This window comes from Mustelus asterias, unplaced genomic scaffold (assembly GCF_964213995.1).
Source record: "Mustelus asterias unplaced genomic scaffold, sMusAst1.hap1.1 HAP1_SCAFFOLD_84, whole genome shotgun sequence".
Lineage (NCBI taxonomy): Eukaryota > Metazoa > Chordata > Chondrichthyes > Carcharhiniformes > Triakidae > Mustelus > Mustelus asterias.
This window is the reverse complement of record NW_027590138.1, coordinates 1,294,138-1,422,000: the sequence shown is the minus strand read 5'-3', so window position 1 is coordinate 1,422,000 and position 127,863 is coordinate 1,294,138. Positions and strand designations below refer to the sequence as shown.

The 127,863-nt window shown below is 45.9% G+C and overlaps 5 protein-coding genes and 1 pseudogene across 12 annotated transcripts; 3 read left to right on the top strand and 3 right to left on the bottom strand.

Moving 5' to 3' along the window:
* The first annotated feature begins 5,637 nt into the window (after positions 1-5,637).
* On the top strand, positions 5,638-20,152 carry LOC144483866 (uncharacterized). 5 transcript variants are annotated; one of them, XM_078202442.1, is made up of 2 exons: positions 5,638-5,720; positions 18,429-20,146. In XM_078202442.1, exons 1-2 carry the CDS (start codon positions 5,689-5,691, stop codon positions 19,477-19,479), a joined length of 1,083 nt encoding a protein of 360 aa, XP_078058568.1. In that variant the 5' UTR covers positions 5,638-5,688; the 3' UTR covers positions 19,480-20,146. The 5 variants fall into 5 exon arrangements, with proteins under 5 accessions (XP_078058568.1, XP_078058565.1, XP_078058563.1 ...); XM_078202439.1 differs by lacking the exon at positions 5,638-5,720 and adding an exon at positions 10,976-11,018 and having other exon boundaries at positions 18,035-20,146; XM_078202437.1 differs by lacking the exon at positions 5,638-5,720 and adding an exon at positions 11,122-11,251 and having other exon boundaries at positions 18,035-20,152.
* A 10,307-nt stretch (positions 20,153-30,459) lies between these two features.
* LOC144483917 (uncharacterized) lies at positions 30,460-37,851 on the bottom strand (annotated as a pseudogene).
* A 13,723-nt stretch (positions 37,852-51,574) lies between these two features.
* On the top strand, positions 51,575-81,409 carry LOC144483916 (uncharacterized). Its single transcript, XM_078202496.1, is given in 5 exon segments — positions 51,575-51,690; positions 54,019-54,827; positions 67,247-68,046; positions 80,276-81,132; positions 81,135-81,409. Coding segments are annotated over 4 exon segments (2,181 nt in total). The 5' UTR covers positions 51,575-51,690; positions 54,019-54,377; the 3' UTR covers positions 81,209-81,409.
* On the bottom strand, positions 58,819-62,225 carry LOC144483871 (uncharacterized). Its single transcript, XM_078202448.1, has 2 exons — positions 62,174-62,225; positions 58,819-60,854 (listed from the first exon to the last, which is right to left on the bottom strand). Exon 2 carries the CDS (start codon positions 60,486-60,488, stop codon positions 59,646-59,648), a length of 843 nt encoding a protein of 280 aa, XP_078058574.1. The 5' UTR covers positions 60,489-60,854; positions 62,174-62,225; the 3' UTR covers positions 58,819-59,645.
* Positions 81,410-92,771: 11,362 nt separating the features above from the next.
* LOC144483915 (uncharacterized) lies at positions 92,772-116,372 on the bottom strand. Its single transcript, XM_078202495.1, has 3 exons — positions 116,352-116,372; positions 108,267-108,706; positions 92,772-93,842 (listed from the first exon to the last, which is right to left on the bottom strand). Exons 1-3 carry the CDS (start codon positions 116,370-116,372, stop codon positions 93,341-93,343), a joined length of 963 nt encoding a protein of 320 aa, XP_078058621.1. The 3' UTR covers positions 92,772-93,340.
* A 1,051-nt stretch (positions 116,373-117,423) lies between these two features.
* On the top strand, positions 117,424-122,780 carry LOC144483859 (uncharacterized). 4 transcript variants are annotated; one of them, XM_078202427.1, is made up of 3 exons: positions 117,424-117,482; positions 119,103-119,195; positions 120,493-122,780. In XM_078202427.1, the coding sequence occupies exon 3, from the start codon at positions 121,204-121,206 to the stop codon at positions 121,720-121,722; it is 519 nt and encodes a 172-aa protein (XP_078058553.1). In that variant the 5' UTR covers positions 117,424-117,482; positions 119,103-119,195; positions 120,493-121,203; the 3' UTR covers positions 121,723-122,780. The 4 variants fall into 4 exon arrangements, 3 of the variants coding, with proteins under 3 accessions (XP_078058553.1, XP_078058552.1, XP_078058551.1); XM_078202426.1 differs by having other exon boundaries at positions 117,430-117,636; XM_078202425.1 differs by lacking the exon at positions 117,424-117,482 and adding an exon at positions 117,484-117,978.
* Positions 122,781-127,863: the final 5,083 nt, after the last annotated feature.

The window sequence follows — 127,863 nt, the reverse complement described above, 5'->3', positions numbered from 1 at the left end:
TGGTGAGGGAGTGGAGTTCATAGTGGGGACTGAACACAATGGGTTCAGTCTTCCCAGTATTTATATGAAATAAATTTCTGTTCTTTCAGTACTGGATGTCAGACAAGTCAGGATGGTGTGTGAGTTGGAGAGGAACTTGGAGCTGATGGTGTTCACAGGGTTTGGAAATTCTGTCAAAGTTCCTGTTGAGTTGTCGATGCATAAAATCTCTCTCCTCACCTCCGGCCTCTCCTACTTCTCTCTGTTTCCACTCAGGGTGTGGAGATGCCGGCGTTAGACTGGGGTAAGCATAGTAAGAAGTCTCACAACACCAGGTTAAAATCCAACAGGTTAATTTGGTAGCATAAGCCACAGGCTTTTGGAGTGCTGCCCCTTCATCAGATGAGTGTGAGTTCTGTTCACAAACAGGGCATATAAAGACACAAACTCAATTTACAAGGTAATGGTTGGAATGCGAGTCTTTACAGGGAATCAAGTCTTAAAGGTACAAACAATGTGAGTGGAGAGAGGGTTAAGCACAGGTTAAAGAGATGTGTATTGTCTCCAGCCAGGACAGTTGGTGAGATTTTGCAAGCCCAGGCATGTCGTGGGGATTACAGATAGTGTGACATGAACCCAAGATCCCGGTTGAGGCCGTCCTCATGTGTGATTGACAGATCCATGCTCACTGCTTCCTGCCCTGGACGCAGTGAGCTGAAAATTTCCATGCAGGCTTCCAGACAGATAGATGTCCACATTACTGGAGTAAAAATGTGTGGAATATACAGACCGAATTCACTTCATTCCCTTCAGTTGCTGCAAGTCCCCAATTTCCCCCAGAATGAGAAAAGAAATGGAAAGGGGGAAACATTGATTTCCTCCCAGATGTTGCCCAGAGGAGGAAGATTCACTCTGAAGCTCATTGGCCAACTTCTGCATTGTGACGTCACAATGGAGCCCTGCCTGAATCAGCCAATAGGAGTCACTCTGCTCCGCGGTGATGTCTCCGGGTTCCAGTGCGCAGGCCCGGGCGCGCGGACCCGGGAGCCCCGCCCCCATCCATTGTTCCCCATCCCCTTACACCTCCTTGAGTCAAGGTTTCCAGGCAACCGGCTGGCGGCTCCGGCCAGAACGAGAAGCCGCTCGGTGAGCTCCCCCTCCCCCTGGCCCGGGACTGCGCATGTGCGGGGGAGAGGGAAAGCTGCGCATGTGCGGGGGAGAACCCACCCTCTGATCTTCATGCTGAGGTGTTGACCAATGGGAATAGTTGGAGGACCGGAAGGATTCTGGTCTTCCGGCCAATCTGAGCGCAGGCTTTGTGTGAATGAAGATTGATCTTCAGACTGACTGAAACTTCCTCCTGTCACTAATATCTGTGAGTAAAACACTTTCTTTTCTCCCCCTTTCCATTTCTTTTCTCATTCTGGGGGAAATTGGGGACTTGCAGCAACTGAAGGGAAAGGAATTGAATCCAGGGAGGGTGCAGACTCTGGAAAGGTTGGCCCAGGTCTCTCTCTCTCTCTTAAACCAGAAAATGATCCATTTCTGCCCATTGTTTGCTGTTAGCCAATCTTCTATCCACGCCAATATGTTCCCCCCGCAGCATGAATTTTTATTTGCTGCAATAACCTTTGATGTGGCACCTCATCAAATGTCTTCTGGAAATCTGAGTACAGCGCATCCACCGGTTTCCCTTTATCCAATTCCCGATGGGGAATTTTAGAAAATTGAACAACACATCAACTATCTCACTCTGTTAAGACCCGAGAATGAAGCCCAGCAGGACCCGAGGACTCATCAGCCCACAGCTCCAACAGTTTGCTGAGGACCACTTCCCTGGGAATTGTGCTTTTTCAGAGTTCATCCCACACTTCTGTTTTCTGATTTCCAGCTGTTTCTGAGTTTTAACTGTATCCTCTATTGTGAACACCGAGGCAAAATACTTGTTCAATTCATCTCCCAGCTCCTTATTTTTCATTATCAATTCCTGGACTCACTTTCTATTAGACAGTTAAGAAATGAGGTGGAGCAAGTGACTGAAGTGTCAGTCGGGGAGCACTATTGGGAGCACCAATAGTTTCAAAATAGTTCTGGAAAAAGATAGGACAGGTCCACAGGTCAAGGCCCTAAACTGGAGCAGGGCCACTTTTGTGGGCATTAGGCAGGATCGAGCAGATGTTGATTAGGTGAGTTTGTTTGAAGGGAAAGGAATGACTGGCAAATGGGAGGTTTTAAAAGTGTGATGGCAAGAGTCCAGGGGCAGTATATTCCTGTTAAGATGAAGAGAAAGAATGGTAAATTTAGGGATCTCTGGCAGACAAGGGACATTGAGGCTCTGGTCAGGTAAAAGAAGGAAGCATACATTGGGTTTAGGCAATCGGGGACAAGTGAATCACTCTGACTATAAAAAGTGTAAGAAAATACTGAAGAGGGAAATCAGGAGGACAAAAAGAGGGTATGATATGGATCTGGCAGGTAAGATTAAAGAAAATTCCAAGAGGTTCTATCACGATATTAAGAGTAAAAGGGTGGCTAGAGAGAGAATAGATCCCCTTAAAAATCAGTATGGCCATCTGTGTGTGGAGCCACAGGAGATGGGTGAGATTTTTAATGAATACTTCTCCTCTGTGTTTACTGCGGAGAGCACCATGAGTGCTAAAGAAATAAGGGAAACAAGTGATGATGTCTTGGGCACACGCACGTTACTTGGGAGGAGGCATCTGCAGCCTTATAAAAGGAAATTACTGCGGATGCTGGAATCTGAAACCAAGAGAGAAAATGCTGGAAAATCTCAGCAGGTCTGGCAGCATCTGTAAGGAGAGAAAAGAGCTGATGTTTCTTGTCTAGATGACCCTTTGTCAATGCTCTGGAACATCAGTTCTTTTCTCTCCATACAGATGCTGCCAGACCTGCTGAGAATGGGGAGAGAGTGTGTGGGGTGGAGATTTACAGCTTTTGGGGAATGAGAGAGGAAAGAATGTTCCATAGAAATTGTCTGTTCTGAATTTCTATCCTGTACTGACACTGATGACTTTTGTAAACTCATTTTACAGGATATTGAAAGAGAAACCACAGGCCGAAATCTCAAACGTCACGTCTCGATCAGACAGAGTCATATTCCTTGGGACCTCAATATCATCGGACTTTGAATCCAGAAGGAGAAGTGATTGTCCAGTCTGTCAATTTGAAAAGATTTGAAATGTCAGTGTGAGTGAAAAAGCATCAATACACTGCCACACTTGAGTGAGAGTGTTCCAATGCACTGACGAAAGAGCTTTAACCAGTTACACAGTCTGAATAAATATCACACCATTCACAGCGGGGAGAGACTGTAATCTTGTTCTGTGTGTGGACGAAGTTTCAACTAATTGTCCACCCAAGAGAGAGGTAAGGACACCTGCACCATGGAGAAACCATGGAAACGTGTGGACTGTAGGAAGAGATACAGATACCCGGTTGTGAACGTGCCCTCGTCATTCTACAGGAGCCTATTGCGCAGGCGCAGTGCTGTATCTGGAGCATCCGCAGTGTCACTTTGCTCGGAGTCCTGTGAATGGGGGAGACGCCTTTTTCAGCGGGTGAGTTGGTGGGGCTGCGGGAGAAATGTAGCCGGGAGTCGGGGTAGGGAGGGAGCTCTGGCTTCACAAACACCCGCTGTCGGCCGCACGGCCCGAATACACCCTGCAGGTCCAGACATCTCTTCTCTCAGAGGATTTCTCTTCCACAGGGACCAGTGGAAGCTCAGGATCATTGAATATATTCCAGTTCGACAGATCTTTGACTGACAAGGGTGTCAAGGATTATGGGGAACAGACAAGAAGATGGAGCAAAAGCTAAGATGTGGGGGGATTTCTTCACTCAAGGATGTGGTAAATCTTTGGAATTCTCAATCCCTGAGGACCGTGAAACCTCAGTCATCAACTATTTTCAAGAGAGAGATTGATTGGTTTCTAGATATTGAAGATATCAAGGGATATGGGTTTAGTGTGGGGAGAATGATGCTGAGGTAGATGAACGAATTATCTCATTGAATAGTTTAAAAGACTCGATGGGCCAAATGGCCGACTGCAGCTCCTATTTGTTCTGGTCTCTGTGTCCAGGACAGGAAGCAGTGAGCATGGATCTGTCAATCAGCCTCAATCAGCACCTTCAGGAGAATTGGGAGGGTGAATATTAGATACAGCAGAGTGAGAATGGAGGGAGAGTGTGTGGGATGGAGATTTACAGCTTTTGGGGACTGAAATAGGAAAGAATGTTCCATAGAAACTAGAACCATAGAAAATTACAGCTCAGAAACAGGCCTTTTGGCCCTTCTTGTCTGTGCCGAATCATTTTATGCCTCGTCCCACTGACCTGCACTTGGACCATATCCCTCCACACCCCTCTCCATGAACCCGTCCAAGTTTTTCTTAAATGTTAAAAGCATTTAACTATTTTATTTGGCAGCTCATTCCACACTCCCACCACTCTCTGCGTGAAGAAGCCCCCCCTAATATTCCCTTTAAACTTTTCTCCTTTCACTCTTAACCCATGCCCTCTGGTTTTTTTCTCCCCGAGCCTCAGCGGAAAAAGCCTGCTTGCATTCACTCTATCTATACCCATCAAAATCTTATACACCTCTATCAAATCTCCCCTCAATCTTCTACGCTCCAGGGAATAAAGTCGCAACCTATTCAATCTCTCTCTGTAACTCAGCTTCTCAAGTCCCAGCAACATCCTTGTGAACCTTCTCTGCACTCTTTCAACCTTATTAACATCCTTCCTGTAACTAGGTGAGCAAAACTGTACACAATACTCCAGATTCGGCCTCACCAATGCCTTATATAACCTTACCATAACGCTCCAACTTTTATACTCGATACTCCGATTTATGAAGGCCAATGTACCAAAGACACTCTTTACGACCCTATCCACCTGTGACATCACTTTTAGGGAATTCTGTACCTGTATTCCCAGATCCCTCTGTTCAACTGCACTCTTCAGAGTCCTACCATTTACCCTGTACGTTCTTCTTTGGTTTGTCCTTCCAAAGTGCAATATCTCACACTTGTCTGCATTAAATTCCATTTGCCATTTTTCAGCCCATTTTTCTAGTTGGTCCAAATCCCTCTGCAAGCTTTGAAAACCTTCCTTACTGTCCACTACACCTCCAATCTTTGTATCATCAGCAAACTTGCTGATCCAATTGACCACATTATCATCCAGATCATTGATATAGATGACAAACAACAATGGACCCAACACCGATCCCTGCGGCACACCACTAGTCACAGGCCTCCACTCAGAGAAGCAATCCTAGAACTGTCTGTTCTGAATTTCTATCCTGTACTGACACTGATGACTTTTGTAAACCCATTTTACAGGATATTGAAAGAGGAATCACAGGCCGAAATCTCAAACGTCGCGTCTAGATCTGACAGAGTCATATTCCTTGGGAGCTGAATATCATCGGACTTTGAATCCAGAAGCAGAAATGATTTGATAAGATTTCAAACATCAGTATGACTGGAAAAGTACCAACACTCTGCCACACTCGAGTGAGAGTGTTCCAGTGCACGGACTAAAGAGTTTCAACCAGTTCCACAGCCTGAATAAATATCACATCATTCACAGCGGGGAGAGACTGTACTTGTGTTGTGAGCGTGGACGAGGCTTCAACTGATTGTCCACCCAAGAAAGAGGCAAGGACACCTGCACCATGGAGAAACCATGGAAATGTGGGGACTGTGGGAAGAGATACAGTTACCCATCAGAGCTGGAAGCTCATCGGCGCAGCCACACTGGGGAGAGGCCATTCACCTGCTCGCAGTGTGAGAAGGGATTCATTCAGTCATCCAGCCTGCAGAGACACCAGCAAATTCACACTGGAGAGAGACTGTTCATCTGCTCTCAGTGTGGAAAGGGATTCACTCGGTCATCCCACCTGCAGACACACCAGAGAGTTCACACTGGAGAGAGACCGTTCACCTGCTCTCAGTGTGGGAAGGGATTCACTCAGTTATCCAGCCTGCAGACACACCAGCGAGTTCACACTGGGGAGAGGCCCTTCACCTGCTCTCAGTGTGGGGAGGGATTCACTTGTTCATCTAACCTGCAGGTGCACCAGCGAGTTCACACTGGGGAGAGGCCATTCACCTGCTCTCAGTGTGAGAAGGGATTCATTTGTTTATCCCGCCTGCGGAGGCACCAGCGAGTTTACACTGGGGAGAAACCATTCACCTGCTCTCAGTGTGGGAAGGGATTCACTGACTCATCCAGCCTGCGGATACACCAGCGAGTTCACACTGGGGAGAGGCCGTTCACCTGCTCTCAATGTGGGAAGGGATTCAGAGTTTCATCCCAGCTGCTGAGACACCAACAATTTCATGAGTGATTCCAGAGGTTGGATTCTGCTGTTATTGTTTCTGCTCTCAATTACATCCAGGACTGCATTTTGTTCATTCTCACAGTTGGTCAATGGGGAGGGTCAGGGGGTTTCTTTCTGCTGGACTGGCCGGTCTCACGACTTTGCCTCCAGTGGGCTGATTCTCTTTGAGTCTTGTTGCGAATACCTGGTTTCAGATTTCACAAGGATCACAGAGTGACAGGATGTTAGGAGGTTATAGAGGTTTAGAACATGGAAACAGGCCCTTCGGCCCAACTTGTCCATGCTGCTCAGTTTTTACCACTAAGCTAGTCCCAAAAGGGGCGGCACGGTGGCACAGTTGTTAGCACTGCTCCTTCACAGCTCCAGGGACCTGGGTTCAATTCCCGGCTTGGGTCACTGTCTGTGTGGAGTTTGCACATTCTCCTCGTGTTTGCGTGGGTTTCCTCCGGGTGCTCCGGTTTCCTCCCACAGTCCAAAGATGTGCGGGTTCGGTTGATTGGCCATGCTAAAAATTGCCCTTAGTGTCCTGAGATGCGTAGGTTAGAAGGATTAGTGGGTAAATATGTAGGGATATGGGGATAGGGCCTGGGTGGGATTGTGGTCGGTGCAGACTCGATGGGCCGAATGGCCTCTTTCTGTACTGTAGGGTTTCTATGTTTCTGTGTTAATTGCCCGTATTTTGCCCATATCCCTCCATACCCATCTTACCCATGTAACTGTCTAAATGCTTTTGAAAAGACAGTATTGTACCCGCCTCTACTACTGCCTCTGGCAACTCGTTCCAGACACTCACCACCACCTGAGTGAAAAACTGCCCCTCTGGACCCTTTTGTAACTCTCCCCTCTCACTTTAAACCTAAAACTAAGAACAAGGAATGTATCGATAAAATGATTAGAGAACAGAGCCAACGTTTCGAGTCTGGATGACACTTCATATGAGCTGTTATGAAGGGTCATCCAGTATCAAAACATTAGCTATATTCTCTCTCCACAGATGCCGTCAGACCCGCTGAGATTTTCCAGCATTTTCTGTTTTTGTTTCAGATTCCAGCATCCGCAGTATTTTACTTTTATGATAAAATGATTAGTTCTGATTGGAATCCCCACGACCCTCCCGCAAGACAGGGGGAGTGATGGCAAAGGGAGAAAAAGGATAAGGATGATAAAGACTGCGTTCTGATTCTCGGTGCCCATGTAGTTTTAACAAAACGAGTGAACCAGTTTATAAAGAACAGAAGTTACCCATCGCTAACAAAAACTGATCAAATTAAAATAATTAGGTTGAGGAAGAGAACAAAAGAATTAATAGATGAAGTTTAAAATCAACTTTGTTTTGCTGTTAGAGAAGTTTTTAAAAATTATGTAAAGTGATGTAACTGTGTAACAAGTGTTTTCTGTTCACTCCCCGCTTTAGGTCCTGTAGAAAAGTTAACCCTTTCAGCAGACAGTTGATTTCGTCATAGAGTCATAGAGGTTTACAGCATGGAAACGGGCCCTTTGGCCCAACTTGTCCATGCCGCCCCTTTTTTAACCCCTAAGTTAGTCCCAATTGCCCGCGTTTGGCCCATATCCCTCTATACCCATCTTACCCATGTAATGGTCCAAACACTTTTTAAGGTTGAACCCACCTCTACTATTACTGCTAGCACGAGGGGACATAGCTTTAAATTGAGGGGTGAGAGTTCTTTACTAGAGAGTAGTAAGGGCGTGGAATGCCCTGCCTGCAGCAGTCGTGGACTCGTCAACATTAAGAGCATTCAAATGGTTATTGGATAAACATATGGATGATATTGGAATAGTGTAGATTAGAGGGGCTTTAGATTGGTTCCACTGGTCGGCGCAACATCGAGGGCCAAAGGGCCTGTACTGCGCTGTAATGTTTTATGTTCTATTACCTCTGGCAGCTTTTTCCAGACACTCATCACCCTCTGTTAGAAAGAAATGCCCCTCTGGACCCTTTTGTATCTCTCCCCTCTCTTAAACCTATGCTCTCTAGTTTTAGACTCCCCTACCTTTGGGAAAAGATGTTGACTATGTAGCTGATCTATGCTTCTCATTATTTTATAAACCTCTATAAGGTCATCCCTAAGCCTCCTACACTCCAGGGAAAAACGTCTCAGTCTATCCAGCCTCTCCTTATAACTCAAACCATCAAGTCCTGGTAGCATCCTTGTAAATCATTTCTGCACTCTTTCTAGTTTAATAATATCCTTTCCATAATAGGGTGACCAGAACTGTACACAGTATTCCACATGTGGTCTTCCCAATGTCTTGTACAACTTCAACAAGACATTCTAACTCCTGTATTCAATGTTCTGACCGATGAAACCAAGCATGCCGAATGCCTTCTTCACCACTCTGTCCATCTGTGACTCCACTTTCAAGGAGTTATGAACCTGTACCCCTCGATCTCTTTGTTCTTTAACTCTCCCCAACGCCCAACCATTAACCTGCCCAGGTTCGATCGACCAAAATGCATCACCTCGCATTTATCTAAATTAAACTCCATCTGCCATTCGTCAGCCCATTGGCCCAATTGATCAAGATCCTGTTGCAATCCTAGATAACCTTCTTCACTGTCCACTATGCCACCAATCTTGGTGCCATCTGAAAACTTACGATCCATGCCTCCTACATTGTCATCCAAATCATTCTTATAAATGTCAAATAACAGTGGACCCAGCAGCGATCCCTGAGGCACCCCGCTGGTCACAGGCCTTCAGTAGGGCAGATGGACGGCTGAATCCCTTCCCACACACACAGCAGGTGAAGGGCCTCTCCCCAGTGTGAATTCTCTGGTGGTTCAATAGGGCAGATGGGCGGCTGAATCCCTTCCCACACACACAGCAGGTGAATGGCCTCTCCCCAGTGTGAATTCTCTGGTGGTTCAATGGGGCAGATGGGCGGCTGAATCCCTTCCCACACACACAGCAGGTGAATGGCCTCTCCCCAGTGTGAGTATATTGGTGCTTTAGCAGATCCTTTTTGTTTTTAAAGCTCTTCTTACAGTCAGAACAATTAAAAAGTTTGTTGTCAGAGTGAATAAGTTGATGTGTCTGCAGGTGGGATGACTGAATGAATCCTTTCCCACACACAGAGCAGGTGAACGGTCTCTCCCCAGTGTGAATGCGTTGGTGTGTCAGCAGATCTTTTTTGCATTTAAAACTCTTCTCACAGTCAGAACACGTAAACAGTTTCTCATCCGTGTGAACAAGTTGGTGTGTCACAATGTGGGATGAGCGAGTGAATCCCTTCCCACACACAGGGCAGGTGAACAGCCTCTCCCCAGTGTGAACCTGTTGGTGTGTCAGAAGGTTGTATGAATGGGTGAATCCCTTCCCACAAACGGAGGAGGTGAATGGTCTCTCCCCAGTGTGACTGCACCAATGAACTTCCAGTTGTGATGGGAAACCGAATCCTTTCCCGCACTCCACACATTTCCACGGTTTCTCCATGGTGTTGGTGCCCTGGTGTTTCTCCAGGTTGGATGATCAGTTGAAACCTCGTCCACACACACAACATACATGTAGATTCACCCTGCTGTGAACTGTGTGATGTTTTTTCAGGCTGTGGACGAGTTAAAGCTCTTTCCACAGTCAGTTCACTGGAACACTCTCAATCGGGTGTGTGTTTGTTCCAATGCTTTTCCGGTCACACTGATGTTTAAAGTCTTTACTGACAGACAGAAGAGTCAAACATTTCTCCTCCCGCATTCAAAGACCGATGATATTCAGCTCCTAATGAACAAAATGACTTTGCCAGTCATGATGTTCGGTTTGAGTTTTCTGTCTGCCAATCCTCCACTTCCAATATCGTGTAAAAAAAAATTTGGAAAAGTCATCACTGTCAGTCCGGAATAGAAATCCTGAACAGACAATTCTAGTTTCTCCGGAACATTTTTTCCTCTCTTGTTCCCCAAAATCTGTAAATCCCCATCCCACACACTCTCCCTCCTCCCTGGGCTTAAACCCATCTCACCATCTGTACCATTTCTTTCCTCCACTCCCAGTTTTCTCCCTCCCTCTCCTCTGTCTGTGTTCAGTTCTCCAGCTCCTGTCTGCAGACTGACAATAAAACCAATGGCTCTTATTGGGGGTGTTGGGGCCTCCAGAGGGTGTTTGTGAATCCTCCCCGCCCACCTCCCAGGGTTTCCTTCCTTCCCAGAGATCAGAGTCCTCATTGATTTGAGGCCAAACTGTAACCTCTTATTTATTGTCCCCCTCCCCCATCCTCTGATGTGAACCATCCTCCAGTGGCTGAGCCAGGGTGGGGCCGTTAACCTGGGCCTGTTCCCGGGAGGGAGGGAGGGAGAAGCCCCGCAGCTGCAAACCAGGGAGCTGACAATGATTCTGAAGGGTTTGCGGATCCACAAAGTGTTTCCAAATCCTCCCAGCCACCGCCTAACGCTGACTCCGCTTCTCCGGGACAAACAAGCGCCAAGGACAGCAATGACACTGCGCATGCTCCACATCACAATGCCCGGGGACTGATTGACGGCAGCTCCGGACCAATAGGAAGAGGGAACGGGACTGGAGGACCGAGCGTGAGCGGCTGGTCCTCCAACCAATCGGAGTGGATGAGGGGCGGGACCTGAAGCATGCGCAGTGCGGGTAATGGCGACGGACGGACGGACGGACGGATGGTTTTAATTTGGAAGCGAGATCAATACGAGGTAGAGGGCGGCGTGCGGGGAATGATAAATGTGGCGGGTGGGTGGAGAGACCTTGTAAACATGTTGTTCAAACCCAAACCCCGGAAATGAACTTCCCGGTCCCCCCCTTTGTACCCAATGGAGCGGCAGCTTGTAGTGTTAGACCCGGGCTGACTGCCGCCATTGAGGCTGCATGTGGGAGGCCGGCAGGGATTGTGATCGGAGAGTGAAGCCCTGACGTCACAATGGAATGGGTGAGAGTGTGAGGTCACAATGGAATGGGTGAGAGTGTGACGTCACAATGGAAAGAGATAGGATCAGGCAGGCTAGGAAAGTGTTTCTCTGGAGTAAAGGGAAATACAGTGTCATCAGGGAGGAAATTAGACGGGTAAATTGGAAGGAGGCATTCTTGGGGAAAAGTACCGAAGGAAAGTGGAGGATTTTCAAGGAATGTTTGTCTGGAGCTCTGCATGACAACGTTCCGATGAGACAGGGGGGTGTTGGTAGGGTACGGGAACCGTGGTGCACGAAGGTTGTGATGAACCTGGTGAATAAGAAAAGAGAGGCGTACAGAAGGTTCAGAGAGCTAGGAGGTGTTAAGGATTTAGAAGAGTATACGGGATGTAGGAAGGAGCTTAAGAAGGAAATTAGGAGAGCGAGAAGGGGCCATGAGAAGGCCTTGGCGGGTAAGATTAAGGAGAATCCCAAGGCTTTCTACAAATATGTCAAGAGTAAAAGGATGAGATGTGAAGGCATAGGACCCTTAAAAGGTGAAGGGGGAAAAGTTTGTGTGGAACCGTTAGAAATGGCGGAGCTGCTTAATGAATACTTTACCTCGGTATTCACGGTGGAAAGGGATCTGGGTGGTTGTACTGCTGGTTTGCGGTGGACAGAAAGGATCGAGCATGTGGACATAAAGAAAGAGGATGTGTTGGAACTATTGAATGGCATCAAGGTTGGTAAGTCGCCGGGACCGGATGGGATGTACCCCAGGTTACTGTGGGAGACGAGGGAGGAGATTGCGGAGCCTTTGGCGATGATCTTTGCATCGTCGATGGAGACGGGAGAGGTTCCGGAGGATTGGAGGATTGCAGATGTGGTCCCTATATTCAAGAAAGGGAACAGGGACAGCCCGGGAAATTACCGACCGGTGAGTCTAACCTCAGTGGTTGGTAAGTTGATGGAGAGGATCCTGAGAGACAGGATTTATGATCATCTCGAGAAGTTTAGTATGATCAAAAGTAGTCAGCACGGCTTTGTCAAGGGCAGGTCGTGCCTTACGAGCCTGGTTGAGTTCTTTGAAAATGTGACCAAACACATTGACGAAGGAAGAGCGGTGGATGTGGTCTATATGGACTTCAGCAAGGCGTTCGATAAGGTCCCCCATGCAAGACTTCTTGAGAAAGTGAGAGGGCATGGGATCCAAGGGGCTGTTGCCTTGTGGATCCAGAACTGGCTTGCCTGCAGAAGGCAGAGAGTGGCTGTGGAGGGGTCTTTCTCTGCATGGAGGTCAGTGACCAGTGGAGTGCCCCAGGGATCTGTTCTGGGACCCTTGCTGTTTGTCATTTTCATAAATGACCTGGATGAGGAAGTGGAGGGATGGGTTGGTAAGTTTGCTGACGACACCAAGGTAGGTGGTGTTGTGGATAGTTTGGAGGGATGTCAGAAGTTGCAGCGAGACATAGATAGAATGCAAGACTGGGCGGAGAAATGGCAGATGGACTTCAACCCGGATAAGTGTGTGGTGATCCATTTTGGCAGATCCAATGGGATGAAGCAGCAGTATAATATGAAGGGTACCATTCTTAGCAGTGTAGAGGATCAGAAGGACCTTGGGGTCCGGGTCCATAGGACTCTTAAATCGGCCTCGCAGGTGGAGGATGCGGTCAAGAAGGCGTATGGCGTACTGGCCTTCATTAATCGAGGGATTGAGTTTAGGAGTCGGGAGATAATGCTGCAGCTTTATAGGACCCTGGTTAGACCCCACTTGGAGTACTGCGCGCAGTTCTGGTCCCCTCATTACAGGAAAGATGTTGAAGCCATTGAAAGGGTGCAGAGGAGATTTACAAGGATGTTGCCTGGATTGGGGGGCATGCCTTATGAGGATAGGTTGAGGGAGCTTGGTCTCTTCTCCCTGGAGAGACGAAGGATGAGAGGTGACCTGATAGAGGTTTACAAGATGTTGAGAGGTCTGGATAGGGTAGACTCTCAGAGGCTATTTCCAAGGGCTGAAATGGTTGCTACGAGAGGACACAGGTTTAAGGTGCTGGGGGGTAGATACAGAGGAGATGTCAGGGGTAAGTTTTTCACTCAGAGGGTGGTGGGTGAGTGGAATCGGCTGACGTCGGTGGTGGTGGAGGCAAACTCGTTGGGGTCTTTTAAGAGACTTCTGGATGAGTACATGGGATTTAATGGGATTGAGGGCTATAGATAGGCCTAGAGGTGGGGATGTGATCGGCGCAACTTGTGGGCCGAAGGGCCTGTTTGTGCTGTGGCTTTCTATGTTCTATGTTCTATGTCACAATGGAATGGGTGAGGGTGTGATGTCACAATGGAATGGGTGAGGGTGTGACGTCACAATGGAATGGGTGAGAGTGTGACGTCACAATGGAATGGGTGAGGGTTCCAGATGAGCTGACACTGGGCTGGAGTTGGGCGATGTCACTGACATGTGGCCCGGTGGCGCAGTGGTTAGTGCAGCTGCCTAACAGCGCCAGGGACCCGGGTTCAATTCCAGCCTCGGGTCGCTGTCTGTGCAGAGTTTCTACATTCTCCCCGTGTCTGTGTGGGTTTCCTCCGGGTGTTCCGGTTTCCTTCCACAGTCCAAAGCTGTGCCGGTTAGACGGATTGGCCATGATAAATTGCCACTTGGTATCAGGGGGATTAACAGGTAAATATGTGGATAGGGCCTGGATGGGATTGTTGCCGGTGCAGGCTCGATGGGCTGAATGGCCTTCTCCTACACTGTACTTTATTATTCATTATTATTAATTAATTACTATTAATACTTCTTGATGATGTGGACATGTGGCTGGAAGCTCATCTTGGGATGAGCTGAGACTGTATTAAGAGTAAAAGGGTGACAAGAGAGAGAATAGATCCCCTTAAAAATCAGCATGGCCATCTGTGTGTGGAGCCACAGGAGATGGGTGAGATTTTTAATGAATACTTCTCCTCTGTGTTTACTGCGGAGAGCACCATGGGTACTAAAGAAATAAGGGAAACAAGTGGTGATGTCTTGGCCACACGCATGTTACTTGGGAGGAGGTATCTGCAGCCTTATAAAAGCAAATTACTGCGGATGCTGGAATCTGAAACCAAGAGAGAAAATGCTGGAAAATCTCAGCAGGTCTGGCAGCATCTGTAAGGAGAGAAAAGAGCTGATGTTTCTTGTCTCGATGACCCTTTGTCAAAGCTCTGAAACATCAGTTCTTTTCTCTCCATGCAGATGCTGCCAGACCTGCTGAGAATGGGGAGAGAGTGTGTGGGATGGAGATTTCCAGCTTTTGGGGAATGAGAGAGGAAAGAATGTTCCATAGAAATTGTCTGTTCTGAATTTCTATCCTGTACTGACACTGATGACTTTTGGAAACTCATTTTCCAGGATATTGAAAGAGGAATCACAGACTGAAATCTCAAACGTCACGTCTGAACGTGACAGAATCATATTCCTTGGGACCTCAATATCATCGGACTTTGAATCCAGAAGGAGAAATGATTGTCCAGTCTGTCGATTTGAAAAGATTTGAAATGTCAGTGTGAGTGAAAAAGCATCAACACACTGCCACACTTGGTGAGGGTGTTCCAATGCACTGACTAAAGAGCTTTAACCAGTTACACAGCCTGAGTAAATATCACACCATTCACAGCGGGTAGAGACGGTAATCTTGTTCTGTGTGTGGACAAAGTTTCAACAAATTGTTCACTCAAGAGAGAGGTAAGGACACCAGCACCATGGAGAAACCATGGAAATGTGTGGACTGTGGGAAGAGATACAGAGCCCCATATAAGCTGGAAGCTCATCGGCGCAGCCACACTGGGGAGAAGCTGTTCATCTGCTCTCAGTGTGAGAAGGGATTTAATCAGTTCCCCAGCTTACGGATACACCAGCGAGTTCATGCTGGGGAGAGACCATTCACCTGCTCTCAATGTGGGAAGGGATTCACTCGGTCATCCAGCCTGCAGACACACCAGCGAGTTCACACTGGGGAGAGACCATTCACCTGCTCTCAGTGTGGGAAGGGATTCACTCAGTCATCCGACCTGCAGACACACCAGCGAGTTCACACTGGGGAGAGGCCATTCACCTGCTCTCAGTGTGGGAAGGGATTCAGAGTTTCATCCCGGCTGCTGAGACACCAGCAAGTTCACGAGTGATTCCAGGGGTTGGATTCTGCTGTTATTGTTTCTGCTCTCAGTTGCATCCAGGCTTGCATTTTGTTCATTCTCACAGTTGGTCAGTGGGGAGGGTCAGAGGGTTTCTTTGTGCTGGACTGGCTGGTCTCTGCCTCCAGTGGGCTGATGCTCTTTGAGTCTTTTTGCGAATACCTGGTTTCAAATGTCACAAGGATCACAGAATGACAGGGTGTTAGGAAGTTTAGAGATATTTAGTCAGAAGAAAACAGAGGTTGGCAGTGCAAAGGTACATTTCTGAATGGAGGGCTGTGACAACTGACATTGTGTGGAGATGCCGGCGTTGGACTGGGGTAAACACAGTAAGAAGTCTCACAACACCAGGTTAAAGTCCACCAGGTTTATTTGGTAGCAAATACCATAAGCTTTCGGAGCACTGCTCCTTCGTCAGATGGAGTGGAAATGTGCTCTCAAACAGTGCAAACAGACAGAATCAAGTTGCAGAATATTGATTAGAATGCGAATCCTACAGCCAGCCAGGTCTTAAATGTACAGACAATGTGGGTGGAGGGAACATTAAACACAGGTTAAAGAGATGTGTATTGTCTCCAGACAGAACAGCTCGTGAAATTCTGCAAGTCCAGGAGGCAAGCTGTGGGGGTTACTGATAATGTGACATAAATCCAACATCCCGGTTTAGGCCGTCCTCATGTGTGCGGAACTTGGCTATCAGTTTCTGCTCAGCGACTCTGCGCTGTCGTGTGTAGTGAAGGCCGCCTTGGAGAACGCTTACCTGAAGATCCAAGGCTGAATGCCCGTGACTGCTGAAGTGCTCCCCCACAGGAAGAGAACAGTCTTGCCTGGTGATTGTTGAGCGGTGTTCATTCATCCGTTGTCGTAGCGTCTGCATGGTTTCCCCAATGTACCATGCCTCGGGACATCCTTTCCTGCAGCGTATCAGGTAGACAACGTTGGCCGAGTTGCAAGAGTAGGTACCGTGTACCTGGTCGATGGTGTTCTCACATGAGATGATGGCATCTGTGTCGATGATCCGGCACGTCTTGCAGAGGTTGCTGTGGCAGGGTTGTGTGGTGTCGTGGTCACTGTTCTCCTGAAGGCTCGGTAGTTTGCTGCGGGACAATGGTCTGTTTGAGGTTGTGCGGTTGTTTGAAGGCAAGAAGTGGGGGTGTGGGGATGGCCTTGGTGAGATGTTCGTCTTCATCAATGACATGTTGAAGGCTCCAGAGGAGATGCCGTAGCTTCTCCGCTCCAGGGAAGTACTGGACGACGAAGGGTACTCTGTCCACCATGTCCCGTGTTTGTCTTTTGAGGAGGTTGGTGCGGTTTCAGGAGAACAGTGACCATGACACCACACAACCCAACTCAATAGCCTAATCCTGCTTTTTCCCTTAACCTTTGATCCCATTCGCCCCAAGTGCTTTATCCAGCCGCCTCTTGAATACATTCAATGTTTTGGCATCAACTACTTCCTGCGGTAATAAATTCGACAGGGTCACTATTCTTTGGGTGAAGAAATGTCTCCTCACCTCCGTCCTAAATGGTCTACCCTGAATCCTCAGACTGTAACCCCCGGTTCTGGACTCCCATCGGGAACATCCTCCCTGTATCTATCGTGTCTAGACCTGTTAGAATTTTATAAGTCTCATTGAGATCCCCCCTCATTCATCTGAACTCCAATGAAAACAATCCTAACCTAGTCAGTCTCTCCTCCTACATCAGTCCTGCGATTCCCTGAATCAGCCTGGTAAACATCCTTTGCTCCCTCAGCTTGACACATTTATTTGTCTGTCGAAAAGGATGGTCTTTTTCCTAATGTTCATAATTAAAGGGCAGCTTTCCCCAGGAGATGGCTGACATTTAAGGGGACAGTACATTAATATAGGACAGAGATATGTCTGGTGTTATATGGTACCCAGATTAGATATATTATTTATGTTTCTGTAATAAAATACATTTATTATTATTTCTTGCATTATAATATAATGCTGTAGCAACGTTATACATTTCCAGTCATAAAGTCATTACAGCACAGAAGGAATCCATTTGGTAACTCGAGTCCATGCTGACTCTCTGTATAACATTCCAGTCCCATTCCCACTCAATATCCCCATTCTCCTGAAAGTTTATTTCCTTCAAGTGCCCATCCACTTTCATTTTGAAATAGAATCCATAGATATGGATGGAGATTTACAACTTTTTGGGAATGAAATAGGAAAGAATCCCGAGGACAGTGAAGCCTCAGTCATCAACTATTTTCAAGAGAGAGATTGATTGGTTTCTAAATATTGAAGATATCAAGGGATATGGGTTTAGTGTGGGGAGAATGATGCTGAGGTAGATGAACGAATTATCTCATTGAATAGTTTAAAAGGCTCGATGGGCCAAATGGCCGACTGCAGCTCCTATTTGTTATGGTCTCTGTGTCCAGGACAGGAAGCAGTGAGCATGGATCTGTCAATCAGCCTCAATCAGCACCTTCAGGAGAATTGGGAGGGTGAATATTAGATACAACAGAGTGAGAATGGAGGGAGAGTGTGTGGGATGGAGATTTACAGCTTTTTGGGGAATGAGAGAGGAAAGAATGTTCGATAGAAACTAGAATTGTCTGTTCTGAATTTCTATCCTGTACTGACACTGATGACTTTCGTAAACTCATTTTACAGGATATTGGAAGAGGAATCACAGACTGAAATCTCAAACGTCACATCTAGATCTGACAGGGTCATATTCCTTGGGAGCTGAATATCATCGGCCTTTGAATCCAGAAGGAGAAATGATTGTCCGGATCTGTTGAATTGAAAAGATTTCAAACATCAGTGTGACTGGAAAAGCACCAACACACTGTCACACCCGAGTGAGAGTGTTCCAGTGCACTGACTGAAGAGCTTTAACCAGTTACACAGCCTGAATAAATATCATATCATTCACAGCAGGGAGAGACTACCCGTGTTCTGTGTGTGGACGAGGCTTCAACTGATTGTCCACCCAAGACAGAGGCAAGGACACCTGCACCATGGAGAAACCATGGAAATGTGCGGACTGTGGGAAGAGGTACAGAGTCCCATCAGAGCTGGAAGCTCATCGGCGCAGCCACACTGGGGAGAGACCATTCACCTGCTCTCAGTGTGGGGAAGGATTCACTCAGTCATTCAGCCTGCAGTCACACCAGCGAGTTCACACTGGGGAGAGGCCATTCACGTGTTCTCAGTGTGGGGAGGGATTCAGTCATTTATCCAGCCTGCGCAAACACCAGCGAGTTCACACTGGGGAGAGACTGTTCACCTGTGCTCAGTGTGGGAAGGGATTCACTTGTTCATCCAACCTGCGGAGACACCAGCCAGTTCACACAGGGGAGAGGCCATTCAGCTGCTCTCAGTGTGGGAAGGGATTCACTCTGTCATCCAGCCTGCGGGCACACAAGCGAGTTCACACTGGGGAGAGACCATTCACCTGCTCTCAGTGTGGGAAGGGATTCACTCTGTCATCCCACCTGCGGAGACACCAGCGAGTTCACACAGGGGAGAGACCGTTCACCTGCTCTCAGTGTGGGAAGGGATTCACTCAGTCATCCCACCTGCAGACACACCAGCGAGTTCACACTGGGGAGAGGCCATTCACCTGCTCTCAATGTGGGGAGGGATTCATTCGGTCATCCCAGCTGCAGATACACCAGCGAGTTCACACTGGGGAGAGGCCATTCACCTGCTCTCAGTGTGGGGAGGGATTCACTCAGTCATCCAGCCTGTGGACACACCAGCGAGTTCACACTGGGGAGAGGCCGTTCACCTGCTCTCAGTGTGGGAAGGGATTCACTCGATTAACCAGCCTGCGGATACACCAGCGAGTTCACACTGGGGAGAGGCCGTTCACCTGCTGTCAGTGTGGGAAGGGATTCAGTGATTCATCCAGCCTGCTGACACATCAGCGAGTTCACACTGGGGAGAGGCCATTTACCTGCTCTCAATGTGGGAAGGGATTCACTCGGTCATCCTGCCTGCAGACACACCAGCAGGTTCACACTGGGGAGAGGCCGTTCAGCTGCTCTGTGTGTGAGAAGAGATTCAGTCTTTCATCCCACCTGCTGAGACACCAACAAGTTCATGAGTGATTGCAGGGGTTGGATTCTGCTGTTATTGTTTCTGCTCTCAATTACATCCAGGACTGCATTTTGTTCATTCTCACAGTTGGTCAATGGGGAGGGTCGGAGGGTTTCTTTCTGCTGGACTGGCGGGTCTCATGACTTTGCCTCCAGTGGGCTGATGCTCTTTGAGTCTTGTTGCGAATACCTGGTTTCGAATTTCACAAGGATCACAGAGTGACAGGGTGTTAGGAAGTTAAGAGTCACTATTTCTGTTTGAAACCCCCCAGATGCCCATCCAATTTCCATTGTAATTGTTTATTGTCTCCACTTCCTCCACCCTCGTAGGCAGCGAGTTCCAGGTCATTACCATTCGCTGCATCAAAATATTTTTCCTCACATCCCTTCCTGCATCTCTGATCCAAAACCATAAATCTGTGTCCCCCTCATCCTTGTCCCTTCAGCTAATGGGAACAGCTTTTCTTTGTCCACCTTGTCTAAACCTGTCAGAATCTTGTCCACCTCTATCAAATCTCCCCTCAACCTCCTTTGCTCCAAGGGGAACAACCCCAGCCTGATATCGACAATAAAGAACAAACTAACAGAATATGTTAATACCTGAAATCAAATGGGAATGTTTAATTTCTGTTTTAAAGATATTGTGAATATATTGTCCTGGACAATAAAGGAATTGGAATAACTCACCTTGGGAGTGGTTGAATGGAATACCTCAATCTAGTATCCACCTACAGTCCAGTGAAAGTCTGGAATGTGTAGCTGGAAATCCCTCCCTAACAGCACTGTGGGTATACTTACACCTCAGGCATTGTAACAGTTCAGGAAGGCAGTGTTGGGGTTGACCATGGCCGAGGCAGCTACATACAGCCACATATTCTGTTATAATTGAAGGACTGCAGATTCAATGTGAGGCATTATGTGACTGGACTATCTTGACCACATTCCTGTGACTGCTCAGTTTCTGCAATCACGAACCATTAAAGCTGCTTAGCAGGGCCCCGACAGAGGACCTGGTGAGAATATTTACTCAGAATGAGCTAAAATTAAACTGGGGTGGCACGTTGGTACAGTGGTTAGCATTGCTGCCTCACAGCGCCAGGAACCCTGGTTTTATTCCCAGCTTGGGTCACTGTCTGTGTAGAGTTTGCACATTCTCCCCGTGTCTGTGTAGGTTTCCTCCAGGTGCTCCAGTTTTCTTCCACAGTACAAAGAAGTGCGGGTGAGGTGGATTGGCCATGCTAAATTGCCCCTTTGTGTCAGGGGGTCTTGCGAGGGTAAATGCATGGGGTTATGGGGATAGGGTCGGTGGGATTGTGGTTGGTGCAGACTTGATGGGCTGAATGGCCTCCTTCTGCACTGTAGAGATTCTATGAGATTATTGCAGGACCGGCTGGTGTTCAGCGGCTGAGAAACCTGGAATCTGTAAAAAAGGGGGCTGACTAATCAACAGATGGGGATAGGTAGCTGACCAAGAAGTTAAGAAGCGTTCTCAGGCATGTTTAAATTATTTCATCATAGATTTGTGATAAGAACTGTGAGGGACTTGTGACCGGTAGTCGGTGAAGTGACGGTACACTCCAAGTAGCACTGGACTGAAAAGTGGACGTCTAAGAGTGGATTCTAATGGTTATGATCCTACCCAGGCATGGCCAGTGAAAAATTCAGAGCTCGAGTAGGGACTGGACAGATTTCTTACCTGTCTTTTGGAAACTAAGAACAAGGAACTTATCGATAAAATGATTTGAGAATAGAGCCAACATTTTGAGACTGGATGACACTTCATAGGAGCTCTCATGAAGGGTCATCCAGACTTCAAACGTTGGCTCTATTCTCTCCCTACAGATACTGTCAGATCTGCTGGTATTTTCCAGCATTTTCTGTTTTTGTTTTACCTTTATAATAAATGATTCGGTCTGATTGGAATCCCCACGATCCTCCCGCAAAACAGAGAGAAAGTGGTGGCAAAAGGAGAAAAAGGATATGGATGATAAAGTCTGGGTTCTGATTCTCCGAGCCCATGTTGGATTAACAAAATGAGTGAACCAGTTTATAAAGAATAGAAATTACCCATCCCTAACAAAAACTGATCAAATTAAAATAGGTTGAGAATATAACAAAAAAATTAATAGATGAAGTTTAAAATCAAGTTTCTTTTGTTGTTAGAGAGGGGATTTTTCACAGTAACTTCATTGCAGTGTTAATGTAAGCTTACTTGAGACTAATTATAAACTTTAAGTTTTTTAAAGTTATTTTGTTAGAGGGGTTCAGAATACCTTGAGATTAAAAACTAATAAAGGCTATTGAAACAGGGTGGACTGACTTAGACTAACGTAGAATAAGGATCACAATGTGCCTTATTTATATTATACAAAGGTACTGTCTGCATAGAGACACATATAACCACTGGTAGAGAATTTAAACATGTATTTCAGATTTAAATATGTACTTTTTGTACTGAAATGTATACCTTGGCCAAACTGCAGACTGCCCTAAAGCATAATGGGATAAAAGCTGAGTGAGACAGTCCACGTTCTGTCAGAACAGTGAACAGTGAAGCCACAGAGCACAGTTTTTATCAGTATGAGTTATAAGGGATGGCTCAGCAGACAGTGGAAAGGAACTTTTGAACCCTATAACCTTTGTAATAGAAGTTGCTGAGAGTCAGTTAGAAAGCAACCTTTGAACCCTATGGACCTACGTAAGTGAAAGTTGCAAAGTAACAGTGGGCAGGAACTTCCAGATTCTGCAGACCAATGAATTCCCATTCTTCCAGAAGATCGGATGTTATTGGCCAAGGTAAATATTGTGCACGAACATGATTGGAGCATCCAGTTAGGATGACAGAGTGGGTGGGTGAAATGAACTTTCAAAATAGTATAACTACACGGCCAATGTATTGTAACTTTAGAAAGGAGTTGGACTGCCCAGCTGCCTTTCTCCCAGCGCGTGTTGGTCAATAAAGAATGTCTTTAACCAGTATACTGTCTTTTGCAAATCTTTGTATTAACTGGGTTCAGCTCAATACTTCGCCTCCGAGAAAAACCCCCATCACATGTAAAGTGAAGTAATTGTGTGCCAAGTTTTTTCTGCTCACTCCCGACCCCTTTAGGTTCTGTAGAAAAGTTAACCCTTTCAGCAGACAGTTCATTTCTTTGTAAATCACCTGGAAACTCATGTGTCTATTTTAGTTTTTGATTGAGGATCTATGGGAACCAGTTAAATGTGGAAATTTTAAGCGGAGCCTGGAGGAATTTGGAAGAACTGTGAGAATTTTATATTGTTGTCACCTCAACCCCAGATAAAGAACAAAGATTTTGCAGCTGGCAACATGTTTGGGATTTTAAATCAACAAAGACTAGATGTTTCCTATAAAATCAGGCCTTGGAAGTTGGCTAAAAAAAGGTTAAGTTACAATGAAGGGGAATGAAGGATCTTGTGTCTTATTTTAATCAAGGAGTTGTGAGCTTAGACCATAAGACATAGGAGCAGAAATAGGCCACCAGACCCATCGAGTCTTCTCCGCTATTCAATCATGGCTGATATTTTTCTCATCCCCATTCTCCTACCTTTTCCCCATAACCCCTGAATAATCCCCTTAATAATCAAGAACCTATCTATCTCTGTCTTACAGACACTCAATGAACTGACCTCCACAGCCTTCTGCGGCAAAGAGTTCCACAGATTCACCACTCTCTGGCTGAAGAAATTCCTCCTCATCTCTGTTTTAAAGGATCATCCCTTTAGCCTGAGGTTGTACCCTCTGGTTCTAGTTTTTCCTACCAGTGGAAACATCCTCTCCACGTCCACTCTATCCAGGCCTCGCAGTATCCTGTAAGTTTTAATAAGGTACCCCCTCATCCTTCTAAACTCCAATGAGTACAGGCCCAGAGCCCTCAACCGTTCCTCATACGACCAGCTCTTCATTCCAGGGATCATTCTTGTGAACCTTCTCCGGACCCTTTCTAAGACCAGAATATCCTTCCTTAGATGTGCGGCCCAAAACTGCTCCGAATACTCCAAATGTGTCTGACCAGAGCCTCATACTGTCTCAGGAGTACATCCCTGCTGTTGTATTCTAGCCCTCTTGACATGAATGATAACATTGCATTTGCCTTCCTAACTGCCAACTAAACCTGCACATTAGCCTTAAGAGAATCTTGATCAATGACTCCCAAGTCCCTTTGTGCTTCTGATTTCCAAAGCATTTCCCCATTTAGGAAATAGTCTATGCCTCCATTCCTCCTACCCAAGTGCATAATCTCACACTTTTCCACATTGTACTCCATCTGCCACTTCTTTGCCCACTCTCCTGGCCCATCAAAGTCCTTCTGCAGCCCCCCTGCTCCTTCAATACTACCTGTCCCTCTACATATCTTTGTATCATCTGCAAACTTAGCAACAGTGCCTTCAGTTCCATCTTCCAAATCATTAATGTATATTGTGAAACGTTTGTTGTGCTCTGTCGCTTTAAGAAGCTATCACTGCGAGAGAGAATGCTGAGGATTCATTTGAAATTTACGAGCTGTGAGAATCTGTGTGTTTTGTTTGTTTTATGTGGATGTTTGTCGATGTGTTTTATCATTGTTTTGGGCTACATTTGTTAAGGTTTATCTTTCTGGAGAATTAACCTTCTCTTGAGTCTTTAATTAAAGGCATTTCTGGAAGTTTAGAAACAGAACCACAAGAACGCTTAAGGAATTAATTTCAGTTATTGTTGTAAAGCACATGCTAAGTTTCTCTGTTTGTGTGGATGATATTTGTGGGTTGAATGCTTCAAGCTTTGAGGTTTTCTGTCTGTGATTTAAATCAAACAGATTTAAATAAAGGACGTGTAATTAATGAAGCTTTTTTTCACAAAAGTTGTGAACCTAGAACCACATTCACTGGCCAGAGACATGATTCCAGGATACTGTGCTAAACTTGTGGGAATTTTAATCCGGATTCAAACTCACACATGTGAGAATGAGAGAGTTTTAATTGTAATGGTTATTTAAAATTTGGGACATGTGAAATAATTCTGACCATTCCTGTGTTCATTGAATCATAGAATCCCTCCAGTGCAGAAGGGACCATTCGGCCCATCAAGTCTGCACCGAGTCTCTAACAGAGCACCTTACCCAGGCCCTCTCTCCCTGTAACTTACACATTTACCATGGCTAACCTATCTAATCTGCACATCTTGGGACACTAAGAGGGAAATTAGCATTGCAAATCCACCTAACCCGCACATCTTTGGTCTGTTGGAGGAAACCGGAGCACCCGGAGGAAACCCACGCAAACATGGGGAGAACATGGAAAGTCCACATGGACACTCACCCAAGGCTGGAATTAAGCCCGGGTCCCTGGCACTGTGAGGCAGCTGCGCTGACCACTGTGCCACCATGCCACCCTATAGTTGAGGCCAAAACATTATCTGATTTCAAGAAGATATGAAATATAGCTCTTGGGGCTAAAGAAATCAAGGGATATGGAAGGAAAGTGGGAATCAGGAAATTGAATTCAATGATCAGCCATGATCAAGATGAATGGTGGAGCAGGCTCAAAGGGCTGAATGGCCTACTCCTGCTTCTAGTTTCTATGTTTCTCTCCACTGGGCCAGCATTCCATCCAGTGGCACAGTGGTTAGCACTGCTGCCTCAAAAAAGCAAATACAGCAATGGCTTTGGCATCTGCTACAATGTGACTGACAGTTTGACAACGGAGTCAAGGGCATCAGGAGCAAAAGATACCCTGGGAGGTGGAGAAGAATGTGATGGAGATTACGAGCGGGTCCTTGATAGGTTTTCTAAAGAGATTCAGAAAGGAAATAGCGAGTTGGAAAAAGTCCAGAATAAATTAATTTCCAGTTACATTGGAAACCTGTTGCCTCACAGCTGAGTACAAAATATAAAGAGTTGAGGGAACTGGTGGATAAGCTGCAGAATGGAGCTGATTGCTGGCAGGAGAGCACGTCTGACCTGGACAATCAGTTACATTGGGGACAGGGGGCAGATGATAGGGTGAGTGGAGCTCAGAAAAATCTACTGCTGTTCGGCCAAACTCTGGAACAAGATATTGATTTACAGTCAGAAAATATCAGATCAAGTGAAGAGTTAGAAAATGCAATGGGGATTTTGAGGAAGTTAACTCAGCCACAAAGAGACACCTCCCTGAGACAGACCACTCCCCGTGTTTAGCTAACATCAAACAACCTGAGACACAAATCAGTCATCGGTGAGAAGATGTCGTTGTTTTCTCCAAAAAAAAGAATCACTGAAAGCACTCCTCCCTCTCCTCTGCCTCTCCTGTGTGATAAGGGAATGCAGGTGTGTGAGGTTAGCCATGACTTCTGCACCGTCATGATCCACAACGCTTACTCCAAGTTGGTTTGCCCAGTTGAAGGAATACTGTACATTTGAGTCATAATTGTTGAAGCAGGGTGCTGTTTGAAAGCATCATAGATTCGAAGAATTAGTTTGGAAAGGGAATAAAAATTAATTTAAATTGCACTGCCGTGTGTTTCTGTTTGAAATAAATTCAGAATGTACTAAAATGTGAAAGGAATGTATTTGGGTTTGAATTGTGAAGGCCAATTTGCTCCCAAAACACAAAGATAAGGCTGCAGTTTGGCAGCAAACCAGTTCCAACTTTCCAAAACATCTGAGTTTAAATTGTTGAGATTCGGTTAACAACACATTTCACAAAGTATTTCTTTCAACTTTGATTAAGTAACAAATATTGAAAATTGAAATTGGTATTCAAAAATGGATAGAGAAAAGAGATGAAATTTGAACAAAATTGAAGAAAATAACATGAGGGAAGTTTTTTAAATTATGTAAGTTGATGCAATTGCCAAGTTTCCTCTGCCCACTCCCCGCCTCTCTCGGTTCCACAGAGAAGTTAACCCTTTCAGCCGACAGTCGATTTTTATAAATCTCCACACAGCCTTTGTTTTTTAATGTAACCTGTGATTGGACATATTAACTCACTGGGATCTTGGCCAGAGCCAGATGGATTGTTTGTGTTTTTTTTAAACAGGTGATGTTGTTTTCCAGCTCTGAGTGAAGTCAACAGTTTTGAGAATTAAAGCAGAGAATAAAATACTTTACTTTTCAGAAAACCACCAAGCCTGCTTAGGATATTGGAATTGATAAACATCTGACGTGAGTTGCTATTTCAAGCATTGAAAATGGAAATCACCTGTTGTTTAAGGGAAAGAACAAAGTTGATAATGCCTGGAATCAAACACAAATTTGGGGCAGCACGGTGGCACAATGGTTTGCACTGCTGCCTCACAGTGCCAGGGAACAGGTTCGATTCCCGACTTGGGTCACTGTCTGGGTGGAGTCTGCACATTCTCCCTGTGTCTGCGTGGATTTCCTCCGGGTGCTCCAGTTTCCTCCCAGAGTCGAAAAGACGTGCTGGTTAGGTGCATTGGCCATGCTAAATTCTCCCGCAGTGTGCCAGAGCAGGTGCCGGAGTGTGGCGACTAAGGGATTTTCGCAGTAACTTCATTGCAGTGTGAATGTAAGCCTACCTGTGACGAATGAATAAACTTTTACTTCAAATATTGTTAAAGTTTTTAAAGTTTATTTATTAGTGTCACAACTAGACTTACATTAACACTGCAATGAAGTTACTGTGAAATGTTTGGTTTCTTTTTAAAGTTATTATGAGTATATTTCATGTTTTAAAAGATTCTCCAGAACTCCGGAAATTGTAGTTTAAAGGAATGCATACATTCGGGTACGGAACATTCTGGTAAAGGGGAAGTATAGACGAGGTAAATGAGGTGGCACCTTTTTCTTGGAGATATTTAAAGTTTATTTATCAGTGTCACAAGTAATGCTTACTGCAATGACGTTACTGTGAAATTCCCCGAGTCACCACATTCCGGCGCCTGTTTGGGATAATGCTCCTAATCAGCACGTCTTTCAGTCTGTGGGAGGAAACCGGAGTACCCGGAGGAAACCGACGCAGAGACGGGGAGAATGTGCAAACTCCACACAGACAGTGACCCGAGCCGGGAATCAAACCCAGATCCCTGGTGCTGTGAGGCAGCAGTGCGAGCCACCGTGCCACCCCTTGTTTGTTTCTTTGTCCATGAACTGTTTGAGAGAAGTGAATTTTATAATCTGGCCACCATCTGAGACATTGGGATTGTGCAGGGGGAAATCAGCAAATATGTCGAGATGGAAAACCCCTTTGACCCCGGCTTTTGACTTTCTTTTGAAGTTTCCAGCAGAATTATTGAATGGTGCATCCTTTGAAAGAGAGTGGAATTCAGGATGATGATTGGTAAAATACCCAGCACCATCGCTATAGACCTGATAAACCTTTCACAAATACAAAACAAGGATTTGTGGGAGAGGACAGAGAGATAACAACAAGCAAGACAAAGTACATGTCTAGTTAATAACAACAACATGAGAGACAACATTTAACATGCAGGGAAATGTGTGAAGATGGCTTATGAATGTGAGACTCCAACAGAGAATTAAAGAAGGAATTGGAACACTGATGTGAGAGTGCAGAATTGGTTTGTAAGTTGTGAATGAACTAACATCCGAGAGTGCACAGTGCAGCTGTGCTGAAGAATGAAGTGTGGCACGGTGGCACAATGGTTAGCAGTGCTTCATCACAGCGCCAAGGACCCGGGTTCAATTCTGGCCTCGGGTCACTGTCTGTGTGGAGTTTGCACAATCTCTCCGTATCTGCGTGGCTTAACTCCAGGTGCTCCGGTTTCCTCCCACACTCCAAAGATATGCAGGTTAGGTTGATTGGCCATAGTAAATTGCTTCTGAGCGTCAGGCGAACTAGCAGGGTAAATAAATGGGGTTTTGGGGATAGAGCCTGGATGGGATTGTGGTCGGTGCAGACACGATGGGCCAAATGGCCTCCTTCTGCACTGTAATGATTCTATGATTCAAATGGGACTTTCTCAGCTGCTTGACTAACAGCGTGACATGAAATGGTTAATATGACCTGAAGAGTAAGAAATCATTTTGAAATGATCAAGGCACTGACACAGACTCCAGAGAAACTGACTGGAAGAACAAATTAAAGTAAATGGAATTTTGGATTGGGACAAATGAAGGCGAGGGAGAAATAATACTGAATAAGAATTATTACAAGATGGAGCAGGTTAAGGGACAGCTTGAGAATTGTTTTGAATCTATGCAATTTATACAGCAATTATATGTTATCACTGCTTTTATATCCAATTATACCACTTCAATTATGTCTGAAAATTAGTTGTGAGAAGGAGATTGTAAAGGGAATGGAAGTTGGCTACCTTGGGCTAAGCCAATGAGGAAAAGGGGGAAAATGCCAGAGTGAATGAATAGATTGAGTAAAAGGGGTGATAGATGTAACACTCCTGCATTAGAGTAAAATCACATGTTAATCAAATGCCCCACATCAAGGTTCTAATATCAGCAAGGTTGTTTACTTGTTTGAGGAACAAACAGTTTCTGGATTACAGACAAGTCTTTGGGTGAAGTTTTAATAATAAACCTACATAGGCAAAATAGGAATTTTTGAACAATGTTCTGTGCTCTGACTAACAGTATAACATTTATAGCTGTATTGGAGCTGGGAGCTGTGTTAGAATGCTCAGTGGGATTTGTGAGTGATCTTGGGCTTTGCAGGTTGGACTCTAGTTGTGGAGGTACTGAGTGCCCCTGGGGCAGGATTTTGGGAAATCGCCTTTGGTTCAGGACCCCGAGGAAGATTCACATTTCTACTTGGGGTGGTCACTCAATGGAGTTAGTGAAAGTCATTATTGTTATTCATAATTTTACCTTTCTAAAAATAAACTTTGAAATGGGAATGGAAAAATGAGCTGTAGTCCAGAAGCCAGTGTTGAGTGTTGTGAGGTACTGAGGAGGGTATCAAGGTTGCAGGAGTGCACCGGCAGACAGGAAGGTGGGTTGAAGTGTGTCTACTTCAATGCAAGGAGCATCTGGAATAAGGCAGGTGAACTTGGAGTGTGGATTGGTACTTGGGACTACAATGTTGTGGCCATTACGGAGACATGGTTAGAACAGGGACAGGAATGGTTGTTGGAAGTTCTGGGGTATAGATGTTTCAGTAAGAGTAGGGAAGGTGGTAAAAGAGGTGGAGGAGTAGCATTATTAATCAAGGATAGTTTAACGGCTGCAGAAAGACAGTTCGAGGGGGATCTGCCTACTGAGGTAATATGGGCTGAAGTTAGAAATAGGAAAGGAGCGGTCACGTTGTTAGGAGTTTTCTATAGGCCCCCAAATAGTAATAGAGATGTGGAGGAAGAAATTGCAAAGCAGATTATGGATAGGTGTGGAGGTCACAAGGTAGTTGTCATGGGTGACTTTAACTTTCCAAATATTGATTGGAACCTTTATAGGTCAAATAGTTCGGATGGGGCAGTTTTTGTACTGTGTGCAGGAGGGTTTCCTGACACAATATGTGGATAGGCCGACAAGAGGTGGGGCCACATTGGACTTGGCCCGTTTCATTACCCAGTACCAAGTGTTCGGTTTGTTTGTGGGAGAGCACTTTGGAGATAGTGACCACAATTCGGTGTCTTTCGTTATTGCAATGGAGAGGGATAGGGCCATACGGCAGGGCAAGGTTTACAATTGGGGGAGGTGGAATTATGATGGGATTATTTTGATGCAGCGAATGGTAATGACCTGGAACTCGCTGCCTACGAGGGTGGAGGAAGTGGAGACAATAAACAATTACAAAGGAAATTGGATGAGCGTTTGGGGCATTTCAAAAATAAATGCTGACTAAATATCTCTGAACTTCCTCACACCCGGTCACTCTGTCATTCTTGTGAAATTTGAAATCAGGTATTTGCAACATGACTCAAAGAGCATCAGCCCACTGGAGGCAAAGTTGTGAGACCGGCCAGTCCAGCAGAAAGAAACCCTCCGACCCTCCCCAATGACCAACTGTGAGACTGAACAAAATGCAGTCCTGGATGTAATTGAGAGCAGAAACAATAACAGCAGACTCTCATCCCCATATTCACTTCTGAACTCGCTGGTGTCTCAGCAGATTCGATAACTGAGTGAATCTTTTCCCACATGCAGAGCAGTTGAATGGCCGCTCTCCTGTGTGAACTCGCTGGTGTTTCTGTAGGTTGGATGACTTACTGAATCCCTTCCCACATTGAAAGCAGCTGTATGGTCTCTCCCCTGTGTGATCTCGCTGGTGTGTCTGCAGGCTTCATATCCGAGTAAATCCCTTCCCACACTGACAGCAGGTGAATGCACTCTCACCAGTGTGAACTTGCTGGTGTCTCTGCAGAGTGGATGAATCAGTGAATCCCTTCCCACACACCCAGCAGGCGAACGGCCTCTCCCCAGTGTGGCTGTGCCGATGAGCTTCCAGTGGAGAGGGCACTTTGTATCTCTTCCCAGTGTGTTGTGCCTGATTCAATTGACAAACAGTTTATTGAGTTACGCCAGCGGGGAGAAGCCACAGGGGCTGACCATGTACAACTCCACCCAACAAAGAATATCATCAATTCTTATCCAGTTACTCAGCGCATCCGGGCTGGACACAATCCAATCAGAATGGCGATAGATTACATACATTATAGGTTCAATAAAATTAGTATCTGGGCATTATGGGGCTTTGTGATCATCTCATGGACAGGTGCCCCATCATGATGCTTTCCAGACCCCCCTTGGGGGGGGGGTCTTTCTTGGGCTTTCTTTGTACATCGACTCCCTTAGTTAGAAATGGGGCGGATTAAAAGTTCTCAAATGGACGTCAGCACCCTTCCTTTGTTTTAATCTAATGACCACATGGTCTGGGAATCATTTCTATTTAATACTCTCTCTTTTTAAACTCTTTTCTTCAGTATCCAATTCCAGAATTTTCCTTTCCTTTGTGTGACTTGTGTCAGGAATAAATCTTTGGACCTGACAGGAAGTTTAACCCAAGATCAATCCAACACAGGATTGGTCAGAACCATTTCACATGTGTCAAATTTTAAATAACCATTACAAATTAAAACTCTCATTCTCACATGGGTGAATTGTATCCGGATTAAAATTCCCAGATGTTTAGTAAAATATCCTGGAATCCTGTCTCTGGCCAGTAAATATGGCTCCAGGTTCATAACTTCTGAACAAAAAAAGTTTTATTGATCACACTTCCTTTTTTAAAAATCTGTTTGATTTAAATCACAGACAGAAAACCTCAAAGCTTGAAGCATTCAACCTACAAATATCATCCATACACAAACAGAGAAACTTAGCATATGCTTTACAACAACAATGACCAAAATTAATTACTTAAGCGTTCTTGTGATCCTGTTTTTAAACTTCCAAAAATGCCTTTAATTAAAGACTCAAGACAAGGTTAATTCCCCAGAAAGATAAACCTGAACAAATGTAGCCCAAAACAATGATAAAACACATCTACAAACATCCACATAAAACAAACAAAACACACAGATTCTCACAGCTCGTAAATTTTAAACAATGAATCCGCAGCATTCTCTCTCGCAGCTATAGCTTCTTAAAGCGACAGAGCACGACAAGCTCACAACTCCTTGATTAAAATAAGATACAAGATCCTTCATTATAACTTAACCTTTTTTAAGCCAACTTACAAGGACTGATTTTAGAGACAACATCTTTGTTGATTTAAAATCCCAAACACGTTACACCCAAACACCGGCAAAATCTTTGTTCTTTATCTGGGGATAAAATTCTCAGTTATTCCAAATTCCTCCAGGCTATGGTTAATATTTCCGCATTTAACTTATTCCCAGAAATCCTCAATTATAAACTAAAATAGACACATGAGTTTCCGGGCAGTCTCAGGAATATGGTCAAGATAGTCCAGTCCCACAATGCCTCACATTCAATCTGCAGTCCTTCAATTATAACAGAATATGTGGCTGTATGTAGCTGCCTTGGCCATGGTCAACCCCAACCCCAAGTGTGCCTTCTTGAACTGCTGCAATGCCTGAGGTGTACGTACACCCACAGTGCTGTTAGGAAGGAACTTCCATAGAATCATAGAAAAACTACAGCACAATACCGGCCCTTCAGCCCACAAAGTTGTGCCGAACATGTCCCTACCTTAGCGATTACTAGGCTTACCTATAACCCTCTATCTTACTAAGTTCCATGTACTTATCTAAAAGTCTCTTAAAAGACCCTATCGAATCTGCCTCCACCACCCACCACCCTCTGAGTGAAAAACTTACCCCTGACATCTCCTCTGTACCTACTCCCCAGCACCTTAAACCTGTGTCCTCTTGTGGCAACCATTTCAGCCCTGGGAAAAAGCCTCTGACTATCCACTCGATCAATACCTCTCAACATCTTATACACCTCTATCAGGTCACCCCTCATCCTTCGTCTCTCCAAGGAGAAAAGACTGAGCTCACTCAACCTATCCTCATAAGGCATGCTCCCCAACCCAGGCAACATCCTTGTAAATCTCCTCTGCACCCTTTCTATGATTTCCACATCCTTCTGTAATGAGGCGACCAGAACTGAGCACAGTACTCCAAGTGTGGTCTGACCAGGGTCTTATATAGTTGCAACATTATCTCACGACTCTTAAGCTCAATTCCTCGATTGATGAAGGCCAGTACACCATACGCCTTCTTAACCACAGCCTCAACCTGCACAGCTGCTTTGAGCGTCCTATGAACTCGGACCCCAAGATCTTTCTGATCTTCCACTCTGCCAAGAGTCCTACCATTAATATTATATTCCGCCATCCTATTTGACCTGCCAATATGAACTACCTCACACTTATCTGGGTTGAACGCCATCTGCCACTTCTCCACCCAGTCTTGCATCCTATCAATGTCTCGCTGCAACTTCTGACATCCCTCCACACTATCCACAACACCTCAAACCTTTGTGTCATCAGCAAACTTACCAACCCATCCCTCCACTTCCTCATCCAGGTCATTTATAAAAATCACAAAGAGTAAGGTTCCCAGAACAGATCCCTGGGGCACTCCACTGGTGACCGACCTCCCTGCAGAATATGACCCGTCTATAACCACTCTTTGCCTTCTGTGGGCAAGCCAGTTCTGGATCCACAAAGCAATGTCCCCTTGGATCCCATGCCCCCTCACTTTCTCAATAAGCCTTGCATGGGGCACCTTATCAAGTTTCCAGTTACTGAGAGACAAGAGATGAAATTTTTGGGCCTCTCACAAAAATCTTTGTTTCTTCATTGGACACAGGTGAGGTCCCAGAGGATTGGAGGATAGCAAATGTGGTCCCGTTATTTAAGAAGGGTAGCAAGGATAACCCGGGTAATTATAGGCCAGTGAACTTGACGTCCGTGGTAGGGAAATTGTTGGAGAAGATTCTTAGAGATAGGATCTATACACATTTAGAACTGAATAATCTCATTAGGGATAGACAACATGGTTTTGTACAAGGGAGGTCATGCCTCACAAATTTGGTTGCGTTTTTTGAGGAGGTGACAAAAATGATTGACAAGGGAAGGGCCGTGGATGTCGTCTCCATGGATTTTAGTGAAGCATTTGACAAGGTCCCTCATGGCAGGTGGTGCAAAAGGTTAAATCTCACGGGATCAAAGGTGAACTCACTACATGAGTACAGAACTGGCTTGGCCATAGAAGACAGAGGGTAGCAGTGGAGGGGTCTTGTTCTGATTGGAGATCTGTGACTAGTGATGTTCCGCACGGCTCTGTACTGGGATCTCTGCTGTTTGTGATATATATAAATGATTTGGAAGAAGATGTAGCTCATCTGATTAGTAAGTTTGCGGACAACATAATGATTGCTGGAGTTGTGGATTGTGATGAACATTGTCAGAGAATACAGCAGGATATAGATAGGCTGGAAAATTGGGCGGAGAAATGGCAGATGGAACTTAATCCAGATAAATGCGAAGTGATGCATTTTGGTAGATCTAATGCAGGGGGGAGCTATACAATAAATGGCAGAACCATCAGGAGTATAGACACACAAGAGGGATCTGGGTGCGCAAGTCCACGATCCTTAAAGGTGGCAGCACACGTGGAAAGGGGGGTGAAGAAGGCATATGGCATGCTTGCCTTTATTGGGGCATAGAGTATAAAAGTTGGCATATGATGTTGCAGTTACATAGAACGTTGGTTAGGCCACATTTGGAATACTGTGTCCAGTTCTGGTCGCCGCACTACCAGAAGGATGTGGAGGCTTTGGAGAGAGTGCAGAAAAGGTTTACCAGGATGTTGCCAAATATGGAGGGTATTAGCTATGAGGAGAGATTGAGTAAACTAGGGTTGTTCTCCCTGGAAAGACGGAAGTTGAGGGGGCGACCTTATAGAAGTTTATAAAATTATGAAGGGCATAGATAGGGTGAACAGTTGGAAGCTTTTTCCCAGGTCAGAAATGACAAACACAAGGGGTCACAAGTTAAAGTAAGGGGGGCAAGGTTCAATACAGATATGCGGGGGACGTATTTTACACAGAGGGTGGTGGGGGCCTGGAATGCACTACCAAGCAAGGTGGTTGAGGCAGACACGCGAGGATCATTTAAGACTTATCTAGATAACCACATGAACAGACTGGGAATAGAGGGATACAAACGGATGGTCTAGTTAGTAACACATGATCAGCGCAGGCTTGGAGGGCCGAAGTGCCTGTTCCTGTGCTGTATTGTTCTTTGTTCTTTAAAATAGACACATGAGTTTCCGGCAGTCACAGGAATGTGGTCAAGATAGTCCAGTCCCACAATGCCTCACATTCAATCTGCAGTCCTTCAATTATAACAGAATATGTGGCTGTATGTAGCTGCCTTGGCCATGGTCAACCCCAACCCCAAGGGTGCCTTCTTGAACTGCTGCAATGCCTGAGGTGTAAGTACACCCACAGTGCTGTTAGGGAGGGACTTCCAGCTACACATTCCAGACTTTCACTAGACTGTAGGTGGATACCAGATTGATACATTCCATTCAACCACACCCAAGGTGAGTTATTCCAATTCCTTTATTGTCCAGGACAATATATTCACAATATCTTTAAAACAGAAATTAAACATTCACATTTGATTTCAGGTATTAACATATTCTGTTAGTTTGTTCTTTATTGTCAATGTCAGGCTGGGGTTGTTCCTCTTGGAGAAAAGGAGGTTGAGGGGAGATTTGATAGAGGTGGACAAGATTCTGACAGGTTTAGATAAGGTGGACAAAGAAAAGCTGTTCCTATTAGCTGATGGGACAAGGACTAGGGGGGGACACAGATTTATGGTTTTGGGTCAGAGATGCAAGGGGAGGAGTGGGGAAGGAGTGGGGGGGGGGGAGGGGGGGGAGGGTGGGGGGGGAGATGTGAGGAAGAATATTCTGATGCAGTGAATGGTAATGACCTGAAACTCGCTGTCTATGAGGGTGGAGGAAGTGGAGACAATAAACAATTAAAAAGGAAATTGGATGGGCATTTGGGATGTTCCAAACAGAACGAAGAACAAAGAAAATTACAGCACAGAAACAAGCCCTTTGGCCCTCCAAGCCTGTAGCAACCATGCTGCCCGTCTGAACTAAAACCCCCTACCTTTACGGGGACCATATCCCTCTATTCCTATGCATTTCATATATTTGTCAAGACACATCTTAAAAGTCACTATCGTATCTGCTTCCACTACCTTCCCCGGCAACGAGTTCCAGGCACCCACCACCCTCTGTGTAAAAAACCTGCCTGGTACATCTCCTTTAAACCTTGCCCCTCGCACCTTAAACCTATGCCCCCTAGTAATTGACTCTTCCAACCTGGGAAAAAGCTTCAGATTATCCACTCTGTCCATGTCCCTCATAATCTTGTAGACTTCTATCAGGTCGCCCCCCTCAACCTCTGTCGTTCCAGTGAGAACAAACCAAGTTTCTCCAACCTCTCCTCATAGCTAATGCCCTCCACACCAGACAACATCCTGATAAATATTTTCCGTACCCTCTCCAAAGCCTCCACATCCTTCTGGTAGTGTGGTGACCAGAATTGAACACTAGATTCCAAGTGCGGTCTAACTAAGGTTCTATAAAGCTGCAACATGACTTACCAATTTTTAAACTCAATGCCCCGGCCGATGAAGGCAAGCATGCCGTATGCCTTCTTGACTACCTTCTCCACCTGCATTGCCACTTTCAATGACCTGTGTACCTGTACACCCAGATCCCTCTGCCTATCAATACTCTTAAGGGTTCTGCCAATAACTGTATATTTCCCATCTGTATTAGACCTTCCAAAATGCATTACCTCACATTTGTCCGGATTAAACTTCATCTGCCATCTCTCCGCCCAAGTCTCCAACTGATCTATATCCTGCTGTATCCTCTGCCGGTCCCCATCGCTATCCGCAAATCCACCAACCTTTGTGTCGTCCACAAACTTACCAATCAAACCAGTTACATTTTCCTCCAAATCATTTATATATATCACAAACAGCAAAAGTCCCAGCACTGATCGCTGAGGAACGTCACTTGTCACAGCCCTCCATTCAGAACTGTACCTTTGCACTGCCAACCTCTGTTTTCTTCTGACTAAATATCTCTAAACTTCCTAACACCCTGTCTCTCTGTTATCCTTGTGATATTTGAAACCAGGTATTCGCAAAAAGCCCACTGGAGACTGAGACCGGCCAGTCCAGCACAAATAAACCCTCTGACCCTTCCCATTGACCAACTGTGAGAATGAACAAAATGCAGTCCTGGATGCAACTGAGAGCAGAAACAATAACAGCAGAATCCAACCCCTGGAATCACTCGTGAACTTGCTGGTGTCTCAGCAGCCGGGATGAAACGCTGAAACCCTTCCCACACTGAGGGCAGGTAAACGGCCTCTCGCCAGTGTGAACTCGCTGGTGTCTCTGCAGGCTGGATAACTGAGTGAATCTCTTCCCACACTGAGAGCAGGTGAACGGCCTCTCTCCAGTGTGAACCCGCTGGTGTGTCCGCAGGTTAGATGAACAAGTGAATCCCTCCCCACAATGAGAGCAGGTGAACAGCCTCTCGCCAGTGTGAACTCGCTGGTGTGTCCGCAGGCTGGATAACTGAGTGAATCCCTTCCCACACTGAGAGCAGGTGAACGGCCTCTCTCCAGTGTGAACTCGCTGGTGTCTCTGCAGGCTGGATAACTGAATGAATCCCTTCCCACACTGAGAGCAGGTGAATGGCCTCTCCCCAGTGTGAACTCGCTGGTGTGTCTGCAGGTGGGATGACTGCATGAATCCCTTCCCACATTCAGAGCAGGTGAATGGCCTCTCCCCAGTGTGAACTCGCTCGTGTGTCCGCAGGCTGGATAACTGAATGAATCCCTTCCCACACTGAGAGCACGTGAATGGTCTCTCCCCAGTGTGGCTGCGCCAATGAGCTTCCAGCAGAGATGGGGCTCTGTATCTCTTCCCACAGTCCACACATTTCCATGGTTTCTCCATGGTGCAGGTGTCCTTACCTCTCTCTTGGGTGGACAATTAGTTGAAACTTCGTCCACACACAGAACAAGATTATAGTCTCCACCCGCTGTGAATGGTGTGATATTTATTCAGACTGTGTAACTGGTTAAAGCTCTTTAGTCAGTGCATTAGAACACTCTCACTCGAGTGTGGCAGTGTGTTGATGCATTTTCACTCACACTGACAATTCAAATCTTTTCAAATCGACAGACTGGACAATCATTTCTCCTTCTGGATTCAAAGTTCGATGATATTCAGCTCCCAAGAAATAAGACTCTGTCAGATCGAGGCGTGACGTTTGAGATTTCAGCCTGTGATTCCTCTTTCAATATCCTGTAAAATGAGTTTCCAAAAGTCATCAGTGTCAGTACAGGATAGAAATTCAGAACAGACAATTTCTATGGAACATTCTTTCCTCTCTCATTCCCCAGAAGCTGTAAATCTCCATCCCACACACTCTCTCCCCATTCTCAGCAGGTCTGGCAGCATCTGCATGGAGAGAAAAGAACTGATGTTTCCGAGCTTTGACAAAGGGTCATCTAGACAAGAAACATCAGCTCTTTTCTCTCCTTACAGATGCTGCCAGACCTGCTGAGATTTTCCAGCATTTTCTCTCTTGGTTTCAGATTCCAGCATCCGCAGTAATTTGCTTTTATAAGGCTGCAGATACCACCTCCCAAGTAACATGCGTGTGCCCAAGACATCACCACTTGTTTCCCTTATTTCTTTCGCACCCATGGTGCTCTCCGCAGTCAACACAGAGGAGAAGTATTCATTAAAAATCTCACCCATCTCCTGTGGCTCCACACACAGATGGCCATACTGATTTTTAAGGGGATCTATTCTCTCTCTAGCCACCCTTTTACTCTTAATATAGCTATAGAACCTCTTGGAATTTTCTTTAATCTTACCTGCCAGATCCATATCAGACCCTCTTTTTGTCCTCCTGATTTCCCTCTTCAGTATTTTCTTACACTTTTTATAGTCAGAGTGATTCACTTGTCCCCGATTGCCTAAACCCAATGTATGCTTCCTTGTTTTACCTGACCAGAGCCTCAATGTCCCTTGTCTGCCAGGGAACCCTAAATTTACCATTCTTTCCCTGCATCTTAACAGGAATATACTGCCCCTGGACTCTTGATATCACACTTTTAAAACCTCCCAATTGCCAGTCATTTCTTTCCCTTCATTGATCTCGCTTCCAAACTAAAACCGGCCGTCTGCCATTACCCGCACTGATGTGGAAATGCCGGCGTTGGACTCGGGTAAACACAGTAAGAAGTCAAACAACACCAGGTTAAAGTCCAACAGGGTTATTTGGTTCACCCGCACTGCGCATGCTTCAGGTCCCGCCCCTCATTCATTCCGATTGGTTGGAGGACCAGCCGCTCCCGCTCGGTCCTCCAGCCCCGCCCCCTCTTCCTATTGGTCCGGAGCTGCCGTCAATCAGTCCCCGGGCATTGTGATGTGGAGCATGCGCAGTGTCATTGCTGTCCTTGGCGCTTGTTTGTCCCGGAGAAGCGGAGTCAGCGTTAGGCGGTGGCTGGGAGGATTTGGAAACACTTTGTGGATCCGCAAACCCTTCAGAATCATTGTCAGCTCCCTGGTTTGCAGCTGCGGGGCTTCTCCCTCCCTCCCTCCCGGGAACAGGCCCAGGTTAACGGCCCCATCCTGGCTCAGCCACTGGAGGATGGTTCACATCAGAGGATGGGGGAGAGGGACAATAAATAAGAGGTTACACTTTGGCCTCAAATCAATGAGGACTCTGATCTCTGGGAAGGAAGGAAACCCTGGGAGGTGGGCGGGGAGGATTCACAAACACCCTCTGGAGGCCCCAACACCCCCAATAAGACCCATTGGTTTTATTGTCAGTCTGCAGACAGCAGCTGGAGAACTGAACCCAGTAAGAGTTTTAACAACACCAGGTTAAAGTCCAACAGGTTTATTTGGTAGCAAACACCATTAGCTACCATTAGGTGTTTGCTACCAAATAAACCTGTTGGACTTTAACCTGGTGTTAAAACTCTTACTATGTTCACCCCAGTCCAACGCCGGCATCTCCACATCAGAACTGAACCCAGACAGAGGAGAGGGAGGGAGCAAACTGGGAGTGGAGGAAAGAAATGGTGAGATGGGTTTGGATTTCAAACCAGGGAGGAGGGAGAGTGTGTGGGACAGGAATTTATTGATTTGGGGAACAAGAGAGGAAGAAATGTTCCAGAGAATTAGAATTGCCTGTTCAAAATTTCTATCCTGGACTGACAGTGATTAATTTTGTAAACTCCTTTTACAGGTGAGGTGAAGAAACATCACATCAAAATCAGACAGAGTCTCGATTCACTTGGACTTAAATATCCTCAGACTTTGAACGTGGAAGGAGAAATGTTTGTCTTCTGTCTGGAGGAGAAGATTTCAAACATCAGTGTGACTGAAAAAGCACCAAGATACACGCACACCTGAGTGAGAGTGTTTCAGTGAGTTGACTGTGGAAAGAGCTTTATCCAGTTACGCAGCCTTAAAAAACATCACACCATTCACAGCAAGGAGAAACTGTACACGTGTTCTGTGTGTGGATGAGGCTTCAACTGATCGTTTAACCTGGAGAAACATAAGGACACCAGCACCATGGAGAAACCGTGGAAATGTGGGGACTGTGGGAAAGGATTCAGTTACCCTTCTCTGCTGGAAAACCATCGGCGCAGTCACACTGGTGAGAGACCGTTCACCTGTTCTGTCTGTGGGGAGGGATTCATTCAGTCATCTGGCCTTTGGTCTCACCAGAGAATTCACACTGAGGAAAAGCCATTCACCTGCACCTCCTGTGGGAAGAGGTTCAGGCATTCTTCAGCACTCACTGTGCACCAACGCACTCACACCGGGGAGAGACCATTCATCTGCTCCGTGTGTGGGAAGGGATTCACTCAGTCATTCCACCTGCTGTCACACCAGCGAGTTCATACTGGGGAGAGGCCGTTCACCTGCTCCGACTGTGGGAAGGGATTCACTGGGTCATCCCACTTACTGTCACACCAGCGAGTTCACATTGAGGAGAAGCCATTCAGCTGCACTGACTGTGGACGGAGTTTCAGACAGGCATCCTCCCTCATTGCACACCAGCGAATTCACACTGGGGAGAGACCGTTTACTTGCTTTTTGTGTGGAAAGGGATTCACAGTTTTACCCACCCTGCTGAGACACCAGAAAATTCACACTGAAGAGAAGCCATTCAGCTGCACTGACTGTGGAAAGAATTTCAGGCAGTCATCCAACCTCACTGCTCACCGACGCACTCACACTGCAGAAAGACCATTCACATGCTCCGTGTGTGGGAAGGGATTCAGTCGGCCATCCAACCTCTCTGCTCACCAGCGAGTTCACACAGGGGAGAGGCCATTCACTTGCTCCGTGTGTGGGAAGGGATTCGCAAAGTCTTTCAACCTGCTGGCTCACCAACGCACTCACACTGAGAGGCCATTCAACTGCTCTGTGTGTGGGAAGGAATTCACTCAGTCACAATGGCTCCTGAGACATCAACAAGTTCACAAGTGACTGCAGGGGTTGGATTTTGCTGTTTTTGCTGCTGTTCAGTATTGACAGTCTGACAATATTTTATTTCTGCTGATGTTAACAAACCCTATAACTAGCTGGAATTTAATATTCTGGTAGTGTCACTGATTTTCAGGGCTGCAATGCCACTTTTTAAAAGCACCACCAGTGATCTTCCCCCTTAATTGAAGAACTCTCAACAGGAACCTGTTTAGAATAAAGTTAAGAACTTTTGCTTCAATTCTAATTTGATCTTTGGGCAAAATCTCCAATTCATTCTCTGAAAGATCCATCTGCAGGGCACAAAGTATTTATTTTCAATGCTTGTATTGAGATTTTCTGGAAAGCTACTCTTTGATTTTTAAGGGCTATTTTTTGGTTTCCAGGGCATCGTTTTCCATTCTCAGTCACTCCTTTATTAGTGATGTAGTCACGTAGTAACATTACCTTTTGTGTTTCTGTTAGTTTACTTCTTTGAATAAGATAGCACAAATACTGAAGACTGTGTATATATTAAATCTTTTAAATTGGAATCTATGAATGATATTTTTTGTTAACTTATTTTAAAAATACTCCCATACTCTCTTTCCAAAATGAGAATTCTAACTATTTGACACAAGGTAACTGAATCAGATGTTTACTGGTTCAGACGGTGGAGCAGGAAAAATCTCTCCCGATTCTGATCTTCATTGTGTGTGGATTTACATTGATAACCCATCAATAACCTCACTCCACCAGCTGAGATCAGCTCTGACCGGGGATTCTGTATGTTGTCTGTGAATGTTAAACTGCAAATAAAAGCAGTTTAGAATATGAACCTGGATGAATGTATCTCAATTTCTAATGTGACGACCCAAGTGATTGTAAGTACGTTCACAATATCTGTTTACTCAAATTCCTGAGCTGTAAACCCCACCTCCTGAGATATATAAAAATAATCGAGACTTGTTCAGCAGAATGAGGAAAGGTCTGCCGATGGTTGGATCATTCCTTTTGAGGCTCACACTGCTATGAAACTAGTTCTGTAGCAGGAAGACACAACTCCTCCACACATCACCGATAGGCTGCTGAGTCAGTGAACTTTTTTTCTCAAAATAGGTGGCAAAGCTGTTCCTCCAATTTGAGACTCTGTCTCTGCAGATGTAGCAACATCGGGAGAGACAGAATCTGTGATTGGAGGAGATGGTCCTCACAGTTTCTGTCTCTCCCATGTACAGGATGATTTATTTTCTTCCAGTAGTTCCTCCCAAGACATAATTTCTGCGGGCCTTTTGGCAAGTCATGTTGCAGCTTTATAGAACCTCAGTTAGGCCGCACTTGGAATACAGTGTTCAATTCGGGTCGCCACACTACCAGAAAGATGTGGAGGCTTTAGAGAGGGTGGAGAGGGTACAGAAAAGATCTACCAGGATGTTGCCTGGCATGGAGGGCATTAGCTATGAGGAGAGGTTGGAGAAACTTGGTTTGTTCTCACTGGAACGACGCAGGTTGAGGGGAGACCTGATAGTTTTTTTACACAGAGGGTGGTGGGTGCCTGGAACTCGCTGCCGGGGGAGATAGTGGAAGCAGATACAATAGTGACTTTTAAGGGGCGTCTTGACAAATACATGAATAGGATGGGAATGGAGGGATATAGTCCCCAGAAGGGTAGGGGGTTTCAGTTCAGTTAGGCAGCGTGGTTGGTGCAGGCTTGGAGGGCTAAAGGGGGTGTTCCTGTGCTGTAATTAACTTTGTTTTCTTTTGAGAGTGAATTCACCATCCACAGCTGTTCACTTTGAACCCTGGATTGAAATATTCTCACTCTGGGTTTAAGGCTTCCTGGCGTAATACACAGATTTAGATCTTACCACCAAACACCAATTCATATCCTCATCCGTGTCCCAGATTTAAATGTGGTTGTCCAAACTAGAAAACAGATATAATTTGACTCTTTTTAAACCTGATTCACCACACCCTGCCACACTAACTACAAGAGATTGTGTTTGGGACCAGTTGTTCCGTTAAAGTCTGGGTTGTTCTCAATGGTGACAGTTTTAACCTCCATAACCTGTCCTAACCCTTCTGCCCTCCAGGGGGCTCTGTTTTTCTGATGGTGACATTCCCTGTTTACCCAGTCAGCCCTTGAATTGTTTGTGAATCCAGTCACATGTCGGTTCGACTGGATCAGGGCGGCAGATTTCCTTCCTTGAAGGGAATTAGAGAACCAGATGTGTTTTTACAACAATTAATTCATGCTCATCAATATTTTTATTGAAACGTGGTGGGATTCAAAGCCAGGTCCCAAAATCATGACAATAAATAGAGAAAATGCTGGATAAACTCAGCAGGTCGGTTCTTTTCAGAACTCCAGCATCTGCTGGATTTTGCTTTACCTCCAAATCATTCTCCTGGATTACTCCTGCTCTGGCTCTAATTCCAGTCAGCTCAGACAACAAAAACAGGTTCCACAAAATCACAAACATTTAAAAAAGGAGGTAGACAAAAGGCAGGTAACTATAGGCTGGTTCGCTTAACTTCTGTAGGAGGGAAAATGCTTGAATCTATCATCAGGGAAAAAATAGCGAGACATCTGGATATAAATTGTCCCATGGGTAAGACGCAGCATGGGTTCATGAAGGGCAGGTCATGTTTGACTAATTTGGTGGAATTCTTTGAGAACATTACATGTGCAGTGGACAATGGGGAACCTGTGGATGTGGTGTATCTGGATTTCCAGAAGGCATATGACAAGGTGCCGCACCAAAGACTGCTGCATAAGATAAAGGTGCACAGTGTTACGGGTAATGTATTAGCATGGATAGAGGATTGGTTAACTAACAGAAAGCAAAGAGTGGGGGTAAATGGGTGTTTTTCTGGTTGGCGATCAGTGACTCGTGGTGTGCCTCAGGGATCAGTGTTGGGACCGCAATTGTTTACGATTTACATCGATGATTTGGAGTTGGGGACCAAGTGTAGTGTGTCAAAATTTGCAGATGACACTAAGAGCAAAGTGTGCAGAGGACGCTGAAAGTCTGCAAAGGGACATAGATAATCTAAGTGAGTGGGCGAGGGTCTGGCAGATGGAGTACAATGTTGGTAAATGTGAGGTCATCCATTTTGGTAGGAATAACAGCAAAATTGACTATTATTTAAATGGGAAAAAATTGCAGCGTGCTACTGTGCAGAGGCCAAGCTGATTGGAGGAGGGAAAGCAATTCCTCCTCCAAGACTTGATCTCATTTGCATCTTAGCCAAAAGGCCGAGATACTGCTTTTAAAAATTGCTTCATATGAAACATATGAAGTTTCAATGTAACCTAATGACCTCAAACAAACCTCTGCAAGACGTGCCGGATCATTGACACGGATGCCATCGTCTCACGTGAGAACACCATCTACCAGGTACACGGTACCTACTCTTGCAACTCGGCCAACATTGTCTCCCTGATACGCTGCAGGAAAGGATGTCCCGAGGCATGGTACATTGGGGAAACCATACAGGCGCTACAACAACGGATGAATGAACACCACTCAACAATCACCAGGCAAGACTGTTCTCTTCCTGTGGGGCAGCACTTCAGCAGTCACGGGCATTCAGCCTTGGATCTTCAGGTAAGCGTTCTCCAAGGCGGCCTTCACGACACACGACAGCGCAGAGTCGCTGAGCAGAAACTGATAGCCAAGTTCCGCACACATGAGGACGGCCTAAACCGGGATGTTGGATTTATGTCACATTATCAGTAACCCCCACAGCTTGCCTCCTGGGCTTGTAGAATCTCACTAGCTGTTCTGTCTGGAGACAATACACATTTCTTTAACCTGTGTTTAATTTTCCCTCCACCCATGTTGTCTGTACCTTTAAGACCTGGCTGGCTGGAAGATTCGCATTCTAATCAGTATTCTGCAACTTGATTTTGTCTGTTTGCACTGTTTGAGAGCACATTTCCACTCCATCTGACGAAGGAGCAGTGCTCCGAAAGCTTATGATATTTGCTACCAAATAAACCTGTTGGACTTTAACCTGGTGTTGTGAGACTTCTTACGCTGTGCAGAGGGACAGGGGTGTCCTTGTGCAGGAATCTCAAAGAGTTGGTTTGCAGGTGCAACAGGTAATTAAGAAGGCAAATGGAATTTTGTCCTTCATTGCGAGAGGGATGGAGTTTAAAAACAGCGAGATTATGTTGCAGCTGTATAAGGTGCTGGTGAGGCCACACCTGGAGTACTGTGTACAGTTTTGGTCTCCTTACTTGAGAAAGGATATACTGGCACTGGAGGGGGTGCAGAGGAGATTCACGAGGTTGATTCTGGAGTTGAGAGGGTTGGCTTATGAGGAGAGACTGAGTAAATTGGGGCTATGCTCATTGGAATTCAGAAGAATGAGGGGAGATCTTATAGAAACATATAAGATTATGAAGGGAATAGATAAGATAGAAGCAGGGAAGTTGTTTCCACTGGCAGGTGAAACTAGAACTTGGGGGCATAGCCTCAAAATAAGGGGAAGCAGATTTAGGACTGAGTTGAGGAGGAACTTCTTCACACAAAGGGTTGTGAATCTGTGGAATTCCCTGCCCAGTGAAGCAGTTGGGGCTACCTCATTGAATGTTTTTAAGGCAAGAATAGATAAATTATTGAACAGTAAAGGAATTAAGGGCTATGGTGAGCGGGCGTGTAAGTGGTGCTGAGTCCACAAAAAGATCAGCCATGAGGCTCGAGGGGCCCGATGGCCTACTCCTGCTCCTAGTTCTTATGTTCTTCCCACAATCCCCACATTTCCATGGCATCTCCCTGTGACTGCAAATTATGTTCCAAAAGGCCAGATGATTGGTTGAAGCTTTCACCACACCTGACTAAACCTCTGACTAACCTGACTAAAACGGAGGATAAAGTATTGGTGTCTGTAAGGGCTAAAAGAATACACTTGGCTTCCTTGTAGATCTGTGGCACCAAGTTCAAGACTCCTTCATGAATCATCCTCTTGGCCTCTCGCCTGTCAACTGTCCATGAGAATCTTATATGTTTCAGAATGTTCACTGCTCATTCTTCCAAACCCAATGAGTATTGGTGCAACCCTTCCCCAAAAGACGAGTTGGATTCTGCGGCATCACTTGCCCCGAGGTCAAAGGACCTTTGTGTGGTCCACCCCCCGGCCTGCTACGATTCCTGTGGTGGGTGGGATGGGAGAATTCTCCCCTACACCTTCACAACCTTTCCTCAAAAGTCAACACCTTCATCTTAGGAATGGGCCTGGTGAACGTTCTCTGAACTCATTCCAATGAAAACATGTCATTCCATCAGTCGGGAGACCAGAACCGTACACAGTATTCCAGCTGCTATGTCAGCAATGTCCTGTGTAGGTGCAGCAAGTTCCCTTTTTCAAACTCCACCCCCTTGCAGTAAAGTCCAACACTCCATTTGCCGCCGCCTTTACTTGCTGTACCTTCATCCTATTTTTTCACGATTCATGTACAAGGTCACCCAGATTCCTCTCTACGGCAGTATTCTTCAGTTTCTGTACATTTAAACAATTTTTTGCTTCTCTATTCTTCCTGCCAAAGTGGAAAAGCTCCCACTTTCCTGCACTATACTCCATCTGCCATTTTTCTGTCCATTCAGGTAACTTATCTGTGTCCCTTATAGATTTTTTGTAATAACCTCACAACTTGCTTTTCTACCTCTCTTTGTATCATCAATTCTGGCTTCATCCAAGTCATTGATCAAGGTGGCTGTTTTTCTCTCTCTCAGTTGTGGGTGATATTTGTCTCTATTCTCCTGGAAACTGAATGAATCTTGTTCCAAACTGGGTTCAATATCAGACATTTCAGGGAGTCAGGAATCATTCGCCCCTGAACCTACACTGGTAAAACCCCAGGCAGTTCCTCAGTAAGGGTTTTTCTGGTTCCTCACCATATATTAGTCAGGATACTGAAACCCAGCTTTTTTACAGTCCACTCCTGGAGGTCCCACTCCCTGAGCCGACAACATTCAGCAGTGTCAGTGCTGAAGTTTCACAGTGGGAGTGATTCCCAGAGTAACTGTCAATCAGATCACCATTGATGTCCAGGTTTGTGTAGTTTTAGTTATCCTGATGTCTAACACACACACATCAATAAAACAGGGAATTCCTGCAAACAAACTGCAGCTTCTTCTCTGTCTGGACAGACAATGTTTGTTGAATAATTGTCCCAGTGGTTAACAGGCTCCTGTGAACTCATCCAACTCGTATTTTAATACTGACTTTAACAAATATATTTTAAATAGGTTTATTTTAAATGAGTTAAAACCAGCCTTAAAATGGTAGATATAGTATAATAACCAGAGTACTTTTCAGACTGGAAACTTTAACCTGCTGTTTCACTTTGATTTAGGAGCAGATCCCAGTTTTACACCAATCTCTGATTCATGTATCCAGCATTCACCGTCATTCTAAAAACAGAAGTTGCTGCAAAATCTCAGTACGTCTGACAGAATCTGTAAAGACAGGAACAGTTAATGTTTCCAGTTGAATGTGACTCTTCTTCAGTGTCAAAAGATTAGCTCTGTTTCTCTCTCCAGAGAGTCAGACCTGCTGAGTTTTTACAGCACTTCTTGTTTTTATTTACGAGTTCAGGACTCAGACAAGACAACCCACAATACAAATCTTACAACTGGGCCAGGGTTTATTAACATCAGCAGAAACAGACACCAATGAAAATGGTTCGGACCTCGATGTGATTAACAGCAAAATTCAGTCCTTGCAGTCACTCGTGAACATGTTGGTGTTTCAGCAGGTGAGGTGACTGAGTGAATCCCTTCCCACACACGGAGCAGGTGAATGGCCTGTCCCCAGTGTGAATTCGCTGGTGCTTTACCAGGTTGGATGATTGACTGAATCCCTTGCCACAATCAGAGCAGGTGAATGGTCTCTCCCCAGTGTGAACTCGCTGGTGTCTCCGCAGGCTGGATGAACAAGTGAATCCCTCCCCACAATGAGAGCAGCTGAATGGCGTCTCCCCAGTGTGAACTCGCTGGTGTTTCCGCAGGTTGGATAACTGAGTGAATCCCTTCCCACAATGAGAGCAGCTGAATGGCCTCTCCCCAGTGTGAACTCGCTGGTGTGTCTGCAGGTGGGATGAACAAGTGAATCCCTTCCCACACTGAGAACATGTAAATGGTCTCTCCTCCGTGTGAACTCGCTGGTGCCTCCGCAGGTGGGATGAACAAGTGAATCCCTTCCCACAATGAGAGCAGGTGAACGGCCTCTCCCCAGTGTGAACTCGCTGGTGTGACTGCAGGCTGGATAAATGACTGAATCCCTCCCCACACTGAGAGCAGGTGAATGGTCTCTCCCCAGTGTGGCTGCACCAATGAGTTTCCAGCTGAGAATGGGATCTGTATCTCTTCCCACAGTCCACACATTTCCATGGTTTCTCCATGGTGCAGGTGTCCTGACCTCTCTCTTGGGTGGACAATCAGTTGAAGCCTTGTCCACACACAGAACACGGGTACAGTCTCTCCCTGCTGTGAATGGTGTGATATTTATTCAGGCTGTGTAACTGGTTAAAGCTCTTTAGTCAGTGCACTGGAAGACTCTCACTCGAGTGTGGCAGTGTGTTGTGCTTTTCCAGTCACACTGATGGTCGAACTCTTTTCAAATCGACAAACTGGACAATAATTTCTCCTTCGAGATTCAAAGTCCGATGATATTCAGCTCCCATGGAATATGACTCTGTCAGATCGAGACGTGACGTTTGAGATTTCGGCCTGTGATTCCTCTTTCAATATCCTGTGAAACAAGTTTACAAAAGTCATCAGTGTCAGTACAGGATAGAAATTCAGAACAGGCAATTCTAGTTTCTATGGAACATTCTTTCCTATTTCAGTCCCAAAAAGCTGTGAATCTCCATCCCACACATTCTCCCTCCATTCTCACTCTGCTGTATCTAATATTCACCCTCCCAATTCTCCTGAAGGTGCTGATTGAGGCTGATTGACAGATCCATGCTCACTGCTTCCTGTCCTGGACACAGAGACCATAACAAATAGGAGTTGCAGTCGGCCATTTGGCCCATTGAGCCTTTTAAACTATTCAATGAGATAATTTGTTCATCTACCTCAGCATCATTCTCCCCACACTAAACCCATATCCCTTGATATCTTCAATATCTAGAAACCAATCAATCTCTCTCTTGAAAATAGTTAATGACTGAGGTTTCACTGTCCTCAGGGGTTGAGAATTCCAAAGCTTTACCACATCCTTGAGTGAAGAAATCCCCCCACATATTAGCTTTTGCTCCATCCTCTTGTCTGTTCCCCATAACCCTTGACACCCTTGTCAGTCAAAAATCTGTCTAACTGGAATATATTCAATGATCCTCATCCTCAACTGGTTCCTGTGGAAGAGAAATCCAAAAGACTAACAACCCTCTGAGGGAAGAGTTGTCTGGAAATATATAACGTAGCTACAGTTCCATATTACAAGATATTCAGATCCCAAGGAATATGACTCTTTCTAGATGTGACGGTTGAGATTTTTGCCTGTGATTCCTCATTCAAAATCCTGTGAAATGAGTTTACAAAAGTCATCACAGTCAGTATAGGATAGAAATTCAGAACAGACAATTCTAGTTTCTATGGAACATTCTTTCCTATTTCATTCCCAAAAAGTTGTAAATCTCCATCCATATCTATGGATTCTAGTTAAAAATGAAAGTGGATGGGCACTTGAAGGAAATAAACTTTCAGGAGAATGGGGATAGAGAGTGGGAATGGGACTGGAATGTTATACAGAGAGTCAGCATGGACTCGAGTTACCGAATGGATTTCTTCTGTGCTGTAATGGGCTTTATGACTGGAAATGTATAACATCGCTCCAGCATTATATTACAATGCAAGAAATAATAATAAAAGTATTTTATTACAGAAACATAAATAATATATCTAATCTGGGTACCAGATAACAACACCAGACAGATCTCTGTCCTATATTAACGTAAATGTCAGCCATCTCCTGGGGAAAGCTTCCCTTTAATTGTGAACATTAGAAAAAAGACCATCCTTTTAGACAGACAAATAAATGTGTCAAGCTGAGGGATCAAAGGATATTTACCAGGCTGATTCAGGGAATGGCGGGACTGATGTATGAGGAGAGACTGACGAGGTTAGGATGGTTTTCGTTGGAGTTCAGATGAATGAGGGGGGATCTCACAGAGACTTATAAAATTCTAACAGGTCGAGACAGGATAGATGCAGGGAGGATGTTTCTGATGGTGGGGGAGTCCAGAACCAAGGGTCACAGTCTGAGGATTCAGGGTAGACCATTTAGGACGGAGGTGAGGAGACATTTTTTCACCCAAAGAGTGGTGAGCCTGTGGAATTCATGACCACAGGAAGGAATTGATGCCAAAACATTGAATGTATTCAAAAGCGCCTCATACATCAGTCCCGCCATTCCCTGAATCAGCCTGGTAAATATCCTTTGCACTTGGGGCAAATGGGATCACAGGTTATGGGGAGAAAGCAGGATTAGACTATTGAGTTGCTTGATCATCCATGATCTTAATGAATGGCAGAGCAGGCTCGAAGGGCCAAATGGCTTCCTCCTGCTCCTATCTTCTATGTTTCTCTTAAATTTCTTTAAGAGAGAGAGGGACCTGGGCCAACCTTTCCTGAGTCTGCACCCTCCCTGGATTCACTTCCTTTCCCTTCAGTTGTTGCAATTCTCCAATTACCCCCAGAATGAGAAAAGAAAGTGTTTTACTCACAGATGTTGGCCTCTTTTAGGTTGAGACTGAAGGAAGTTTGAGTCTGTCTGAAGCTCAATCTTCATTCACACAAAGCCTGCGCTCTGATTGGCTGGAGGACCACGGTCTTTCCGGTCCTCCAAGTCTTCCTATTGGCCAGAGCTAGTGAGCGGAAGTGAATCAGAAGTGCGCATGTGCGGGTTTTGGGGGAATGCGCATGTGCGGGTGTGGGGCGGGGCCCGGGACACAGCCGGCGCACTGACCATTGTCTGTCCGGGTCTTCCAGCCTTTCCCATTGGACAACAGCTCAGCGTGGCTGGAGGACAAAGTCCCGCCCACCCCCACGTGGGGCTCCGCCCCTCATTGTCTGTCTGCGTGGGATTGACCAATGGGAACTCTGGAGGACCGGCAGTACTCGGGTCCTCCAGCCAATCAGAGCTCCCCCATTGTCTGAATGCGGAAGTTGCACAATGAGCTTGTTCAGCTGCTCACTCCTGCCCAGCAAAGCTGCTGCTGCTTCTCTCTGAATGAAGATTGAGCTTCAGACAGGCTCAAACTTCCTTCTGTCTTCAACATCTGTGAGTAAAACAGTTTCTTTTCTCCCCCTTTCCATTTTGTTTCTCATTCTGGGAGAAATTGTTGACTTGCAGCAACTGATCACGAGAAATAGAAGCAGGAGCGGCCACCAGGCCCTTGAAGCCTGTCCCGCCATTCAATCCGACCATAGCTGACTGATGCTGGTTTCAACTCCTTTACTGTGCCATTTCCCCATAGCCCTCTATTCCCCGATCTATCAAATATGTATCCACCTCCACTTTAAATACTTCTAACGATCCAGCCTCCACCACCCTTTGGGGCGGGGAATTCCAGAGCTTCATCATCCTCTGTGAGAAGAAATTCCTGCACACCTCAGTTTTAAATGACTGACCCTTTATTTTGTTTGAAAATATCTCACCATCTACCCTGTCAAGCCCCCTCAGGATCTGAAATGTTTCAATAACTCCTTTGTCTTCAAAACTTCAAGGAACACAGACCTTGACAATTTACTCCCTCGTGATAGGACAACCCTCCTATCCCAGGAATTAGCCTGGTGAATTTCCTTTGGACTATGTCCAATATTACTATATCCTTGTTTAGATAAGGGGATCAAAACTGTATGCATTATTCCAGGTGAGGCATCACCAACACACTGTACAGTTGCAACAAAACCTCCCTGTTTTTAAACTCCAACCCCTTTGCAATAAAAGCCAAAATGCCATTTTCCTTCTTAACTCGTGTGGGACCTGCCTGCTCGCTTTTTGTGATTCATAGAGAGAAACAGACTGAATGTGACCTAGAAATCATAGAAACCCTACAGTGCAGAAGGAGGCCATTTGGCCCATCGAGTCTGCACCGACCACAATCCCACCCAGGCCCTACCCCCACATATTTACCTGCTAATCCCTCTAACCTACGCATCCCAGGACTGTGAGGCAATTTTTAACCTGGCCAATCAACCTAACCCACACATCTTTGGACTGTGGGAGGAAACCGGAGCACCCGGAGGAAACCCACGCAGACACGAGGAGAATGTGCAAACTCCACACAGACAGTGACCCGAGCCGGGAATCGAACCCGGGACCCTGGAGCTGTGAAGCAGCAGTGCTAACCACTGTGCTACCGTGTCGCCCGTCTGTGCTACCGTGCCGCCCGATTCATGCACAAGAACACCAAGGTCCCTCTGTACTTCACTCACCGGCAGCCTCTCCCCATTTAGATAATCTTCCTGTTGATTCCTCCTACTGAAATACATGACCTCACACTTCCCCACTTTAAACTCCATTTGCCAGGTTTTGAAGACAGAGGGGTGACTTTATTGCATCTTCCCCAACGCTCGACTCATCTTTCCCAGGCCCTATTCCTGTAGCCCTACATTTTTACCCCACTAATCCACATCTATTGGGACACAAAGGGGCAATTTAGCATGGTCATTCAATCTAACCCGCACATCTTTGGACTGTGGGAAGAACCTGGAGAACTCAGAAATCCACACAGACATGGAGAGAATGCGCATACGCCACACAGACTGTCACCCAAGGCCGGGATTGAACCCGGGTCCCTGGCACTGTGAAGCAGCAGTGCTAACCACTGTGCTGCTGTGGCGCCCTTTTTAAATAAACTACAAGCACAGATTTCTCTCGATCTACCCTCCTTCTTACAACCTCAAACAATTCAAGCAAATTTGTCAAACATGATTTATCTTTCATAGAACCATGTTGACGAGGTTTGATTATATTCAGCTTTCCTAAATGATTGGCTATTTGCTCTTTGATTATTGACTCCAGCGTCTTGCCAATAATAGATGTTAAATTAACTGGCCTATAGTTCCCTGCCTTCTGCCTTTCTCCTTTTTTGACCAAGGTAGTCACATTGGCTGATTGCCAATCTTCCGATACTTTCCCGGAATCTAGCAAGTTACGAAAAATTTCAACAGAATTCTCCACTATCCCTTCAGCAACCTCCATTAAAAAGCTAGCGTGCAGTTCATTGGGTCCTGGTGACTTGTCCATCCTTAGCCACTGAAGGGAAAGGAAGTGAGTCCAGTCGGTACATTCCACACATTGTTAGTCCAGTCAGATAGACATATATCTGTCTGGCAGCCTGCATGGAGATTTCCAGCTCTCTGTGTCCAGGACAGGAAGCAGTGAGCATGGATCTGTCAATCTGCCTCAATCAGCACCTTCAGGAGAATTGGGAGGGTGAATATTAGATACAGCAGAGTGAGAATGGAGGGAGAGTGTGTGGGATGGAGATTTACAGCTTTTGGGGAATGAGAGAGAAAAGAATGTTTCATAGAAACTGGAATTGTCTGTTCTGAATTTCTATCCTGTACTGACACTGATGACTTTTGTAAATTCCTTTTACAGAATATCAGAAGGTGAGAACTTACAGACAGAAATCTCAAACCAAATGTCACATCAACATCTGACAGGATCGCTCAATTCATCGGGACCTGAATATCACTGACCTTTGAATCTAGAAGGGGAAATGTTTCTCTGTTCTGTCTGCTTCTGAAGATTTTAAGCATCTGTGTGACTGGAAAATCCGCAAGACACACACACACACACCTGAGTCAGAGTGCTCCAGTGCACAGTGGAAAGAGCTTTAACCAGTTACACAGCTTGAAAATACATCGCAGCATTCACAGCGGGGAGAGATTGTACCCGTGTTCTGTGTGAGATTTAACTGATTGTTTAAACTACAGAGTCACAAGGACACCCGCACCATGGAGAAACCGTGGAAATGTGGGGACTATGGGAAGGGATACATGTGCCCATCTCGGCTGGAAATTCATCGACGCAGTCACACTGGGGAGAGGCCCTTCAGCTGCTGTGTGTGTGGAAAGGGATTCACTCAGTCATCCGAACTGCGGACACACCAACTAATTCACACTGGGGAGAGGCCCTTCACCTACTCTGTGTGTGGGAAGAGATTCAGTCAGTTATCCAACCAGCAGAGACACCAGCGAGTTCACACTGGGGAGAGGCGGTTCACCTGCTCTCAGTGTGGGAAGGGATTCACTCGTTCAACCACCCTGCAGAAACACCAGCGAGTTCACAATGGAGAGAGGCCGTTCACCTGCTCTCAGCGTGGGAAGGGATTCACAAACTCTTCCAGGCTGCAGAAACACCAGCGAGTTCACACTGGGGAGAGGCCGTTCACCTGCTCTCAGTGTGGGGAGGGATTCAGAGTCTCACCCCACCTGCTGAGACACCAACAAACTCACGAGTGATTCCAGGGGTTGGATTCTGCTGTTATTGTTTCTGCTCTCAATTACATCCAGGACTGCATTTTGTTCATTCTCACAGTTGGTCAATGGGGAGGGTCAGAGGGTTTCTTTCTGCTGGACTGGCAGGTCTCACGACTTTGCCTCCAGTGGCTGGTGCTCGGAGGTTAAGAGATATTTAGTCAGCATTTCTGTTTGAAACCCCCCAAATGTTCATCCAATTTCCTTTGTAATTGTTTATTGTCTCCACTTCCTCCACCCTCGTAGGCAGCGAGTTCCAGGTCATTACCATTCGCTGCATCAGAATATTCTTCCTCACATCCCCCCTTCCTCTCTGACACAAAACCATAAATCTGTGTCCCCCTCATCCTTGTCCCTTCAGCTAATGGGAACAGCTTTTCTTTGTCCACCTTATCTAAACCTGTCAGAATCTTGTTCACCTCCATCAAATCTCCCCTCAACCTCCTTTGCTCCAAGGGAAACAACCCCAGCCTGACATCGACATTAAAGAACAAACTCACAGAATATGTTAATACCTGAAATTAAATGGGAATGTTTAATTTCTGTTTTAAAGATATTGTGAATATACTTTCTTGGACAATAAAGAAATAACTCAGCTTGGGTGCAGTTGAATGAAATGTATCAATCTGGTATCCACCTACAGTTAGTGAAAGTCTGGAATGTGTAGCTGGAAATCCCTCCCTAACAGCACTGTGGGTGTACTTACACCTCAGGCATTGTAACAGTTCAGGAAGGCAGTGTTGGCGCTGATCGTGGCCGAGGCAGCTACATACAGCCACATATTCTGTTATAATTGAAGGACTGCTGATTGAATGTGAGGCATTATGGGACTGGACTATCTTGACCACATTCCTGTGACTGCTCAGTTTCTGCAATCACGAACCATTAAAGCTGCTTAGCAGGGCCCCGACAGAGGACCTGGTGAGAATATTTACTCAGAATGAATTAGAATTAAACTTATTCCAGGATCGGCTGGTGTTCAGCGGCTGAGATACTTGAATCTGTAAAAAGGGGGTCTGACCAATCAACGAACGATGATAGGTAGTTGGTTCAAAGCGTTCCCAGGCATTATTTGAATTATTTTATTATACATTTATGACCTGATAGTCGGTGAAGTGACGGTATACTCCAAGTCGCACTGGATTGAAAAGCGGACCTCTGAGAGTAGATTCTAATGTTTATAATCCTATCCAAGCATGGCCAGTGAAAAATCAGAGCTCGAGTGGGGACCTGATGGGTCTCTTACCTGCCATTTGGAAACTAACAGTAAGAAACTTATCGATACAATGATAAGAGAATAGAGCCAATGTTTTGAGTCTGGATTACACTTCAGAAGAGCTCTTATGAAGGGTCACCCAGACTGGAAACATTGGCTCTATTCTCTCTCCACAGAAGCTGTCGGATCTGCTGAGACTTTCCAGCATTTTCTATTTTTGTTTCAGATTCCAGAATCCGCAGTATTTTACTTTTATGATAAAATGATTAGTTCTGATTGGAATCCCCACGACCCTCCCGCAAAACAGAGGGAGTGGTGGCAGAAGGAGAAAAAGGATAAGGATGATAAAGGCTGGGTTCTGATTCTCATGTCGAACGAACAAAACGAGTGAATCAGTTTATAAAGAACAGAAGTGACCCATCCCAAACAAAAACTGATCAAATTAAAATTATTCGGTTGAGGAAGAAAACAAAAAGAATAATCGATGAAGTTTAAAATTAAGTTTGTTTTGTTGTTCGAGAAGATTTTAAAAATTATGTAAAGTGACGTAATTGTGTGCCATGTTTTTTCTGCTCACTCCCCACCCCTTTAGGTTCTGTAGAAAAGTTAACCCTTTCAGCAGACAGTTCATTTGTTTTTAAATCGCCCAGAAACTTATGTCTATTTTGCTTTATAATTGAGGATTCATGGGAACCAGTTAAATGTGGAAATTTTAAGCATAGCCACCAAGACCATATTCACTTGCGGTGTGACCCCGAGTCAGGAACAGTTTCAGAATCAGCAACCATTACTGAGAACATGGCAGAGGGTCATGCTGCTGTGGATGTTCACCAGGAAATGGTTCCAGCTTTGCCAGTTGACTCTGCTGTGGGAGTGGAAGAGGAATGTTCATGTACAGATTCTCAAACTACCTCTTCACCTCCCATTCCAGAAACACCATTACAAGATTTACCAGTGGTATTGTACAGGTTGCAATGCAACCACAAAGCTCCTGACAGACTTCCGTATTGTTAAAGACATTACTTTGTTGTATTTCTGTCCTGATGGGGGATTGAAATTTAAGGGGAGGAGAAGTGTTACAGAGTGTTCTTCTCAACCTTTCTCCCTTCTGAGCACGTGCGGCCTTTGGGCGGGGTTTCAGTCTGCAAGTCCAGGCTGGTTCCAATGCTCCTGTTTCCTTTAGTTTGCCAATGATTTTTAAACTTTGTTATTTATTTATATGAAGAACATCGTGCTTTTAACAACACGTTTGACTACCTTATCTGTGGACTGAAGTTCCCACAATTGTAAAGCAGGAGATTAGTTAAATGGACAGCCTGAATTGAGAGACAATTAAAGAATAAATGATTAATTAATACAGATGTTAGAAAGGCTGGAAATGTAAATTTGAACACAAAAGTTTATAACTTTCAGAATTATAAACATTAAGAACGGTTAAAATGTTGTGGGGATAATAAAATGTTCCCTTCGGAGGATAACAGAATAGAAAAAAACAGATAACAAGACTTGTTAGCGTGGCGCGGTGCCACAGTGGTGAGCACTGCTGCCTCACAGTGCCAGGGACCTGGGTTCGATTCCTGGCTTGGCTGACTATGCGGAGTCTGCACGTTCTCCCCGTGTCTGCGTGGGTTTCCTCCAGGTGCTCCTGTTTGTTCCCACACTCCAAAAGACGTGTGGGTTAGCCATGTTAAATTCTCAATCAGTGTATCCGATCAGACGCCAGAGTGTGGCAACTAAGGGATTTTCACAGGAACTTCATTGCAGTGTTAATGTCAGCCTACTTGTGACACTAATAAATAAACTTTAATACTTTGTTAACCTTGACTGGAGGGAATGAATCAGCTCCTGATCAAGATGTCTCAACATTGAATGACTGATGTTAACCAATTATTGGTCAACACTCAGGCAACCCCAAACTAAGAGATATCGTTTGAGAGAAAGAATTGTCTTAAAATTCAGACAATGTGTGTAACTAGCTAAAAAACCAAACCAGTTTCATTATTGACAAGTCATAGACCAATTGGCTAATTCCCAACAATTGGCTGAGCTGGGCTTTCTACATTTTGAAAGTATAAAAAAGGGGATTCGAGAAACCAATTTGGCAAAAGTTTTTAAAAGTTCAAGGTTTTTTAAAGTTTATTTATTAGTGTCACACATTCACACTGCAATGAAGTTACTCTGAAAATCCCCCAGTCGCCACACTCTGGCGCCTGTTCGGGTAAACTGAGGGAGAATTTAGCATGCTCTATGTATAACCAGCAAGTCCTTCGGTCTGTGGGAGAAAACCCACAGAGGGGGAATGTGCAGACTCTGTACAGACAGTGACCCAAGGTGGAACTCAAACCCGGGTCTCTGGTGCTGTGAGGCAGCAGTGCGAACCACTGTGTCCTACAGAAATGTGTTGGGAGCTGTTGATTTTACAAGTTATCCGTGTTTTCAGAGCCACCACTTCATGTCCTGGTCTGAGAGGGATGGAGGGAAGTTAAAGTTAAGCTTTCTCCTTTACTGTTGATCGATACTTTGATTTTTTATCTTTCTGACTTGTTACATTTTTAATGGTGAATAAACTTTCTGAATTCACCATTTAAAGTGTTCTTTCTTGCCATATGGTTAAGTCACTGGAACCTGGGTGAGTTATGATTAGGGAGGTTGTTGTAAACAAGTGAACCCCATAAATCTGAGTTCAAACAATTCAAAATTCTTACATATGGAATGCAATCCTTTATTCTGAGAGAAATTGAACATTGAAGTAAAGATGTTCTGCTTCAGTTATACAGGGTGTTGCTGAAACTGCATCTTGAATAGTGGCTGCAGTTTTTGTCTCCTATTAAACAAAGGATCGTAGAATCCCTACAGTACAGACAGAGGCCGTTCTGTCCATCGAGTCTGTACCAAACACCATCCCATCCAGGCCCTATTCCCATAACCACATGCATTTACTCCAGCCAGTCCGCCTGACACTAAAGGTCAATTTATCATGGCCAATCAACCTAACCCACACATCTTTGGACTGTGGGAGGAAACCGGAGCACCCGGAGGAAACCCACGCAGAGAATGTGCAAACTCCACACAGACAGTGACCCGGGCTGGAATTGAACCTGGGTCCCTGGTGTTATGATGCAGCAGTGCTAATCACTGTGCTGCCATGCTGTCCCATTTTATAAATACCATGGAAGCAGTTCAGAGGAGGTTTACCAGATTGATTCCCAATCCAGTAGTGTGAAATATTAACACTGTTTCTCTCTCCATAAATGTTGCCAGACCTAATGCATTTTTCCAGTCCTTTCTGTATTTATTTCAGATCTACCTGTAGCGGTAGGAAAAATATTTATTATCCAGGATAAATAAATGTCCTTCATCAGCTTTTGTGGATCATTTCAGTGGAAATGTGCTCTCCCAGGCTCAGAGAAGCAAAGTTGTGAGACCGGCCAGTCCAGCAGAAAGAAACCCTCCGACCCTCCCACTTCAACTGTCAGAATGAACATGGTTCAGTCCTGGATGTGATTAATAGCAGCATCCAACCACTGTCATCATTCGTGAACTCGTTGGTGTCTCCGCAGGCTGGATGACTGAGTGAATCCCTTCCCACACAAACAGCAGGTGAACGGTCTCTCCCCAGTGTGAACTCGCTGGTGCTCCCGCAGGCTGGATGATGTTCTAAATCTCTTTGTGCAGTGAGAGCAGCTGAACGGTCTCTCCTCAGTGTGAGTGCGCTGGTGGATAACCAGATCCCGAGAACTTTTGAAACCACTGCCACAGTCAGAGCATTTAAAGGGTCTCTCCTGGGTGTGAGTGAGATTGTGACTCAGCAGGCTGGATGAATGAGTGAATCCCTTCCCACACACAGAGCAGGTGAACGGTCTCTCCCTGGTGTGAATTCGCTGGTGCTCCCGCAGGTGGGATGATGTTCTAAATGTCTTTGTGCAGTGAGAGCAGCTGAACGGTCTCTCCCCAGTGTGAATCCGCTGGTGGATCGTCAGTTCCCGAGAGCTTTTGAAACCATTTCCACAGTCAGAGCATTTAAAGGGTTTCTCATTGCTGTGAGTGACTTTGTGTTTTGACAGATTGGATAACTGCATAAATCCTTTCCCACACACCAAGCAGATGAATGGTCTCTCTCCAGTGTGAACGCGCTGGTGTCTCTGCAGATCGGGTAAATGAGCGAATCCGTTCCCACACTCAAAGCACATGAATGCTCTTTCTCCAGTGTGAACCAACCGATGTCGCTGCAGATGATATAACCGAGTGAACCTCTTCCCACACACAGAACAGGTGTATGGCTTCTCTCCGGTGTGAATACGTCGATGAATTTGCAGCTCAGAGGGGGTTTTGCAACCCTTCCCACAGTCCCCACATTTCCACGGTTTCTCCATGTTGCAGGTGTCCTTGTGTTGCTCCGGGTTTGACCATCAGTTGACGTCTCACACGGAACAATATTATGGTGCCCTGCTGTGATGATGCAATATTTTTCCAGACTCTGTAACTGGGAGACTCTTTCCACAGTCAATGCATGGGAAAATCTCAGTTGATTTTGTGTGTGTGTGTGTGTGTGTGTCAGTCCTGTTCCAGTCACAATGATGTTTAAAGACTGCTGAAGCCGATAGAACAGAGAAACATTTCTCCTTCTGGATTCAAAGACCGAAGATATTCAGGTCCCGATGAATTGAGTGACTCTGTCAGATGTTGATGTGATGTTTGGTTTGAGATTTCTGTCTGTAAAATCCTCAACTTCTGATATCCTGTAAAAGGAGTTTACAAAGGTTATCACTGTCAGTACAGGATAGAAATTCAGAACAGACAATTCTAGTTTCTATGGAACATTCTTTCCTCTCTCATTCCCCAAGAGCTGTAAATCTCCATCCCACACACTCTCCCTCCATTCTCACTCTGCTGTATCTAATATTCACCCTCTGATTGAGGCTGATTGGTAGATCCATGCTCACTGCTTCCTGTCCTGGACAGAGAGAGCTGGAAATCTCCATGCAGGCTGCCAGACAGATATATGTCTATCTGACTGGACTAACAATGTATGGAATATACAGACTGGATTCACTTCCTTTCCCTTCAGTTGCTGCAAGTCCCCAATTTCCCCCGGAATGAGAAAAGAAATGGAAAGGGGGAGAAAAGAAAAAAAGTGTTTCACTCACAGATGTTGGCCTTTTTTAAGGTCAAACCAAATAAACAAACTCAAGTTAAATCAGGACAAAGTAAAAGGGGCAGCTCCCCAAAAGGAGGGGGAGCAGCCCGAACAAAAATCAAAGTAGAAAGGAAACTTAAAAACATCAAATCACAATGTGATTATTAGGGTCGATAACACACCCCAACCCCTGCGGTGCCCAATGGGGGCGGAAGGCGTCAAGCGCACCCATGAACATCGCATGTTCCCTCTCCAGGGACACCTGGCCGCGAACGTAGCCACGGTAGAGGGGCAGACAGTCAGGGTGGATGGCCCCCTCGATCGCCTGCTGCCTGGACCGATAAATGGCGCGCTTTGCCAGGCCCAGGAGCAAGTTCACAAGGAGGTCACCATCCCGACACGCCCCTCTCTGCGAGGGTTTCCTCTGGGTGCTCCAGTTTCCTCCCACAGTCCAAAGATGTGCGGGTTAGGTTGATTGGCTATGCTAAAGAAATTGCCCCTTAGTGTCCTGGGATGCGTAGATTAGAGGGATTAGCGGGTAAAATATGTAGGGATATGGGGGTAGGGCCTGGGTGGGATTGTGGTCGGTGCAGACTCGATGGGCCGAATGGCCTCTTTCTGTGCTGTAGGGTTTCTATGATTCTATTGTCCCTCTGAAGACAGAGGTTCTGAACCAGCCCCTGAAACCACGCCCATTGTGACCCGCCACCGACAGCAGCGCATGCGCTCTCCTTCCCCGCTGAAACAAGATGGCGGCCGATAACCGGGGCCTGTTCCCGGGATAAAAGCCTGGGAGCTGTAAACCCGGGACCTGCAGGGTCTTATTCGGGCCGTGCGGCCGACAGCGGGTGTTTGTGAAGCCATAGCTCCCTCCCTACCCCGACTCCCGGCTCCATTTCTCCCGCAGCCCCACCGACTCACCCGTTGAAAAAAGCATCTCCCGCACTCATAGGGCTCCGGGCTAAGTGACACTGCGCACGCTCCAGATATAGCACCGCGCCTGCGCAATAGGCTCCTTTGGAATGGATAGGACACTTTCACACCCGCAGGGGCACCTGGGAATTAATGGCGTCATTGTCAATCAAAGACAATAATAGAAAATTATCTTGTGCAATTAAGATCAATTAATATTTAAAAATGCATTCCTCGGAATTTGTGCGCTGCCATTCTCTATTTCTAAAATTAATTTAAGCCAGTGCTCTCCTGTGGGAATACCCCGAATTTTTAAAACTTTTCCCACTGGTTTCCTCTCTCTCTGCTCTCCTGAAGGTGCTCATACTGGTTGGGTAAATCCCACAGAGACTGATTTCTTTTACTTTCTTTCTCCTGATGCTGACTATTCTGTTTTATGGAATGATACATCACAGATGGAAACCACTTGGCACATCCTGCCCAGTCGGGCTGTCTTTAAGATCTGTCCAATTAATCCCACAGCCCTGCTGGCAGAGTGAGAACAACATCTATTTATACTGCAGCAATGCAGGAGGTGAATGGAAAATGTTTTCCAGTTGCATACCTCTCAGACACACTCACCCCTAGAAAGATAAATTGGCCTGTGTACTAAGAACAAAGAAAATTGCAGCACAGATACAGGCCCTTCGGCCCTCCAAGCCTGCACCGACCATACTGCCCAACTTAACTAAAACCCACTACCCTTCCAGGGACCATATCCCTCTATTCCCATCTCATTCATGTACTTGTCAAGACGCCGCTTAAATGTCAAGACCGTATCTGCTTCCACTACCTCCCCCGGCAATGAATACCAGGCACCCACCACTCTCTCTGTAAAACATCTGCCTCGTACATCTCTTTTAAATTTTACCCCTCGCACCTTAAACCTATTCCCCACAGTAATTGACTCTTCCACCCTGGGAAAAAGCTTCTGACTATCCACTCTTTCCATGCCTCTCATAATCTTGTAGACTTCTATCAGGTCTCCCCTCAACCTCCATCGCTCAAGTGAGAACAAACCAAGTTTCTCCAACCTCTCCTCATAGCTAATGCCCTCCATACCAGGCAACATCCTGGTAAGTCTTTTCTGGACCCTCTCCAAAGCCTTCCTTCTGGTAGTGTGGCGACCAGAATTGAACACTATATTCCAAGTGCGGCCTAACTAAGGTTCTATAAAGCTGCAACATGACTTGCCAATTTTTAAACTCAATGCCCCAGCCGATGAAGGTAAGCATGCCGTATACCTTCTTGATGACCTTCTCCATCTGCATTGCCACTTTCAGTAATCTGTGTACCTGTACACCCAGGTCCCTTTGCCTATTAATATTGTTAAAGGTTCTGCCATTTACTGTATATTTCCTATCTGTATTAGACCTTCCAAACTGCATTACCTCACATTTGTCCGGATTAAACTCCATCTGCCATCTCTCCACCCAAGTCTCCAACTGGTCTATATCCTGCTGTATCCTCTGATGGTCCTCATCGCTATCCGCAAATCCACCAACCTTTGTGTCGTCCGCAAACTTACCTATCAATCCAGTTACATTTTCCTCCAAATCATTTATATATATTAGATATATCCTGTGTGAATTCGCTGTTGTGTCCAAAGACTGGATGGCCCAGCAAAATCCTTCCCACACAAGGAGCAGGTGAACAATCTCTCCCCAGTGTGAACTCGCTGATGTGCACTGAGGTTGGATGAACATGAGAACCCCTTTCCACAGGTGGAGCAGCTGAACGGCCTCTCCTCAGTGTGAATTTGCTGGTGTAACAGCAGGTGGGATGAGATAGTGAATCCTTTCCCAAACACAGAACAGATGAATGGCCTCTCTCCAGTGTGACTGTATCTATGGTTTTCCAGCAAGTACAGATAATTGAATCCTTTATCACAATCATCACATTTCCATGGTTTCTCCATTTTCCCAGCCCCAATGTGACCGTGTCGATGGGTTTCCAACCGGGATGGATAATTGAATCCTTTACCACAATCCTCACATTTCCACGTTTTGTCCATGGTGCTGGTGTCCTTCTGTCTCTCCAGGTTGGTTGATTAGTTGAAGCCTCATCCACCTACAGACCATGGTGTGATGTTTTTCAGGCTATGTAACTGGTTAAAGCTCTATCCACAGTCAGTTCACTGGAGCACTCTCACTTGGGTGTATGTGTGTGTCTCAGTTCTTTTTCTGTCACATTGAATTTTGAAATTTTCTTCCACTGACAAAACAGGGAACGATTTATCCCTCCACTGTCAAAAGCAATCATATTTAGGTCATGCTGAATCGAATGGCTCTGTCAGACTTTGATGTGAAGTTTAGTTTGAGTTTCCTGTCTGTGAATCTTCCTCTTCTAGTTCCCTGCACAGAGTTTTTAAAAACTGCTTCAGAACAGACAATTTCAGTTTCCACGAAACATTTCTCTGTCTCATTTATCTTGAGCTGTAATCCCCATCCCACACACTCTCTCTTGTCCCTGAGCTGAAATCAAACTCATTGCCCCAACTCCACTCTGAGCCCAGCTCCCTCTCCCTCCAGCTGGATTCAGTCCTGCAGGCCATGTGCAGATTGAGAGTACAATCAAGGAGTCAATTATTTTCCTTCCAAGTCAGGGGACGTGCAGCCCCACTGACTCTGTTGTTACCACAATGGGCACACGTGCTCTGCTCACCAATGAAACACCACGATGACCATTTACATGGGCCTGTTCCGAGGAAAAGCTCCATTTCATTGTGCCACAACAGCAGGGGAATGACCTCCTGCACAGGCACAAAGGTATCATCAGTCACAGAAAATAATTGCAGCTGGTGTCTCAAACCTCATTTTACCATTTGCTCTCAGACATTCTCAATTCAATTTTGAAATGCAAACTGAAATCTGGCAAAGTGGGTAAATTAAACACATTTTAATGGTCATTTTCAGAATGACTATTCCCGAGAATTAATTCCTAAGTCAGTAAATTAAAATTCTCATCAGCAATGTAGGCAGCACAGTGGTTAGCACTGCTGCCTCACAGCTCCAGGGACCTGGGTTCGATTCCCAACTTGGGTCACTGTCCATGTGGAGTCTGCCCGTTCTCCCCATGTCTGCGTGGGTTTTCTCCAGATGCTCCGGTTTCCTCCCATCGTCCAAAGATATGCCAGTTAGGTGCATTGGCTATGCTAAATTGCCCCTTAGTGTCCTGGGATGAGTAGGAAGATGGGGCGGGGCTGGAGGACCGAGCGGGAGCGGCTGGTCCTCCAACCAATCGGAGTGAATGAGGGGCGGGACCTGAAGCATGCGCAGTGCGGGTAATGGCGACAGACGGTTTAGAAAATTGAACATCATCAACTATCTCCCTCTGTTAAGACCCGGGAATGAAGCCCAGCAGGACCCGAGAATGAAGCCCAGCAGGACCCGAGGACTCATCAGCCCACAGCTCCAACAGTTTGCTGAGGACCACTTCCCTGGTCATTGTGCTTTTTCAGAGTTCATCCCACACTTCTGTTTTCTGATTTCCAGCTGTTTCTGAGTTTTAACTGTATCCTCTATTGTGAACACCGAGGCAAAATACTTGTTCAATTCATCTCCCAGCTCCTTATTTTTCATTATCAATTCCTGGACTCACTTTCTATTAGACAGTTAAGAAATGAGGTGGAGCAAGTGACTGAAGTGTCAGTCAGGGAGCACTATTGGGAGCACCAATAGTTTCAAAATCGTTCTGGAAAAAGATAGGACAGGTCCACAGGTCAAGGCCCTAAACTGGAGCAGGGTCACTTTTGTGGGCATTAGGCAGGATCGAGCAGATGTCGATTAGGTGAGTTTGTTTGAAGGGAAAGGAATGACTGGCAAATGGGAGGTTTTAAAAGTGTGACATCAATAGTCCAGGGGCAGTATATTCCTGTTACGATGCAGGGAAAGAATGGTAAATTTAGGGATCTCTGGCAGACAAGGGACATTGAGGCTCTGGTCAGGTAAAAGAAGGAAGCATACATTGGGTTTAGACAATCGGGGACAAATGAATCACTCTGACTATAAAAAGTGTAAGAAAATACTGAAGAGGGAGATCAGGAGGACAAAAAGAGGGTCTGATATGGATCTGGCAGGTAAGATTAAAGAAAATTCCAAGAGGTTTGAGAGCTATATTAAGAGTAAAAGGGTGGCTAGAGAGAGAATAGATCCCCTTAAAAATCAGTATGGCCATCTGTGTGTGGAGCCACAGGAGATGGGTGAGATTTTTAATGAATACTTCTCTGTGTTTACTGCGGAGAGCACCATGGGTGCTAAAGAAATAAGGGAAACAAGTGGTGATGTCTTGGGCACACGCATGTTACTTGGGCAGAGGTATCTGCAGCCTTATAAAAGCAAATTACTGCGGATGCTGGAATCTGAAACCAGGAGGGAAAATGCTGGAAAATCTCAGCAGGTCTGGCAGCATCTGTAAGGAGAGAAAAGAGCTGATGTTTCTTGTCTAGATGACCCTTTGTCAAAGCTCTGAAACATCAGTTCTTTTCTCTCCATACAGATGCTGCCAGACCTGTTGAGAATGGGGAGAGAGTGTGTGGGATGGAGATTTACAGCTTTTGGGGAATGAGAGAGGAAAGAATGTTCCATAGAAATTGTCTGTTCTGAATTTCTATCCTGCACTGACACTGATGACTTTTGGAAACTCATTTTACAGGATCTTGAAAGAGGAATCACAGGCTGAAATCTCAAACATCACGTCTAGACGTGACAGAGTCATATCCCTTGGGACCTCAATATCATCGAACTTTGAATCCAGGAGGAGAAATGATTGTCCAGTCTGTCGATTTGAAAAGATTTGAAATGTCAGTGTGAGTGAAAAAGCATCAACACTCTGCCACACTTGAGTGAGAGTGTTCCAATGCACTGACTAAAGAGCTTTAACCAGTTACACAGTCTGAATAAATATCACACCATTCACAGCGGGTCGAGACTGTAATCTTGTTCTGTGTGTGGACGAAGTTTCAACTAATTGTCCACCCAAGAGAGAGGCAAGGACACCTGCATCATGGAGAAACCATGGAAATGTGTGGACTGTGGGAAGGGATACAGAGCCCCATCAGAGCTGGAAGTTCATCGGCGCAGCCACACTGGGGAGAGGCCATTCACCTGCTCTCAGTGTGAGAAGGGATTTAATCAGTTATCCAGCTTACGGACACACCAGCGAGTTCACACTGGGGAGAGGCCATTCACCTGCTCTCAGTGTGGGAAGGGATTTACTCGGTTATCCCACCTGCGGACACACCAGCGAGTTCACACTGGGGAGAGGCCATTCACCTGCTCTCAGTGTGGGAAGGGATTCACTCAGTTATCCAGTCTGCAGAGACACCAGCGAGTTCACACTGGGGAGAGGCCGTTCACCTGCTCTCAGTGTGGGAAGGGATTCATTGAGTTATCCAGCCTGCAGAGACACCAGCGAGTTCACACTGGGGAGAGGCCGTTCATCTGCTCTCAGTGTGGGAAGGGATTCACTCAGTTATCCAGCCTGCAGACACACCAGCGAGTTCACACTGGGGAGAGGCCATTCACCTGCTCTCAGTGTGGGGAGGGATTCACTTGGTCATCCAACCTGCAGTCACACCAGCGAGTTCACACTGGGGAGAGACCATTTACCTGCTCTCAATGTGGGGAGGGATTCACTCGATCATCCCACCTGCAGAGACACCAGCGAGTTCACACTGGGGAGAGACCGTTCACCTGCTCTCAGTGTGGGAAGGGATTCATTCGGTCATCCCACCTGAGGATACACCAGCGAGTTCACACTGGGGAGAGGCCGTTCACCTGCTCTCAGTGTGGGAAGGGATTCAGAGTTTCATCCCAGCTGCTGAGACATCAACAAGTTCACGAGTGATTCCCGGGGTAGGATTCTGCTGTTATTGTTTCTGCTCTCAGTTGCATCCAGGACTGTATTTTGTTCATTCTCACAGTTGGTCAATGGGAAGGGTCAGAGGGTTTCTTTGTGCTGGACTGGCTGGTCTCAGCCTCCAGTGGGCTGATGCTCTTTGAGTCTTTTTGTGAATACCTGGTTTCAAATGTCACAAGGATCACAGAGTGACAGGGTGTGAGGAAGTTTCGAGATATTTAGTCAGAAGAAAACAGAGGTTGGCAGTGCAAAGGTACATTTCTGAATGGAGGGCTGTGACAAGTGACATTCCTCAGCGATCAGTGCTGGGACTTTTGATGTTTGTAATATATATAAATGATTTGGAGGAAAATGTAACTGGTTTGATTGGTAAGTTTGTGGACGGCACAAAGGTTGGTGGAATTGCGGATAGCGATGGGGACCGGCAGAGGATACAGCAGGATATAGATCAGTTGGAGACTTGGGCGAAGAGATGGCAGATGAAGTTTAATCTGGATAAATGTGAGGTAATGCATTTTGGAAGGTCTAATACAGATGGGAAATATACAGTAAATGGCAGAACCCTTCAGAGTATTGATAGGCAGAGGGATCTGGGTGTACAGGTACACAGGTCATTGAAAGTGGCAATGCAGGTGGGGAAGATAGTCAAGAAGGCATACGGCATGCTTGCCTTCATCGGCCGGGGCATTGAGTTTAAAAATTGGCAAGTCATGTTGCAGCTTTATAGAACCTGAGTTAAACCGCACTTGGAATCTAGTGTTCAATTCTGGTCACCACACTACCAGAAGGATGTGGAGGCTTTGGAGAGGGTACGGAAAATATTTACCAGGATGTTGCCTGGTGTGGAGGGCATTAGCTATGAGGAGAAGTTGGAGAAACGTGGTTTGTTCTCACTGGAACAACGGAGGTTGAGGAGGGCAACCTGATAGAAGTCTACAAGATTATGAGGGGCATGGACAGAGTGGATAATCTGAAGCTTTTTCCCAGGGTGGAAGAGTCAATTACCAGGGGCATAGGTTTAAGGTGTGAGGGGCAAGGTTTAAAGGAGATGTACGAGGCAGGTTTTTTACACTGAGGGTGGTGGGTGCCTGGAACTCGTTGCCGGGGAAGGTAGTGGAAGCAGATACGATAGTGACTTTAAGATGTGTCTTGACATTGCTCCACCAATGACCCTCCCCCCATCATAAAGTCGAAAGCGGAGCTGTTCATTGATAACTGCAGTACTCATGGCTGAGAATGATACCAGGGATGAGGATTTTGTTTTATTCTTTCAGGGGATGTGAATGTGACTGGCAAGGCCAACATTCATTGCGCATCACTGATTGCTCTTGTAAAGAAAATGAGCCACTTTCTTGAATTGCTGCAATCCATCTGGTGTAGGTATACCCACAACGCTGTTAGGGAGTTCCAGGAATTTGATGCAGTGACAGAGAAGGAATGGTGATTGATTTTCAAGTCAGAATGGTGTGTGATGTGGAGTACAATTTACAGATGGTGGCATTCCCATACGCTGGCTGCACTTGTTTTTCAAGTGGTAGAAGTTAGGGTTTGGAACATTGAAGAAGGGAAAGGGTTAATGTTTTTTGTACTCAATGTATTTTGTGCCTAAAAGGTTGAACTTTGTACCTGGAATGTATCACAAACATAGCCCTTCCTTGTGGCGAGCCTCCTTTTTGTTTATATTGCTCCTGGTAGTAATATAAGCCATTTGTTCATGTCTTTCAGCTTTTACTTTTAGTATAAGCTATTTGTTCATGGTTCCCTTGCTTGTTTATATCATTCTGATAAAACAGACAGTTAAATATAGATGTTAGGGGATAAGTCTTTCTTTCTCGTAGGCTTGTGTATGATTTAAACAAAGGAAGCAAATGGTAGAGTGTGAGAATGGCCATTTGAAGGAGGACTCCCACTGGGACAGTTGCACTCAGTCACTCAGTCACTTCAAAGGAAACGCTGCGGGAAGAGCAGGGGACCAGAGGTGACACCTTGGCTTCGACTACCAGGAGAATTGTGCTTTATGACCCAAGGATACCAGATGGTCTCTAACCATGATCCAGAGACTATCAGAAGCTGTTAAAGGAACTATAATTTATGATCAAGGACTGTTAACTGGACTTTGCTTCATGACTTGTATTGGGAACCCTGATGTATAAATATCCATGCTTCTTGTGTTCAGAGAGAACTTTGGCTTCCGCTTTCAAGGGGTCAAGTTCTCCCATAAGCTTATGAGAATAAAGCATGACTGTATTTTGACTCATACCAGCCTATAGAGGTATATTTTCCGACTTCAAACATGCTGTGAAAACAGCCTTGGTGATTTCTTGCAGTGCATCTAATATGTGGGATGCACTGCCACCATTGTGGGCTAATGGTGGAGAGTGAATGTTTAAGGTGGTATTTGAGATGCTGATCAGGCGGGCTACTTTGTCCTGGATAGGATCTACAAAATTGTTGCAGATACACTCATCCAGGTAGGGAATATTCCACCTTACTCCTGATTTATACCTTGTGAATCATGGCAAGCCTTTGGGGAGTCATTAAGTGAGTAACCTGCCACAAAACTCCCAACCTCTGATCTGCTCTTGTAACCACAGTATTTAAATGACTGGTCAATGGTAACCCCAAAGTTATTGCTGGTGGGACATTCACTGATGGTAATGCCATTGAATATCAAGGGAAGATGGTTAGATTTTCTTGCTGGAAATAGATATTTCCTGATAATTATGTGGTGTCAGTATGAATTGACAATCAGCTCTAACCTGAATGTTGTCCTGGTCCTGCGCTGCATGCGGGCAGCTTCAGTATTCAGAGTTGTGAATGGTAATATACACTGCAATCATCAGTGAACATCCCCGTTTCCGACCCTACGGTGGGGAGACGGTAATTAATGAAGCAGCTGAAAATGATGAGGCCCAGGAGACATGAGGAACAACAAAATATATTTATATCGCGCCTTGAAATAATAAAACATCCAAGGAGCTTGTAAAATAAAGTATGATATTGAGCCACAAAGAAGATATTAGGTTAGATGACCAAAAGTTTGGTCAAAGTGGTAGATTTTAAGGGGTGTGTTAAATGAGTTAAGCGAGGTGGAGAGTTGGAGACGTGTAGGGATGGTATTCCAGAGGTTGGAGCCTAAGCAACTGAAGGTAGAGCTTGCACTGGTGAAGCAAGGTCAGGGACAAACTAAAGACCAGAATTAGAGCAGTGTAATATATTGAGGGTTGTGGGGCTTATAGGAGATTATAGATATTGGGACAGGCAAGGTCATGGAGTGATTTGAAACCAAGGATGAGAATTTTAATATTAAGTTGTTGCTTTACTGGGTGGATCATCGTGCACAAGGGTGATAGTGGAACAACACTTAATGTGAGTTTAAACATGGCCAGCAGAGTTTTAGATGAACCCTGCAGTGACCCTTGCAGTGATGACTGACCTCCAACAACCACAGCCATCCTCGTCTGTACCTGGTATATCCCCAACCGGTGGAGAGTTCCCCCCCGAATCCCACCGACTCCAACCCTTAAAAGGTGAAGGGGGAAAAGTTTGTGCGGAACCGTTAGAAATGGCGGAGCTGCTTAATGAATACTTTACCTCGGTATTCACGGTGGAAAGGGATCTGGGTGGTTGTACTGCTGGTTTGCGGTGGACAGAAAGGATCGAGCATGTGGACATAAAGAAAGAGGATGTGTTGGAACTATTGAATGGCATCAAGGTTGGTAAGTCGCCGGGACCGGATGGGATGTACCCCAGGTTACTGTGGGAGGCGAGGGAGGAGATTGCGGAGCCTTTGGCGATGATCTTTGCATCGTCGATGGAGACAGGAGAGGTTCTGGAGGATTGGAGGATTGCAGATGTGGTCCCTATATTCAAGAAAGGGAACAGGGACAGCCCGGGAAATTACCGACCGGTGAGTCTAACCTCAGTGGTTGGTAAGTTGATGGAGAGGATCCTGAGAGACAGGATTTATGATCATCTAGAGAAGTTTAGTATGATCAAAAGTAGTCAGCACGGCTTTGTCAAGGGCAGGTCGTGCCTTACGAGCCTGGTTGAGTTCTTTGAAAATGTGACCAAACACATTGACGAAGGAAGAGCGGTGGATGTGGTCTATATGGACTTCAGCAAGGCGTTCGATAAGGTCCCCCATGCAAGACTTCTTGAGAAAGTGAGAGGGCATGGGATCCAAGGGGCTGTTGCCTTGTGGATCCAGAACTGGCTTGCCTGCAGAAGGCAGAGAGTGGCTGTGGAGGGGTCTTTCTCTGCATGGAGGTCATTTGCTACCAAATAAACCTGTTGGACTTTAACCTGGTGTTGTTAAACTTCTTACTGTGGAGGTCAGTGACCAGTGGAGTGCCCCAGGGATCTGTTCTGGGACCCTTGCTGTTTGTCATTTTCATAAATGACCTGGATGAGGAAGTGGAGGGATGGGTTGGTAAGTTTGCTGACGACACCAAGGTAGGTGGTGTTGTGGATAGTTTGGAGGGATGTCAGAAGTTGCAGCGAGACATAGATAGAATGCAAGACTGGGCGGAGAAGTGGCAGATGGACTTCAACCCGGATAAGTGTGTGGTGATCCATTTTGGCAGAACCAATGGGATGAAGCAGCAGTATAAAATGAAGGGTACCATTCTTAGCAGTGTAGAGGATCAGAAGGACCTTGGGGTCCGGGTCCATAGGACTCTTAAATCGGCCTCACAGGTGGAGGATGCGGTCAAGAAGGCGTACGGCGTACTGGCCTTCATTAATCGAGGGATTGAGTTTAGGAGTCGGGAGATAATGCTGCAGCTTTATAGGACCCTGGTTAGACCCCACTTGGAGTACTGCGCGCAGTTCTGGTCACCTCATTACAGGAAAGATGTTGAAGCCATTGAAAGGGTGCAGAGGAGATTTACAAGGATGTTGCCTGGATTGGGGGGCATGCCTTATGAGGATAGGTTGAGGGAGCTTGGTCTCTTCTCCCTGGAGAGACGAAGGATGAGAGGTGACCTGATAGAGGTTTACAAGATGTTGAGAGGTCTGGATAGGGTAGACTCTCAGAGGCTATTTCCAAGGGCTGAAATGGTTGCTACGAGAGGACACAGGTTTAAGGTGCTGGGGGGTAGGTACAGAGGAGATGTCAGGGGTAAGTTTTTCACTCAGAGGGTGGTGGGTGAGTGGAATCGGCTGACGTCGGTGGTGGTGGAGGCAAACTCGTTGGGGTCTTTTAAGAGACTTCTGGATGAGTACATGGGATTTAATGGGATTGAGGGCTATAGATAGGCCTAGAGGTGGGGATGTGATCGGCGCAACTTGTGGGCCGAAGGGCCTGTTTGTGCTGTGGCTTTCTATGTTCTATGTTCTATGTAACCCTGCGTCGGTCCCTTTCTGCCAAACTCAGTCAAATGATGTCTTGATGGATTTTCTTTGTTCTTTTTTTTGTTTTTTTTTTGTTTTCTTTGAGAAAACAAAATTTTCTTTGTTCTTCGTTCTGTTTGGAACATCCCAAATGCCCATCCAATTTCCTTTGTAATTGTTTATTGTCTCCACTTCCTCCACCCTCGTAGGCAGCGAGTTTCAGGTCATTACCATTCGCTGCATCAGAATATTCTTCCTCACATCTCCCCTCCCCGCTTGCATCTCTGACCCGAAACAAGAAATCTGTGTCCCCCTCGTCCTTGTCCCTTCAGCTAATGGGAACAGCTTTTCTTTGTCCACCTTATCTAAACCTGTCAGAATCTTGTCCACCTCTATCAAATCTCCCCTCAACCTCCTTTGCTCCAAGGAGAACAACACCAGCCTGACATTGACAATAAAGAACAAATGAACAGAATATGTTCCTGTTTAAAATCAAATGGGAATGTTTAATTTCTGTTTTAAAGATATTGTGAATATATTGTCCTGGACAATAAAGGAATCAGCTATAACTGAGCAAGAAGAAAACAGTTTCAATGTGGAATTGAGTGGAATATTCTCTCTGGATTTAAACAATGGAGGAACTACAAACATGGAAGAAAATAAATTTCAAAATGTGAACTCTGTACAGACTGTTTTCAAAATAGAACTTGAAAATTCACAAATGAACAGCAATGAAGACTCTCCTTTTGCAGGAGGAACTTTGGACTATAATTATTGTAAGAAGAAAACCGTCAGAAAAGACTGCAAGCAGTAATTTCCATCTTCAGTGGACTGAGATTCCTGGACATGGAACCCAGCAGTGTGCTGTTACCAAGCTGGACTTGTGAATGTGAAGTAGACAATGGAGGGATTATTGTGTCTATTGCAGGTTATAAGATAGATCAACACAGGAAAACAGTGGATTTAGGAACGGGAGGAGGCCATGTGGCCCTTCGAGCCTGCTCCACCATTCAATAAGATCATGGCTGTTGTTAAGATATACAGCATGTTGTATATTGTAATATTCTAAATGGGATATTATGAAGGTGATACATTTTCATTTCTTCCTGTTTTTGTTACAAAAATCTAATTTCATAATTCCTATGTTTTAGAAATAAGAATTAGTTGCAAGAATTGCTTTTAAAAAATGGAAAACCTGGGTTGAGAATCTGATGAAAACACCCTCAGGGAATTCGCAGTCACAAAGCATGGCCCATGTTGGTTTAAGAAGTCAAAACTCGAGAAGTAAGAACTGTAAAAAGTCAGCTGGATCTTTTAGCTGGAGACATTGGGTCTGACAATTATTGTACTGTTTTTGTTAGGTTAATTCTTCATGCAAACCTCAGGAAAAAAGGTTTAGTTTTGAAGCTAAATATCTGTCAGATATTCCACCTGGTCTCTGTTACCATGGAGATATGTGATTCAGGGTGGAGCCTTGGTTAGAATTAGACCATAAGATATAGGAGCAGAATTAGGCTATTTGGCTCATCGAATCTGCTGTGTCATTCGATCATGACTGATAAATCTCAATCCCATTCTCCTGCCTTTTCCCCGGAACCTTTGAGTCCTTTCCAATCAATGACCTGGTTCCAGCGGACAGTCTGCAGTCAGCTTGGAAGCCACCAGTTCTGGGACCAGGAGCTGTGAACCAGCTGTGGGACTAGAAGCCTAGAGGACCGTTGGAAACCAGGGGTGTTTCCAACATTTAAATGCCTCAGCAAGAATGCAGTGAAGCCCATGTTTAGACTGAGGAGTCCACAGTTTGAGAGCTTAAAGGAAAATTGGAGGCTTGTTTAGTGAAAAGATAATGGATGGACTCCCATAAACTCTTGGCCTCTTTTTAGGTCAAACCGAATAAACAAACTCAAATTAAGTCAGGACAAAGTAAAAGGGGCAGCTCCCCAAAAGGAGGGGGAACAGCCCGAACAAAAATCAAAGTACAAAGGAAACTTAAAAACATCAAATTAAAATGTGATTATCAGGGTCGATAACGCACCCCAACCCCTGCGGTGCCCAGCGGGCACGGAAGGCATCAACCGCGCCCGTGGACACCGCATGCTCCCTCTCCAGGGACACCTGGCTGTGAATGTACCCGCAGTAGAGGGGCAGACAGTCAGGATGGACGGCCTCCTCGATCGCCCGCTGCCTGGGGAGAATATCTGGTGTACTGGGGAGAATTAAAGTGAATTGTGGAGAGCTTTGACATACCTTTGGGATGGTCCTAGGACCAGAAGTGAATGAAACTTCAAGCTATCATTAAGTATAAAGAAACTCTTGGGGTGAAGTAAAAAAATAGAACTCGGTTTATATCATAAATCTTTATTGAGTGTAGTATTCAATTTGTAGTGTTGTCTTTTTAAATTTTATTTAAACATACAGTAAAGTTTGTTTTTGTTTAAAAATGTGGAATCTTGTGATGTAATTCTTTCAGTTAATCACTGGGTGTTCGAATTTCTCTGCAAACGTTAACAGTCCTGACCGGGATCGCAAAAATTCACACAAACAGTGTTTCAAAACAAATTGAAGAAAAAGATGGTTTTTCTTCTTCAACCCAAATGTTACACATGAAGAAACCCTCTTCTGGTATCTCCAATAATTTGTTGCTTTGAGCAATTCTTTTCATGGAACAATCAGATAATTGATGACTGAAAATGGAACTAATTGTATCCCTTTAAAGCAGGAGGGCGATCGCCCGGCACAGAGGGGAATTGGGGATTTCTCCCATAGACCAATTGACAGGGATTCTACCCTCCAACCACCTGAAGTGAATTCTTTACATGAATCATCCGTGCCAGTGCAGTTATCAACTTGCAGTTTGGCTGATCAGAAAATGCTTTGTTGCTGATTTTCCTTGTGTTAGGAAGTGACAGTGCCAAGGCCAGATCTTGTTTCCTCCTTGATCGGGATGTAACCCGTGTCCACATCGCCACTTCATTCTTCCACTGGTTGTATGGTTCAGACTCCGAGAGCATCAGCAGGTAATCAGACCCTGACAATTCCCACTGCCTTTCAGTCATTTCTCACAAAAGCTGCTGGGATTGGAAGCTTCCGTCTGAAATATACTTTCTTTTAGTTTCCAACCTTCACCATTAGACAAGCATTTTCTGTTACCTTGTTATAATCCTGACAGCCTTGGGGTGGAGTCAATCTTTATTTGGGACAGATTTGTTCACAGAATCAAACATTACAGGTTCAACTCTGACTCCAAGCTATATTAGTGAGTCCCACTTTTTACCTGCTCATTATAACTATCTAATCAGTGCCCTCCATCTGAATAAACTTAACCTTAACTTATTGATATAATTAACAGCCACAGTCAGAGCATCCAAAAGATCACTAATCGGTGTGACTGCCACGGTGTGTCAGCAGTTTGGGTGAACAAGTGAATCCTTTCCCACACACTGAGCAGGTGAATGGTCTCAGTTTGGAAACGAAGGGAAAATAAAATTTCAGGCAGAAGCTTCCAATCTGGTAGGTTTTATGATAAATCGCTGAAAGTGAGTGGGAATTATCAGGGTCTCTCCCCAGTGTGAATTCCCTGATGTTTCAGTAGGTCAGATGATGTTTTGAACCTCTTTGCAGTGAGAGTGCCTGAACGGGGTCTCCTCAGTGTGAATGCGCTGGTCGACCCTGAGGCAGGCTCAGGTTTTAAAGCAGCTCCCACAGTCAGAGCATTTAACAGGTTTCTTATTGGGGGAGGTGCCTCAGTATTCCAGCAGACTGGATGATTCACTGAGTCACTTCCCACACACACATCAGATGAATGGCCTTTCCCCAGTGTGTAATCCTTTGTGTCTCAGCAGACTAGATAATTGAGTGAATCCCTTCCCACACTCGGAGCAGATAAATGGCCTCGGCCCAGTGTGAATGCGTTGGTTTGACAGCGGGAGGGATGAGTGAGTGAATCCCTTCCCACGCTCTGAGCAGGGGAACAGTCCCTCACCCGTGTGAAATCGCTGGTGGTTCTGCAGGGCAGATGACTGAGTGAATCCCTTTCCACACACACAACAGGTGAATGGTCTCTCCCCATTGTGAACCCGCTGGTGTGTCAGCAGGGCAGACGAATCGCTGAATTTCTTCCCACACTCAGAGCAGGTGAATGGCCTCTCCCTGATGTGAAGTCGCTGGTGATTCCTCCGGGTGGATGAATCACGAAATCCCCTTCCAAACTCAGAGCAGGTGAACGGTGTCTCCACAGTGTGGCTGCATCGAAGGGTTTCCAGCTTCGAGGGGCAATTGAATCCCTTCCCACAGTGCCTACATTTCTATGGTCTGAGTGTCTTTGTACATCTCCAGGTTCAGATGAAGGTTTGACCCCACAGTTAACACATACATGGTCTCTCCTCACTGTGAATCCTTCGATCTTTTCCAGGCTGTGTAACTGGTTGAAGCTCTTTCCACAGTCAGTTCACTGGAATACTCTCACTCGAGTGAATGTGTCTCAGTGATTTTCCAGTCACACTGATGTTTAAACAGTTTGAAGGGACAGACAAACATTTCCCATTCTAGTTTCAAATGCCGATGGTATTCAGATCCTGAATAATTGGGTGACTCTGTTAGATCCTAACGTCATGTTTGTTGAGATTTGTGTCTGTAAATTCTCCCCTTCTAATAGCCTGTGAAAGAAATTCACAAAAATCAATGCTGTCAGTACAGGATAAAAACTCAGAACAGACAATTCTAGTTTCTGTGGATCATTCTTTCCTCTCATTCTTGAAAATGTGTAAATCTCCATCCCAAACACTCTCCCTCCATTCTCACTTTGCTGGACCTGAAATAGACATTGTCCTGAGGGTGCTGATTCATCCTAATCGACAGATCCGTGCTGACTGTTTCATGTACAGGACACATATTCCTGAAATCTTCACACGGGCTTGTGTCTAAGCATATAAAAAAATTGCATATTTAGTGAACTAAAAATGTATGCAATATTCAGAACTCTATTACATGATTAGAGATACAGATGGGTGCGGAAGAACTTGACTTGGGGAGCAAGCAATCATGTTCTGGAACTCACTGATGATGAGAGTGGTGGAAGTGGAGACGACCAGTGATTTCAAAATAAAATTGGTCGGGCACTTGAAGGAATTAAACGTACTGGGGAACAGGGATATCGAGGAAAAATGGCACTGAGTGGATTCCCCGACAGAGACTTGGCACGGACTCAAGCTGCTGAATTGATTTATCTTGTGCTCTGCTGACTCTTTGACTGGAAAATATACAGTGTAGTTACAATACTATTCTGGAATTAAACAACATCAACTGTAATACAAATCCATAAATAATATACCTAATATGCACCATATAGTAAGAAGTATCACAACACCAGGTTAAAGTCCAACAGGTTTATTAGGAATCACAAGCTTTCAGAGAACTGCCCCTTCATCAGGTGAGAAGGAGCAGCACGCTGAAAGCTCGTGATTCCAAATAAACCTGTTGGACTTTAACCAGGTGTTGTGAGACTTCTTACTGTGTTTACCCCAGTCCAACACCGGCATCTCTACATCATATGCACCAACACCAGACATATCAATGTTGTTACGATCCTCATGATCACCTTATAATAAACACATTCCCACAAATCCCAATGGAATAAACTGAAAGACAATGTTTCATTTTTTTAAAAATTTACTTTAAAAATTAATCTAAAATTAACATCACTGATCATGCATTAAGAAACACTATTTGAATAGACAGGATAAATTACACTTTAAAAAGCTCAGACAATAAAAACAGGTTCCACAAAATCACAAACATTTCCCCCTCAGTATATTTGGCTCTAATTCCAGTTCCAGAGAATTTCTCTGTCTCTGTATTTCCCAGGGGGAGAAAGAAAGTGTTTTCCTCACAGATGTTGTCCAGAGGATGAAGTTGGAGTCTGTGTGTGAAGTTTGAGTCTGTGGTGAAGTTTGAGTCTGTGGTGAAGTTTGAGTCTGTGGTGAAGTTTGAGTCTGTGGTGAAGTTTGAGTCTGTGGTGAAGTTTGAGTCTGTGGTGAAGTTTGAGTCTGTGGTGAAGTTTGAGTCTGTGTGTGAAGTTTGAGTCTGTGGTGAAGTTTGAGTCTGTGTGTGAAGTTTGAGTCTGTGGTGAGGCTACAAACAGAAGCTGTTCTGTTTCAAATCAAACTGCGGGACTTGGAAGAAAATGATGGGAAGTGATTTTGCAAAGTCCGCTCCCCCACTCCCTCAGCTGGCAGCCCAGCGCGCAGGCGCAGAGAGCGCTGAGCCCAGCTGTCCGGAGCAGGTGCAGAGAGCGCTGCTGAGCCCAGCTGTCCGGAGCAGGCGCAGAGAGCGCTGCTGAGCTGAGCTGTCCGGAGCAGGCGCAGTGCGGCTGCCGCCAGCGGTCGCTCTCGATCTCTTTTTGGAGCCGCAGGAGAGAGAGGGGGGAGGGGGAGCTCACCGAGCGGCTTCTCGCTCTGGCCGGAGCCGCCAGCCGGTTGCCTGGAAACCGTGGCTGGAGGAGGTGCAGGGGGAGGGGAACAATGGGCGGGGGCGGGGCTCCCGGGTCCGCGAGCCGGGCCTGCGCCATGGAACCCCGACACGTCACTGCGGAGCCGAGTAATTCCTATTGGCTGATTCAGGCAGCGCTCTATTGTGACGTCTCAATGCGGAAGTTGGCCACTGAGCTTCAGATTAAACCTTCCACTTCGATTTGAAAATACCTCGGCCATCAGTGAGTGGAAAAGCAGCAACACCCTGCCACACCCGAGTGAGTGTGTTCCAGTGCACTGACGAAAGAGCTTTAACCAGTTACACAGCCTGAATAAATATCACCATTCACAGCAGGGAGAGACTGTACCCGTGTTCTGTGTGAGGCTTCAACTGATTGTCCACCCAAGGGAGAGGCAAGGACACCTGCACCATGGAGAAACCATGGAAATGTGCAGACTGTGGAAAGAGATACAGAGCCCCCTCTCTGCTGGATGCTCATCGGCGCAGCCACACTGGGGAGAGGCCATTCATCTGCTCTCAGTGTGGGGAGGGATTCGCTCTGTTGCCCAGCCTGCAGTCACACAAGCGAGTTCACACCGGAGAGAGACCGTTCACCTGCTCTCAGTGTGGAAAGGGATTCACTGTGTTATCCACTTTGCAGAGACACCAGCGAATTCACACTGGGGAGAGGCTGTTTATCTGCTCTCGGTGTAGGAAGGGATTCAACCAGTTATCCAATCTATGGACACACATGCGAATTCACACTGGGGAGAGGCCATTCATCTGCTCTCGTTGTGGGAAGAGATTCACTCGGTCATCCGACCTGCGGACACATCAGCACGTTCACACCGGGGAGAGGCCATTCACCTGCTCTCAGTGTGGGAAGGGATTCACTCGGTCATCCGACCTGCGGACACACCAGCGAGTTCACACTGGGGAGAGGCCATTCACCTGCTCTCAGTGTGGGAAGAGATTCACTCGGTCATCCGAGCTGCGGACACACCAGCGAGTTCACACTGGGGAGAGGCCATTTACCTGCTCTCAGTGTGGGAAGGGTTTCAGTCAGTTATCCACCCAGCAGAAACACCAGCGAGTTCACACTGGAGAGAGGCCGTTCACCTGCTCTCAGTGTGGGAAGAGATTCACTCAGTCATCCCACCTGCGGAGACACCAGCGAGTTCATACTGGGGAGAGGCCATTTACTTGCTCTCAGTGTGGGAAGGGTTTCAGTCAGTTGTCCAACCTGCAGAGACACCAGCAAATTCACATGGGGAGAGACCATTCACCTGCTCTCAGTGTGGGAAGGAATTCACTCAGTTATCCCACCTGTTGAGACATCAGTGAAGTTACACTGGGGAGAAACTGTCCACCTGCTCAGTGTATAAAAAGTGTTCAGAATTTCATCACAGCTGCTGAGGCACCAACAAGTTCACAGGGGTTGGATTCTGCTGTTATTGTTTCTGCTCTCAATTACATCCAGGACTGCATTTTGTTCATTCTCACAGTTAGTCAATGGGGAGGGTCGGAGGGTTTCTTTCTGCTGGACTGGCCGGTCTCACAACTTTGCCTCCAGTGAGCTGATGTTCTTTGAGTCTTGTTGCGAATACCTTGTTTTAAATTTCACAAGGATCACAGAGTGACACGGTGTTAGGAAATTCAGAGATATTTAGTCAGCATTTCTGTTTGAAACTCCCCCAGATGCCCATCCAATTTCCTTTGTAATTGTTTATTGTCTCCATTTCCTCCACCCTTGTAGGCAGCGAGTTCCAGGTCATTACCATTCGCTGCATCAAAATATTCTTCCTCACATCCCTCCCTACATCTCTGACCTGAAACTTTAAATCTGTGTCCCCCTCGTCCATGTCCCATCAGCTAATGGGAACAGCTTTTCTTTGTCCACCTTATCTGCACCTGCCAGAATCTTGTCCACCTCTATCAAATCTCCCCTCAACCTCCTTTGCTCCAAGAGGAACAACCCCAGCCTGACATTAACAATAAAGAACAAACTAACAGAATATGTTAAGACCTGAAACCAAATGGGAATGTTTAATTCCTGTTTTAAAGATATTGTGAATATCTGGTCCTGGACAATAAAGGAATTGGAATAACTCACCTTGGGAGTGGTTGAATGGAATATGTCAACCTGGTATCCACCTACAGTCCAGTGAAAGTCTGGAATGTGTAGCTGGAAATCCCTCCCTAACAGCACTGTGGGTGTACGTACACCTCAGGCATTGTAGCAGTTCAAGAAGGCAGTGTTGGGGTTGACCATGGCCGAGGCAGCTACATACAGCCACATATTCTGTTATAATTGAAGGACTGCAGATTGAATGTGAGGCATTATGGGACTGGACTATCTTGACCACATTCCTGTGACTGCTCAGTTTCTGCAATCACGGACCATTAAAGCTGCTTAGCAGGGCCCCAACAGAGGACCTGGTGAGAATATTTACTCAGAATGAGTTAGAATGAATCTTATTCCAGGACCGGCTGGTGTTCAGTGGCTGAGATACCCGAATCTGTGAAGAGGAGGTCTGACGAATCAACAAACAGTGGCAGATAGTTGGTTAAGAAGTTAAAAATCGTTCTCAGGCATTGTTTAAATTATTTTATCCCAAATTTGTGATAAGAACTGTGAGGGACATGTGACCCGTTAGTCGGTGAAGTAACGGTATACTCCAAATAGCACTGGACTGAAAAGCAGACCTCTGAGTAGATTCTAATGGTTATAAACTGACCCAAGCATGGCCAGTGAAAAAATCAGAACTTGAGTGGGGACCGGACAGGTCTCTTACCTGCTATTTGGAAACTAAGAACAAGAAACTTATCGATAAAATTATTAGAGAATAGAGCCAACATTTCGAGTCTGGAAGACATTTCATAACAGCTCTTATGAAGGGTCATCCATACCTGAAACATTGGCTCTATTCTGTCCCCACAGAAGCTGTCAGACCTGCTGACATTTTCCAGCATTTTCTGTTTTTGTTTCAGATTCCAGCATCCGCAGTATTTTACTTTTATGATAAAATGATTAGTTCTGATTGGAATCCCCACGACCCTCCCGCAAAACAGAGGGAGTGGTGGCAAAGGGAGAAAAAGGATAAGGATGATAAAGTCTGGGTTCTGATTCTCTGAGCCCATGTAGAATAAACAAAATGAGTGAACCAGTTTATAAAGAACAGAAGTTACCCATCCCTAACAAAACTGATCAAATAAAAATAATTAGGTTGTGGAATATAACAAAAAAATTAAGAGCTGAAGTTTACAATGGAGTTTGTTTTGATTTTTATACTTGTATAAAGTGGTATTATTGTGGGCCAATTTTTTTCTGCTCACTCCCCATCCCTTTAGGTTCTGTAGAAAAGTTAACACAAAGATAAGTGGAAAAGTGAATCGTGTGGAGGACGGAGAAGATCTGCAGAGAGATTTGGACAGGCTGAGTGAGTGGGCGAGGATATGGCAAATGGAGTATAACGTTGAGAAATGCGAGGTTATACACTTTGGAGGAAATAATAACAAATGGGATTACTATCTCAATGGAAACAAATTAAAACATGCTACCGTGCAAAGGGACCTGGGGGTCCTTGTGCATGAGACGCAAAAGCCCAGTCTGCAGGTACAACAGGTGATCAAGAAGGCAAATGGGATGTTGGCCTATATTGCGAGGGGGATAGAATATAAAAGCAGGGATGTCTTGATGCACCTGTACAGGGCATTGGTGAGGCCGCAGCTGGAATACTGTGTGCAGTATTGGTCCCCTTATATGAGGAAGGATATATTGGCATTGGAGGGAGTGCAGAGAAGGTTCACCAGGTTGATACCGGAGATGAGGGGTTTGGATTATGAGGAGAGGCTGAGGAGATTGGGTTTGTACTCGTTGGAGTTTAGAAGGATGAGGGGGGATCTTATGGAGACTTATAAGATAATGCGGGGGCTGGATAGGGTGGAGGCGGAGAGATTCTTTCCACTTAGTAAGGAAGTTAAAACTAGAGGACACAGCTTCAAAATAAAGGGGGGTCGGTTTAAGACAGAGTTGAGGAGGAACTTCTTCTCCCAGAGGGTGGTGAATCTCTGGAATTCTCTGCCCACTGAGGTGGTGGAGGCTACCTCGCTGAATATGTTTAAAGCGCGGATGGATGGATTCCTGATCGGTAAGGGAATTAAGGGTTATGGGGATCAGGCGGGTAAGTGGTACTGATCCACGTCAGATCAGCCATGATCTTGTTGAGTGGCGGGGCAGGCTCGAGGGGCTAGATGGCCTACTCCTGCTCCTATTTCTTATGTTCTTTTCAGCAGACAGTTCATTTCTTTTCAAATCATCTGAAAACTCGTGTCTATTTTAGTTTATAATTGAAGATTTATGGGAATTGGCTAAGATGGACTTTCGGCATTTTTAAAGTATAAAAAAGTGATCTTGAGAAGGCAATTTGGTAGAGAGAGGTGGAGGGAGAGATGTTTACAGAGAGGTGTGGAGAGCTGTTGGTTTCACAAGTTATCCACGTTTTTGGAGCCGTCACTTCATGTCCTGGTCTGAGAGGGATGGAGAGAAGTCTGTTCAATTGTTAAAGTTAAACTTTCTCGATTAACTGTTAATCGATACTTTGCCTTTTATCGTTCTGACTTGTTACATTTTTAATGATTAATAAACTTTCTGAATTCACCATTCTTTCTTGCCATATGGTTGAGACACTGGAACCTGGTGTGATTTACGATTAGGGAGGTTATTGTAAACAAGAGAACCCCCATAAATCTTAGTTCAAATAAATCAAAGTTCTGACAAATGGAATGTTATCCTTTATTACGAGAGAAATTGAACATCGGAGTAAAGATGTTCTGCTTCAGTTATACAGGGCGTTTCTGAGACTGCATCTTGAACACTCGGTGCAGCTTTGTCTCCTATTTATGAAATGATACAAATGCATTGAGGGTGGTTCAGAGGAGGTTTAATAGATTGCTTCCCAATTCTTGACCCTCACAGGATAAAGTTTGTCCGATTTTCCTTGTCTTCACCTCTGACAAAGAGTCATCCTGACTCAAAATGCTGTCTCTATTCTCTCTTTACAGATGATGTCAGACTTGTTGAGATTGTCCAGCATTTTCTGTCTTTGTTTCACATTCCAACAACAGCAGAATTTTGCCTTTATACCAACTGTTGTTGGATAAGGGAATCTAAAATATCGGGTGTGGAACAAGAATGTGGAACGCAACTGTTATGGTGAAATTAAAATGATGGACACAAAATGGTTACCTGGCACACAAAATGGACTCTGGGAAGGGACATTAAAAGGCACTGGCTTTGGGCACAGACAGTTACACAAAGAGTTAAAACCTGCAGTATCTGAATTGCTGCAGGAAGCTGGTCAGACCTGGAGCACTTTAAGACTTGAGATAAGAGCAGACCCAGAACAATGAGTTTGATAATAAGATCCGCCACTGATGGGGACATAAATGCATAAATATAACGAGATCAGCCACCGATGGAGACATAAATACATAAATGTATATGTCGAAACCAGTCATTGATAGAGGACATAACTGCATAAATGTATCCATTCTATGTATAATGATGTGTTAACTGTCCATGTCCGTACCTGTCTGCTTGTAACGATGTGTTAACTGTTGATGTCCGTATCTGCCTACTCAACTTGTAACGATGTATTAACGGCTAATGTCCGTACTATCTATTGTCTAAAAGATATAAAGATGGTCAACTACCATTGTGTAGTTGAGAAGGTCGCTGCCAAGTACTGCGGAGTACCAGTGCTTTCTCCCAAAGCTTTGTCCGAAATAAAACTGTTTTGTTGAACCTCCAAGTCTGACTCCGAAGTGGTAAATTTCCCACAACACAACACAAACAGATCAGCCATGATCTAAATAAATGGTGGAGCAGACTCAAAGGGCCAAATGGCCAACTTCTGCTCCAATGTCGAATGTTGGTCACAAATTTCTGAGAATTGTGAAACAAGGCTGGAAGATTCACCTTGCTTGTGTTAGTGGGAAAATGTCCAGGAGAACCATCACTGTGAAGGACAGCTCTGGGATTAAAGGTTGCCAGATTGGAAAAGGAAAACAATGGAAATAAACTCTTGGGGAGTGAAAAATCACCTTGGACTCATTCTTGGAGAATTGAGTGTCAACATTCCAAGATGGAATAAAATATCCCCATTGAGTGGGACATTTGATGGTGTTAAGAGTAAAAGGGCAAAGTTCAATTTTACAGTTTAAGGGTTATGTTCCCGACAAAAAAGTGTTTAGTCATTGTTGCTTCCAGTTTGTTGGAGGAGAAGTCATAAAACTTGAAGTTTTGTCATGTGATTCTTTGATTTACTCATTGAGTTTAGAATTCATTTCTTTAAATTATTGATCATTACAGAGATCCTAATAATTCATTCAAAGCCCTGTGTTTTGACTTCCCATTTGAGCCTGGGGCACCTTTCTGTCTCTCTATTGCTTGTGTCAATGACAGCCAGGCGACGGAGCTGAGGGCTGAATTTAGCTGAGAATAATGAGGCCTGCGCCCCAGTTGGAAAACTGCAATGTATGTTGCAGTAATCGAGAGACAGGAAGGTGCTGGAGGACTGAGTGAGAAATGGGCCTCCAACCAATTGTTATATCGGTCACTCAGAGCTAAAGAGAAACTCGTCTCTTTAAATACATATACAGGGAAGAGGCTGCAATGAAATCTGCCCCTTTTAACACGCACAAAAGCTGGAGGATGAGATTGACAGGCTACAGGAGGACTCCATTCAGCCCATCGTCCTCCTGTTATCTCTTTGAAAGAACTCTCTGATTCATCCAACTGCACTGTTTTTTCCCCAAATTCTTCCCACTCAAGTCTTTACCCTTTGGAGGTAAACTATTGAATCTGCTTTCAGGCAGATCAGAACAACTCACTGTGTCAAAAAATAAAATCTCATCTCCCCCTCTGGCTCCTTTGCCAATTACCTTAGAGGGACTCACTTTCTGTTAAAGAACCTGCCCACACCTCTCACCCACTTTCCCTAAAGTGCATCAATCTCATCAGGAAAAGTCCAGAAAAATCAAATATTTTTACTGATAAAAGTCTATTAATGAAACAGAACATGGTTAAAACAAACAGAAAATGACTTGAGGATCAAAGACAACCAGAGTAAAAGGATCTTCACAATGTTCTGGACACAAATGGTTTCTCTTGAATTCATCTGTAGCCTGTTCCCTGCCCTCTTTGTGGAACACCTCCGCTCAGTCCACAAGCATGACCCTGACCTTCCGCTTGCTTGCCATTAGAATTCACCACCTTGCTCTCACGCTCACATTTCTGTCCTCGGCCTGCTGCAATGTTCCGGAGAAGCCCAACACAAGCTGGACAAACAGCCCCTCATCTTCCGATGAGGCACTTTACAGCCTTCTGGACTCAACATTGAGTTCAACAACTTCACACCCTGAACTCTCTCCTCCATTTTGATTTGTTGTTTTTTGCCGAGTGCCAGTCTACACCTTGTTTTCATGTTTTTTGCTTCCAGACAGAGCTGTCCTTTATTCTGCCAATAACACTTACTCTGGGCCAATGCTTTGTTTCTTTACCACAACCATTACCTCTCCCTTTGCCTTGGGTTCCGGGATATTTTTGTCATTTAATCTCACCCACCCTCTAACCAATCCCTGACTTTCCCTTTTGTTCTACCTGACCCTCCCCCCTTTCTCACCAGCATCAAACCCATCACATTTCTCCCTCTCTTTAGTTCTGAAGTAGAGTTTCATTGGACGTGAAACATTAACTCTGTTTCTCCCTCCACAGATGCTGCCAGACCTGCTGCGTTTTTCCAGTTCTTTCTGTATTTATTTTTGATCTACCTGTAGTGGTCGGAAAAACACTATTTACTATCCCAGAAAAATAAATGTCCTTCATCAGCTTTTGTGGATCATTTCAGTGGAAATGTGCTCTCCCAGGCTCAAAGAGCATCAGCCCATTGGAAGCAAAGTTGTGCGACCGGCCAGTCCAGCAGAAAGAAACCCTCCGACCCTCCCGCTTCATCAACTGTCAGAATGAACATGGTTCAGTCCTGGATGTGATTAACAGCAGCAATAACAGCAGAATCCAACCCCTGTCATCACTTGTGAACTCGCTGGTGTCTCTGCAGGGATGTTGACTGAGTGAATCCCTTTCCACACACAGAGCAGGTGAATGGTCTCTCCCCAGTGTGAACTCGAACGTGTACCTGCAGTCTGGATAACTGAGTGAATCCCTTCCCACAGTGAGAGCAGGTAAACAGCCCCTCCCCGGTGTGAACCCGCTGGTGTGTCAGCAGGCTGGATGCCCGGGTGAATCCCTTTCCACACACACAGCAGATAAATGGCCTCTCCCCAATGAGAGTTCGCTGGTGTTCCCGCAGGTTGAATGAATCGATGAATCCCTTCCCACACACACAGCAGGTGAATGGTTTCTCCCCAGTGTGAATTCGCTGGTGTCTCTGCAGGTGGGATGATGTTCGAAACCTCTTTGTGCAGTGAGAGCAGCTGAATGGTCTCTCCTCGGTGTGAATGTGCTGGTGGTCCCTCAGATCCTGAGACCTTTTGAATTCACTCCCACAGTCGGAGCATTTAAAGGGTCTCTCACTGGTGTGAACTCGCTGGTGTTCCTGCAGGTTGGATGTTGATCTAAATCTCTTTGAGCATTGAGAGCAGCTGAACGGTTTCTCCTCAGTGTGAATTCGCTCGTGTCTCAGCAGTTCCTGCGCCCTTTTGAAGCTGCTCCCACAGTCGGAGCATTTAAAGGGTCTCTCATTAGTGTGAGTGACTTTGTGGTTCAACAGCTTGGAGAAATAAGTGAATCCCATGCCACACTCAGAGCAGGTGAATGGCCACTCCTCAGTGTGAATACGTCGATGAATTTCCAGCCGAGATGGGAATCTGAATCCCTTCCCACAGTCCCCACATTTCCATGGTTTCTCCATGGTTCAGGTGTCCTTGTGACTCTCCAGGTTAAACAATCAGTTAAATCTCACACAGAACACGGGTACAGTCTCTGCCCACTGTGAAAGCTGTGATGTATTTTCAGGCTATATAACTGGTTAAAGCTCTTTCCACAGTCAGTGCACTGGAACACTCTCACTCGGGTGTGTGTGTGCGTTGGTGCTTTTCCAGTCACACTGACATTTAACGCCTTCTGAAGCAGACAGAATAGAGAAACATTTCTCCTTCTAGATGCAAAGGCCGATGGTATTCAGGTCCAGATGAATTGAGCGACTGTCAAATCTTGACGTGGCGCATGGTTTGGGATTCTGTCAATGGATCCTAACCTTCTGATATCCTATAAAAGGAATTTGCAGCAGACATCACAGTCACTACAGGATCAAAATTCAGAACAGATAATTCTAGTTTCTATAGAACATTCTTTCCCCACTCATTCCCCTAAATCTGTAAGTTGGTTAAGATATGGGGGTTGTGATTAGTCATGCTCCTGAACTTGCTGCCTGTGAGGGTAGTCAAGCAGAGATGGTCAGTAATTTCTAAATGTGATTGGATGGGTGCTGCAGGAGTACAGAATGGGACCCTCTCCAGACTGACAGAATTGCTCGACAGAGAGTCAGCAGGGCCTTGAATTGTCCAATGGACTCCCCCTGTGCTATAATGGCTCTGACTGGAAATATATAACATAGCTACAGTACTATATTACAAGACAAGAAATAATAATAAATGTACTTTATTATAGAACCATCCAATATTTAACACATAACCACACTGTCATAATTCTGTCCTCAGAGTTTTAAAACACAGCAAGAGGCCCTTTGACCCATCGTATTTGTGCCAGCTCTCAAGCACCAATCTGTTCTAATCCCACCTTTCACCACTTGGTCAGGAGCAGCCTTATATGTTATGACATTTCAAGTACTTATCTAAATGCTTCTTACTGTTGAGCGTTCCCACCTCCCCCTGCCCCCCCCCCCCCCAATCAGGCAGTGAGTTCCCGATTCCCACCACCCTCTGGGTGAAAATTGTTTCCCTCAAATCCCCTCTAACTCTCCTGCCCCTCACTTAAATCTATGTCCCTGGATATTGACCCAGCTACTAAAGGTCAGTGAACTGAGCGTTCATATTTTTGTACATCTCAATCAGGCCCCCCCTCAGCCTTCTCTGCTTTAGGGAGACCAATTCGAGCCTAACCAGCCTCTCTTCATGACTGACACGTTCCAGCCCAGGCAGCATCCTGGTGAATCTCCTCTGCACCTTCTCCAGTGCAATCACATCCTTCCTAAAGTGTGGTGACCCGAACTGCAGACAGTACTCCAGCATTTTATACACTCAATCATAACCTGCCTGCTGTAATATTTGATAGTAAGAAGTTTAACAACACCAGGTTAAAGTCCAACAGGTTTATTTGGTAGCAAAAGCCACACAAGCTTTCGAGGCTCTGAGCCCCTTCTTCAGGTGAGTGGGAATTCTGTTCACAAACAGAACTTATAAAGACACAGACTCAATTTACATGAATAATGGTTGGAATGCGAATACTTACAACTAATCCAGTCTTTAAGAAACAAAACAATGGGAGTGGAGAGAGCATCAAGACAGGCTAAAAAGATGTGTATTGTCTCCAGACAAGACAGCCAGTGAAACTCTGCAGGTCCACGCATATTTGATGCCTTGGCTAAAAAAGACAAGTATCCCATATCCCTTCTTAACAAGTTTATCAATCTGTCCTACTGTGTTCAGGGTCCTATGGACATGCACCCCAAGGTCCCTCTGGTCCTCTGTACTTCCTGGCGTCCTATTGTTCATTATCTGTTCCCTTGCCTTGTTAGTCCTTCCAAAATGCATCACCTCAGACATTTCAGGGTTAAATTACAATTGCCACTATTTTGCCTATCTAAGCAGCTCGTCCACATCATCCTGTAATCTAAGGCTTTCCCCCTCGCTATTTACCACATCACCAATTTTTGGACCATCAGCAAACTTACTGATCGAACCCCCACATTCATGTCCACAGGAAGCTCCGCGCGGCATTGACACAGGGGCCGGACTCTGATTGGCTGGAGGACCAGCGCCCATCCGGTCCTCCACGCGTTGCCATTGGTCAATCTGCCGCATGGAGACAATGAGGGGGCGGAACCCGAGCCCACGTGGGGGTGGGCGGGGCTTTGACCGCCAGCCGCGCTGAGCTGGTGTCCAATCCGCAGTGTGCTGCTTCTGTAACCAGTGATATTGCTGCCAATGGGACACTGTGTGCTGGGAACGCCCCTCTGAGTCATTGTGACGGCACAATGGACCCCTCCTGATTCAGCCAATAGCAATCACTGTGCTCCATGGTGACGTCTCCGGGTACAGGCGCACAGACCCGGGAGCCCCGCCCCCACCCATTGTTCTCCCAGTCTGTACATTCCACACATTGTTAGTCCAGTCAGATAGACATATATCTGTCTGGCCGCCTGCATGGAGATTTCCAGCTCTCTGTGTCCAGGACAGGATGTGGAGATACTGGAGTTTTTTTTTATACTTTTCCAATTCATCCAAATCGAGTATTGGACTGGGGTAAACACAGTCAGAAGTCTCACAACATTAGGTTGAAGTCCAACAGGTTTATCTGGCAGCAAAAGCCACTAGCTTTCGAAGTGCTGCTCCTTGATCAGGTGAGTGAGATTTCAGTTCACAAACACAATTTACAAAATAATGAGGCAGGACACAGTAAGAAGTCTCACAACAGGGCAGGAAGCAGTGAGCATGGATCTGTCAATCAGCCTCAATCAGCACCTTCAGGAGAATGGGGAGGGTGAATATGAGATACAGCAGAGTGAGAATGGAGGGAGTGTTGAGTAAAGGGCAGCACAGCGGAAAGCACTGCTGCCTCACAGCGCCAGGGACCAGGGTTCAATTCCCAGCTTGGATCACTGAGTATGCGGACTCTGCATGTTTTCCCTGTGCTTGCGTGGGTTTCCTCCGGTTACTCCGGTTTCCTCCCACAGTCCGAAAGACGTGCTGGTTCGGCACATTGGTTACACTGAAGGAGAATTTGGCATGGCCAAACAGGTGCCGGAGTGTGACAACTCGGGGATTTTCACAGTAACTTCATTGCAAAATGTTAATGTAAACCAACTTCTCCCACTAATAAATAAAAAGGATTCAGATTTACAGATTTGGGGAATAAGAGAGGAAATAATGTTCCATAGAAACTAGAATTGTTTGTTCTGAATTTCTATCTTGTACTGACTGTGATGTCTGTTGCAAACACCTTTTACAGGATATTAGGTGAGGATTTACAGACAGAAATCTCCAACTTCACGTACAGATCTGACAGTCACTTGATTCCTTGCGACCAGAACATCATCGGCTTTGAATCTAGGAGGAGAAATGTTTCTCTGTTCTGTCGGTTTAGATCATAAAGCATAGGAGCAGAATTAGGCCACTCGGCCCATCGCGTCTGTCTGCCATTCAATCATGGCTGATATTTTTCTCAACCTTTTTCCCATAACCACTGATCCCCTTATTAATCAAGAACCTATCTATCTCTGTCTGAAAGACACTCAATGACCTGGCCTCAACAGCCTTCTGTGGCAAAGAGTTCCACAGATTCACCACTCTCTGGCTGAAGAAATTCCTCCTCATCTCTGTTTTAAAGGATTGTCCCTTTAGTCTGAGCTTGTGCCCTCTAGTTCTAGTTTTTCCTACTCACGGAAACATCCTCTCCATGTTCACTCTATCCAGGCCTCGCACTATCCTGTAAGTTTCAATAAGATCCCCTCTCATCCTTCGAAACTCCGAGTACAGATGCAGAGTCCTCAACCATTCCTCAAATGACAAGCTCTTCATTCCAGGAATCATTCTTGTGAACCTCCTCTGAACCCTTTCCAAGGCCAGCACATCGTTCCTCAGATATGCTCACAATATTCCAAATGGGGTTTCAAATGATTTTAAACATCAGTGTGACTGGAAAGACACCAACACACACATACAAACACACCTGAGTGAGAGTGTTCCAGTGCACTGACTATGGAAAGAGCTTTAACTGGTTACCCATCCTGAAAAAATATCGCACCATTCACAGCGGGGAGAGACCACACACGTGTGTGTGGATCAGGCTTCAATTGCCTTATCTGGAGAGATATAGGGAGGGCTGTCCTTTATTCAGCCATTAAACTTACTCTGGACCAATGCTTTATTTATTTACAACAACCATTACCTCTCCCTTTCTCTTTTGCTCCAGGATATTTTTTTCCACGAGCTGCATTTTTTCAGTTCTTTCTGCATTTATTTTAGGCCTGCATGTAGTAGGGGGGGAAACACATTATTTACAACCGGATAACATAAACGTCCTTCATCGGCGTATGTGGAGCATTTCAGTGGAAATGTGCTCTCCCAGGCTCAAAGAGCATCAGCCCACTGGAAACAAAGTTGGGAGACTGGCCAGTCCAGCAGAAAGAAACCCTCCGACCCTCCCACTTCACCAACTGTCAGAATGAACATGGTTCAGTCCTGGATGTGATTAACAGCAGAATCCAACCCGTGTCAGCAATTGTGAACCCGCTGGTGTCTCAGCAGGGATGTTGACCGAGTGAATCCCTTCCCACACTGAGAGCAGGTGAATGGTCTCTCCCCGGTGTGAACTCGCTGGTGTGTCTGCAGGGTGGATAACTGAGTGAATCCCTTCCCACAGTCAGAGCAGATGAACGGTTTCTCCCCGGTATGAAACTGATGGTGTCTCACCAGGGTGGAGGAATCTCGGAATCGCTTCCCACAATCAGAGCAGGTGAATGGTCTTTCCCCAGTGTGAACTCTCTGGTGTTTCTGCAAAGTGGATGAATCTCTGAATCCCTTTCCACACTCAGTGCAGATGAATGGCCTCTCTCCAGTGTGAACTCGCTGGTGTCCGACCAGGTTGGATGACTGAGTGAATCCCTTCCCACAGTCAATGCAGATAAAAGGCCTCTCCCCTGTGTGAACTCGCTGGTGTGTCCGCAGGTGGGATAACTGAGTGAATCCCTTCCCACAGTCAGAGCAAGTAAACGGCCTCTCCCCGGTGTGAATGCGTCGATGACTTTCCAGACTTGATGGAGTAATGAAGCCCTTCCCACATTCCGCACATTTCCATGGTTTCTCCATGGTACAGGTGTCCTTGTGTCTCTCCATATTCAAGAATCAACTGAGGTGTCCACACACACACAACACGTGTAGCGTCTTTCCAGGTTCCAAAGGGTAATGTTTTGAAAAACTGTGTAACTAGTTAAAGCTGAAACACTCTCACTCAGATGTGTGTGTGTCTCGGTGCTTTTCCAGTCACACTGATGTTTAAAATCTTCTGTCGCAGACAAAATAGACAAACATTTCTCCTTCGAGATTCAAATGCCGATGATACTCAGCTCCCAATGAATTGAGCGACTCTGTCAGATGTTGATGTGACGTTTGGTTCGAGATTTCTGTCTGTAAATCCTCACCTTCTGATATCCTGGAAAAGATTTTACAAAAGTCATCACTGCCAGAACAGGATAGAAATTCAAAACAGACAATTCGAGTTTCTACAGAGCATTCTTTCCTCTCTCATTCTATAATGTAGCTACAGTGGCATATTACAAGGCTAGAAATAATAAATGTATTTTATTACAGAACCATAAATAATATATCTAATCTGTACCATGTAACAACATTAGATGTATCTCTGTCCTATATTTACTGTCTCCTTCAATGTCAGCCATCTCCCGATGTTCCCGATGGTGGTGAATCCAGAACTAGGGGGTCATAGTTTGAAGATAAGAGATGAAGTGAGAAGAAATGTCTTCACCCAGAGAGTGGTGAATGTGCGGAATTCACTACCACAGAAAGTAGTTGAGGCCAAAACGCTGTGTGATTTCTAGAATAAATTAGATAGAGCTCTTGAGGTTCAAGGCATCAAGGGATATGGGGGGGAAATCACAATATTGAATTTGATGATCATCCATGATCATAATGAATGGTGGAGTAAACGCAAAGGGCCGAATGGCCAACTCCTGCTTCTAGTTTCTATTTCCTGGGGAAACTGAAAGTGGCAATGCAGGTGGAGAGGGTAGTCAAGAAGGCATACGGCATGCTTGCTTCATCGGACAGAGTATTGAGTTTAAAAATTGGCAAGTCATGTTGCAGCTTTATAGAACCTTAGTTAGGCTGCACTTGGAATATAGTGTTCAATTCTGGTCGCCACACTATCAGAAGGATATGGAGGCTTTGGAGAGGGTATCGAAAAGATTTACCAGGATGTTGCCTGGTGTGGAGGGCATTAGCTATGAGAGGAGGTTGGAGAAACTTGGTTTGTTCTCACTGGAACGATGGAGGTTGAGGGGAGACCTGATAGAATTCTACAATATTATGAGAAGCATGGACAGAGTGGATAGTCAGAAGCTTTTTCCCAGGGTGGAAGAGTCAATTATTAGGGGCATAGGTTTAATGTACGAAGCAAGTTTTTTATCACACAGAGAGTGGTGGGTGCCCGGAACTCGTTGCCGGGGGAGGTAGTGAAGCGGATATGGTAGTGAGTTTTAAGAGAGGTCTTGACAAGTACATGACTAGGATGGGAATGGAGGGATATGGTCCCCGGAAGGGTAGGGGGTTTCAGTTCAGTCGGGCAGTCTGGTTGGTGCAGGCTTGGAGGGTCAAAAGGCCTGTTCCTGTCCTGTAAATTTCTTTGTTCTTTGTTCATTTGGTCAACACAGGAAGCTTCAGGTCACAGTTCCCAGACCAGGTCATCGCTCACAGTAACTCTGCAGCCTGCATCTGTTTTTAATTATAAGTTGACCAAAAATCCCAGCATGCCTAATTCTTAGTCACCATTGCTTTTAAAAGCTAATATTGCCATTATGGAATTCAAAAATTAATTTTGTAGTGGTTCTTTGACCATCCACACGACTCTCCCCCTTTCCCACCAACACCAAACTCATTATATTTCTCCCTCTCTTTGGTTCTGAAGTAGAGTTACATTGGATGTGAAACATTAACTCTGTTTACCTCTCCACAGATGCTGCCAGACCTGCTGCGTTTTTCCAGTTCTTTCTGTGTTTATTTCAGATCTACCTGTAGTGGCAGGAAAAGCACTATTTACTATCCAGGATAAAATAAATGTCCTTGATCAGCTTTTGTGGATCATTTCAGTGGAAATGTGCTCTCCCAGGCTCAAAGAGCATCAGCCCACTGGAGGCAAAGTCGTGAGACCGGCCAGTCCAGCAGAAAGAATCTGTCCGACCCTCCCACTTCACCAACAGCAGAATCCAACCCCTGGAATCACTTGTGAACTTGCTGGTGTCTCTGCAGGTTGCATGATCGATTGAATCTCTTCCCACACACAGAGCAGGTGAACGGTCTCTCCCCGGTGTGAACCCGCTGGTGTCTCCGCCGTGTGGATGACCTCCTAAACCTCTTTGAGCAGTGAGAGCAGCTAAACGGTCTCTCGTCAGTGTGAATGGGTTGGTGGACCATCAGTTCCCGAGAGCTTTTGAAGCCACTCCCACAGTCAGAGCATTTAAAGGGTCTCTCCTGGGTGTGAGTGACCTTGTGGCTCAACAAGTTGGGCAACTGAGTGAATCCCGTCCCACACACAGAGCAGGTGTAGGGTCTCTCTCTGGTGTGAACCCGTTGGTGTGTCAACAGATTGTTCAACCGAGTGAACTCTTTCCCACACACAGAGCAGGTGAACGGCCTCTCCCCGGTGTGAATGCGCTGGTGTTCCCGCAGGTTGGATGATGTTCTAAACCACTTTGTGCAGTGAGAGCAGCTGAACGGTCTCTCCTCACTGTGAATGCGCTGGTGGGACACCAGATCTCCAGAGCATTTGAAACCACTCCCACAGTCAGAGCATTTAAAGGGTCTCTCATCAGTGTGAGTGACTTTGTGTTTCAGCAGGTTGGATAACTGACTGAATCCCTTCCCACACACAGAGCAGGTGAATGGTCTGTCCCCACTGTGAACTCCCTGGTGTGTTTGTAAATGGGATAACTGAGTGAATCCCTTCCCACACACACAGCAGGTGAATGTCTCTCTCCAGTGTGACTGCGCCGATGAGTTTCCAGTGCAGATGGGAACCTGAATCCTTTCCCACAGTCCCCACATTTACACAATTTCTCCATGGTGCGGGTGTCCTTGTGACTCTCCAGGCTTGACAATCAGTTCAGTTACAACATAACATGGGTGCGGTCTCTCTGCTGCAATGTATTTTCAGGCTGTTTAACTGGTTAAAGTTCTTTCCACAGTCACTCAGGTGTGTGCATGTTTCAGTGTGTGTGTGTCTCGGTGCTTTTCCAGTCACACTGATGTTTAAAATCTCCTGAAGCAGACAGAGCAGAGAAATATTTCCATTCCAGATTCAAATGTCGATGATATTCAGGTCCCAATGAACTGAGTGACTATGTTAGATTTTGATGTGAAGTTTGGTTTGATATTCGTCTTTAAATCTTCACCTTCTGATATCCTGCAAAAGGAATTTACAAAAGTCATCAGTGTCAGCACAGGATAGAAATTCAGAACAGACAATTCTAGTTTCTATGGAACATTCTTTCCTCTCTCATTCCCCAAAAGCTGTAAATCTCCATCCCACACACTCTCCCTCCATTCTCACTCTGCTGTATCTAATATTCACCCTCCCAATTCTCCTGAAGGTGCTGATTGAAGCTGATTGACAGATCCATGCTCACTGCTTCCTGTCCTACCCTGGACACAGAGAGCTGAAAATGTACCTGCAGGCTGCCAGACAGATATATGTCGATATCAGTGGACAAATAATGTGTGGAAGAAACCGACTGGATTCACTTCCTTTCCCTTCAGTTGCTGCAAGTCCCCAATTTCCCCCAGAATGAGAAAAGAAATGGAAAGGGGGAAACATTGATTTCCTCCCAGATGTTGCCCAGAGGAGGAAGTTTCACTCTGAAGCTCATTGGACAACTTCCGCATTGTGACGTCACAATGGAACCCTGCCTGAATCAGCCAATAGGAATCACTGTGCTCTGCGGTGACGTCTCCGGGTTCCAGTGTGCAGGCCCGGGAGCCCCGCCCACTCACCCCCTCTCCCTGCATCTCCTGGAGCCAAGGTTTCCAGGCAACTGGCTGACGGCACCAGCCAGACTGAGAAGCCGCTCGGTGACCTCCCCCTCCCCCAGGCCAGGGACTGCGCATGTCCAAAGGGAGAGGGGAACCTGTGTATGTGTGGGGCAGTGCCCACCCTCCCTGACCTGCAAGCTTAGGTTTTGACCAATGGGAAGAGTTGGAGGACTGGAAGGACTCTTGTCCTCCAGCCAATCAGAGCACGGGCTTTGAGTGAATGAAGATTGAGCTTCAGAAAACCTAAAACTTCCTCCTGTCGCCGACATCTGTGAGTAAAACACTTTCTTTTCTTCCCCCTTTCCATTCCTTATTATTTCTAGTTGTGTAATATATTACTGCAGCTACATTATATATTTCCAGTCATAAACTCATTGCAGCACAGAAGGAGTCTATTGGGTAACTCAAGTCACAGAGTCCCTACAGTGCAGAAAGAGGCCTTTCGGCCCATCAAATCTGCACCGACTCTCCAACAGAGCGTTCTTCCCAGGCCCTCTCCCAGTAGTACGACGGATTTATCCTGCTAATCCCCCCAACCCACACATCCTGGGACACGAAGTGGCAATTGAGCATGGCTAATCAACCTAACCTGTACATCTTACTGTTTATAAGAAGTCTCACAATACCAGGTTAAAGTCCAACAGGTTTATTTGATCGCACGAGCTTTTGGAGCGCTGCTCCTTCATCAGGTGAATGGCCACTCACCTGATGAACCTGGTGTTGTGTACCCACCCGAGTCCAATGCTGACATCTCCACGTCATCTTATAGACTGCAGATTAATTCTCTGGAGAACAAACCAATCAGTCCTTTTCTATCTCTCTATCAACATTCCTCTGCAAGTTTTATTTCCTTCAAGTGCCCACCCAATTTCATTTTGAAATGATTGAACATCTTCTGTTCCTCCATCCTCATAGGCAGTGAGTTCCAGATCATGTGCTCTCCCTAAATATAAATCTTCCTCAAATCCCTGCTCTACCACTACTCAAGTAATGTCCTGTATATTACACTTTTAACCAGTATTATAGACATCTGTCTGGCAGCCTGCATGGAGATTTTCAGCTCCCTGTGTCCAGGACAGGAAGCAGTGAGCATGGATCTGTCAATCTGCCTCAACCAGCAGCTTCAGGAGAATTGGGAGGGTGAATATTAGATACAGCAGAGTGAGAATGGAGGGAGAGTGTGTGGGATGGAGATTCACAGCTTTTGGGGAATGAGAGAGGAAAGAATGTTCCATAGAAACTAGAATTGTCTGTTCTGAATTTCTATCCTGTACTGACAGTGATGACTTTTGTAAATTCGTTTGACAGGATATCAGAAGGTGAGGATTTACAGACAGAAATCTCAAACCAAACATCGTATCAACATCTGACAGAGTCACTCAATTCATCCAGACCTCAATATCATCGACCTTTGAATCGAGAAGGAGAAATGTTTTTCTGTTCTGTCTCTTCAGGAGATTTTAAACATCAGTGTGACTGGAAAAGCACCGAGACACAGACACACCCGAGTGAGAGTGTTCCAGTGCACTGAGTGTGGAAAGAACTTTAACCAGTTACATAGCCTGAAAATACATTGCAGCATTCACAGCGGGGAGAGACTGTACTTGTGTTCTGTGTGAGATTTAACTGATTGTTTAACCTGGAGAGTCACAAGGACACCCGCACCATGGAGAAACCGTGGAAATGTGGGGACTGTGGGAAAGGATTCAGTTTTCCATCTCAGCTGGAAATCCATCGGCGCAGTCATTCTGGGGAGAAGCCATTCACCTGCTGTGTGTGTGGGAAGGGATACGGTAGCGGTATCGGTGTGGGAAGGGATACGGCACGGTAGCACAGTGGTTAGCACTGCTGCTTCACAGCTCCAGGGACCTGGGTTCGATTCCGGGGCTTGGGTCACTGTCTGTGTGGAGTTTGCACATTCTCCTCGTGTCTGCGTGGGTTTCCTCCGGGTGCTCCGGTTTCCTCCCACAGTCCAAAGATGTGCGGGTTAGGTTGATTGGCCATGCTAAAAATTGCCCCTTAGTGTCCTGGGATGCGTAAATTAGAGGGATTAGCGGGTAAACTATGTAGGGATATGGGGGTAGGGCCTGGGTGGGATTGTGGTCGGTGCAGACGCGATGGGCCTAATGGCCTCTTTCTGTACTGTAGGGTTTCTATGATGATAAGATAATTGATTTGCAGAGCCATCAGCGAGTTCACACTGGGGAGAGGCCGTTCACTTGCTCTGTGTGTGGGAAAGGTTTCAGTCAGTTGCCCTACTTGCTGAGGCACAATGTCATTCACACCCAAGAGAGACCCTTTAAATGCTCTGACTGTGGAAGGGATTTCAAAAGCTCTCAGCTAATGATGTCCCACCAGCGCATTCACACTGAGGAGAGACCTTTCAGCTGCTCTCACTGCACAAAGAGATTCAGATCGATATCTGCCCTGCGGACACACCAGCGAGTTCACACTGGGGAGAGGCCATTCCCCTGCACCGTGTGTGGGAAGGGATTCACTCAGTCATCCCGACTGCAGAAACACCAGCGAGTTCACAAGTCAGAGTCATACCGTACAGAAGAGGCCTTTCAGCCCATCGAGTCTGCACTGACAAAACTATACTAAATTTACACTCATCCATTTTCCAGCACTTGGCTGATGGCGTTTGAACTGTCAAAACATTCAAGTGCTCATCCATGTGCTTTTTAAAGGTTGTGAGGTTTCCCGCCTCCACTACCCTCCCAGACAGTGAATTCCAGACTCCCACCACCCTCTGGGTGAAAACATTTTTCTTCAAATCCCCCAAAACCTCCTGCCCCTCACCTTAAAATGATGCCCCCTCGTTATTGACCCTTCAACTAAGGGGAACAGCTGCTTCCTATCCACCCTGTCCATACCCCTCACAATCTTATACACCTCAATCATGTCCCCCCTCAGCCTTCTCTGCTCTAAAAAAGACAATCCAAGCCTATCAAGTCTCTCCTTGTAGCTCAGCTGCTCCATCCCAGGCAACATCCTGGTGAACCTCCTCTGCACTCCCTCCAGTGCAATCACGTCCTTCCTATGGTGAGGCGATCAGTATGAGTGCAAACTGGGGTCAAGCAGGGCTGCGTCATTGCACGAACGTTCATCCCCACCTTCCCCGCAGCAACACTGCACCCCAGCACCATGAAGCTCCCTGCTGGAGTCGAGCTAACCTACTGGACCAGTGGGAAGCCTTCAATGTCCCACCCCTCCAGGCCAGAACCAAGACCAGCCCAATCTCAGTCATTAGGCTGCAGTACACAGACTCTGGGGGGGGGAAGTGATGGCCTAGTGGTATTATCATAGAAATCATAGAAACCCTACAGTGCAGAAGGAGGCCATTCGGCCCATCGAGTCTGCACCGACCACAATCCCACCCAGGCCCTACCCGCTAATCCTTTTTTTTTTACCCGCTAATCCCTCTAACCTACGCATCCCAGTACTCTAAGGGGCAATTTTTAACCTGGCCAATCAACCTAACCCGCACATCTTTGGACTGTGGGAGGAAACCGGAGCACCCGGAGAAAACCCACGCAGACACGAGGAGAATGTGCAAACTCCACACAGATAGTGACCCGAGCCGGGAATCAAACCCGGGGCCCTATCACAGGACTATTAATCCAGAAACTCAGCTAATGTTTTGGGGACCCCGGGTTTGAATCCTCCCATGGCAGATGGTGGAATTTGAATTTAATTTTAAAAATTAAGAACCGACTGATGACCATGAAACCATTGTCGATTGTTGGAAAAACCCATCTGGTTCACTAAGTCCTTTAGGGAAGGAAATCTGCTGTTCTCACCTGGTCTGGCCTACATGTAACTCCAGAGCCACAGCAATGTGGTTAACTCTCAAATGCCCTCAGGTAATGGGGATGGGCAATAAATGTTGGCCAGCTCGCGACACCATGTCCCACAAATGAATGAAAAAAATACCTGTCTGATCTACAAACTATCATCGACATATTCACTGAGGCAGATGAGAGAATGGGCTTCAGACTAAGCATCTGGGAAACGAAATATACAGCAGTGTGGCTGCTTTTAAGGCAAAAAATAGGGGATCATAAGTAACATCTCTCTCTCCCATCCAAATTTATTTTTCATTCAAATGTTAGCCTTCTTCTGGGGGAAAACTCCCTCTTTATTTGTGAACATTGGGTAAGAGGCTATCCTATTAGCCAGATAAATAAATGTCAAACTGAGGGAACTAAAGGATGTCAGTGTCTTTGAGAGAGAAAGAAAAATATACCTGGGCCTCGTCCTGTTCCTGAATCCGGTCTTCGTCTGTAACCTTTCCAGAGTCTGCAGCCTCCCTGGATTCACTTCCTTTCCCTTCAGTTGCTGCAAGTCCCCAATTTCCCCCAGAATGAGAAAAGAAATGGAAACGGGGAAACATTGATTTCCTCCCAGATGTTGGACAGAGGCGGTAGTTTCAATCTGAACCTCGTTGGCCAACTTCCGCATTGTGACGTCACAATGGAACCGAGCCTGAATTAGCCAATAGGAATAAGTCTGTTCCGATGTGACGTCCTGTGGTTCCAGTGCGCAGGCCCGGGCGCGCGGACACGGGAGCCCCGCCCCCACCCATTGTTCCCCTCCCCCTACACCACATCGAGCCAAGGTTACCAGGCAACCGGCTGGCGGCTCCGGCCAGAGCGAGAAGCTGCTCGGTGATCTCCCCTCCCCCCTCTATCTCCGGCGGCTGCGGCTCCAAAAAGAGATCGAGAGCGACCGCTGGCGGCAGCCGCACTGCGCCTGCTCCGGACAGCTGGGCTCAGCAGCGCTCTCTGCGCCTGCTCCGGACAGCTCGGCTCAGCAGCGCTCTCTGCGCCTGCTCCGGACAGCTCGGCTCAGCAGCGCTCTCTGCGCCTGCGTGCTGGGCTGCCAGCTGAGGGAGTGGGGGAGGAGACTTTGCAAAATCTCTTCCCATCATTTTCTTCCAAGTCCCGCAGTTTGATTTGAAACAGAACAGCTTCTGTTTGTAGCTTCACCACAGACTCAAACTTCACACACAGACTCAAACTTCACCACAGACTCAAACTTCACCACAGACTCAAACTTCACACACAGACTCCAACTTCACCACAGACTCAAACTTCACACACAGACTCAAACTTCACCACAGACTCCAACTTCACCACAGACTCAAACTTCACCACAGACTCAAACTTCACCACAGACTCAAACTTCACCACAGACTCAAACTTCACACACAGACTCCAACTTCACCACAGACTCAAACTTCACCACAGACTCAAACTTCACACACAGACTCCAACTTCACCACAGACTCAAACTTCACCACAGACTCAAACTTCATACACAGACTCAAACTTCACCACAGACTCAAACTTCACCACAGACTCAAACTTCACCACAGACTCAAACTTCACACACAGACTCCAACTTCATCCTCTGGACAACATCTGTGAGGAAAACACTTTCTTTCTGCCCCTGGGAAATACAGAGACAGAGAAATTCTCTGGAACTGGAATTAGAGCTCAATATACTGAGGGGGAAAATGTTTGTGATTTTGTGGAACCTGTTTTTATTGTCTGAGCTTTTTAAAGTGTAATTTATCCTGTCTATTCAAATACTGTTTCTTAATGCATGATTCAGTGACAATTTTAGATTAATTTTTAAAGTAAAAATGTTTAAAAATGAAACATTGTCTTTCAGTTTATTCCATTGGGATTTGTGGGAATGTGTTTATTATAAGGTGACCATGCGGATCGTAACAACATTGATATGTCTGGTGTTGGTGCATATGATGTGGAGATGCCGGTGTTGGACTGGGGTAAACACAGTAAGAAGTCTCACAACACCTGGTTAAAGTCCAACGGGTTTATTTGGAATCACGAGCTTTCAGAGCGCTGCTCCTTCTCACCTGATGAAGGGGCAGTGCTCTGAAAGCTTGTGATTCCAAATAAACCTGTTGGACTTTAACCTCGTGTTGTGAGACTTCTTACTATATGGTGCATAATAAGTATTATTTATGGATCGGTATTACAGTTGATTTTGTTTAATTCCAGAATAGTATTATAACTACACTGTATATTTTCCAGTCAAAGAGTCATCAGAGCACAAGATAAATTAATTCAGCAACTTGAGTCCATGCCAAGTCTCTGTCGGGGAATCCACTCAGTGCCATTTGTCCTCGATATCCCTGTTCCCCAGTACGTTTCATTCCTTCAAGTGCCCGACCAATTTTATTTTGAAATCACTGGTCGTCTCCACTTCCACCACTCTCATCGTCAGTGAGTTCCAGAACATGATTGCTTGCTCCCCAAGTCAAGTTCTTCCACACCCATCTGTATCTCTAATCATGTAATAGAGTTCTGAATATTGCATACATTTTTAGTTCACTAAATATGCAAATTTTTGATATGCTTAGACACAAGCCTGTGTGAAGATTTCAGGAATATGTGTCCTGTACATGAAACAGTCGGCACGGATCTGTCGATTAGGATGAATCAGCACCCTCAGGACAATGCTAGACCTCAAATAGACAAAGGTGAGAATGGAGGGAGAGTGTTTGGGATGGAGATTTACAAATTTTCAAGAATGAGAGGAAAGAATGTTCCACAGAAACTAGAATTGTCTGTTCTGAGTTTTTATCCTGGACTGGCAGCAATGATTTTTGTGAATTTCTTTCACAGGCTATTAGAAGGGGAGAATTTACAGACACAAATCTCAACAAACATGACGTTAGGATCTGACAGAGTCACCCAATTATTCAGGATCTGAATACCATTGGCATTTGAAACTAGAATGGAAAATGTTTGTCTGTTCCTTCAAACTGTTTAAACATCAGTGTGACTGGAAAATCACTGAGACACATTCACTCGAGTGAGAGTATTCCAGTGAACTGACTGTGGAAAGAGCTTTAACCAGTTACACAGCCTGGAAAAGATTGAAGGATTCACAATGAGGAGAGACCATGTATGTGTTATCTGTGGGGTCAAACTTTCATCTGAACCTGGAGATGTACAAAGACACTCAGACCATGGAAATGTAGGGACTGTGGGACGGGATTCAATTGTCCCTCGAAGCTGGAAACCCTTCGATGCAGCCACACTGTGGAGACACCGTTCACCTGCTCTGAGTTTGGAAGGGGATTTCGTGATTCATCCACCCTGAGGAATCACCAGCGACTTCACATCAGGGAGAGGCCATTCACCTGCTCTGAGTGTGGGAAGAAATTCAGCGATTCGTCTGCCCTGCTGACACACCAGCGGGTTCACAATGGGGAGAGACCATTCACCTGTTGTGTGTATGGAAAGGGATTCACTCAGTCATCTACCCTGCAGAACCACCAGCGATTTCACACGGGTGAGGGACTGTTCCCCTGCTCAGAGCGTGGGAAGGGATTCACTCGCTCATCCTTCCCGCTGACACACCAACGCATTCACACTGGGCCGAGGCCATTCATCTGCTCAGAGTGTGGGAAGGGATTCACTCAATTATCTAGTCTGCTGAGACACAAAGGATTACACACTGGGGAAAGACCATTCATCTGATGTGTGTGGGAAGTGACTCAGTCAATCATCCAGTCTGCTGGAATACTGAGGCTCCTCCCCCAATAAGAAACCTGTTCAATGCTCTGACTGTGGGAGCTGCTTTAAAACCTGAGCCTACCTGAGGGTCGACCAGCGCATTCACACTGAGGAGACCCCGTTCAGGCGCTCTCACTGTGCAAAGAGGTTTAGAACATCATCTGACCTACTGAAACATCAGGGAATTCACACTGGGGAGAGACCCTGATAATTCCCACTCACTTTCACTGATTTCTCATAAAACCTACCAGATTGGAAGCTTCTGCCTGAAATTTTATTTTCCCTTAGTTTCCAAACTGAGACCATTCACCTGCTCAGTGTGTGGGAAAGGATTCACTTGTTCCCCCAAGCTCCTGAGACACCATGGCAGTCACACCGATTAGTGATCTTTCGGATGCTCTGACTGTGGCTGTTAATTATATCAATAGAGGTTAAGTTTATTCAAATAGAGGGTATTGATTAGATAGTTATAATGAGCAGGTAAAAAGTGGGACTCACTAATATAGCTTGGAGTCAGAGTTGAACCTGTAATGTTTGATTCTGTGAACAAATCTAGACCAAATAAAGATTGACTCCACCCCAAGGCTGTCAGGATTATAACATGGTAACAGAAAATGCTTGTCTAATGGTGAAGGTTGGATACTAAAAGAAAGTATATTTCAGACAGAAGCTTACAATCCCAGCAGCTTTTGTGAGAAATGACTGAAAGGCAGTGGGAATTGTCAGGGTCTGATTACCTGCTGATGCTCTCGGAGTCTGAACCATACAACCAGTGGAAGAATGAAGTGGCGACGTGGACACGGGTTACATCCCGATCAAGGAGGAAACAAGATCTGGCCTTGGCACTGTCACTTCCTAACACAAGGAAAATCAGCAACAAAGCATTTTCTGATCAGCCAAACTGCAAGTTGATAACTGCACTGGCACGGATGATTCATGTAAAGAATTCACTTCAGGTGGTTGGAGGGTAGAATCCCTGTCAATTGGTCTATGGGAGAAATCCCTAATTCCCCTCTGTGCCGGGCGATCGCCCTCCTGCTTTAAAGGGATACAATTAGTTCCATTTTCAGTCATCAATTATCTGATTGTTCCATGAAAAGAATTGCTTGAAGCAACAAATTATTGGAGATACCAGAAGAGGGTTTCTTCATGTGTAACGTTTGTACTGAAGAAGAAAAAATATCTTTCTCTTTGATTTGTTTTGAAACACTGTTTGTGTGAATTTTTGCGATCCCGGTCAGGACTGTTAACGTTTGCAGAGAAATTCGAACACCCAGTGATTAACTGAAAGAATTACATCACAAGATTCCACATTGTTAAACAAAAACAAACTTTACTGTATGTTTAAATAAAATTTAAAAAGACAGCACTACAAATTGAATAGTACAGTCGATAAAGATTTATGATATAAACCTAGTTCCATTTTTTTACCTCACCCCAAGAGTTTCTTTATACTCAGCACACTGCTGGGTTCCATGTCCAGGAATTCAGTCCACTGAAGGTGGAAATTACTGCTTGCAGTCTTTTCTGAAACTTTTCTTCTTACAATAATTATAATCCAAAGTTCCTCCTGCAAAAGGAGAGTCTTCATTGCTGTTCATTTGTGAATTTTCAAGTTCTATTTTGAAAACAGTCTGTACAGAGTTCACATTTTGAAATTTATTTTCTTCCATGTTTGTAGTTCCTCCATTGTTTAAATCCAGAGAGAATATTCCAGTCAATTCCACATTGAAATGTCTTCTTCTTGCTCTGTTGTAGCTGCAGCTTCATTTTTAATTTCATTTCCCAGACTCAAACATTCTGGATTCTCTTTTGGAGAGAGCAAGTTCAAAATAGCTTCTGTTTGTGTCAACAACTCCTTCCTTCACTGGTCAAAATCTTCTTCTGCCATTTTAAGAATGTTGTTAAAATGCATTTTATTTTCTGGCAAAACTGTTTGATGTTCCTGTTTGGAAAATCTGGGATCTTGGGCTTCAGAAATTGAGGAATTGTAACAAAAGCAGGGAGGTTATTCTGATAGTTTCTAAAGCTCTGGTGAGGCCACAACAGAACACTGAGCCCAGCTCAGGTTACTGCTCTTTAGAAAGGTTGGGAGGCTCCAGCAGAAACAAACCCTCCAACCCTCCCATTTCACCAACTATCAGAATGAACATGGTTGAGTCCTGGTTATGATTAACGTGATGTGGAGATGCCGGCATTGGACTGGGGTAAGCACAGTGAGAAGTCTCACAACACCAGGTTAAAGTCCAAACTTTAACCTGGTGTTGTGAGACTTCTTACTGTGATTAACAGCAGCAATAACAGCACAATCCACCCCCTGCAATCACTTGTGAACTCGCTGATGTGTCTTCAGGATGGATAACCGAGTGAATCCCTTCCCACATTCAGAGCAGGGGAACGGCCTCTCCCCAGTGTGGATTCGCTGGTGTGTCCGCAGGTGGGATAATCGAGTGAACCCCTTTCCACACACAGAGCAGGTGAACGGTCTCTCCCCGGTGTGAATTTGTTGATGTGTTTGCAGATTGGATAACTGCGTGAATGCTTTCCCACACTCGGAGCAGGGGAATGGCCTCTCCTTGGTGTGAACTCGCTGATGTCTCAGCAGGGCGGATGAATGAAAGAATCTCTTCCCACAGTCAGAACACGTGAACGGTTTCTCGCCTGTGTGAATTCGCTGGTGTGTCTGCAGGATGGATAACCGAGAGAATTCCTCTCCACATTGACAGCAGGTGAATAGCTTCTCCCTACTGTGAACTCGCTGGTGAGTTTTCAAGATGGAAAACCGAGTAAATCCCTTCCCACAATCGGAGCAGGGGAATGGCCTCTCCCCGGTGTGAATTCGCTGGTGTGTCTGTAGGTGGGCTGACCGAGTGAATCCCTTCCCACATTCAGAGCAGGTGAACGGCCTCTCCCCAGTGTGAACTCGCTGGTGTGTCCGCAGGGTAGATGAATAAATGAATCCCTTCCCACACTCAGAACAGGTGAACGGCCTCTCACTAGCATGAAATCGCTGGTGCATCTGCAGTTTACAGGACCGAGTGAATCCCTTCCCACACTCAGAGCAGGTGAACGGCCTCTCCCCAGTGTGAACCCGCTGGTGTACCAGGAGGTGGGAGGACCACGAGAATCCCTTTCCACAAACAGAACAGGTGAATGGCTTGTTTCCAGTGTGAATTTTCTGGTGTTCTAACAGGTTGGATGAGCGAGAGAATCCTTTCCCACACACAGAGCAGGTGAAGGGCCTCTCTCCTGTGTGAACTCGCTGGTGTGTGTGCAGATCAGATGAATTAGTAAATCCCTTCCCACACTTAGAGCAGGTGAACGGTCTCTCCCCAGTGTGTCTGCGTCGATGAATTTCCAGCTCGGATGGAGATCTGAATCCTTTCCCACAGTCCCCACATTTCCACGGTTTCTCCATGGTGCGGGCGTCCTTGTGTTTCTCCAGGTTTGTTGATCAGCTGAGGTGTCCACACCCTCAGCACAGATATGGTCTTTCTCTCCTGTAATGTTTCTTTAGATTATCTAACTGGTCAAAGCTCTTTCCTCAGTCAGTGCACTGGAACGCTCTCAGTTGCATGTGTGTTTCGTGCTTTTCAAGTCACACTGATGTTTCAAATTTTCTGAAGCAGACAGAACAGAGAAACATTCTCCTTCTCGATTCAAAGACCAACGATATTCAGGTCCTGACGATCGAGCAATTCTGGCCATTCTTCACCTGACATTTGGTTTGAGAATTCTGTCTGCAAATCCTCACCTTCTGATATTCTGTAAAAGGAATTTACAAAAGTTGTCTCTGTCAGTGCAGGATTAACATTCAGCACAGACATTTCTAGTTTCTGTGGTCATATAACTGGACTAAAAATATGGTATAAATACTGCATTTCTTAATTAGAGAGAGGTGGGAAGGGGGAATGGGAGGAAGAATTTTATCTTGACAGCGAGTGGTCAAAATCTGGAATGTCTCGGAGGATGGTTAAAGAGAAGACAAAGTTTCAAAATGATATTGGGCGGACACTCGAAGGAAAATGACATACACAGTAAGGGGATAAAGAGGACGGAATGGGACTGAGTGGATTGGACTGCAGAGAGTTGACAGGGACTCAAATTTCAAACCAGATTCCTTCTGATCTGTGCTGTCACAGACTGGAAATATGTAACATAGTTACAGTACTAGATTACAAGAATGGAAATAATAAATATATTCTATAACTGAAACATGATTATTATATCTAATGTGTATTATAAAACAACACTGGACATATCTCTATTGTTATCTCCCCATAGAGACCAGTAACCTTATGGGGAGATGGTGGCATTGTGGCATTGTCACTACACGAGTAATCCAAAGACCCAGAGTGATGTCAGACAACTCCAAAATGGACAAGGTTTCACTTCCTTAATGATTTTCCAGCAAGCTGCTTATGTGCTGTTGGAGTATTGACACCTACCTAATAATGTCAAAGATTGCGCCGGTTTGTGCCGTCCACAAAAAGCAGGACAAATCCAGCCTGGCCAAGTGCAGCCACATCAGTTCTTTTTGTTCTGTATTCAATTTCCCTCACAAAACCATAACATTGTTTTACCTTTCCTAATTTTTAAAAGTTCCTCTGTGGGATCTGGGTGTTGCTGATTAAGCCGACATTTATTGCTAATTGCCCTCAAGAAAGGAGTGGTGAGCTGCCTTCTTGAACTGCTGCAGTCCATGTGGTGCAGCTACACAGTGCTGTTAGGAAGAGAGTTACAGGATTTTGATCATCAGCAAAGTGATGGAAAGGGTTCTAGACAGTGCAATCAAATGGTACTTACAAAATAATAATTTGCTCCCTGAAGCTCAGTTTGGGTTCCACCAGAGCCACTCAGCTCCTAAACTCACTACAGCCTTGATCTAAACATGGATAAAAGAGGTCAACACGAGGAATCCTATCTAAATTGAGGTTAATGGGAATCAGGGCAAAACCTCTGCACTAGTTCAGTCACACCTCACACAAATAGAGATCAGATTACAGTCCAACAGGTTTATTTGGAATCACGAGTTTTCATCACTCCGAAAGTTCATGATTCTAAATAAACCTGTTGGACTTTAACCTGGTATTGTGAAACTTCTTACTGGGCCCACCCCAGTCCAATGCTGGCATCTCCAGATCACAAGTATAGATGGTTGTGATTGTTGGAGATCAATCATTTCAGGCCCAAGGCATCACTTCAGGAGTTCCTCAGAGTCCTGTCCTTGGTCCAACCAACTCCAGTGACTTCTTCAATGACTTCCCTCCGCCATAAGCTCAGAAAAGGGGGGTGAGGTGGGGAAGGGATGTTCACTGGTGATTATACAAAGTTCAGCACTGTTCATGACTCCCCAGATATTGAAGCAGTCCATGTCCAAAAGCAGCAAGACCTGGATAATGTTCAGGTTTGGGCTAATAAGTGACAAGTAAACTTCACGACACACAAATGTCAGCCAATGCCATCCCCAACAAGAGGGAATCTAACCATCATCTCCATGATATTAAATGGCATTACCATCAATTAATTCCCCAACTATCAACATCCTGGGGATTACCATTGACCAAAAACTGAACTGGACTAGACATATGAATACTGTACCAACAAGAGCCTGTGTCTACAAGAGACAGTACACATTGCTCATTGTTCCACAGGAGCAGGCTGAGGGTAAGGGAGCTTGTGTGTGCACTAATTTATTTAATTATTTTTTCAGTTAAATTCGTGAAAAAAATCGGAGGTTTTTTTTCTAAACAGGAAATAGGCCCAGCAGCAGCCTGGGAAGGTTTTGGAGGGTTTAAAAGTAGGCCGCACCTTTGAGCGGGCAGCGTCGTTAGCGGGCAGCGGAGTGAGCAGGGGACAGGGTGAGAGCTAAAAGGGCTTTGGCTCACAGGGCTTCGGCGAGGAAGGTTGTTTGTTTGTTTTTCTTCGGTTACACCCCCTTTTTGTTTTATCCCAAAAACTAAAAAGGACATGGCTGGTATGAGTGGGAGGCCAGTATACTGCATTCGGTGTGGGATGTGGGAGTTCCTGGAGACAACTTGCCTCCCGGAAGTCCATATCTGTGCCAGATGTGTGGAACTGCATCTCCTGAAGGATCGTGTAAGGGAGCTGGAGCTGAGGCTCGATGAACTCAGTTTAGGTAGGGAAAATGAGAGAGTAATAGATAAAAGTTATAGTCAGGTAGTGACACCAGGGTCTCGGAAGGAAGACACGTGGGTCACGGTTAGGAGGGGTAATAGTCAGAAGGGTGATGTGCCAGAAAGTACCCCAGTGGCAGTCTCCCATAAAAGAAAGGAATGGGCAACAGATGGGAGAAGGGAAGGGAGTGAGCAGTCTGTGGAGGGATCCCCTGTGGTTGTCCCCCTCCAAAATAGGTATATTGTTTTGGATTCTGTGGAGGGGGATGACCCTCCAGGGGTAAGCCACGAGGACCAGATCGCCTCCACGGAGACAGGCTCAGGGGTCCGGAAGGGAAAGAAGGGGTTTAGGAGAGCGATAGTTGTGGGGGACGCAATGGTTAGAGGCACAGACAGGCGCTTCTGTGGGACTGAACGAGAATCCAGGATGGTAGTCTGCCTCCCTGGTGCCGGGGTACTGGATGTCTCCGAGAGGGTAGGAAGCATATTTAAAAAGGAAGGTAGTCAAACGGATGTGATTGTACACATTGGGGGAAATGATGTAGGTAGGAAGAACAGGGGGGTCATACGAGAGAAATTCAGGGAGTTGGGTGCTAGGCTAAAAAGTAAGACCTCCAGGGTAGCAATATCTGGACTGCTCCCGGTGCCTAGTGCAAGTGAGGCTCGGAACAGGGAGATTCTACAGTTGAACGCGTGGCTAAAAGACTGGTGCAAGAGGGAGGGTTTTAAATTCATAGATAACTGGGAAATCTTCAAGTCAGGATGGCAACTGTACAGAAAGGATGGGTTACACCTTAACTGGAAGGGAGCAAATATCCTGGCTGGGAGTTTTGCTAGAGTGTTTCGGCAGGATTTAAACTAGTGTGGCAGGGGGGTGGGGAACAAAACAGGAGGTCAGTAAATACTGAGGCTGGGGTCGAGCTGGGGGCCAGGGCAAGGCTAGCTAAGAAAAGGAGCACTCTGGAGGAGGAGGACCTGACTGGGCCTGAAGGTCTGGAGTGCATCTGCTTCAATGCGAGGAGTGTAACGGGTAAAACAGACAAACTTAGGGCCTTAATGCTTGTGCGGAATTTGGATGTGGTTGCGGTGACGGAAACTTGGTTAAAAGGACAGGACTGGCAGCTGAATATTCCGGGGTATAAGTGTTTTAGGCGAGACAGAGGAGGGGCTAAAAAAGGTGGGGGAGTAGCGATATTAGTTAAGGAGCATATTACCGCGGTGCAGAGGGTAGACAACTTAGAGGGGTCATGTACTGAGTCGCTGTGGGTGGAACTCAGAAACAGGAAGGGTGCGGTCACTATGCTGGGGGTGTACTACAGACCACCCAACAGCCCACGGGAAGTGGAGGAAAGGATATGTCAGGAGATTCTGGATAGGTGCAGAAAACAAAGGGTTGTTGTAGTGGGGTACTTTAATTTCCCTGGCACAGACTGGAAAATGCTTAGAGCTGGGGGACCGGACGGGGAGGAATTTGTAAAATGCGTACTGGAAGGTTCTTTGGAACAGTATGTAGATAGCCCGACTAGAGAGGGGGCTATACTGGACCTAGTTCTGGGAAATGAGCCCGGTCAGGTCGTCAAAGTTTCGGTAGGGGAACATGTGGCAAATAGTGACCACAACTCTGTTAACTTTAGGATAGTAATGGACAAGGATGAGTGCTGTCCTACGGGCAGGGTGCTAAATTGGGGGAAGGCTGACTATAGCCGGATAAGGCAGGAATTGGTGGATGTTGATTGGGAGAGGATGTTCGAGGGTAAGTCCGCGTCTGGCATGTGGGAGTCATTTAAGGAACTATTGATAAGGCTGCAGGATAGGCATGTGCCTGTAAAAAGGAAAGATAGGAAAGGTAGGATTCGAGAGCCGTGGATAACCAGGGAAATTGAGGATCTGATTAAAATGAAAAGGGAGGCGTACGTTAAGTCCAGGCAACTGAAAACAGATGGAGCTCTGGAGGAATACAGAGAGAGTAGGAAAGATCTCAAATGGGGAGTTAGAAGGGCAAAAAGAGGTCACGAGATGTTCTTGGCAGGCAGGATTAAGGAGAATCCTAAGGCATTCTATTCATACGTTAGGAACAAAAGAGTTGTCAGGGAGAAAATCGGACCTCTCAGGGACAAAGGAGGGGAATTATGCTTAGAACCCAAGGGAATAGGGGAGATCCTAAATGAATACTTTGCATCAGTATTCACGAAGGAGAGGGGCGTGTTAACCGGGAGTGTCTCGGAGGGAGGTGTTGACCCGTTAGAGAAAATCTCCATTACAAGAGAGGAATTGTTAGGTTTTTTAGGGAACATTAAAACTGACAAAGCCCCAGGGCCTGATGGCATCTATCCTCGACTGCTCAGGGAGACGAGAGGTGAAATTGCTGGGCCTCTGACGGAAATCTTTGTCGCTTCTTTGGACACGGGTGAGGTCCCTGAGGATTGGAGGATAGCGAATGTGGTCCCGTTGTTTAAGAAGGGTAGCAGGGATAACCCAGGAAATTATAGGCCGGTGAGCTTGACGTCCGTGGTAGGGAAGTTGTTGGAGAGGATTCTTAGAGACAGGATGTATGTGCATTTAGAACGGAACAATCTCATTAGTGACAGACAGCATGGTTTTGTAAGAGGGAGGTCGTGCCTTACAAATTTGGTGGAGTTTTTTGAGGAAGTGACAAAAACGGTTGATGAAGGAAGGGCCGTGGATGTCGTCTATATGGATTTCAGTAAGGCATTTGACAAAGTCCCACATGGCAGGTTGGTTAAGAAGGTTAAGGCTCATGGGATACAAGGAGAAGTGGCTCGATGGGTGGAGAACTGGCTTGGCCATAGGAGACAGAGGGTAGTGGTCGAAGGGTCTTTTTCCGGCTGGAGGTCTGTGACCAGTGGTGTTCCGCAGGGCTCTGTACTGGGACCTCTGCTATTTGTGATATATATAAATGATTTGGAAGGTGTAACTGGTGTAATCAGCAAGTTTGCGGATGACACGAAGATGGCTGGAATTGCGGATAGCGAAGAGCATTGTCGGGCAATACAGCAGGATATAGATAGGCTGGAAAATTGGGCGGAGAGGTGGCAGATGGAATTTAATCCGGATAAATGCGAAGTGATGCATTTTGGAAGAAATAATGTAGGGAGGAGTTATACAATAAATGGCAGAGTCAGCAGGAGTATAGAAACACAGAGGGACCTAGGTGTGCAAGTCCACAAATCCTTGAAGGTGGCAACACAGGTGGAGAAGGTGGTGAAGAAGGCATATGGTATGCTTGCCTTTATAGGACGGGGTATAGAGTATAAAAGCTGGAGTCTGATGATGCAGCTGTATAGAACGCTGGTTAGGCCACATTTGGAGTACTGCGTCCAGTTCTGGTCGCCGCACTACCAGAAGGACGTGGAGGCATTAGAGAGAGTGCAGAGAAGGTTTACCAGGATGTTGCCTGGTATGGAGGGTCTTAGCTATGAGGAGAGATTGGGTAGACTGGGGTTGTTCTCCTTGGAAAGACGGAGAATGAGGGGAGATCTAATAGAGGTATACAAGATTATGAAGGGTATAGATAGGGTGAACAGTGGGAAGCTTTTTCCCAGGTCGGAGGTGACGATCACGAGGGGTCACGGGCTCAAGGTGAGAGGGGCGAAGTATAACTCAGACATCAGAGAGACGTTTTTTACACAGAGGGTGGTGGGGGCCTGGAATGCGCTGCCAAGTAGGGTGGTGGAGGCAGGCACGCTGACATCGTTTAAGACTTACCTGGATAGTCACATGAGCAGCCTGGGAATGGAGGGATACAAATGATTGGTCTAGTTGGACCAAGGAGCGGCACAGGCTTGGAAGGCCGAAGGGCCTGTTTCCTGTGCTGTACTGTTCTTTGTTCTCTTTGTTCTTTGTACACATCTCTTTAACCCTTGCTCCACTCACATTAGTCATAGAGGTTTACAGCATGGAAACAGGCCCTTCGGCCCAACTTGTCCATGCCGCCCTTTTTATTAAACCCCAAAGCTAATCCCACTTGCCCACGTTTGGCCCATATCCCTCTACCCATCTTACCCATGCAACTATCTAAATGCTTTTTAAAAGATCAAATTGTACCCGCTTCTACTACTACCTCTGGCAGCTTGTTCCAGACAGTCACCACCCTCTGTGTGAAAGAATTGCCCCTCTGGACCCTTTCGTATCTCTCCCCTCTCACCTTAAACCTATGCCCTCTAGTTTTAGACTCCCCTACCTTTGGGAAAAGATATTGAGTATCTAGCTGATCTGTGCCCCTCATTATTTTATAGACCTCTATAAGTTCACCCCTCAGCCTCCTACGCTCCAGAGAAAAAGGTCCCAGTCTATCCAGCCTCTCCTTATTTCTTAAACCGATGGGTAAGGTGGGTATAGAGGGCCAAATGCGGGCAACTGGGACCAGCTACGGGGTCCAAAAAAAAGGGCAGCATGGACAAACTGGGCCGAAGGACCTGCTTCCATGCTGCAAACCTCTATGACTTGTCAAATTACTCCTTTCAAGTGTATCACCTCACACTTTTCAGAGCTAAATTCCATCTGTCACTTATCTGCCCGTTTGACCGTTCTGTCTATATCTTCCTGTAACCCAGGACACTCCGTCTCACTGTTAACCACCCAGCCAATCTGTGTCAAAGAACAAAGAAAATTACAGCACAGGAACAGGCCCTTCGGGCCTCCAAGCCTGCACCGACTATGCTGCCCGACTGAACTAAAACCCCCCTACCCTTCCATGTGTCATCCACAAACTTACTGATCCTCCCCCTCGGCTCAAACTGGCTGCCCCACCTGCACGCTGGCTGCAGCCATGAGTTCAGGTTAAGCCCAGCGCTGGGCCAGGGATGAAGCCTGGGATTTCCCAGATCCAGCCCCTGACCCCCTCACTCCCCGTGTCGGTGGGCCGGACGCAGGGATGAAGCCTGGGCTTTTCCAGATCCAGCCCCTGCCCCCTCCCCCCCACCACTCCCCACATCAGTGGGCCTGATGCAGGCCTGGGCCAGGGATGAAGCCTGGGCTTTTCCAGATCCAGCCCCTCACTCGCCGTGTCGATGGGCCTGACGCAGGCCTGGGCCAGGGATGAAGTCTGGGCTTTTCCAGATCTTGTCTGTACCTTTAAGACTTGATTACCTGAAAAGACTCGCATTCCAACCATTATTCTGTAAATTGAGTTTGTGTCTTTGTGCCCTGTTTGTGAACAGAATTCCCACCCACCTGATGAAGGAGCAGCGCTCCGAAAGCTAGTGGCTTTTGCTACCAAATAAACCTGTTGGACTTTAACCTGGTGTTGTGAGACTTCTTAAAACAAGAGCAGGTCAGAGGTCGGGAATCCTCCCCAGAGTCCAGCCACAATGGCCACGCCTGCGCACTGCAGTACATTGCCCATGATCAAGATGGCGCATGCGCATTGCAGAATGTTGCCCCCTATAAAGATGGCGGCGCTAACCCGAGCCTTCAATCACAGAAGAAACAAAACGACGGCTCCCGTGTGGCAAATGGAAGGCCGATGGTTTTTCGTTGACGGTTCTGGGCCTACACCTTGTATTTATTTAGCCTCCCACACTACCCGCCGGCTCCAGTGTATTCCGCTCACCTCGTTTCTGAATCTGACCCGTTGCCAGTTTCCAACCAAACTGACCCCATCCAGAATCGACACTGCGCATGCTCCAGCTCGCTGGGCCCGGGAACAGATTGACGGCAGCTCCGGACCAATCAGAGTGAATGAGGGGCGGACCTGGAGGACCGAGCGAGAGCGGCTGGTCCTCCGGACCAATCAGAGTGAATGAGGGGCGGACCTGGAGGACCGAGCGGGAGCGGCTTGTCCTCCAACCAATCAGACTGAATGAGGGGCGGAGTCCCGGGCATGCGCAGTGCGGGTAATGGCGACAGCCGGTTTGAACTCGGATTCCGGGTCAATAGGAGGTGAAGAGCGGCGCGCGGTGAATGTGGCGGTTGGAGAGGCTTCGGAAACATGTTGTTCAAATCCCGGGAAAGAACATCCCGGTCCCCCCCGTTTGTACCAAATGGAGCCGCAGCTGGTAGTGTTGGGCCTGGGCCGACTGCCGCCCTTCTGTAGGTGGGAATGTGAATCAGTGCGCATGTGTCAGGCCATTCCACCCATCGAGGCTGCTCTGCCATTCAGTGCTTCATCTGATCATTGCCTTCACCCAATGTTCCTCCAGCCCCAACCTCCCCAACCCACCACTCCCTTGTCGGTAAAAATGGTGCATACTGGGGTAAACACAGCGTAACCTGGTGTTGTTAAAACGCTTACTGTGTATACCCAATGATGTGGAGATGCCGGCGTTGGACTGGGGTAAACACAGTAAGAAGTTTAACAACACCAGGTTAAAGTCCAACAGGTTTATTTGGTAGCAAAAGCCACACAAGCTTTCGGAGCTGCAAGCCCATTCTTCAGGTGAGTGGGAATTCTGTTCACAAACAGAGCATATAAAGACACAAACTCAATTTACATGAATAATGGTTGGAATGCGAATACTTACAACTAATCAAGTCTTTAAGAAACAAAACAATGTGAGTGGAGAGAGCATCAAGACAGGCTAAAAAGATGTGTATTGTCTCCAGACAAGACAGCCAGTGAAACTCTGTGGGGGTTACAAATAGTGTGCCATGAACCCAATATCCCGGTTGAGGCCGTCCTCGTGTGTGCGGAACTTGGCTATCAGTTTCTGCTCAGCGACTATGCGCCGTCGTGTGTCGCGAAGGCCGCCTTGGAGAACGCTTACCCGAATATCAGAGGCCGAATGCCCGTGACCGCTGAAGTGCTCCCCAACAGGAAGAGAACAGTCTTGCCTGGTGATTGTCGAGCGGTGTTCATTCATCCGTTGTCGCAGCGTCTGCATAGTTTCCCCAATGTACCATGCCTCGGGACATCCTTTCTTGCAGCGTATCAGGTAGACAACGTTGGCCGAGTTGCAAGAGTATGTACCATGTACCTGGTGGATGGTGTTCTCACGTGAGATGATGGCATCTGTGTCGATGATCCGGCACGTCTTGCAGAGGTTGCTGTGTCCGGCACGTCTTGCAGAGGTTGCTGTGTCCGGCACGTCTTGCAGAGGTTGCTGCCAATGAGCCAGCTTCCATTGCTCACTGAAGGAGAGAATTGCACAGGCTACTGGACCTCCTGAGCGAAGCGATTTCTCCTCATCTCTGTCTTCAACCCTTCCTTTTAAACTGTCTCTGCAGTTCCACATTTCCCTCTGAGGCGAAACATCCTTGCAGCACTTATCCTGCCAAGCACCCACAGAATCTTATATGCTTCAGTTACAACATTTATCTAAAATCTAATGAGTATATGTACACCCTACCCAATGTTTCCTCATTTAAAAAAAACACTTCATGCCTGGAATCAGCTTAGTGAACCTTGTCTGAATTACTTCCAATGTAAGCGTATCCCATTTTACATAATCCTGCACCCTTTTACAGGGGGTTAAAAGGGGAGCAATCGCAAACCAAGAAAAATGTTTATCTCTTATTTTCTAACCACAGTTGACACATGACTCTTGTAATCTCCTTTTACAGGGAGTTGGAAGATTTGAAGTCTGTGATTTCTCTGATTCCAATGCTTCTGATATCTTTCCAGCTGCAGCAGGAGGTTTTCAAATAGTTCCAGAAGTGAGTATTATTGAGCATTCATCTACAATCCAGTGCTTTTAGTGCCATGCTCTGTTATTTGTGCTCTGTTCTATCTCTCAGGCTGGTCTGACTCTTTCTTTGGATCTGAATCCATATCCATCCATTGCTCTGTTTCACCTCTGCCCTCTCTGATTACCTCTGTCATTGTTTGACTCTCTATTTTCTAGTAGTAGATTTATTTTAACCGTGTTTGGTACTTTACTGTTATTTTCTTGCAACTGTGTCTAGATGAAGCTTTCACCTTTTCCCATCCCTCAGCTATGTGCTTCTGATGTACCATCTTTATCTCCCAATGGTCAGGAATTCTTTTTCCTGCACTGGAGATCATTTCTCTTTTGCTCATTGGCTGATATTAAACATCAAATCTGCACCATAATTCCCTGGAATTGAAGATTTGAAGTTACTATCAGATTAGCCATGATCTTATTAAATGGTGGAACAGGCTTGAGGGGCTGAATGGCCTACGCTTGATCCTGATTGTATACCCATATTGATTCTGCACACTCAGATATTTTAACTCTGTTCTCTTGCCACAGTTACTTGCTAACAAGTTAAGTATTTTCAGTATTTGCTCTTTTTATTTCAGATTTTCAGCAACCACAGTATTTTGCTATTATTTTGTTGCAGGCGTTTGTCCCAGAACCGAGCCTTGAAGCAGCGATTGACCAATTAAGAGTGACTTGTATCGGGGCGGGTGTTGGTTGTGGATGTTGATCTGTATTTTCCAGTTACACACACTTTTTCACAGTGTTGGTGTGATTGAAATGTGGAACACTCATGATGCCACAATTAGATCAGTACAGATATCTCACGGGGTTGTGTGATGGAGGAGATTTCAGAGATGGGGTGGTTAAGTCTAGAGGTACAGGGTCGGAAGCTCAGTTTTGGGTAAAGGATGGCAGTAATGTTGTGAAATTAATTTCACTTCAGATAGTTGCTCGGGAGAAGGATAGCGCGGTTAGGGAGTGAAGTTTGTATTGGGGCAATCTCTCTCGTGTGTATGTATATATTATGTGTATATATATCACTCTGTCTCTCTTCACCCATTGTGTCCAGAGTCTTGTGAAGGCACAGAACAGATGGCAGGTTCTCTTCCCTGAAGGATATTACTGAACCTGTCTGATTTTTGTGACAATCCAGCAGTTTCCATGGTCACGTTTTCCTAGTGCCTGCCCCACAAATTACCAGATTCATTCAGCTCAATTTCACAATCTGCCTTTGTGTTCTTGTGGGTTCTCTCTCACTCCCTTTTTTCTGTTTTAAATCAATTTCACAGGGCTTTAGAAGGGGAGGATTTGCAGTCAGGAAACTGAAATCAAACATCACATCAAAATCTGACGGGGTCACCTAATTTATCATAACCTGAATTTCATCGGATTTTGAACATGGAAGAAAGAAGCACCGTTGACAGTGGAGAGAAACTGTACAGTGTTCTGTGTGTGGGCGAGGCTTCAGCCAGTCAGCTGGCCTGTCGAGACACAAGCGCAGTCACAACAGGGAGAAGGTGTGGAAATGTGGGGACTGTGGGAAGGAATTCACTCATTCATCTGCCCTGCAGAATCACCAGCGACTTCATAGTGGGGAGAGACCGTTCACCTGCCCCGAGTGTGGGAAGGGATTCACTCGGTCGGCAACCTTGCTGAATCACCGGCGTGTTCACACTGGGGAGAGGCCATTCACCTGCTCTCAGTGTGGGAAGAGATTCACTCAGTCATCCCACCTGCTGACACACCAACGTGATCACACTGGGGAAAAGCCATTCACCTGTTCCGTGTGTGGGAAGAGTTTCACTCGGTCATCCCACCGACAGACACACCAGCGAGTTCACTCTGGAGAGAGACCATATACCTGCTCCGAGTGTGGGAAGGGATTCATTCAATTATCCAACCTCTTGGTTCACCGGCAGGTTCACACTGGGGAGAGACCGTTCACCTGCTCTGAGTGTGGGAAGGGATTCACTCAGTCCGGCAGCCTGCATTTACACACAATGACTCACACTGCGGAGAAGCCATTCACCTGCTCAGAATGTGGGAAGAGATTCACTCGGCCATCTGACTTGCTGACACACCAGCGAGTTCACACTGACGAGAGACCTTTTAAATGCCCAGACTGTGGGAAGTGCTATAAAAGTTCCAGCCAACTGATGTCCCATCAACGCGTTCACACGGACGAGAGACCATTCAAGTGCACTGACTGCGGGACTGGGTTCAGGAGATCAACAAACCTGACTGTTCACCAACGAATTCACACCGGGGAGAGACCATTCACCTGCTCCGAGTGTGGGAAGGGATTCACTGATTTATCCACCCTGCTGAAACACCAGCGCACACATACTGGAGAAAGGCCATTCACCTGCCCTAAATGTGGGAAGGGATTCACTCAGTCAGCCAACCTGCAGAGGCACCAGCGAATTCACACTGGGGAGAGGCATTCACCTGTTCCCAGTGTGGGGAAAGGATTCATCGAGTTATCCAATCTGCTGAGACACCAGCCAGTTCACGAGTAACTACCACAATTTGGTTTTGCTGTTAACCACATCCATGTTCACTGGGATCTGGGTGTTTTTCTTCCTCCTCTTCCCATTTTACTTGGAATCACCACAAAGCTGCTTCACCATCTCCTCCTGTCAGTCACCATCCCTCTCCCAATCCCATTATATTTCTGTCTCTGTCCACCGCATCTTTCCATCTGGTCTTAGACATTCCTCCTCTCCTTCTTCCTGACAGTCCCATGTCCATCACTCCCCTCACCACATTTCCTCCCTCACTCTCCATAACAGATGTCCAGACCATTTCAATCTCTTCTCCACTACATAGAAACATAAAAACTAGAAACAGGAGTAGGCCGTTCGGCCCTTCGATCCTGCTGCGCCATTCATTATGATCATGGCTGATCATCGAATTCAATATCCTGATCCCTTTAGTCCCAAGAGCTATATCTAATTTCTTCTTGAAATCACACAATGTTTTGGCCTCAACTACTTTCTGTGATTGTAGATTCTTCCTTTTCAAGTTCAGTGATAATTTTCTATCACAGAATATTCCACTGCACATCTTCCAATTACTGCAGCCAGAGCTAATCTGTTTCTTCATTTCCAAATTTCCATCTCCTCCCATCACTGACCCCAGGAACTTGAAGCTACTCATATTCTTCAAGTCTTCACCCATAATCTTTACACCTTCACTCTGATCCCCTTCCCTAATCTCAATTTGACAGTCCAGAAATTGGATCTTTGGTTCATTAGTGTCCTTGAGGGAGGGAAATCTGCCATTCTTACCTGATCTGTACAGACTTGAAACGTTAACTCTGTTTCTCTTTCCACAGATGCTGCCAAACCTGCTGAGATTTTCCCAAATTTTCTGTTTTATTTCAGATTTCAAGCATCCACAGTAATTTGTGTTTACTTAATCCAATCTTCTTATTGCATTGACCTTCCTGATATTTTTCTATCATTTGTCTTAAAAAATACCTTTGTGTTCTGTTTCTGCTGATGTTGATAAACTTGATCCCTATCATATGTGTTAATATTCTGGATAAAAGTCAAATAAATCAGCTTTGTGTTGGAACAGCCAGTGTGGTTAATAATTTTAATATCTCTAACACAAGTTAGCTCTTTTTAAAACATCCTCAGTATCCCCAGTCTCCTTCATTCTTGCCAAAGCAACGAGTGTGAGGAGCTCATGGAATCATAGAATCCCTGCAATGTGGAAAGAGGCCATTCGGCCCATTCAGTCTGCACCAACTCTCCAACAGAGCATATTACCTCGGCCCTATCCCCATGCATCCATCATGGCCAATACGCCCAACCCACATATCTTTAGACACTAAGGGGCAATTTAGCATGGCCAAGCCACCTAACCTGCACATCTTTGGACTGTGGTAGGAAAGCAGAGCACCCATTGGTAACCCCCACAGACTTCAGGAGAACGTGCAAACTGCCCACCTGGTCTGGAATTGAACCTGGGTCTCTGGCGCTGTGAGGCAGCAATGCTACCACTCTGCCTCTGTGCTGCCCCATTGTCACTAAGATTGAGACAATCTGATCAGCTGCCTCTGCTGCTTTCCTCCCTTCCACTACCCCGGAAGTTCAAAATTGTTCTGAAGATCTGCCCAGCCCAGGCCTTAAACTGACTTCTTTCTTCAGTTTCTCTCCATCTCCCCATATCCCTTCAAGAGCTAATCTTGTCCATGAAACCCACCTTCCGTTCTATTCACTCTTTCCCACTAAACTGCCAACCATCCAGAGAGTTCTGGAGGAGGGTAAGTTTATGGAGAATGGAAGATGGGGGATCGGTCAGAAGAGCGTTGGAATAGTCAAATCTGAAAGTAACAAAGGCAAGATGAGAAGTTCAGCAGCAAATGAACTGAGGCAGGATGGATCTAATTGTCTTACAGAGGTGGAAACAGTAATATTAGAGACGGTAAGGGTATGTAGCCAATAGCTCAACTTGAGGTCAAATAGGAAAGGAAGATTGCAATTGGTCTGGTTCAGACTGTGGTCAGAGAGCAGGATAGTATCACTGATGAAGGTGACACAGTTTGTGGGGTGCACGGTGGTGGAGTTCATGGACCTGAGTATTAACCCTGCACCTGGAAACTAACTTGTGATTCCCCTGCCAAGGCACCCAGATTGCTCTGTACCTCAGAGTTCTGTTTGTGATGTATATAAATGATTTGGAAGAAGATGTAGCTGGTCTGATTAGTAAGTTTGCGGACGACACAAAGACTGCTGGGGTTGCGGATAGTGATGAACATTGTCAGAGAATACAGCAGGATATAGATAGGCTGGAAAATTGGGCGGAGAAATGGCAGATGGAATTTAATCCAGATAAATGCGAAGTGATGCATTTTGGTAGATCTAATGCAGGAGGGAGCTATACAATAAATGGCAGAACCATCAGGAGTACAGACACGCAGAGGGACCTGGGTGTGCAAGTCCACAGATCCTTAAAGGTGACAGCACAGGTGGAAAAGGTGGTGAAGAAGGCATATGGCATGCTTGCCTTTATTGGACGGGGCATAGAATATAAAAGTTAGCATATGATGTTGCAGTTATATAGAACGTTGGTTCGGCCACATTTGGAATTCTGTGTCCAGTTCTGGTCGCCACACTATCAGAAGGACGTGGAGGCTTTGGAGAGAGTGCAGAAAAGGCTTACCAGGATGTTGCCTGGTATGGAGGGTATTAGCTATGAGGAGAGATTGAGTAAACTAGGGTTGTTCTCCCTGGAAAGACAGAGGTTGAGGGGCGACCTAATAGAAGTTTATAAAATTATGAAGGGCATAGATAGGGTGAACAGTTGGAAGCTTTTTCCCAGGTCAGAAATGACAAACACAAGGGGTCACAAGTTCAAGGGAAGGGGGGCAAGGTTCAATACAGATATGTGGGGGACGTATTTTACACAGAGGGTGGTGGGGGCCTGGAATGCACTACCAAGCAAGGTGGTTGAGGCAGACACGCGAGGATCATTTAAGACTTATCTAGACAACCACAGGAACAGACTGGGAATAGAGGGATACAAACGGATGGTCTCGTTAGGAACACATGATCGGTGCAGGCTTGGAGGGCCGAAGGGCCTGTTCCTGTGCTGTATTGTTCTTTGTTCTGCAATTCATTTAAATAAGCTGCTGCTTTTTCTGTTCTTTCTGTCTGAGTGGACAAGTTCACATTTTCCCACGTTATACTGGATCACCAGTCTAATACCTGGGAAGGTGTTGTGTTATTGGGAACGGTTGAGCCTGTACTCATTGGAGTTTAGAAGAATGAGGGGTAATCTTTTTAACTTTAAATTTTATTTATTCGTGTCACAAGTAGGCTTACGTTAACACTGCAAAGAAGTGACTGTGAAAATCCTCTAGTCGCCACACTCCAGTGCCTGTTCGGGTACATTGAGGGAGAATTTAGTTTGGCCAGTGCACCTAACCAGCACGTCTTTTGGACTGTGCGATGAAATGGGAGCATCTGGAAGAAACCCGCACAGACACGGGGGGAATGTGCAGAATCCGCACAGACAGTGACCCAAGCCGGGAATTGAACCCGGATCCCTGGCGCTGTGAGGCAGCAGTGTTAACCACTGTGCCACCGTGCTGCCCAAGGTAGCTTGACAGATGAAGAGAGGTTATTTCCCCACATGGGCAGAATGCCAAATATAAAGGGTTTCTCATTTCGAATGGAGACGAGGAGAAATTTCTTCCCTCAGGGAGTCTTTGGAATTATTTTCCCCAGGGAGCAGTGGAGGCTGCGTCAGGCTGAGTTAGGCAGATTGTTATCCACAAGAGTTATGGCCGACAGGCGGGAACGTGGAGTTAAGGGCACAATCGGATCAACCATCATCTTATTGAATGGAACAGCAGGCTCAATGGGCCGAATGGTCTATTCCTCCTACTTTCCATGATGTTATGGTCTCTGTGTTGAGGACAGGAAGCATTATGTATTGATCTGTCAATCAACATGAATTAGCATCTTCAGGAGCGTTGGAGGGACAGCAGACTGAGAATGGAGGAAAAATAGACAGATTTACAGTTTTGGGGGAATGAGAGGTAGATTGTTCCAGAGAAACTAAAACTGTCTGTTCTGAATTTTTATCCTACACTAATAGTGGTGACTTTTGTGAACTCCTTTTACAGGATATTAGAAGGGGAGAATTTTGAGACAGAAATCTCAAAACAAACATCAAGATCTGAGCCACTCAATTCACTAGGATGTGAAACCTTCGGCCATTCTAACATCATTGTGACTGGAAAAGCACCGAGACACACACACACCTGATTGAGAGTGTTCCAGTGAACTGAGTGTGGAAAGAGCTTTAACCTGTTACACAGCCTGAAAAAACATCGCCATTCACAACGGGAAGAAACTGTACACGTGTTCCATGTGAGATTTAACTTATTGTTTAACCTGGAGAGTCACAAGGACACCCGCACCATGGAGAAACCGTGGAAATGTGGGGACTGTGAGAAGGGATTCAGGTCCCCGTCTGAGCTGGAAACTCATCGACGCAGTCACACTGGGGAGAGACCATTCATCTGCTCCAAGTGTGGGAAGGGATTTGCTCAGTCGTCCACACTGCTGACACACCAACAGGTTCACAGTCGAGAGGCCATTCACCTGCTCTCAATGTGGGAAGGGATTCACTAATCCATCCCTTCTGCTGAGACACCAGCGAGTTCACACTGGGGAGAGGCCGTTCATTTGCTCTGACTGTGGGAAGGGATTTAAAGACTCCTCCACCCTGCTGGCACACTGGCGAGTTCACACTGGGGAGCGGCCGTTCACCTGCTCAGAGTGTGAGAAGAGATTTACTCACTCATCCACCCTGCTGACACACCAGCGAGTTCACACCGGGGAGAAGCTGTTCACCTGCACCGTGTGTGGGAAGGGATTCACTCAGTTCTCCAGCCTGCAGACACACCAGCGAATTCACTCTGGGGAGAAACCATTCACCTGCTCCGTGTGCGGGAAGGGATTCACTTGGTCATCCCACCTGCTGAGACACCAGCGAATTCACAAGTGATGACAGGGGTTGGATTCTGCTGTTATTGCTGCTGTTAATCACATCCAGGACTGAACCATGTTCATTCTGACAGTGGGTGAAATGGCTTCTGCCAATCGTCTGACCTGTTGAAACACAAGTCACACTGGGCAGAAACTATGGGAATGTGGGAAAGGATTCAGTTACCTGTCAGTGCTGGAAATTCATCGACGCAATCACACTGGGGAGAGGCCATTCCCCTGTCCCGACTGTGGGAAGCGATTTACTAGTTCATCTACCTTGCTGACCCACCAGCGAGTTCACACTGGGAAGAGATTTTTTAAATGCCCAGACTGTGAGAAGTGCTTTGGAAGTTCTTGGGACCTGAGGCATCATCAGCTTGTTCACACTGACGAGAGACCGTTCAGATGCTCTCACCATGCGTCACATTCTGATGATTAACCAAACTCACTGCACCAGTGGATTCACACTGGGGAGAGACCGTTAACCTGCTCTGAGTGTGGGAAGGGATTCACTTGTTTACCCCACTGCAGACACATCAGGAATCTCTCACTGGGGAGAGACCATTCACTTGTTCTGTGAGTGGGAAAGGATTCACTCAGTCATCCACCCTGCTGAATCACCAGCAAGTTCACACGAGGGAGAGGCGATTCACCTGCCCTGTGTGTGGGAAGGGATTCACTCAGTTATCCAACTTGTGGACACACCAGCAGGCTCAGATTGGGGACAGGCCATTCACCTGTTCTATGCGGGAGGAGATTTTCTCAGTCATCCACCCTCCTGAGACACCAAGTTCACAAGTAACTACAGTAGTGACTGAACAGAGTTCACTGAGATCTGTTTCAGTTGATATTAATAAATCCCAGCTCCAGTTGGAGTGCTTAATGTTTAAAGAATCAGAGAGTCATAGAATTCCTACTGTGCAGAAGGAGGCCATTCGGCCCATCGAGCCTGCACTGACAACAATCCCACCCAGGTCCTATCCCCGTAAATTCATATATTTACCCTGCTAATCCCCCTGACACTAAGGGGCAATTTAGCATGGCCAATCCACCTAATCCACACACCTTTGGACTGTGGGAGGAAACCGGAGCATCCAGAGGAAAGCCACGCAGACACAGGGAGAACGTGTAGACTCCACACAGTCACCCAAG

Bases quoted from the DNA above. Each gene is read 5' to 3' on its own strand.
- LOC144483866 (XM_078202437.1), top strand. From the start codon at position 18,385: ATGGAGAAACCATGGAAATGTGCGGACTGTGGGAAGAGGTACAGAGTC.
- LOC144483871 (XM_078202448.1), bottom strand. From the start codon at position 60,488: ATGGAGAAACCGTGGAAATGTGGGGACTGTGGGAAGGGTTGCAAAACC.
- LOC144483915 (XM_078202495.1), bottom strand. From the start codon at position 116,372: ATGGCTGCAGCCAGCGTGCAG. The intron at 108,707-116,351 runs GTGGGGCAGCCA...CACACACACCAG, and splicing joins TGGCTGCAGCCAGCGTGCAG to CGAGTTCACACAGGAGAGAG. The intron at 93,843-108,266 runs GCCATTCCCCTG...CACCGGGGAGAG, and splicing joins CGAATTCACACCGGGGAGAG to GCCGTTTACTTGCTCTGACT.
- LOC144483859 (XM_078202427.1), top strand. From the start codon at position 121,204: ATGACTCACACTGCGGAGAAGCCATTCACCTGCTCAGAATGTGGGAAG.